The following is a 137368-nucleotide window of genomic DNA, read 5'->3' on the forward strand; positions in this document are numbered from 1 at the left end:
AGTGACCTTGGAAGTGGGCCTTCCCCCAGTGCGGCCTTCAGATGAGACCAGAGCCCCAGCCCACTTGACAGCAACCTTGAGAGACCTTGGGCCAGAGGCCCGAGCTAAGCTGGGCCGGGATTCCTGACCCAGAGCACCTGCAGGACAATAAACGCTTATTGTTTTAAGCCACTGAGCGATGGGGTTTGTTACATATCAACAGACAGACAGCTTATGCCGCCGGGATGGTCTGTGGGATTGGAATTTGTCCGCTTAATGGACTAGCGAAAGCAACCATTTAATAACAGGACATAAAGCCTCACGTAACGAATGATGAGGACAAATGGTCATGACTCAAGTGAAAGAAAAGCAAGATAAAGAACATACAGAAACTGACCTCATTTACATAAAACATTTAAGAAACTATAAACGTGTCTACAACCGCATGCACGTAACCCCAACACCAAACTGACGCATCTGCCTCTGGGGAGGGTGCTGCTTCGCTCAGTGTTTGGGGTGAGAGGGGACAATAAGATGTGAAAGGGTACTTCACTTTTTATTCTACACATTTCAGTGGTTTTTCACCTTTATGAAACTAGAATCCCGTGTATCGCAATAAATGTTTAAGGTTAATTTTTTAAAAACCCAAGATGGTGGGAAAATATATATTAGTGAGTATTGTGTACCTTGGAACGAATATACCTTTTTTAGAAGGTGTCGTTGTTCTCATAAATTTTCTTTATAGAGGTAGTAGGTGGGCATGCTCTCACCCAAGACAGGTTTCTAACCATTAATGTGTCGGTGGGTTTTTTTTGTTTTTTTTTTTTTCAGTTATGTTCTGCCACTTTTGCCAGATCTGTTCCTGGGGAAGAATTCTCAATTCCCAGTCTTGCTTCCAGCTCTAAATGCATGGTCCAAAAGCAAATTGGTCAAAAATGAAATGTTTCCAACCAGTCACTCATCCAATTACAACCTTCATGGATGCCCTGGTGGTACTGACAAACGGGCATGCATTTTTAGAAGCAGTTTTGCCCTCTAAGAGCGCGTTCCGGCCGGTGATAACAACCATGGCTAATAGCAGCTCTCCTGAGGGGAGGGCTGTGCTGAGCCCACCAGGTACTCAATCCTAGGAGGAAGTCACTACTTGCCATGTGGGGAGACTGAGGCTCACAGAGGGGTGGGGACCTGCCCAAAGCCACACAGCTCATTGGTTCAGGACCTGGAGTCTAAACACTGAGGTGCTAAGGTTTGCACCATTTCTTCTACACTTCAGCAGCTTTATAACAGTACCTCGTGCTCAGAGAAAAATGTTCCAGAAAGATTTGCTCTATTCGTTTTGGCCGGTTCTCGGGGGTACTTTAAAGGCTGTTGTCTACACCCCGGCTGTGAAGTGTGGAGGTGAGTCCTCCGTGTCTAGACCTCCACTCTCCGGGCCCACCCGTAACCAAGGGCTTTCTTCTGCCTCACCCTGTGTATGATATGCACCCGTGATGACACTGTGACAGTCCCTTTGGTTCCTCTAATTGGGTGCTGAGGTCAAGAGGGCCTCATAGGCCCACAACGGCCAAACCAGTGACTGGAAACATTTCTTTGTCTGATCAATTTGTCCCAGATGGACTCGAGCCTGTGTTTCCCTGCAGGGCAACGTCCACCCTGGTGGGAACGGCACTGGCTGCTCCCCGCTAGTCTTCTTTCCTTTTAGCGGCTTTGGACACAGTCGATCCCTCTCTCCTCAGAAACTCGGCTTCCAGAACACACGTGCCTACCTGCTCCTCCTGTCTCCCGGCCCCCACCCAACTCTCACACGTGGGTCCTTCTCTGGCCTCTGTCCTTTGTCCTCGCGTCTTCTTCTTCCAGAGGTCACAAAATGGCGGCCCGGCGGCCTCGTGAGACCCACCAGCGGATTTTGTTTGGTCCTCACAGTGTTTTTTGGTTTTAATTTGAATGCAGTTAGGCGGGGCAAGCACTCCCCAAGTTCGCCACAGTCCCCATCAATCCTTGTCGTCTTACACCCGTCCGCGTCACACATTTCCATCACCTGCCTGGTCCCTGGAGCCATCTGAGTTTTCAGAAACCCCTGCTACGCACGCTGCCTGGGAAACCTCACCCGCTTTTCCCTCCTTCGACCGCCACTGGGATCTCCTGCTCCATCTCTCATCTGCGTCAGAATCGCCGAGGGAGCTTGTTCCAAATGCCGATGCCCAGCCTCCCTCCCGCCCCCGGATGGATTTGCTTCGACAGTTCTAGATGGTTCTAGGGCAGGGATCGTAAACTCAAATGCCGGCAGGAGCCAGGTGGGCCACATAAATGAGTGCACTTGCCAGGTATAAGAAAAGTCGACGGCCAGAAATATAATCAAATGGAATCTTTACTGAACTCTGGTGAATGCACGGAACATAATACAAACATGTGTGATACTGGAGTTTATATTTCAAATCCAAAATTGAAAAAATACAAATTGAAAAATAGAAATATTTAATTACTAAAATTTTTTTTCTCTGTCGTAACTCTTCTGCTCCCTGACTTGAAGCCGGGAGGCCGACATCATCCCTGCCGCCCCCAGATGTCAACGTCAGGCCTTGGATGTCATGGTGGGATGGGTGGTTGAGAATTCAACCTGGACTCCTGAAGCTGGGAGCGATATTGAACTTGATTCAGTTTTGTAACGGAAAACGGCTGTTCACAAGCGTGGCCGCTTCCAAACGCAGAGATTCAGGACAACTACTGGAGAGTGGTGTAGGACTGTCATCTTCCGATGGAACCCACTTGGGAACCAGCGGCTTATTGCCCTGTAGTTCGTTCAATAACTACTGTTTGCGGTCTGCATTCACACGATCGACATTCACCAACAAAGGCAGAGTGGACAGTGTTAGTTTTCATCAAGTCTGGATGCGGAGAGCCCTTGGGGGAATTTGGCCTTTAACCCCGCGAGGTGGGTGAACGTGGTCTGGGCCGTGTCTTTCGTTTCTGGAAACCAACTGCAGCAACGAAAGGGAGTCAGAATATTCCCTGCCAACGACTTCCCCATTTTCGCCAGGACTGGGTGAACACGATCATACATTCAAGTAGCTGTTTGTGTACGTCCTTGCAGAGAAAAGAGAGTGTTCAGAAGGGTTGGAACCTCGATCAAAAGTCTCTGACTGACCTTCTCAGGGGAACCAAGGTGTGGCTTCTGCCTCATCTGAAATGAACCAAGTGGATGGACTGCAACGGTTCAGACTGCTTCCACATGTCCTGTGACAACCAGGTCACAGAGCTTCTATGAAACACACTGGGTCAAGTTCATCGCCAGCCTGCCCGTGGTTAAGGTACACGAGCCTGTCATGGACGTCGTGTCCTGTGTTCCGTTGACTTTCTTAGTAAGGTCAGTGCCTGGTGGCTGAGGCAACGATCTGAGTCCTCGGATCAAGGCGTCCCCTGTCGGTCCCGTGTGACACTGATCGTTTGATCACTACCACGGTCTGTAGCTGTGCTCAGCCATTTTGACCAGTCTCCGTGAAACTGTGCATTTCTCTCAACACACAGAGAACAGGTCACTTCCCGGTGTCCGGCCTACCTTGGCACCGTGTCACAGGTTTCTTCGGTCACATCGAGATTCTCCACACCACAAATAAATAAAGCTAACTGGGTGGTAACAGTTCATGAGCAGCGATAGAAAAGGCCACGATTGATTTGACTCATTCAAGCAACCGGACTTGTCAGTCTTCGGATTTCTCTTCACCTCCCTGTGGGATGCAGATGCCTGCTAGACTTAAAGGATGGTCCAGACAGACATGAGTTTCTGTTCGGGAGGCGTCATTTCTGCTCCCTTATAAACTCGCTGTCGGTAGGCTGGAACGCCCAGGTGACTCTTTTCACGTGATTCCGGAACCGTGCGTGGCAGCCGTGCCACTGCTCCCGTCTGCTTCCCAAAACCAGCCCTACTGACACTTGAGGCCCTTTTTCAGTTCATTGAGTATCGCATCTCGCGTCTGCTCTGTGTACTGGTCGAAGCTCTTACTGTGCTTGGATTCATAGTGACGCCTCAGGTTGTATTCTTTCAACACAGACACGATTTTTTTGCATATTAAGCACGTAGGCATGCTCTTCACCTCCACAAAGAAATAGGCTCGCTCCCATTTCTCTCGAAACACGTGGCCCTCTCGTTCTCTCTTTCGTTTTGCCACTTTTGGTAGAGACATGGGTACAAGAAAGATTTCACTGTCTCCGAACGCTACCACAGGAACAACAACAGTGCAAGCCCCGTGCCAAAGGCAACAGCCTCCTGCCTCGTGGTAGGGGAGTCAAGAGGGAGTGGTGGGGACTGTGGCGAACCAGAGAGCACACGCCCCATGGAAAGGGGCAGCTCCAGCCCGTTGTTTGCTAGGCAGAAGGGCGGGCCCAGGGGTGCCAGATCTTCTGACTTGTCAAGAGAAGCCAAGACTGCAGATTTTGTGTGTGTGTGTGTTTGTGTGTGTGTGTGTGTGCGTGTGTGTGAATTATCCTGATTTTTACAACTAACTTGTTAGGAAAAAAAATGCCACATATGCTAACACAGGGAAGGCCAAACAAAACTCATCTGTAGAGTGGCCCACGGGCCACCAGATTGCAACCTCTCTCCTGGGACGGGGCCCGGGAATCTGATGTTAACCGGCATCTCAAACAATGCGGATGCTGGTGGTCCAGCCGTGGACCACTCTCTGAGCAACACTGCTCTAGGGTCTGACAACGGACAACTAATTTTCTGCCCCCAGGCCAGAGCACCCCTGTGCTCCAGCCACGTGTCTGTATCCAGCCGTCCCCTGGACGTCTCTCTAAGGACGACCCGAGGCCCCTTGCCTCATTACATCCCAAACCTGTACATCCTCCTTACATTCCTGCTGGGTTTCCCATCACCAGGATGGCTCCACTGTCCACCCTGTCCAAAGCCCTGGAAGGTAGGTCTCTGCCTGGGACCTGGATGGAGCCTGCCCTCTCCACATGAGACCTCATCCATTCTGGTGTCTTCAACCACCAAACACAGACTGTCGCTAAGGACACACATCCTGAGCTCCCAACACGGCCTTGGTCACTTGGATGTCCCTGGACCGTCACACTCACTACTGGCTCCTTCTCCCAGCTCCCTGCCTCAGGGAGGCCCACTGTCTACCACACACCCAGGCCAGGCCCTGGGCACCGCCCTCAACCCCGCCCGCACACCCCCAGCTTTCTTCACACAGCACACTAGTCTCTAGCCTCACCCCTCCTGCCCCCCGACTCGGCCCAGCCCCTCCTCTGGCCTCTCCTCTCCCCAGGGAAACTGCCCCAGACCCCTACCTGCCTTCCGTCCTGCCCCATCACATCCCATAGCCCTGAGGGGGCTTTCTGAGAGCCAGCCGACCCAGGCCTGGCCCCTGCTCGTGGCCTCCTGCAGCTCTTCTGCATCCCCTGGACAAGCCTCCAGCTGCTTGGTTTGGAATCTGAGCCCCGTCCCAGCCTGGCGCTTGCCCACCTCTCTAGGCCCCCCTCCCTTATGCTCGTGCTCCAGAAGGATGAACTCGCTCCTCTGACCACCCCAAGCTTCCTCCTGCCCCCACACGTTCATTTCTGTGGTCTCCGCACCTAGACCGCCAGCGCCTGCCTTCCCAGCCTCCCTGACTCCTGCTTCTCACAGATGCTGCCAAGCCCAGCTGGCTCAGAGGCTTCCTCCGGGCCCACCTGGTACGCTCTCTAGCTCCACGAGTGCACGTGGTCCTGGGGGCCCTGCCTGCTGCCTCCACATCTCCCTGGAGCCAGGCTGCACCAGACTGCCTGACTCGCCACCAAGGCCCTGGCCTCACCACCCGGGGCCTCAGGGACGTCTGTTGAAGCGAGAACAAGGACAGAGGTGTCTCCCCCCATCTCCTCCTGCCCAGTCCTGGGGGATGTCAGTGACGGGAGCCGGGGCGTGTGTTAAAAGGAACTTTATTGGGTGTCGGGGGTTCAGATGAGGTCCATGAGGATGTCGTCCTCCATGACGCTGGGCTGCAGGCCCGGCTGGGGGACCGGGCCCCGGGGACCCCCGCTGAGCAGCATCTGACCTGGGGGGCAGTGGGGAAGGGACTGCATCTCCCAGTAGTCCCTGGGGCCCTGGAGGGCCCTGGACCTGCTTCCTCCCTCCTCCTCTGGGAGCCCAAGGCACTGAGTGGTCTAGGAAGACCTGGGGGGACCCACAGAGGCGCCTTCTGACGCCATGTGACCACATATAGTCTGTTTCCCGTTAAGCCTTTGGGAGCCCATCCCCCAACATACCTCTCTGGCCCTAAGACTACGTTTCCCAGCAACCCCAGGAAGACACGCAGGAGGGGAATGGTGGGGAGAGCTCCTGCCTCCTTGGTCCCCCAGGAGCCCTTAGAGCCCCAAGAGCCACGGGGGACCCGCTATTCTTCAATCCCAGAACTTTACTTCCCAGAAGTCACTGGTCTTGGGGCTCCGGTCCAGGGGCTGTTGGGATCCTCAGTCCAGGACCCTGGCCGCCCCCGAACCCCCTTACCTGGCAGTGGAGCCCTTGGGGGAAGCTGTGCAGGCCAAGACTGGGCCGGCGGCGGCGGGTGCAGGAGCGGGGGCCCCAGCTGGGGCTGCCCCAGGCCCTGGTGCGGTGGGGGCAGCAGTGCAGGGGCCCCTGGTGGCTGCAGGTGGTGGAGGGAGGCCTGAGGCGGGGGCACCCCAGTCTGGGGCTGGGAGAACAAGGAAAGCAGCTCAGAGGGCCCTGGTGGGGAGCCCCCACCTCCCCCAGCCCCTCGGGTAGCTTCTGGTCTTTCTTCCAAGGAATCTGATCAGAAGCCCACGTAAGACACATGGGGAGGAGCCAGGCGGGCTGCCAGTCACACCCTCCGATCAAACCAACCTCCCGCCTCCAAGATGAAAGGAATCAAACTGTCAAGGCCCAGGACCCACAGCTCCCATCTGCCCCCCGCCCCCAAATCTCACCGGTGGTGGGTTGAGGAGGAGGCTCCGCAGTTGGGGGTTGGCCCCGGGGTTCTGGGGCCGAAGGATGGGTCCGGGAGGGGGCGGGCCGGGGGCCGCTCCGGGAGGGCCTTGTGGGGCGCCCGGGGGCGCCTGGGCAGCACCCTGTGGCTGCGGCTGCCCCGTGGCCGTAGAGGCCCCCACGGTACCCTGCGGCTGGGGCTGCGGCGGGCGGAGCTGGAGCTGACGGGAAGAGACGGGGGTGAGGGCAGAGCCCCCAGACACCTTGACCTCTGCGGTGGGGTCAGAATCACAGCCTCCTCTGGGGCCGCCCCCGCCCGGGCCCTGACCCCACTGGCCCTGTCCTCACCAGGTTCTGCGAGGGCCTTGCCTGGTCCTCCAGAATGGGGCCCAGCCCCGGGGGGGCCTGCTGTGCCCCCATCTGTGTGGGGAGAGAGGGAGCAGATCAGTGGCTGGCGGGGCGTCCCCATGTCGGGGAGGGTCTGCGCCCTGAGAGGGAACCTGTCAGGAGCTGGGGACCTTTTCTGCAGCGGGTGGGCAGGTCTGGGAGGTAAACCTTACATTCCCAGGTCCCCAAGAGGGGGCTGTGTCTTGGAGATCCGACAAGAACACTAAAAAAGGAGAGCAATGGTGCATGGCAACACGGGGACGGGACTGAACTTGGCGGGAGTAAGTGCCCAGTGCTGGAGCCCCAGGAGGGCCCTGCAGGGTCTGGCCGTGAGCTCTGGGGCCGGGAGCCGCGGCGCTCACCCCACGCTGCTGCTCCAGCTTCTGTTGCTGGACCTGCTTGTGGTTGGTGATGACCTGCCGGATGCCGTTGACGAAGCCGCTCTGGTCGTAGGGGATGAGGCCCATGAAGATCTTCTTCTTGGACGAGTACAGGAGCATCAGCACACGCACCTCGCAGGGGGCCGTGTGCGGGAAGTGCACGCAGCCCGCCTGGGGGAGGGGATCGCAACTGGTCACACCCTGGAGGAGGAGGCCTCCCACCCTTCCGGGTTTCAGATGGTTCTAGAGGCCCCACAGGCCGGGAGTGGCAAGCTTCCTGCTCTGAAAGGTGGAGGAGACTCAAGGTTTGGCTTGAGGCTGCTCCAGAGAGCTGGGTGCCCAAAGGAACAGGGCGAGGCTGGGCACCTGTTCACTTGGGCACTTGCTGACCACCGGGCAGGAGAGCAGAGAGGAAGTCCCCCCAACTCTGCCACACCGCGGGAGGCTGGGAGGGCTCACGGCTGAGAGGGAGGGGCTTCAACAGAGAGCTGACACTGGAATCATGTGGTCAAAGGTGGTGGCGGATACGTGACTGACTGGGAATCCAAGAGGCCCTTGGGGGCGCCACACCCTCCCAGCCTCAGTACCCGCAGTGAGAACCGCGGGCAGCAGCGCTAACACCACAGGGGATGTGACTCCGGGATGTGCCGACCCACATCAGGCAGCCTGCCCATGGCTGGACGCACGGAAGTACCCGGGAAACGTTAGCGAACGTCAGGTAAGGCCGTAATACGCAGGGTATTCAGGAGCTGGGCTCTTGGGGGAGGAGGGGCTGATAAGACTGAGGTCCCCCCTGTAGAACCTTGGCCAAGTAAGCCTTGCTTTCTCACGTGAGGCAGACCCTGCTAGCTGTCTACCATCTGCCCTTCTCCCCTGGGTAGAGAACCCCGATTCCGTTTGGGTAGCAACATGTCTGGGTCCCAGGGCACTCATGGGTGCCTGTTCCCCGATGCTCTCCTATGCAGCCAGGGGTGGCCCAGTGGCCTGGGTCTGGCCCAGGACCTGAAGGGAAGCCTGCCCACGAGTGTGGGAAAGTGCTTTCCTAAAGAAAGGGAAATACACGGCTGATGCCACGCCTCCTTCCTGCCTTCCTACATCAAGTCAAACAAGAGTCCTCGAGCTTCGAAAGCCATCTTACAACCACTAGAGAGAAGCCAAGAGAACCCCAGAGATCCTGGCCCTGACATCATGGGGCTACATAACTAACCCCGAGAGCTGCTCACCTCTGGATGTCCTGTTACGTGTCACAAATGAATGCCTGCTTGTACAATGCTCGCTTTGGGGACATCCCTCTCAGAACCCAGCTGCCATGCTTTGAAGAAGCCCAAGCCAAACGGGGAGGCCACATGTGGGCACCCGGATGGCCAGGTCCAGCTGAACCCCACTGACCGCACCATGTGAGCGGGCCATCTTGCACCTCCAGCCCAGGTGAGCTTTCAGATGACCACAGTCTCAGCCGCCACCTGACAGTAACCCCCACAAGAGTCCCCAGGCAAGACTAGCCCAGCTGAGCCCAGCTGACACACACGGGACTAGGAGAAAGCGTGAACTGTTGTTGTAAGCCTCCACCCCAATCATCTATCTGCTCTAAAAACTCTGCTGGTTGGGTATATTGCTATCTGCAGTTGGAGGTATTCCCAACTCTCAGGATCACCTTCTTTGTAGAATTTTCCTGAGGATTCCATGAGGTAATCCGCCAAAAGTCCCCTCTCCTAGAAAAGTGCCAGGTCCACAGGATGTACTCATTAACTGGTTCTGCTCTATTTAGAGAGCCTCCCTCAGTGTTATGAGTTGAACTGTATCCTCCAGAAAGACATGCTGAAGTGCCAAACCCCAGCACCTGTCAATGTGACCTTATTTGGAAATAGGGTGTTTGCAGATGTAACAAGTTAGGATGAGATCATTAAAGCAGACCCCAGTCCAAAGGACTGGTGTCCTCATAAGACGACAGAGACACACACACAGGGAAGAAACACACAGAGGGAAGACAGCCATGTGACAACGGAAACAGAGACTGGAGTTTTGCTGCCTAAAGCCAACCCCGCCGGGGGCTACCAGCTGTAGGAGGCAAGGAAGGGTCTTCCCCTAGAGGCTTCAGAGAGTACGGCCCTGCTGACACCCTGATTTCATTCAGACTCCTCTTTTCCCGAAGTGCGAGAGAATACATTTCTGTCATTCTTGGCCCCAGGAAGCCAGCCCAGCAAACCCCCGTCAGAGCCAAGGGTTTTAACATGGAACGGACCTCAATCTGCTGCTTGTTGTAATTATAAAAAAAAAAGCTAAGGCTGAGGAACCCGAGGTCACAAAGGCAGCCCCACCATCAAAAGTGGCTCCCTTGGGCCCACGAGGATGGGGAGTGGCCACCTGCCCCCCCACCCACCCACCCCACTCACAAAGCCGTTGCCCATGATGCGGTAGAGGCCTTTGAGGGAGTCCAGGTCCTTGTTGGTGAAGTGGAACTGGACCATCCTTGAGTTCCGGAACAAAGGGCCCAGGGTGGTCTGCGGGAGACACTGACGTGAGCCAGCGAGCAGAGCAGGGGCGTGAGGACAGGGGCGGGAGGGGCGGGCGGCTGTCCTCTCCTGCCGCTCACCAGCAGCTGCTGCGGGATGAGCTGCATGATCAGCTTCTGCGGCCACTGCTCTGTCTTCCTGGGGCGACAACGGGAGGGGCGTCAGGAAGTGCACACCCCAACTCGCCGCCCACCCCCCCAGCGGGCACCTACAGGTTCTCGCCGTGATTCACGTAGACCTGACAGGGCAGTGACCGAGTCAGCTTGGTGTTGGCGTCCACGGAGGCAGGTTTGGGCTTCTGAGGGAAGAAGGGCATGTCACAGTGAGAAAGGCCCTGAGCCTCCACCCCCTTGGCCTCTCCTGCCCTACCCTGGGAGCCCCGAAACTCAGGACCCCCACCCCAGTTTAAGTCCCACAAGCCCTGGGCCCCTCCGCCAGACCATCAGTCCCACAATCCTCTAGCTTTCAAATTCCACAAACGCTGGGGCTCCTCCTCTTGCCCCCGAATCCCACAGCCCTCTGTCCCCTAGATGCTACCATCCCCCGGATCTTCCCTGGACCGAGAATTCAAGACCTCTCTCCTCTCTTAGTCCTGAATTCCGGGCTATAAATCCCACGTGTCCTTGGGATCATCCTCAGGACCACAAGTCCCACGACCCCATGGGGGCCCCGGCCTAACCCTGCACCCCACCAGGCCTGGCCCTATGGATCCACGCACCTCCTGCCACTCGAGGACCCCGCTCCAGGCCAGGAGTTTGTTGGAGACTGACTGCTGCCCGCCGAGGGCCGGGGCCCCGAGCTGGGCCGGAGAAGGGCCACTCACCCCGCCTGGGGCCACGGTGCCCGCCTGACAGAGGGGAGGAAGGAGGGCCATGGGGCAGGGTCAGACCATCTTCTGGGGGGGAGTGTCCTGAGAGAGGGACAAACCAACAAGCAGAACGGGACGGAGGTCCCTTCCTCTGCACCCCCCAGGCCCAGAACACCACTGGGCCATGCCTGGGACCATAAATGCTCTGACCCTGTAGGATTCAAAGACTCTCAAGGCCCTGATGTCTTGCACTCCCGGGAGCCCTCGGGCTCCTGAGAACAGTCTTCACCCACCTGGAACCACAAACCCCATGATTCTGCCCCCGGACCCTGTAGTCTCAGTGTTGCCTATAGCACAAGCTCCATGAGCCCCTGAGGACGCCGAACAACAAGACCCCCGTGCCCTTGGGCCTCCTCAGAAAAGCCAACTGCTCCTCCCCTGCACTGTGTTAGCAGCCAGAAGGCAGGTACCTACCATGGATGGTGCCCCTGGCTGTGCAGGGGGGGCCAGGCCCGGGCCAGGGGCCACAGTGGAGACCAGGCTGGGCTGGGAAGCAGGAGGTGGCTTGGGGGCGCCGGGGGGCCCTGGGGGCAGTGGGGGGGCCTGGGCCTGGCTGTAGGGGGGACCGACTCCCGGAGCGGCTTGCTGAAGGGGGCTGATGGGCGAGACTGCGGGAGAGACCAAGGGAAGCGGTGGGGGCAGGTGTGTGGCGAGTGGCCCGGCTGCCCCCACCCCGCCCTGCCACATCCCCGCCCAGGACTCACAGCGAGGGCCCAGCCCAGCCTTCTGGTTCTTGGCGGCCTCCACTGCATTCTGGGCAGCGACCTGGGCTGCACTCAGGTTCCCAGGGACCTGGCGGTAGAGGGGAGGGGCTGGTGAGGACCACCCTCCCCAGCCCCAATATCGCAGGAGCTCGTGACTCCCATCACCCCACAGGGACATGATTCCCCAGCCCTAAAAGTTCTACTCTCCAGGTGTCTCAAGGGAGACACCCATCACCCCCAAGGCCCAACATCCAGCTAGGTCTCTCCCAAGGGGCCAGGGCTCCCTCAAGGCCCCAGGAGCGTGTCCCTTCCCCGGTGATGTTCGCACCTGGTACTGCTGGGGGACAGGGGGCAGAGGCTGCTGGGGGGCTGCTGAGAGCGTGGCCCCCGAGGGTGGTGCTGGAGGCAGGGGCACAGGCTGCTTCGGCTGCAGGGGGCCGGGGGCCGAGCCACCTCCGACTGAGAGCCAAGGATGGGTGATCGAGCCCCACGAGAAGGGGATTGAGAGACGGGAAGAAAATCCAAGTCAGAAGAAGCCGGGGAGGACGCCCCTCCCACCCCCGTCCCCCCAGCAGCACCCGGGCCTCACCTGGCAGCACAAGCCCCCGCACGAGCACCATGTGCCGCGGGTCCTGGCTCACGTCTGCTGGCGGCTGCAGCGGCTCCAGCATGGCCGGGGGAGCTGCCTTCTCGAACAGGAGCCGCAAGGCAGGCAGCTTCCGGGGAGACACGATGGAGAAGTAGATTCCTCGCTACAGGAGAGGGGACAAGCAGTCAGGACAAAGCCACCAGGCCAAGCCCTGGCTGTCACACCTGCTGGGCCCTAAAACCAAATCCCATCGGGCTTTGGGACAGGAGACCCCAAGACCTGTATTAGCTGCCCCAGAGAATTCTGGGTTATAGTTCTTCCCACAGGAGCCAGCAGAGCTGGCCACGGGGTCTGTGGCGATCCTGTGGCCCAAGGCAGCAGGCCCCAGCCCTCCTCCCTCAGACCCAGGAGCCCTCACCTCCCCAATCTTCTGCACGAGGGTCTCCGTCGTGCACCCAGAGTATGTGGTGCTCTCGACAGCAGGCAGCAGGTACGGGGGCGAGTTACAGATAAGGAGGCAGACTCGGTGTGTCTGGCCGCTGCCAAGGACAAGGAAAGATGTGGAGCGCGTGGCAACAGGGGCCCTGAGAAAAGACCCAGAGCCGGCACCAGCAGAGGCGCAAGTCCTCCGGCCCACAGGAAGTCAGGAGTCAGGCCCCTATTTCACAGCTGAGAGCACTGAGGCCCGGAAGATGCCCGGCAAGCAGGGCAGGCAGGAAGCAGACCCAGAGCTGGCTCCCCTTTGATGAGGACACCGAGACTGGGCACGGGCCAGGGGTCCTCACCAGAACACCGCCTGGACACCGCCTGCTTCCCAGCCCCGTGTCCAGCACGCAGAGCCCACCCACCTCCCCACAGTGAGGCCAGGGGTGGAGCCCCACGACAAGCAAAGCAGGCTACGTGCCCGGCGGACAGAGACCAGCGTGGGCCACTCACATCTGCTCCCGCATCTTCCTGAAGTCATCGAACAGCTGCAGGGCTGTGCTGAGGCCTTCCGCGATGAGGCTGCAGCTCTCGCCACCCCCGCCCATGAACCTGCAGGGGGCCAGGCGGTCAGCCCCTGGGGGGCCCTGCGGCTCCAGCCCCCAGCCCCTGGGCCACCCTGGAAGGGCCCGAACCTGTGCCATCCCTCCTCATAGACTGTGCACCTTGGGACAGGGACACTGCCGAGTTTCCTGCTCTATCCCCAGTGCTGGCACAAGGACAGGGGACATTTGTCATCTCCTGCAAGGCAGTCCCTCTGGCAAGAGGCCCCATCAGAGGATGGAACAGAGAAAGGGCCCAGGACTCTAAGCCCAGGATCCTGTGCTGTGTCCCAGTCCCTGTGCACCTTGCCCTCTCTGGGCCATCTGCCCTGGCCTCACCCCAGCTTCCCAGCCTGGTGCAGGGGCCTCCTCTGTCTTCCCACAGTGTTATGGGTTGAATTGGGTCCCCCAAAACAGGTATGCTTAAGTCCTAGCCCTCCACACCTTAGGATGTGACCTGATTTGGAAACAGAGTCTTTACAGAGGTAAACAGGCTACAATGAGGTCCTTAGGGTGGCCTTAATCCAATATGACCGGTGTCCATATTATAAGAAGAGGGACTCGGGACACAGAGACAGACACACTCAGAAGAAAAGCAATGTGGATGTGACGAGACACAGGGAGAATGCCACGTGGAGATCAGAATGTCACTGCCACAGGGCAAGGAACGTCTGGGGCGACCAGAAGGTGGAAGAGGCAAGGAAGGAACCCTCCCCTAAAGTTCCAGAGGGAGCACAGCCCTGTCCCCCCACCCCGATCTCAGACTCCTGGACCCAGAAGTGCGAGACAATAACTTTCTGCTGCTGTAAGCCACCTTGTTTCTAGTACTGTTACAGCAGCCCCAGGAAACGACTACACACAGATCTGGGTTTCTCCCCCAGCTGATCTACAGAGGGGTCCCCAGTGTCTGTCCCCGTGTGGCCTGTGGCAGGCCTCTGCTAGACTGCAGCTGTTGTCACCATGATTCTTCGGGTCATGTGGTCACAAGGCTGAACCTTTGCCGCAGGGGACATCTGTGCAGACTAGGCCCCGCTCTGGGAGCCCTAAGGGCCCTGTTGCTCTGAACCGTGGCCCCTGTGTCTGTGTCGGCACCTGTCTCCCCGACAAGGCAGGGACGGGGTCTCTGACCTCCCTTGTCGCCAGCCTCACCGACCCCACCCCACCAAGCCTGGCACAAGGGAGGCCTTGGGAACTGTGTGTTACATAAACAAATGGCTTCAAATCCAACCCTGGCCATCAAGGCCAGAATAGAGCCAAGCCCTCAGCTGGGCATCTGGGGCCCTTTCCACCTTCCACTCCATCCTCTCTGGGTGCAAGTCCTCCAGAGCTTCTTGGGTGTCCCTGGACTCCGTGATCAGCCACGCACCCAGGCCTCTGCCTGTGCTGTCCACCCCAAGACCATGTACCACTGCCCCTTCTGGCACAGGTAGAAACCCTGCTTACCTAACCAGACACCCAGCCCAGTGTCATCCTCCTCCAGGAAGCCTTCCTCACCTGCCACCTGATCTCAGGGCCCACCCTCGATCACATCACGTGTCCCCCAATACTGCGAATGTCAAGCTTCCTTCCACAGCCCACCTCCCCTCCAGACGGTGCAGCCCTCAGTGAGGGAGACCCAGTGGTCTGAGCCAGCTCTAAAAGTACACACAGAGTCTCGGGAAATGCCTGCTGAGTAAGTGAGCCACCGAAGCATGACCCCTCTGTGCCCTACCTGAATGCTTTCCCGGTGTAGACTCCTGCCCTCTGCTCCCACTCTCAGGGTGCTCAGGCCACACCACTGTTCCTCCCCACGACCCACTCCCCAGCCATCCTCTTCCTCACCACCGAGACTGCGGTTTGCACAGGAATTTGAATGGCACAGAGTTGGGGGAGACCCCGATAAATGAACCAACTCTGGATCCACCCTACTGCCAGCTTCCTGTGCTGGAAAAAATCAAGCCATCTTCATGGCTGGGGCTAAGGAGACCGGGGTGAGGGCGCAGGGGGAGAGACAGGAAGCAACTGCTTCAAGCATTCGGGGTCTCCTTTTAGGGTGATAAAAATGTTCCAGAACTAAACAGAGAAGGTGGTTGGTTGCACAACATTTTGAATGTACTAAACCTCACTGAATTGTTCACTTTAAAATAACTGCCTGTTGGACTTCCCTGGTGGCACAGTGGTTAAGCATCCGCCTGCCAATGCAGGGGACATGGGTTCGAGCCTTGGTCCGGGAAGATCGCACAGGCCGCGAAGCAACTAAGCCCGTGCGCCACAAATACTGAGCCTGCGCTCTAGAGCCCGCGAGCCCCAACTACTGAAGCCTGCGCGCCTAGAGCCCGTGCTCCACAACAAGAGAAGCCACTGCAGTGAGAATCCCGCACACCACAACAGAGAGTAGCCCCCGCTCGCTGCAACTAAAGAAAGCTGGCACGCAGCAATGAAGACCCAACGCAGCAAAAAATAAATCAATATTTAAAAATAAATAAAATAAAATGACTGTGCGTTATGTGAATTTCACCTCAATTTCTAAAAAAAAAATAATTTACGAGGGAAAGTGCGATTGACCACTTTGAGATCCCAAAGCTGGCTTTTTTTCTTATTGAACAGTAAGCATAAGCCATCTTTTACCAACTCAGAGAGGGACACGTAACAAATATTTTGTCCAAGAAATGAGAAAAACTCAAAAATGGGCAGTGGGAGAGGGAATTCCCTGGCAGTCCAGTGGTTAGGACCCCATGCTCTCACTGCCGAGGGCCCAGGTTCCATCCCTGGTTGGGGAACTAAGATCCCACAAGCTGTGTGGCACGGCCAAAAAAAAAAAAAAAAATGGGGAATGGGAGAAAGCATGACCAGTTGCAAAACATGTTTTAAATATCATAAAGTTTCAAATAAACCCCTCAAGTAATAAAGTAAAAATAAAATGATTCCTCATCCTCATGCCTCTGCCCCCAATTGTTCCGCCCGATGTCACACCACTGAGTCCTCACCACCCACTTTCATGGGCTAACAGGCCCCAGGAGCCCCCCAGAGGGACTGAAGGAACATGAACAGCAGCCAGCTCTGACCAGGGACTTCCTACTGCCAGACCCCTGCCCAGCCCATCACCCCAGGGAAACACTGGCTCCAAGAGGGCGAGAACTCTGCCTGCCTCATACCCCCTGACTCCTCGGTGCCTGGAATAATTTGCCCCACAAACATCTGTTGAATGAATGAAGGCACAAAGGCGCTGTCACAACGCTATGGGGAAGACACCTGGGCTATTTTCCTTCTACCTTATCCTGTTTTTTTTTTTAATCTTTTTTTATTATTATTAATTTATTTATTGGCTGCAATCGGTCTTCGTTGCTGCGTGTAGGCTTTCTCTAGTTGTGGCAAGTGGGGGCTACTCTTTGTTGCGGTGCGTGGGCTTCTCGTTGCAGTGGCTTCTCTTGTGGAGCACAGGCTCTAGGCACACAGGCTTCAGTAGTTGTGGCGCATGGGCTTAGCTGCTCCGTGCCACATGGGATCTTCCCGGACCAGGGCTTGAACCCATGTCCCCTGCGTTGGCAGGCAGATTCTTAACCACCGAGCCACCAAGGAAGTCCCTACCCTAGCTTTTCTGATGCTGGGTCACTAGCTGTAAGGGGGAGGGGGAACCACCCCCCTTGTCAGAAAGGAAAATGTAACATCAGAAATGAACCTCTCCAAAGCAAGGACATTTCAAAAATCACACTGCCGGGCTTCCCTGGTGGCGCAGTGGTTGAGAGTCCGTCTGCCGATGCTGGGGACACGGGTTCGTGTCCCTGTCCAGGAAGATCCCACATGCCGCGGAGCGGCTGGGCCCGTGAGCCATGGCCGCTGAGCCTGCGCGTCTGGAGCCTGTGCTCCGCAACAGGAGAGGCCACAACAGTGAGAGGACCGCGTACCGCAAAAAAGAAAAACGAAAAAAAAAAAAAAATCACACTGCCTGCTTTGTTCCATAAGCGATGGATGTTCCAGGAAAAGATAAGATTTCTCCAAGCGTGAACAAAACTTGCTGACTTTCTTCGTGATCTGTTACAGAATGGCCCTTAATGCCACAGAAACTGGATTTAGATAGTTACATAGGACTTGATAAAACAGTGACGACTGTGACTATTAAATAATGGCTTAAAACGTTTATCAGCTGATTGGGAGGATTCGGTGAGCATACAGCACACAAAGCTTTTTTATTTGGTTATAGGTACAGTGTATTCTAGGTTGGTTAAAGGGGAGGGTGAATATGGGATGAAAGTATTCAGAAAGCATTTCCCTCTTATCTTCCCAGTGCCCTTGACATTTTTAAATAAGGGGGTTTAACTGCTTTTCCTGACACCCACCAGAAGGTTTGGTTTCCTGGTAATTATCTTCCTCACAGCTTTCACTCGTTCATTTATTCAGCAAAGGTCTCCTAAGGCCTCTTGGGTCCCAGGCCCCAGCTGGAAGCAAACAGCAGGAGAAACACCCAAGTCCTGGACATTCATAGTCCAGAGGTGTGAAGCTGTGACAGGGAAACACCTGGGAGCAATGGGGTCAGAGGAGAGAGCAACTGGCTGCTTGCCAGAATCAGGGAAAGGACATTTGAGTTGGGTCTTGATGTTTATATAGGAGTTTACCAGGGGGGAAACCAGATTATGAAGCGCATTCTGGGCATTCATTCATTTACTCACTTGTTCAACAAAGTTTTCCTTAGGCCTCCTTTGTGCCAGGCCCTGTGCTGGGTGCTAGAGACTTGAGGAACATCAGACTTGGACTTGGGCCTCAAGGAGCCCCCCATTCAACATTATTCAAGTCTTACCACAATCTAGTCCAAAGGTTCTTAAATGGGGTGGATTCTGCCCCCAAGGAGATACCTGACAACGTCTGGAGACATTTTTGTTTGTCAGACTGGGGGAAGGAAGTAGCCACTGGCATCTGGGGGGCAGGGGCCGGAGATGCTACTGAACACCTTACAATGCATAGTACGGCCCCCCAGTAACGAAGAATCATTTGGCCCAAAGGGTCAACAGTGCTGACGCTGAGAAACCCTGCTCTACCCTGACCATGAATTCTAAAGACCATGAGGGGGAAACTTAAGAGTCAACTTTGCAGTGAACATGCAGCACCCACTCCAGCGCATATAGCCTGGAACAAAGCAGGTGTTCAACAAACATTTGCTGCAGGGACGTACAAAGGTAACAGCGAACTGGTGTTATTTAATGAACTCTGACCAGACCCTGAGCTGAACACAGTATGAAAATCAGGTCCTGTGATCCTCCCAAGAGTGCTGAGACATGGACTACCATCATCCATCTGCAATCCAAGAAACCAAAACACGAAACAACAGCAAAAGCTTAGGTAGCACTTAATACGCGTCAGGCACTGTTTTAAAGAGGCATCAACTCGTTTAATTCACAAAGTATCCCTACAAAGTCACGGTAACCATGTCTCCAATGATCCTCGTCTCCTAGTGTTCACGCCCCCTCAGACACTGGACAGGACTGACTCGTGTACCAAACAGAATGTGACAGAAGTGATGGTGTGTGACTTCCAAGATTTGATCATAAAAAGCTCTGTGGTTTCCTCTTTGCTCTTTCTGTTGGATTGCTCAGGTGGAGGAAAGACAGCTGTTGGAGGACACTCAAGCAGCCCCATGGCTAACATCTGGCAAGGAATCGAGGCCTCTAGCCAATAGCCATAGGGTGAGCCACCCTGTAAATGGATCCTCCGGTCGCAATCAAACTGTTGGATGACTGCAGCCCGAAGTCATGGTAACTGCAATCCCACAAGAGACCCTGAGCTAGAACAACCCATCGAAGCCACCCCTGAACTCCTTACGTACAGAAACCACATGAGATAATAAATGTCTGTTGTCTTAGGCCACTTGTGTTTTTTTTTTTTTTTTGGCCGCGCCTCCAGGCATGTGGGATCTTAGTTCCCAGCCAGATATCAACCTGTACCCCCTGCAGGGGCAGTGTGGAGTCCCAACCACTGCGCCGCCAGGGAAGTCCCAAGCTGCTAAGTTTTAATCTGTTACCCAATAGTGAATAAGTAACACGATACCTATAAGTACTACCAACCTTCCCGTTTTAGAGACAAAATTTATTAGACACAGGGGACAGAGAGTTCTGTTGTGGCAGAACCACGCTGTGGCCCCAGTCTGCACCTGCAAGAGCCTGCAATGTGAACTATCACAGTTCACTCCAAAGCACAGAGGCCTAGCTTATCTTGGCCTAGCCCCACCCCTCTTGCACTCAGGCTTCAATGCCTCCATCTGAAAATGGAGAACTAGAGTAGAAATGAGAAGCAACAGGCAGAAAAGGGAGGAATCACACGTGGGTGCTGGAGTTCCACAGGCCTCCTTGACTGGCAAGTTCTTTCTACTTCCGAGCCAGACAGCAACATCGGCTAAGCACACAGAACCGACCACAGAAGTGACTTAGGGATAAAACCACAATCCCCATCACAGTCCTTTTCAGCCAACTAATGTGAGGGGATGGATCCTGCAGCTCAAATCCAAGCCACCATTCCTCCGCGGTCCGTCACAGGGTCCCCCAACCCTTCCCAAAGCCCAGAAAAGAGCTCACTTAATGCCATCGAGCCAGGTGACAAACTCATAGGCGCTGCTGGTGGGAGCGTGACATTGTACGTAGGACTCTGGGGCGCAGTCCACCGTGTTGAACACCACGAGGCTGTACTGGGTCCCCCCATACTGGAAGGGGAGGACAGAAAAATTTTTTATCTGGGACCCCAGCTCCCTTTTCCCTCAGGGGGGTTGGGGCTCCCAGCTCCCCGTCCCTTAGACCCAGGAGTCCAGACCCCAGCCCCTCCCACCTCAGACCCAGGAGTCCAGGTCCCCGCCCCCTCCTCTCTCAGACCCAGGAGTCCGGATTCCCAGCTTCCCTCTTCCCTCAAACTCAGGAGTCCCAAGACTCACGTCTCCCCCGAAGTCCGTCTCGGCAGGAGGACCACCATTAAAATACCTGTGAAGATCGGAGGTGAAAGGTCGGGGTGAGGCAAGAGACTGTGGAAAACTAAAGTCAGAGGGCGGGGTTGGAGTCGCGGAAACGGCACTCACTCGATGGCCGGGAGCAGGTAGTGCTTGCGGAGCCCCTCGAAGTAGGGCCCCAGGTTGGCCGTGCCCTCAATTACAAACACCACGTCAGCTACGAGGCCCCCGGCGCGGGCCGGGCCCTCCGACCCGGGGACCATGCCCCGCGCCGCAGCCGTCACCGCCGCCGTAGCTACTGCGGGCGGGATGAGCGGAAATGCGCTTACGCTGCGCGCGCAGCCGCGCCGAACGGCCTTGCGTCGCTGTTGACGCTCTAGCGGCCATGTTTGTGCGGGGCACCCAGGGCTGGTGGGTTTATCTGCATCCTCCTTCGCACCCAGTGTGTGCAAGACTCAAAAAGGACCTAGCGAACCCCTTCGGGGGCCTGATGTGGAAGACTGAATTATTGGCAGAACTGTCGAGAGCGAAATACATTGAAAGCGGTGTGTCAGCCGCCATTTTCGAGCGGGGCGACGATTCCGACGCTAGTTTCAATGGGAGGGTCTGGAGACCTGGTTGCTATGCAACGCGTACGCTGCCCTTGTTTTCTAAAAGAGAGATTAGGTTTCTAGTTAAGTTCTTTCTGGCTTGGGGGGATGGGGGGGTCGTGTAAAGGGTCCAATCACAGCATCCGAAACGGGGTTACTAGGCAACACGTTAAGGTTGCAATCAACTCTGAAGGGAGTGCAGCTGTTTTTCCCACCCTGAAAAGAAGCCGAACTCCAACCCAAGTGGAGGTTGCTAAGCAACACCTGCTAGTTGTTTTCTGGGAGAAGAGCCAGAAACTGGCCTAGAACATAAATACGTTCCAGGTGGATTAAAAATGTAAATGTAACAAATGAAAGCATAACCCTGAAGACTGGAAAAAGAGTTTCTTATCATTACAGCAAAGCCGGAGAACGTAAAATATTGAACTCTTTGCATAAGACTCCATGAACCAAGTTGAAAACGATACTGTAAACTGGGAAAGTCATTGTAACTACATAAATACATGTTACTAATCAATAAAAACTAAGGAAAATAGAAATACTTGCTTTTTTTAATGGGGAAGGAAACTGAGCAGGCTTTTCTCACGCGCAAAAAATATTAAAAATAGCAAATATCTGAAAGCCGTTCATCTTCACCAATTAAAAAGTGCTAACGGAGAGTCCAATGACATAGCATTTTACCTTTGTCATGCTAATTAAAGTTGGAAATAATAAGTCCATTAGGGTGGGAGGGTTTGGGTGAAATGAGCCGGCTCAGAGGTGATCTAGTGGGGGTGGAAACCAAAACGACTTGCTCCAATGCAGTTTGTCAATATATTTCAAGGTAAAAGAGTGCATTGCTTTGCACTCAGCAGTATCACCATTTTGTCACATGTACTTTATCGATCCCTTTTTTCTTTTTTCTTTGATGAACACTTTTAAAGCAAATCCCAACATATCATTTTACTTCTACATTCTTGACAGGCATCTCTAAAAAGATGGAAATTTTTGCACATAACCACTATGCCATTAACACACCTAACAAAATTGTGTTATTTCTTGGTATCATTGAACATTTAAATCCATAATCAAATTTTCCCAATTCTCTCAAAATGCCTTTTTACAATTGTTTTATTTGTAGCAAGATCCAAACAATGACCAAACACGTATTTAGATGGCTTAAATTTCTTTTAATCTAAAGCAGCTCCCTTCTTTCGTATGCTAGTGTAATTAAATTTTAAAAAATTATAAGGAAGATAAAAGTAAGTTGGAGAAAGGCAAAATGATAAATAGGTAAGGAGATTAAAATGGTACCTAAAATTCCCTCCTAACCATAAGGAAACTGTTTTTAGATAAGCTGAATGCGTGATTGGCTCCATTAACTGATTTTTAACCATTTCCATTAATGTATTACAAACGATAAGTTAAACAATGAGATATTTTAGCCTGGACTTCAGCTTCTGGCATTATGATACATTAGGTGATATGACATTGTTTTTGTGACATTGGTGGTTTCATAAGAGGTATGGGTAGTCTTCAAGCATCTTCCCTCCCCCACAAAGGAAACAAATTAAAAAAAAGATGCAGTTGGAATCGAACTTCCTGCCCTAGATGGGACTGCACTGGCATTACCAAGAGCCTGAAGCCAGCTGTGATTTGTAAAACTTCAGTGTAGTTCCCCAGCTAAGCAAGAGCCGTCCAGGGCAGCTGACCTAGTTCCAGGATAGTAACACTCCTGACAACCTGCAGAAGTAGAAGTGAATCCTCCCTAGAGGACTCTGATCAATATCACAAAGACCACCAGCACAGAAGCAAAGATTGAAATTAGAGTCCACAGAAACAACAGTTAACAGATGAAGGTTCCCCACCTCCAGGTACTGGAATTGTCAGGTTCATAATGAACCACAATATGCAAAATAATAGGATAAGTAAAGGACATTAAGTTGTCTCCTGCTGTGTAACAAATTACCCTAAAATTTAGTGGATTGAAACAACAACATTGTTACTTCGCAGTTTCTGTAGATCAGGAATCCAGGCATGGCTTAACTGGGTCCCCTGCTTCAGAGACTATAATCAAAGTGTCAGCCAGGGCTGTAATCACCTCGAGGCACAACTAGAAAGGATCTTCTCCCATACTCATTCTTGTCATTGTTACCAGGGTTCAGTTCTTCACAGGCTATTGGCCAGAGGTTCCATGTGTCACCCACCAGGGTCCTTGGACTCTTTTTTTTTAAAATAATTTTTAAAACTTTATTTTATTTTTAGCTGCATTGGTTCTTCATTGCTGTGCGCTGGCTTTCTCTACTTGCGGCGAGCAGGGGCTACTCTTCGTTTCGGTGGGTGGGCTTCTCATTGAGGTGGCTTCTCTTGTTGTGGAGCACAGGCTCTCGGCGTGCGGTCTTCAGTAATTGTAGCACATGGGCTTAGTAGTTGTGGCTCACGGGTTCTAGAGTGCAGGCTCAGTAGTTGTGGCACACGGGCTTAGTTGCTCTGCGGCATGTGGGATCTTCCCGGACCAGGGCTCGAACCCATGTCCCCTGCACTGGCAGGCAGATTCTTAACCACTGCGCCACCAGGGAAGCCCCCTTGGACTCTTTAATCAATAAAAATTGATAAAAGGCCAGACAAGAAATTCAGGCAAGCCTTTATTGGGACTCTTGCTGCAGCAGGAGGGAGCGAAAACAAGAAAGAGGTGCCCTCGTTTGCTCCGTGAGGGGGAGCAAGCCGGTTCCTTAAATGGCGTGAGGGGAGAAACAGTTTTTCGGTAGGAAGTACTTCGGGCAGTAGGAAAATTTTAAATTAACCTGGAAAGATTATCTGAGAGACAAGAAGGAAGAGGGAGAGCAACATGAGTCATAAACATTTACGTAATTACAAATAAATATTGCCTGCATAAAATAAGAGATATATTCAACGAGGGCATAAAAAAAGTAAAACTAAAATGCTGACAACACTAGTTGGTTCGTCTGGGAGGGAGCTTAACGGAGTTAAGGTGTTATATTCTCTTTGTGTTATTTGAGAGAGGGTTTAAGATCTTTAACTTTTTGCTGAATTAGATGTGTAAGGTAAAGTTTCAAGGATAACCAATAAAAATAAAAGAGAATTCGTGTATAAATTTGAAACCAGAAGAAAGAGAAAATAATGAACTGAGGAAACAAACAAACAAACAATCCAGTAAAAGACAAGAATGGAGGAAAAAAGCGTTGAAAAGGCAGAACAAGAAATATAAAAATAAAACAATAGAAATAAATCTAAATATATCAGTAGAAAATAAATATAAGTGGACTAAAGAAAAAATTCATAGAACTACAGGGAGAAATTGATATTTTAGTTCATTTGTTATTTTATGCAGCTTTTCCTCTAGTTTAACGTAATTTAATGTGCAGGGTAAATGTCTTAATATTTCTTATCAACTATTAGAAATCAAATCCAGAGTGCAGAAAAAACATGTTTAAAAGAACAAATGTGGGCTTCCCTGGTGGCACAGTGGTTAAGAATCTGCCTGCCAGGGGCTTCCCTGGTGGCGCAGCGGTTGAGAGTCCACCTGCCGATGCAGGGGACGTGGGTTCGTGCCCCGGTCCGGGAAGATCCCACATGCCGCGGAGCGGCTGGGCCCGTGAGCCATGGCCGCTGAGCCTGCGCGTCCGGAGCCTGTGCTCCGCAACGGGAGAGGTCACAACAGTGAGAGGCCCGTGTAACGCAAAAAACAAAAAGAATCTGCCTGCCAATGCAGCGGACACAGCTTCCATTCCTGGTTCAGGAAGATCCCACATGCCGCAGAGTAGCTAAGCCCATGCACCACAACTACTGAGCCTTAGCTCTAGAGCCTGCCAGCCACAATTACTGAGCCCACGTGCCACAACTACTGAAGCCTGCGTGCCTAGAGCCCGTGCTCCGCAACAGAGAAGCCACAACAATGAGAAGCCCGCGCACTGCAACGAGAAGTAGCCCCCGCTCACCGCAACTAGAGAAAGTCCGCGCACAGCAACGAAGACCCAACACAGCCAAAAATAAATAAATAAAATTTAAAAAATAAATAAAACAAACAAATGTTTTTTAATATTGCTATATATTTTGTAAATATATTTGGATAAATGAGGGCAACTGTTCTCACAAAAGAGAAAAGATCTAGAAAACCATAATTCAAAAAGTCATGTGCCACAATGTTCATTGCAGCACTATTTACAATAGACAGAACATGTAAGCAACCTAACTGTCCATCGACAGACGAATGGATAAAGAAGATGTGGCACATTTATACAATGGAATATTACTCAGCCATACAAAGAAACGAAATTGAGTTATTTGTAGTGAGGTGGATGGACTGTCATACAGAGTGAAGTCAGAAAGAGAAAAACAAATACGGTATGCTAACACATACATATGGAATCTAAATGGTTCTGTTGAACCTAGGGGCAGGACAGGAATAAAGACACAGACGTAGAGAATGGATTGAGGTCGCGGGGAGGGGGAAGGGTAAGCTGGGACGAACTGAGAGAGTGGCATTGACATATATAGACTACCAAATGTAAAATAGATAGCTAGTGGGAAATAGCTGCATAGCACAGGGAGATCAGCTCGGTGCTTTGCAACCACCTAGAGGGGTGGGATAAGGAGGGTGGGAGGGAGGCGCAAGAGGGAGGGGATATGGGGATGTAGCTATGCATGTAGCTGATTCACTTCGTTATACAGCAGAAACTAACACAACATTGTAAAGCAATTATACTCCAATAAAGATGTTAAAAAAAAAGAGAGAAAAGATCTAGCTGACTAAATTGATAACTTAATGAAGATTTACTTCATGACTTTTAAACACACAGAGGTGAGAACCTAACGCATATCAGCATAGGATAGGCTAAATCTATTTTGTTACATCTATAATATAGGTTAGAATAGGACATTCAAAATAGACGAAGTGGGGTTTCCCTGGTGGCGCAGTGGTTGAGAGTCCGCCTGCCGATGCAGGGGACACGGGTTCGTGCTCCGGTCCGGGAAGATCCTACATGCCGCGGAGCGGCTGGGCCTGTGAGCCATGGCCGCTGAGCCTGCGCGTCCGGAGCCTGTGCTCCGCATCGGGAGAGGCCACAACAGTGAGAGGCCCGAGTACCGAAAAAAAAAAAAAAAAAAAAAAAAGACGAATTGCATTTATACGGTTTCATGAGAAAAAGAAAGTTTGAAAACAACATTAACACAGTAATCATATTTGTGAAAACGTGAATATTCTGTGTTAAACTGTGAAGATTTTATTTTAGGGAAAGGATTTTGGGACGAGTATTTTCACATTCTGCACAACACACTATCATGTATAAATTCATTACAAATAATATTATTTTCCGATTCTGGAAAATAAAGGATTTCATCTTTCTTTTTCTAACAGCAAAAACAACCATGCCATTTGTGGGTTACTAGGCAACGCTCGCCGGACCAAACCATCCTCGAGGGTGAGGGGGGAGATTTTGCTCTAAGGAAGTGCTCGGGATTCGTCATGCGGCCATCTTTGAGAGGGGCACAGCTGTTTCTAGCCTTGGAAGAGAACGAGGACTGAATGGTAGTTGCTAGGCAACGCCTAAGCACTGTCGCCATCGTTGAGTATGGCATAGTGCTGCCACTACAAAACGGAAAGCTAAGCCAAAGCGGTTGCTAGGCAACGCCTCGGCACCGTCGCCATCTTCGAGTGTGGCACGGCTCTTCGTCAATTTAGAATGTGAAACGTATTAGTTTACGTGATGGTTACTAGGCAACGCCTTGGCGCAGTCCCTACCTTCGAGTCGGGCTCTTCATTCTCTTAAATAGAGTCAAACCGCTTCAAGGAGCGACTAGGAGGCTTCGCAAATAAAATTAGCCGCCATCTTTGTTAGGGGTATTGTGACTTCCGGCTGGGGCGGAAGAGAGCGTAACGGGGCTTCGGGGAGGTGCTGGAATAGGAATTGATGGGGGTTTGAGTTGGATGAAGAAGGCGGGAATCCAGTCCTCTTCCAGTTAGCTCCCCATCTCGCCCTCTGTCGGCTTCGGACCGCAGCCTGACTTCGTGTGACTACCGGCATGCTCCAAGGCGGGCATTGACTGTCCCCACGGAGGGACTGGGAAGCGGGGGTTCCAAATGGGGGAGGAGGGGACCGAAGGCACCGTACATCTGCTATGCCTCGCGGCATCCAGCGGGGTCCCTCTGTTTTGCAGGAGCAGCCGCGGCGGCGCCCCCGCCCGCCAACAGGTGGGGCCCCGGGCGCCTGGATCTCCGAAATGGAAGGGGTTTAGATGCTTGGACTCTGGGTCTTCAAGGGAGTAGGGTCTGGGGAAGTTTCAGAATTGAGTTTGGAGGGTCGAGGGTGCAATTGACCAGTGATCCTGGTTCCCCGAAGAGGAGGGGCCAGGAGATCTAGAGAGGGGAGGGGGTTGGGGACCTGAGTCATTGGTTCCAATAGAGGACGGGATTTGGGGGCTCCTGTCTAAAATCCCCAATCTTTCCCCAGCTCCCATTCTCTGTCATCGGCTCCCTCAATGGAGTCCATATGTTTGGGCAGAATCTCGAGGTGCAGCTGAACTCTGCGAAGACGGAGGACACAACCGTGGTGTGGAAGAGCTTCCATGACAGGTCTCCAAGGGTAGCTTGGGGGCAGGGCCAGGGTGATAGCCCCTGTTGAAGACGACCCTGAGGCCATCCAGCTCTCCAGCGCCAGCTGTTTACCTGGCTGTGGGATCTTTGACAAGTCAGTTACCCTCTCTGATCCCTGAGTTTCTCTGAATGAAAAGCAGGTTGTGCTCGGGCATGGATGTAGCTGGCATCCAGGATCAAGGGCAGACCCTACTCTCCTCCCTGCCTTGTTTGCTTGGCCTGGACTCATTCTTCCTTCTCACCTTCCTTTCTCACAGCATCACCCTCATTGTTCTGTCGTCTGAGGAGGGCACCTCGGAGCTGAGGCTGGAGAGACTACTCCAGATGGTGTTTGGGGCCATGGTGAGACTCCCCAGCCCTCTTTTCCAATCCCAGGAACCTGAACTCTCAGCATCCCTCTCCCTCAGGACTCAGGAATCCTAGAACTCAGTCCCTCCTGCCTCGGACTAAGGAGCCCAGATCCCCAGTTTCCTCCTCCTGCAGACACAGGAGTCTGAGTCCCAGCCCCTCCTGTCTTATAACCAGTTATCCAGGTCCCCTGCTCTCCTCTATGGTTCTTCTAGGTTCTTCTTGTGGGACTTGAAGAGCTGACCAATATCCGCAATGTAGAGAGACTGAAGAAGGAGCTGAGGGTGAGGCTGCAGGACGTGAGAATGGGAAGTTAGGATACCTGGTTACTGATATTTGGGAACTACAGTTCCCAGAAGCCCCCGGGGCAGCCTGACCCAGTGGGTTCAGGGGGCAGCTTGGTTGTCTGACACCCCTCAGCAAGGCCCAGTAGGGCCAGTTTTCTGAGGAGGAGGCAGCAGATCTGGGTACCACCTGGGTCCTAGGCTTCATTTTCCCTCTGCTAGGCCAGTTACCGCCTCATCGACAGCTTCCTTGGGGACTCAGAGCTCATCGGGGACCTGACCCAGTGTGTGGACTGTGTGGTTCCTCCAGAGGGGTCCCTGCTGCAGGTATTGGGAATGCCTTGTAAAGTCTTAAAACTGTCCCTCTGGCCCTGGCTCAGTCCCCATCCTCTTACCCTTGGACCATTGCCTCAACCTCTTCCTATCCTTTTGGCTTCTAGTCCAACCCCCGCCTTGACCCCGGAAGGATCTTTCTACACCGAGAGCTGCCCCTGCCCCTCCCCTGGTCACAGCCTGCCCGTGGCTTTCCATCACCCCCAGGACAAGGTCTCAGCCCCTCAGCCTGGTGTTGAGGACCTGAGGAATCTGACGCCCGCCAGCCTGCTCGCCCTAATCTCTACTAACTCCACAGTCCACCCTCTCCCAGCTGCCGCATGAGTCTCACAAACCCCCACAGCTTCCCAGCTTCCCTGCCCTGGCACATCCTGTTCCTTCTACCTAGGAGATCTCTATCTCCCCTTCCTTAAATATTGCTCTGGATTCATCTGGCATGACTTGCCTCCCAGCATTGTGACTCTCGGCAGGTGACTTGACCTCTCTGAGCTTCAGTAGGTTGTAGATTGCGCCTACCTGGCATATAATACAACGCGATAAACCGTAGCTGCTGCTGTTACAAGTATTAGCTTCAGTAGGACGTGTCAGGCTATGTAGCAATCACCCTACCTGTTTAATTTCTCACTGTGACTTGGGATGGTACCTGCATGTGAAGGTGAAGGAACTCAGGCCCAGGGAGGGTGGGACACATGAGCATGGCCACCAGGCAAGCTTTGAATTGTATGGCCGTCTCTTCCCACTCCTTACGCACCTGGGAAGTCACTGTCGGCCCTGCTCAGGTCTCCTGACCCGCAGCCGGCCTGCCTCCCTTACCCAGGAAGCCCTTTCTGGGTTCGCCGAGGCTGCGGGCACGGCCTTCGTCAGCCTGGTCGTGTCGGGCCGGGTGGTGGCAGCGACAGAGAGCTGGTGGCGGCTGGGGATGCCGGAAGCCGTGCTGCTCCCCTGGCTGGTGGGATCCCTGCCGCCGCAGGCCGCTCGCGACTACCCGGTGTATCTGCCTCACGGGAGTCCCACGGTGAGTGAGTGGATGGGGCGGGCAGGGGGAAGGTGGGGGCGGAGAGGAGCGCGCAAGGGATGGTACCTGGAGGCTGTCTTGAGGAGGCGGGGCTTGCGATGAGAAGGGGAGGAGCTCCGGCCAGCCCACTCTGCGGGCTGCCTCAGGTGCCGCACCGGCTTCTGACCCTGACGCTCCTGCCGGGCTTGGAGCTGTGTCTGCTCTGCGGGCCGCGCCCTCCCCTCAGCCAGCTGGATGCACAGGTGAATCTGGGCTACGTCCCGCTCTTCCCCTATTTCACCCGCTACCCGCGAGCCCCGGCCCTTCTCCGAGCACCCTGACCCGCGAGTGCGCTCTTTACGCTTGACTCGCCCTTGGTCCCGCCCCCGCCCCTCGTAGGCCCCGCCCACTTCGGGCTGTGCTCCAATCACCGTCCCCGCAGCTCGGCCCCTCTTTTCCTCTTACAGCGTCCTTCCGGGCCTCGCCCCTTCCACGGTCCCCTCCGCCCTCTGCCCCTGTGTTCTCCTCCCCTGCCCCGGCCAAACCGCCTTCTCTTGGTATTCCCCCGACCTCACCCACCGGCCCCGCCTCTCTCGCTGGCCACGCCCCCTGCAGCTTCTGGAGCGCTGGTGGCAGCCACTGCTGGACCCGCTGCGGGCCTGCCTGCCGCTGGGATCCCGAGCGCTGCCCGCGGGCTTCCCCCTGCACACGGACATCCTCGGGTAGGGCTCAGACCGGGGAGTGGGTTGAGGGTCCTCAACCCCTCTTTTCTGGCCGTGACACCTCTTTTCCCACAGGCTGCTGCTCCTCCACCTGGAACTGAAACGTTGCCTCTTCACGGTGGAGCCCTCGGGGGATCAAGGTGACTGAGAGGAGGGCGGGGCCGGGAGGGGCGTGGGCTGGGGAGGGGCTCTCTGTTACCCTGTGCCTCTTCCCCCTTCAGAACCGTCTTCTGAGCAGCGTCGGCGCCTCTTCCGCTCCTTCTACACCCTGGTCACCGCCACGCACTTTCCACCAGGTCAGCGGCGGGCACAGCGCCCCCTTTGCACAGGCTGGGACACTTGAGTCCCAGCTCTCACAAGCTGATGGTGGGGAAACTGGTAGGAGAAGGCAGCTGCGAAGTGGGCGTGTCTGTCTGTGAGGACTGGGCAGTGCACACTGACAGGAAGGCAAGAGAGGGGCAGGGAGGTCCCAATCGGTAGGTTTCAGGACCTCCTGGCTAATCCTAATAGCTAACACTGAGGCCTCATGTCCTGCCAAGTGCTTTTCTGTGTACTGACTCACTTCATCCTCATAGGTGAGGGCTATCTCCTGTTACGTCATCATTTCCATATTATGGATGAGGAAAAAAGCTCAGCTAATAAGCAGCAGAGCCACGATTCAGCCAGGCAAGCCTGGCTCCCACATCCACACACTCTTGCTCTAGTGCTGCAAGTACACGCTTTGCCGATAGTCTTCGGTGGAGTAGGGGTGGTAGATTCCATGGAGCCCAGGTCCGGAAGGAAAAGTTGTCACATACGACCTGTGAGGCTCAGAGGGACAAAGGAGGGGACCTAGAGTGACACTACCACCCCAGCGAAGACCCTGATGAATGTAACAAAATGGTAAAAGCTCCACCTGGAAGGGGCAGATGACTGTCCCTTCCTAGCTATGCGACTCCACCTCCCAACCTGCTTCCCACCTGTAAGTGGGGCAGGGTCCTCAGAAGGGTTACGGGAGGTCTTCCCTGGAGCCCAGCGCCCGGCACCTGGGAAACATCTCCTGCGTGTCTATGATCTGTGTTGCTAAGCAGATTACCTAGGGCTGCACACGCAGTGTACCCACAAAAGTGGGGGACTGAGGCTGGGTGGGAAGAGGGGGAGAAAGTCCGTGATCGTCTCAGGTCCTGACAGCTGGCTGGAGCTGTAAGGCTCTCCTCTGTCAGGAGTCAAACTTAGGCCCAGGATGGGGGTGGCCCCCGCAGGTTGGCATCCTACTTGTCCAGGCCCCACTGGTCACCTCGGCCCTCCCTGTCCTTCCTTCAGAGGCGGGGCAGCCAGAGGAGAAGGCGGAGGAGGTGGTCCATCGGGCGCAGGTGCCGAGAGCCTGCTACCTGGTGTCGGGGGCTGAGGAGCCAGGCACAGGATGGCGACTGGTGGCCCTGCAGCTGGGGCCACGGCGGTTGCTGCTGCTGCTGTCTGCTCAGAGCCCCACGCATGGGCTGCGGGGCCTAGCTACCCACACTCTGCATGCCCTCACCCCACTCCTCTGACCGCTGGGCGTGAGCGCCAGACACAGACAAGGACATGGGGCTGTTAGCGTCTCTCTGTTTATTCGCTCACAATAATACACAGCCCCTGGACAGGGAGGGGGCAGGAGGGGCTACAACAGGGTGGGTTGGGAGGGGAGGACATTCCCACTTCCCTGGCCCCTCTCCCCTCTGTGCTTCGGGGGGGAAAGGGAGGGAGGGGGCTCCCCCTTACCCCCCAGAATGTAAACAGCAGCAGATGAACAAAAATAAAAATACAAAAGGCTGGAGGAAGGTCCTAGGCACCCCCCGACCCCGGGGTCTTCCCTGTCACCAGCGGAGGTCCCCTCGCTGCCCCATCCACCACGGCTGCCTCAGTCCTGGTGGCTGCCCAGTGCCGGCCACATCCCCGGGGGCACAGTCCAGGGCTCAGAACTGCTGGGCCAGCAGCTCACAGAGGTGACGGGAGACGGGCTCCTTACTGGTACGCAGGGTCAGCCGGTACATCTGGGGGGATGGGGGGACTCAGGGAGGAGGCAGAGAGGATGGAGAGCCCGGGGTGGGGGGTTGGGGGGGAGGGGGATACAGGGCAGATGAATGATGAGAGGAGAGAAAAAGGATCAAGGGATCAGAAAGGTGACAGAAGGGCCAGGGAAGACAGAGGTAAAGGATGAAAGAAAAAAGAGGCCACAAAGGGTGGAAGGGACATGGAGAGATGAAAGTCAGGGAGGGAAAGGGAGAGGAAGACCAGAGGATGGAGAGACAGAAGGGAGGCAGGAGAGGGAGGAGACAGGGCCACAGAGCAGAGGCATGTGATTGAAAGAACATAGTGAGGCAGGAGGGGGCCGGGTGCAGAGAGTGCACACGAAGCGGGGAGCCTCCCAGAGCACCACTCACCTGAGCCTGGGCATTGGGCTCCAGCCGGAGCAGACAGCCCACCTGCAGGGCTTTCGTCTGGATGATTCCAGCCCCCACGAAGTTCTCCGGGTTGGGGTCCACATTGTCCAGGAGAGCAGAGCCAAACCCCAGGAGCTGAGGAGGAAGGGGGGGAGCCGTCAGAGGGTGCCCGATCTCTGTTAGCTCCCAGACAGTGGCACACCAGTTCTCCCAAACCCTTTGGAGTGGAAATTGGCCCCACTTTACAGATGGGAAAACAGAGGCTCAGAAGTGGAGCAGCCACTGCTCCCCAGATCCCAGAGTTGGAGAGAGAGGCAGGGCTGGGAAACTAGCCCCGGTGCATCTCCTGTCTAGCCTGTCTCACCTTGGCCTTAGTGACCTCCGCGTCCATGGGGTGGTTGGCTTTGAAGATTTTCTGCGCCTCCTGTTGGGGCCTAGGGGCCGGGAAAGGTTCAAGTCAGGGATCTGGAAGCCCCAGCCCCGCCCACCCTGAGGGCGGCTTTGGCTCCGTCCCCCCCGCGGCTCACAGGCTCAGCTGCTTCCAACGCTGGAAGAAGTCCTGGGCCGCCATCTCTGTCGGCTGGAAGAACTTGTTGATGGTCACCGGGAGCTTCAGGGTGAGGGACTGGGGGGCGCCCCCGTACCTGGCGGGAGAGGAGGGAGGGCTCGGTCAGACCACACCCTCGCCCCGGAACCCCCGCCCACCCGGCAGCGCCCCGCCTCCTTACTCACCGGAAGCGCACGGACAGGAGGGGGGGCGTCAGGAAGTCCCGCAGACACTCGATGTTGAGCACCTGCTGTACCTGTGCCCCACCGTCCACCTGCGAGGCCACCCGCTTGGTCTGCACGGCCAGCTGTGCCCGCCCGTGGTCAAGGAAGCCAGAAACAGGAGCGGCCCGGGGGGCGGGGTGGTGGTGATGGGGAAGGGACTTGACCATCCACCTGATGGTTCAGAACTTTCCTGGAAGCCCCAGCCTGCCGGCCCTTCAGGGCCTTGGCGCTGCCGTCCAGGGCTCATCGTACAAGGCCTAGCTCCAAAGTCCTTCCTAAGCCAAACCTCTGACCTCGGTGCCTCCTCTGGCCTTCCATAGTGGGCTCAGCCACCTCCATTATGGTACAGGTCACACCATGGCTCTGAAGGCTGACCTGGGTTTGAATCCCAGCTCTCAGCACCTCGGTTACTATGGGCAAGTCACTTAACCTCTCTTAGCCTCATCTGCGAAATGGACATAGTGTCCTCAGCAGTCAGTGAAATCATCCAGCCCAAGTACTTGTCAGTGTGTGTGGCACACGGTAGGTTCACCAAAATGGTGGCCTTTGTGTCAACAACCCACTGGCAAGGACAGGGTCTTATGTCTCTCTCCCCGGGCCCTGCCCAGCACAGAGCTGAGCCTACAGAAGGCCTCTGGAAATGTTGAATGAACCAAAGAACTGAAAAGGTCCTCAGTTTTAGGGTCTAACCACTCTAATTTCCAAGTTGTGCAAACTGAGGCCCAGAGAAGGGGGACAGGGGACTGACGACACCGCTCAAGCAGTTCCTTTATGCCAGCCACCCTTCCAGGGTCTTCGAACCACACTGATATTCAAAACAAGCCTGTGAAAAGGAGGAGGAGGATCTACACTTCACAGAAGGGATAGCAAGGCTCAGAGAGGCCAAGTGACTGGCCCAGGTCACACAGGAGAAGGCCGTGGTTGGCAACAAGACCCCCAGGCCTGGCTTTCGAGGGCAGGAGGCACTGGAATCGGGTGTCGAGCCCGATGGAAGACGAGGTCAGGACACGGGAGGGGCTTCACAGGGACCAACTGAGGCCCAGAGCAGCTGTGATTCCGGAAGTAACACCTCCTGCATCCCTATCACATCATGTCACTATCATCTCCTGTCCTGTTAAAGAGGCCCACCCCATCTTACAGATGACACTAAATCTCAGAGAAGTACCACGGGCTCAGGCTTTCAAGCAAGAGGGCCAAACAGGGGTCTGGACCTGGGTCCATCTCCTTCCCAGCTGCCAGGAAGGTGGACCTGGAGGGGCGGGGCTGGGCCAGGCCGACAGGATATGAGTCTGGAGGTCTCCAGGGTGGACCACAGTGGGAGAGAAGTTCTGAAACTGCACTGAAGTCTTGTTGCCATAGAAGAGATACATGCGCCCTGTGGGGGGTGAGGAGAGGTAGGGCTCCATCTGAGTTCCTTCCACGCCCTCCCGAAGCCAAGGTCTCCCCGAGACTTCACCCCATCGCCCCCTGGACTCACCCAAGTTCTGCCGGAACTCTGACTTGACTCCAATCTGCAGCAGCTGGTTCTCAAACAGGACCCCGTTGTTCCTGCACACGAACCTGGGTGGGGGCGGTGGGAGCTCAAGGTGACGGGGGCCTGCCTGGCTCCTGCTCTGTGCTTCCCACTGGTCCCCACTGCCCTCCCCAACCTCACCCACGACTCACTTATTCAGCAGCTCATCGGCTTCCGGGATGGGCGGGCCAATGTCCTCAGGACCTGGGCTGCAGGTGGGAAAGGAGAGAGATGGGAAGGGGCTTGGGGGGCTAGAGGTAAAGGCCCAGAGCTAGTGGTGGGAGATTGCAAGCCCTGAAGGAACAGAAGCCCAGAATCCATATACCCAGATTCCCCAAAGAGCTCCAGAATTAGACTGGCAATCGCCTCTAGTGGGAATAGGACCCTGGCAGGTACCGTCAGCACCCCCCTACCCTGTATCAGACGGCCCTGATTTCACTCCCTTCCAATTCCTTGCAGCTCATCAGGAGAGCTTGACGAGAGCTCCCAGTCCCCTAACCCTCCCTGGGGACACGGGAGTCTGCCCCCCAACCCCCTGAGGCCACCCCTTACTCAGCAGCTGGAGCTGGGTCAGCCAGCAAAGCCATGGGGCTCTCAGGGGCAGTAGGCTCCAGCTCGCTGGGCCATCCAATCCCAGAGCAGACAAGAGAAGACAGGCGTGGCAGCAGCCAATCCCAGAGAGGCAGCAAGAGGGCAAAGAGAGAGGGAGTGGGGAGAAGGGAAGGAGAGAAGGAAGAGCAGGCTGAGACGTGATGACGGGAAAGGACAACACAGGGTGGCCAGGGTCAGCCGAGAGTCCAGAGTGGCCCAGAGGGAGGCAGGAGGCCGGGGGAGGTGGCAGCCAGGGCGACAGAGGCTCAGGGACAGGGAGGGAGGGAGGGGGGAGTTGGGAGGGGGCAGATGGAAAGGGGGCAGCCCCGGGCCCAAGGCGGGCGGTACCTGAGGAAGGCCTCCTCGGGGGTGGGCCCCAAGCTAGGCTGGGCGGCCGGGCCGTCGGAGAATACGTCCACCAGGAGGTTGCCCGCACCCGAGGGAGCTGGGGGTGCCGCTGGGGGAGGGGCTGCCCGCAGCCCCAGGAGGTCGGCGGAGGGTGAGGGCGTGGACTGCAGGGAATGCAGGCACAGGTGAAAAGAGAGGACGGCGTGGCTGGGCCCAGCCCCGGCAGCCCAGCCCCACGGGACTCACCACGGTGCTAGGGGTGGGCTCCACACCCCCATTGATGTCGTGGCTGCTGGGCTCCCTCCGGCCATCATCCAGGGCACTGCCGGCCCCTGGCCCTTTCTTGCGTTTCAGCTTGGCCAGGATGGACGACTCGCGCTCAGGGAAGGGTGGCATCTCCTCCAGCACCGTGGCCTGCGGGGTCGGGGCGGGGGGGTTGGGGGGAAGGAGCAGGTCAGGGACGGGTGTCCCGGGGAGGAGGAGGGGACAGAGGTGCAGAGGAGGGGCACATGGGGACTGGGGTTCTGACCAGGACGTCCGTGCTGGCCACCGAGCTAAGGGTGAGGTACTCGACGGCGCGCTGCTGCAGCTCCACATCGGCGTTGCGCAGCTGGGAGCCGGCCCGCAGGACACCCTGGATGGTGGCCTTGGTCTCCGGGAAGAGGTTGATGAACTTGATGTAGGTGGACAGCAGCAGGGCCCGGGTGGCCACGCTGCACAGGTGGAACTTGGAGTGCAGCAGGGAGAACTGCACTGGGGGGCTGCAGGGGGCGGGGCCGGGGTGCGCGTCAGCAGGTGGCCAGCTCCACCACCCTCTCCCAGAAGCCCCCATGAGAGGTGCCGCCTCCCTCAGGGGGACCTTTCCCGGGATCGCAGGCGGACCCCAGGGCCCCAGACCCCTCAGGAGTTTGTGTGCGTTCACCTCCTCACCTGGAGCGAGGGTCCCCAGCAATCAGGTTCCCAAACTCCCCAAGGATGTAGCCGCCAACTTTCACCATGTTCTCATGGCAGGCGGGGGCCTGGAGCGCCTGGGGGGTGGGGACAGCGGTGAGTGGCACCATCCTGACTCAGGAGCGCTCAGCATGTGCCAGGCGCGGCGCTGAGCCCTCGACTCCTAGTAACTGCAGAAGCCTCCGGACTCTGCTGCGGGTGGGTTTATAGATGGGGAAAGTGAGGCACAGAGCAGTTAAGTGACTGGCCGGAGCTCACACAGGGAGTAAAACGGGGCAGAATGGGCCCTCTTTTCTGGGGCAGAGGGAGTGAGAAACTGCCGGGACCTGGGGACTGGTGGCTACACATTAGGCACCCCACGCCCTGCTGACCCTCATATATATGAGCCCGTGGAGGCCCGGCCCCTGTGTCCCTGGAAGGCCCCAGGAGGCCAAGGCCCCTCTGAGGAGGAGGAAGCAGGATCGAGGCCCAGGCCACCTGGCCCACCGCCCCAGCTGTCCTTGCTCTGCCTTGTTGCCCCTTTGTGGGGGTGAGACGGGGGTGCTGACCTCGAAGACAGTCTTGGCAGCATAGCCCTGGACGTCGTCACGGTTGGTGACAATCTGTAGCACGCGGTACCACACCTCCTCGCTCACGTAGTCGCCCGCGATGCGGATGAGGTTGAGGATGGTGTCCACGTACCAGCTGTAGTCCACGGCGTACTTCTCAGCCAGGATGGCCACCTTTAGGACCTGCCAGCCAGGAGGGAGGTCGGGCGTGCGAGTGTGCCCACGGCGGGGAGGTGGGGTGTGGACTCACCCCATCTGGGCTCAGCGCATCCCGATCTGGAGACCCAGGAGTCTGGGCGTCCTGCCCCTGCCAGGACTCACGATCTCTTCGCGGATGGCGTAGTCGGCCGTCTCCAGGTACCGCAGCATCTCTGACACAATCTGCTTGGCATTGCTCCGGTCGCACATGGCATAGAGGAGGTCGGCCGCCCGCTGTCGCACGCTGACGTCCCGCTCCGTCTGAGGAAGGAGAGCAGGTAGGGTGTGTTCTAGGCTCCCTCCTGGCATGGGCCGGCCACCCCAGGGCCTCTGACCCCCAGAGCCTCTCTGAGGGAGCAGAGGAGACACAGGCCAGGTCAGTGTGTCCGGGGGCAGGCTCCCAAAGGTCACACCTTGAGGGCGTTGATGACGGTGTCAATGTGGGTCTTGACCGCCTCGTGGGAGAACTCAGAGCTGGCCAGTGTGCACATGCTCTCCAGGGCCAGGTAGCGCAGGTTGGTCTCCCGGTGCTGCAGGAACTGGCCTAGCTGGTTACAGGCCCGGACCAGGAGGTTGGGCTCACTGCCGGCAAAAGAGGAAGAGACCGGGGTGGGGGCAGGGAAGACACCCAAGATGACATGAGGAGATGGAGGACCGGGCCTCAGCTGATTCAGCTCTTAACTCCTGCCCTCTGTCCCAGTCATGACCGCTCCTGGGGACCCAGACACCTGGGCATCCAGCCCAAATACAGATATTCGGGAATTCTGCCCCTCAAGAGGGGCCCAGTGCCAATCTGGCAGGGCAGCGTTTCACACTCCCATCCTCCTCCTAGCTAGAAGTCACATTCCCAGGCCCTCAGCCCTCCCTTCCCAGGCCAGGCTCCCTGCCCCCCCAGCCCCCCTCCTCCCTCAGGCCCAGGAGTCAGCCCCTGGCCCCCTCCTCCCTCAGGTCCAGGAGTCCAGGCCCTCAGCCCTCCTCCTCCCTCAGGCCCAGCACCCGGGCCCCAGCCCCCCTCCTCCCTCAGGCCCCCGGCCCTCCCTTCCCAGGCCAGGCTCCCTGCCCCCCAGCAGGCAGGCACCTGTCGTAGTGGATGATGAGGCTGATGGTCTCAAAGAGGATGGCATTCTTGGCGTTGGAGTGCTGGACCTTCTTGGACTTGGGCGGCTCCTGGGCCTTGTTGAGCACGGTCTCCAGACACTCCACCAGCCGCCCCTTCACGGCCGCGTCCTCTGGGGAAACAGAGGGCACGCCCTGGACTGAGCTCTCTGCCGGCCCGGCCCGCATGCCAGGGGCAGGGGCCACGCCATGGCTCCCATCCTCCAGAGGAAGAGTGCGGGCCCTGCAGCTTCAGGCTGGGGCCTCTACTCCCTCAAGTCCTTCCTGGGTCCCCAGGTGACCAGGGGAGGTGGACAGAGGACATGACTCCAGACCTGAGCTCTCGTCCTGCTCTGTTCTAACTCTGCTGGGCCAGAGGCTCCACCCTTGGGAGCCCCTGTCTCCCCTTCCGCAGCACTCATGCACTTTAGGAGTCTCACAGAACAAAGAAAGCTGCAGGAACCTTCCCCAGAGACACGCCTAAACCCGGCTCTTCCCAAGGAGGGGTCTGAGTGCCTGAGACAGTTGCCATCTAGGAGCTCACACAAACCCTGGGAACTGCCATTCCCTCACCTGTGAGGCAACACCAAGTGGACAGAACAAGTGTTCTAGCAAAGAATGTTGTACCCAAATCTATCGGGAAATTCACAAGATAGAGAACCAGCTAAAGGACACAGGCAGCGATCAGCCCAATCCAAAACATGGGACACACCGCAACCCAAAACCTCCCCGTTTCTTCAAAAACTGGGAGTGGGGGTGGGGCTATTCCAGATGGAAAAAAAGAATGACAAAGACGTAATCAGTTAATTTGTGGTCCTAGGCTGTATTTTTTAAGCCATCAAAATAATGCTATGGACAATTAGGGCAGTTTGCTGCCTGGGTAGCTGATGACCCCCAGGTTATTGTAAATCCGCTTAGGCGTGATAAGAGCATTGTGGTTTTGTAGCGTTCTTGATTCTAAGAAACGTTTGCGGAAATATTTTGGGGTGAGGGGGAGTGTTATGATGTCTGCCACTTTTTTTTTTTTAATAAATTTATTTATTTTATTTATTTATTTTTGGCTGTGTTGGGTCTTTGTTGGTGTGCGCGGGCTTTCTCTAGTTGTGGTGAGCGGGGGCTACTCTTCATTGCAGTGACAGGCTTCTCATTGTGGTGGCTTCTCTTGTTGTGGAGCACGGGCTCTAGGCGCACGGGCTTCAGTAGTTGTGGCATGTGGGCTCAGTAGTGTGGCTCGCTGGCTCTAGAGCACAGGCTCAGTAGTTGTGGCGCACCGGCCTAGTCGCTCCGCGGCCTGTGGGATCTTCCCAGACCAGGGCTCGAACCCGTGTCCCCTGCTTTGGCAGGAGGATTCTCAACCAATGAGCCACCAGGGAAGTCCCTGCCACTTACTTTCAAGTAATTCAGCAACTGGATGTCCGAGACAGTGAGGGAACAAGGGAGCAAATCCAGCAAAGTGGTAAAGCTCTGCTGAGTCTGGGTCAGGGGCATCTGGGTGTGGTCATTTTACTGTTCTCCCAAGTTATCCTTATGTCCAAAATTTTTCTTAACCAAAGGTTGCAGTGAAGGCCAGTGTCATGGAATGAAGGGGGAATTCTTCGAGATTAAAAGAGACTTATGGGACTTCCCTGGTGGCACAGTGGATAGGACTCTGCGCTCCCAATGCAGGGGGCCCGGGTTCGATCCCTGGTCAGGGATCCCACATGCATGCCGCAACTAAGAGTTTGCATGCCACACCTAAGAAGCCCATTAGCTGCAACTAAGAAGCCTGCCTGCTGCAACTAGGGAGCCCACGTGCTGCCACTAAGGAGCCTGCCTGCTACAACTAAGACCTGGTGCAACTGAATAAAAAATAAATTACTTGGAAACAAATTGGAGCAGCCCCTCCCTGCCCAGCACTGGGTGGGGGTGGGGTGGGGGAATGGCTGCAATTCTCACAGGGCAGGGGATCAGAGTTGGTGAGGTGCTTGCCCAGGGCACACCCCAAAATTATGAGGCGGGGCTTCTAGATGCAAGAGGGCTTAGGTTCTAGCTATGCCCTTCCTTACAGGATGAGAAAAGAGGCCCAGAGTGGGGACGAGGCTTCCCCAGGGCCTCATGACAAAATTCATCCCTGGCTTTCACCGGCTGGGAGGGGCCTTGGGTGTCACCTACATCATACACTCCATTAGTGTGTGCGTGTGTGCACGCACACACACACACACACACACACACACACACACACACACACACACACGCTCGCACCCAGCTGGCTGTGAAGATTTGGGGCTACACACCAGCTCCCTGGCCCCCAGCAGGTGCTTAGCACCCTGGGTGAATCGAAGGGCACTGGTTTATCAAGCGCCTACTGTGTGCTGAGCACCTCAGCACAGGGTCCCTCAAAACTGCTCTGTGAGGTCAGACAGCCGAGGATACAGAAGCCCAGGGGGAGCCACGGCCCACGTGGTAGAGGGAAAGGGTTTAGAGCAGAGATTCAGGAGTCAGGCTCTGCTCTTCCTTCGCTGCCCTGGAAAGGCAATGTCTTCTCTCCAAGCCTCAGTTGCCCGGTGTGTCTATTTCAGGGACAGCTGCCCCTCGCCAGCTCTGCTGGGGGCACCTGGACACCCCGGTGCAGTACCAGCTCACTGCAGTACCCTCCATCCACACCAGCGGTCATGACCATGAGCAACGAGGGCATGAAAACCCCTAGCAGAGCTATGCTAACTCCCACTGCATGGCCTGGAATTGCCCCTTGACCTGCTGGGTGACCTTGGACAAGGCCCTCCCCTCTCCAAGCCCTGGTTTCCTCATCCGTAACAGATGCGATGACAGCCCCGACATTCCGGGGCTGGAGCATTCAGGGCTGGAGCGTGAGTCTGGTTTTGCAGGGACCCAGGCCCACAGCAGGGGAGTCAACAAACAAGCAATTTGTCCCATTGTCTGTGCTGAGCCGGGAGGATGCCCTGCTCTCTGCTGCCCACCCTCCCCCAACCCGTCTCCAACAGCCTCATACAACATTCTCATCCAGGGCCTCCCAGCGTGGGCCCTGGGCTCAGCGCTGCCCCGACTGCAGCCTCGGAACAGGGGCTAGAGGCACCAGCCCAGCCTCAGAGGACTCCTGACACAGACCCCCAGCACCCGGCCCCGCTGCCCAGCCATGGGGTTGGAGGCCCCAGACCCCAGCCCGGGTGGGCTTGGCAGTACCTGGCGGGGGGTAGCACTGCAGCAGCCGCAGGAGCTTCACCGAGAGCCAGGGCGCCGGGACGAAGTAGTAGGTGTAGTCCTGGAGGTCGGTAGAGGCCGAGGAGACGATCTGGGGGCAGAGGAGGGGGGCGAGGCATGGGTGGGGGCACGGGGAGGGGTAGCTGTGACCTGACAGTTTTATGGTGCGGAAACCTGAGGCTCAGGGAGGGTGGTGAGGAAGCCTTGGGCACGCAGCGAGTGACTGGCTGGATCTGGGACTGGTCGGCTTTTCCAAGTAAAGCTGGCGTTGGGTGGGCAGGAAATCTCGGGCAACCCGATCCCCTTCTGTGAAGGGGGCTCCAACTCTGCGCCTCACAATGCCCTGGGCTGCCTTCACTAGAACCTGGACCCCACGGCTCCCTGGAGAGTGCTTCCTTGTGGCCCTCCCCCAACACCCGAAGATACACAGGGGCAGGAACTGGGTCTGACCCGTTCCTGGGTCCCCGGGCCTACTACAAGGTCAGACACGAGAAGGGATCAGGGAAGAGGTGGGGGAATTAGCAACTTTTTTTCCTCACGACAAACTCCTACGCCACCTTGAAAACCCCTTCTCCAGGAAGCAAGCCCCATCCTGCTCTGAGCCACCTCCATGACAGTAGGCGCCCCGCCCCCGCTGTTACTGTCTGTGTCTCCCCCACCAAGCCTGGCCCACGAGAGAATTCGGATGTGTGGTGAGTGAATGAAAATACGAATGAATAAGCTGGTGTGTTGTTCTCTTTGGCTGAGAACACAGGCCTCTCTTGACCTCTTCAGGAAACATTTATATTTATTCCAAGTCTCAACTCAGGCAAGGATCACCTCCACCAGGAAGGCTTTCCAGACTTCTAGGCTGGGTGAAGTGCCTCCTTTGGGGGGCCTGCAACGTCCTTGCTACCTCCACGACTGCACACACCGCCCCTTTTATGATAATCTGTGCCTGAGTTGGCCCTGCCGTACATCCGTCCCCTCAACAGGACAGGGAGCTCCTTGAGGGCAGGCTCGGGTCTGACTCATCCGTGTCCCCACGTGTCAGCCTGCACAGAGGTGGGCCCACAGGAGGCCTCAGGGCATGTTCCCAGGACAGGGGCGAAGGTGGTGAGAGGAGCAGAAGAGGGAAGGAAAAGCAGGAGAAGCAGGAAGAAGAAAGAGAGGGGGACGAGAGGGAGACAGACAGGAGAGCAACCTCACTTCCTGGGTGCTCATCGTGTGCCCGGCCCTGTGCTCTTTATACAGATTAATTCACAGCAGCTATGCTGTGAGGCAGGCACTGGAATAATCCCCTTTGAACACATGAGGCAAACGAGGCCCAGAGGGGTGAAGCCACTTGCCTAGGGCCACACAGCCAGGAAGTGACGGAGCTGGGATGAACCCAGCTCTGACCCTGAGTCCTTAACCACTGAGCTAGATGCTCTCTCTGGGAAAGTGAGGACCAGAGAGGTGCCCAGGGGACAGGGACGCTGCAGCTGGCACTGATACCACACCCACCCGGCTCAGGCGAGACACAGCGAGGGAGATGCATGTCTTGAAGTCATCTGGGTTCTTCTTGCAGAGACAAGTGATGAGGCTGACAGCGGCTGTGACCACGCCCTGTAGGGGCAGACGGGTGGCAGGTCAGGGCCCTCGGGGGAGGGTCAGACTGGGGACAAGTGTCCAGGCTGTGGTTCTGCGAGGAGAGGCGCAGGAGCACTTGGGGCTGAGGTGGCCTGAGGGGTGCGCTTGGGTTTGTACAGGTGTCCTGGTGGCTGTTTCACGGCTTGGGGACCATGAGGGACTGGAGCACTGTGGGTGGCGACAGAGGTCAGTGTCTCTGTGCTGGTTGGGCAGGCGATGGGGGAATCTCTGGGTGTCGGAAACAGAGGCTGGGATTTTTCTGAGGGGCTGGGTGAGTGATGGGTGTTGGGGACACTGGACAGGAACCCCGGGCATCCAGGTGGGTGTCAGTGACAGAAGTGGGGGGCCCTGGGCATTCAGGTAAGAATCAGGGCAGAGGAGGGGTCCCCAGGCATCCAGGTGGGAATCAGGGCAGAGGTGGGGGGCCCCAGGCATCAGGTGGCTGCCAAGGGCGGTGGGTCTTGGGTCCAGGGTCCCTGGGCACCAGGCAGGGGTCTCACCATGTGCTGGTCGTTGAGCAGGTGCACCACGCGGGCCGTCCACTCGCCCATGGGCACCAGGTCGGGTGAGGCCTTGTAGAGCCGCAGCAGGCACAGGGCTGCACTCTGCTTCACACTGTCCATGCTGTCCCTGCCGGGACACAATGTGGGGTGGGAGTGGGGGGTCAGCGTGACCACGGCCCTGCATACCTCCCCGCTCCTCTCTCGCTCCTCCCAGGGTGTCCAACAAGAGGCGGAAAAAGCCCGGCAGACCCAGGAACCCATCTGGTGCTGCCCTCACTGCCCATCGGGCCTCAGTTTCTTCATTTGCAAAATGGGTTGCACCCCAGTAACCTCATGGGGTCATGGGCAGGGCCGAGCAAAATGCCAAGTGTGGCTCTGCACCTTCATTCAGTTACCGTCCACTTATTGAGCACCTACTGGGAACCAGGCACTGCTGTCGGTTCTGTGGACAGAGTGGTGGACAAACTGGTCCAAAGTGTGTCCTCACAGGGACTTCCCCGGTTGTCCAGTGGTTAAGAATCCGCCTTCCAATGCAGGGTACACGGGTTCGATCCCTGCTCGGGGAACTAAGATCCCACAGGCTGCAGGGCAACTAAGCCCGCACGCTGCAACTACTGAGCCCACATGCTCTGGAACCCACGTGCCACAACTAGAGAGAAGCCCTTGCGCCGCAACGAAGAGTCCGCGCACTGCGACGAAAGATCCCGCATACGGCAACTAAGACTTGATGCAGCCAAAATAAATAAATAATCCACAGAGTATCAGATAAAGTTGTTCTTTCTTAAAAAAAAAAAACAAAAACAGTGTGTCCTCACAGAGCGTACATTCTCACCAGGGCAGCCAGCATCCTACAACAGATACTGTCCAGGTTCAGTGCTACAGAGCAAACTAGGGCAGGCACTCCGGGGATGCTATTTTGGGGTTTTGTTTTTGTTTTTTTAATTTTTTATTTTAATTAATTAATTTTCTGGCTGTGTTGGGTCTTCGCTGCTGCACGTGGGCTTTCTCTAGTTGTGGCACGGGGGCTACTCTTCGTTGCGGTGCGCGGGCTTCTCATTGCGGTGGCTTCTTTTCTTGCAGAGCACTGGCTCCAGGTGCGCGGGCTTCGGTAGTTGCAGCACATGGGCTCAGTAGTTGTGGCTCGAGGGCTCCAGAGCGCAGGCTCAGTAGTTGTGGTGCACGGGCTTAGTTGCTCCGTGGCATGTGGGATCTTCCCGGACCAGGGATCGAACCCGTGTCCCTTGCATTGGCAGGCGGATTCTTAACCACTGCACCACCAGGGAAGTCCCTGGGGACGCTATTTTGGATGAAGGCCTCACTAACAAGGCACCAGGTAAACAGAAAACTGAGAGAAAAGACTAAAACTCTGCACAGAATGTTCCCAGCAGACAGAAGAGCCTGTGGAGGCCTCGAGGCAGGCAGGCCTGTGTGTGGAAGGAGCTTGGAGGAGTCTTGTGTGGCTGGAGACAGGACAGAGCAGGGGCTGAGGGCCACACCGTGTGGGGCCTTGCAGGCCATGGTGCGGACTATGCTTTTACCCAGCGGGAGATGGAGCCGCTGCAGGTGACTAGCAGGGAAGCTATGATACTAAGGCGACAGCAGTAAAAGCTACCACCCAGGGCCCTTCTGATCTGCTCGGCCCTGGTACAGGCACTAGCTCATTCATTTTATCTCCACAACAAACCGAGAAAATAGGTACTACTATGGACCACTGTCCCCAGATCTGACTTGCTTTTTTTTTTTTTTTGCGGTACGTGGGCCTCTCCCAACCACTGCGCCACCAGGGAAGCCCTGACTTATGTTTTTAAAAGGTCCCTCTGCTGCTGTGTGGAGAAGAGGCTGTGGGAGGCCGGGGCGGGGTAGCGGGGGGAGGTGACAGCAATAGTCCAGGCAGGAGATGACAGGAGACGACAGTGCCTCAGACCCCGCTGCAGCCATGCAGGTGAGAAGTGGCTCTATTCTGATACATTTTTACTATGAGGTGGTGGAGACAGAAGAGGGGACAAGGTGACCCTCAAGTTTCCGACCTGAGGGACCTGGCGAGTGGTGAGACCATTTGTTGTGTGGGGACCTGGGGCAAGATGGCTGGTGGGGCGCTGAATGAGACCCAAGTTTGATACTGAACAGATACGAAATTGACATGCTAACGAGACACCCAGTGCGGCCCTGGACCCACAGGGCTGTGTGGCCTCTGGCAAGTGCCCTTCCCTCCCTGAGCCTCCATAATGTCCTTCATAAAATGGGAACCCTACTCCCCTCTTCAGAGGAGAGGAAGCCTGTCAAACACTGTGGTGGGCTGAATAATGCCCCCCCCGACAGGTCCACATCCTAATGTCCAGACCCTGTGAATGTGTTCCCTTACATTCAAAGGGGACTTTGCAGATATGGGCTTCCCTGGTGGCGCAGTGGTTGAGAGTCCGCCTGCCGATGCAGGGGACATGGGTTCGTGCCCCAGTCTGGGAAGATCCCACATGCCGCAGAGTGGCTGGGCCCGTGAGCCATGGCTGCTGGGCCTGCGCGTCCGGAGCCCGTGCTCCGCAACGGTAGAGGCCACAACAGTGAGAGGCCCGCGTACTGCAAAAAAAACAAAAACAAATAAAAAAACAAAGGGGACTTTGCAGATATGATGAAATCAGGGATCTTGAGATGATCCTGGATTACCCAGGTGAGCCCTAAGTGTAATCACAAGGTCCTTAGAAGAGAGGAGGAGGAGGATCAGAGTTAGAGAGATGCAAGGCCAGATACAGAGATCAGAGAGAAGATGCTACTCTGCTGATTAAAGATGGAAGGGGCCATGAGCCACGGGATGCAGGCAGCCTCTAGAAGCTGGAAAAGACCTGGAAACACCTTGATTTTGGCCCAGTGAGCCTCACTGTGGACTTCTGACCTCCAGAACTGTGAGAGAATCAATGTGTGTTTTAAGCCCCTAACTTGTGGTCATGGGTTACAGTGGCCACAGGAAACTGAACAGGCACTGGGTTAGCACAGAGCCTGGCAGCCAGCAGTGTCCCATCCCAGAGGGCTGAGTTCATGGCCCGGTCAGTACCCAGGTCCCAGCATCACGAAGAGTGTGAAGTGTAACAGTGTTCTAGAAAGCACTCCCCGGTCTCTGGGGTCAGACACGCCTGCTTGTGGGGCATGATTTGGGGACAAGGCATTGACCCTCTCTGACTAGCAATTTCCTCCTGGGGAAAATGAGGACCCCCACAGATTGGGGGATGAAGAAATGAACCTGGGTATCGCGGCCTCAAGCACAGAATGGGTCCTAGGAGCTGTCTCAACCACCCAGACGGGGCCTTACAGTGACATTTCCCCAGAAAGGACTCAACAGAAGCACAGGGGAGGGTCCCAGGAAGGGTGGGTGAAACTGCAGGAGTCAAAGGCCAGGTGAAAAGATGTTTTACTGGATGTGTAGGAGAAACATGAATTGCGTGGACATGGTGGCTCCGTTTTCTCCCATCAGCTAGGCAGACTCGTGTGTGTCGGCCAGGCTGGGGAGACGGGAGCCTTCGGGTGCCGTGGCCACGGGTGGACACAGACACAGGCCGTCAGAAAAGGAGCTGGGCTACCCCTGGTCAGGTAGCTGCTGTAAGGCATGCGGACCTAGACCAGCAATTCTGCTCCCAGACACCTGCCCCGGGGAAAGGCACACACACGTGCTCAAGGTCATGGCATAGGAAAGATCATATTAAAACCAGAAACCAGCAGAAGGTCTGCCCACAGCGGAGCTCCATGAATGGTGGTCTTTCCACCATCATCATCATAGCTCACACCCCATGAGGCCTGCCTCTGGCCCAGGCTCTAAGAGCTTCTACATATTAACACGTTTAATCCTCAGCACAGCCCTCTGAGGAGGTGGACTCTATTATCATCTCCATGACAGGTAAGGAAACGTCCAGGAGAATCCCAAATAAAAGAATAAGAGCAGGGACTTCCCTGGTGGTCCAGTGGTTGAGAATCCGTCTTCCAATACAGGGGACGTGGGTTCGATCCCTGGCCAGGGAACTAGGATCCTACATGCCGTGGGGCAACTGGGCCCGTGCAGCAACTACTGAGCCCGCACACCACAACTAGAGAGAAACCCGCGTGCCGCAACGAAAGACCCCGCATGCCGCAACGAAAGACCCCGCATGCCGCAACTAAGACCCAATGCAGCCAAATAAATTAAATAAATATTTTAAAAATTAAAAAAAGAAAAGAATAAGAGCGATTGATCAACTTGGTTAAGTTACACAGAGATTGTGATACTATGTAGGTAAAGTTGAAAGCTACATAATACAGGGGGGTGTGCCTGGGTGTAAAAGGACAAAACGTACATGGGAATAAGCACCACCACCACCACCAGACTCAGGGCACCGGGAGGAAGGCCAGATGGAGAGATGATATGAGGGACCCGAAGGGAAATTCAACCGCAGCTGTTTTCTTTCTTTCTTTCTTTTTTTTGAAACAAGGTATAATACCTTATGACCCAGCAATTTCATGCCCAGGCAGCTCCGCAACAGAACCGAAAACAGAGTTCACACAAATGCGTGCATTATTCATCACAGCCGAAAGGTGGAAACTTGGTGATGAATGGAGAAATAAATTGTGGTCCGTCCATACAGTGGAATGTTATTATTGCCTCATAAAAAAGGAATGAAGCCCTGACACATACTACAACAGGGATGAACCTCAAAAACATTATGCCAAGAGAAAAGAAGCCGGACACAAAGGCCGCATACTGTGTGATTCCATTTGTCTGAAATGTCCAGAACAGGCAAATCTTTAGAGACACAGAGCATATTAGAGATGGCCTGGGGCTGGGAAGAGAGGGTCTGGGGAATGACTGCTGATGGGCACAGGGCTTCTTTTTTGGGTGATGGAAATGTTCTGCAATTAGATAGTGGGGATGCTTGAACAACACTGGGAAGGGACTGAAGACCACCAAACTGTATACTTTAAAGTACTTAAAATGGTGACCTTTATGTTATGTGAATTTTACCTCAAATTAAAAAAAAAAAAACTACCTAAGAAAACAGTAACCCAGAGTTCCCTGGTGGTCTACTGGTTAGGATTCTGGGCTTTCACTGCCATGGCCCAGGTTCAGTCCCCGGCCAGGGAATATCCACAAGCCACGTGGTGCATCCCAAACCAGAACAAAACAAAAAATCAAAAACATAAAAACAGTTCCTCTATGCCCCAGTCACTATCAAGGTCAAGTTTTCAGTGCTGAGAGCCCAGCCTATAGTCAGACAAGCCCAGCGTGGCCTGTGACTTTGGCAGGGCCCTGCCCTTGTGTGAAACGGGGACATCACCTGTGCTCATATATGTTTGTCACACTGGCTTCTTTCTCAGCCCTCAGAGGTGCCAAGTTCTCCCCAATCAGGGTGACTGGCCACCTGACTCACCCAAACCAATGCCAGCTGCCTGTCCTGATCTTAAAGAAACTGTCAGCGGCATTCACCATGGCTGACCACTCCCTCCTCCGCGAAAGTTTCTTCTCCAAGCTCCAAGCCACAGCCCATTCTGCATTTTCCTCCCTCTCCCTGGCCAGACTTCCACACGCTAGATCACCCCAGCCTTTGGTCTCTTCTCTTCTCTGGTCACATCCTGCCTGAGGGACCTCATCCGGCCGTGGCTTTCATTACCATCCACCCTGCGCTGTCCCATCTGGTGGCCCCCAGCGACACGAAGCTACCGAGCACTTGAATGGAGTGAGTCCAGACTGAAATGCCATGTGTGTAAATTACACAGTGGTTTCAAAGACTTAACGCAAAAAATATTGGATAATGTGTATGTTGATCCAATGTCAAAATGATTCTGGATGGATCAGGTGAGATTAAAATATTAAAATTAGATGGGGAATTCCCCTGGCGGTCCAGCGGTTAGGACCCTGAGCTTCCACTGCAGGGGGCACAGGTTCAATGCCTGGTGGGGAAACTAAGATCCCGCGTGCCGCACGGTGCAACCAAAAATTAAAATTTAATTTAATTAAAAATTTAAAAAAAATGAAATTAGTTTTACTTTTTTTTAAATAATTAATTAATTTATTTATTTTTGGCTGCACGGGGTCTTCATCGCTGCACGCGGGCTTTTCTCTGGTTGCATTGAGCAGGGGCTACTCTTTGTTGCGGTTGGCGGGCTTCTCATTGCAGTGGCTTCTCTCGTTGCGGAGCACGGGCTCTAGGCGTGCAGGCTTCAGTATTTGTGGCGCACAGGCTCAGTAGTTGTGGCTCACGGGGTTAGTTGCTCTGCAGCATGTGGGATCTTCCCGGACCAGGGCTCGAACCCGTGTCCCCTGCATTGGCAGGCGGATTCTTAACCACTGCACCACCAGGGAAGTCCCTACTTATTTGTTTTGACTTTGTCTACTAGGCATCTCAGATTCAACATGGCCAAACCCAGCTCTGGATCCTCCCCCTCCTTCACTTGGTTCTCCCCCACTCCCTCCTTCATCATTTATCCACCTGTTCAACTTCACTCCTCTCTCTCTCTTACACCATATACAATCAGTACTGTCATCTTTCCTTCCAAAACATACAGCTCTAGTAACTATTTTCTGCAACAACCCTGGTCCCAGCCACCATCAGCTCTGCCCAGGACGGCAACAGACATCTCAATGGTCTCTCTGCTACCACGCTTGGCGCCCCCGACAGTCTCTAGGCTACTTGAATCTAAGGATCATGTTCTTTCATTAGTTCTGGTATATTCTTAGCCATAATCTGTTCAAACACTGTGTCATGTTATGAGTCTCTCCCTTCTCTCTTTCTAGAACTCTAAAGAGTGCTGTTAGATTTTATCTCCCTTGACTCTTAACCTCTCTTTTAAATTTTTCCATCTCTTTGTTTCTCTGGGCTGCATTCTGATTAATTTCTCCAGTTCTTCTGCCTATTTACAATCCTTGCTTTGGTTCTGTCTACTCTGCTGCTAAACTAGACCACTTAATTTTTTTTTTAAATCTAAATGTTGTCCATTTCTTTTTAAAAAATGCTTACACTTCGTTCCATTTTTAAATTGTTCTCTTTTTTCTTGAAACATATTAAGCATACGCATCTTACATTCTGTATGAAAATTCCAATCCAACTGTTATTTTCCATTTTCTTTCTGCTGGTTCTCCCTCATGGTGCCTTGCGTCTTGTGCTTAGTGATTTTCGACTGTGAGCTACTCATGTAACTTGGAGCTTCATCTGTGGAAATCATTGAGGCCTATGGTGAAAGTGGGTTTCTCCCAAAAAGATCTGTTTGCTTCTGTCAGGCACTGGGGTACTAGCAGTTTGTGTCACTTAAGCTGAAGTTTGGTTTAAGTTTCTATGGATGACCCAGGAAGGGGAAAATCGGACTGAACACCAGTGTGCGGGCTGTTCCATGCCAAAGTTCAAAAAGGATACTTTTGCTTATAGACCTTAAGGGGATTTATTTCTAGGTCACCCTCACTTTGAAGTGTGGTCTCTGGAGCCCTTGCTTGAACCAGCTTGTCTTCTGCTCCCAGAGGCTATAGGGCCCCAAAACCAATACCTAAGTTCATCCAGGTCAGCAAATGCTCTAAGCAAAATCCAGCTTAGGCACTCTGCTCATCTCCCTGGGTGTCAGGCTCCTCTTGGCTTGTGGCCTGTGTGTCTCCTTATTTTCTTGCTAGCTCATGAATACATTGAAGAATATTTCATTTCCTCTTTTAACCCACATTGATAACTGCGTTTTGGGGAGACCCTCAGGCAGGAATCTAGCCCACAAGCTGCCAGAAATACAAGTCCTACCTTCTCCCACACCAGGTTCAGTGACCTTTTAAAAATACAGAGGCTTCATAAATAAATAACTAAATAAATAAATAATAAAGTAGCCAAAAAAAAAAAACAGGGGCGGGCTTCCCTGGTGGCGCAGTGGTTGAGAATCTGCCTGCCAATGCAGGGGACACGGGTTCGAGCCATGGTCTGGGAAGACCCCACATGCCGCAGAGCAACTAGGCCCGTGAGCCACAACTACTGAGCCTGCGCGTTGAGCTTGTGCTCCGCAACAAGAGAGGCCACGACAGTGAGAGGCCCGCGCACCGCGATGAAGACTGGCCCCCACTCGCCGCAACTAGAGAAAGCCCATGCACAGAAACAAAGACCCAACACAGACATAAATAAATAAATAAAATTTTAAAACATTAAAAAAAAAAAAAACAGGGGCTTCCCTGGTGGCACAGTGGTTAAGAATCCGCCTGCCAATGCAGGGGGCACGGGTTCGAGCCGTGGTCTGGGAAGATCTCACATGCCGCGGAGTAACAAAGCCCGTATGCCACAACTACTGAGCCTGCACTCTAGAGCCCATGAGCCACAACTACTGAAGCCCGCGCGCCTAGAGCCCATGCTCTGCAACAAGAGAAGCCACCACAATGAGAAGCCCAAGTCCTGCAATGAAGAGTAGTCCCCACTCACCGCAACTAGAGAAAGCCCATGTGCAGCAACAAAAACCCAATGCAGCCAAAAATTAAAAATAAATAAATAAAAATTAAAAAGATAAAATAAAATAAAAAAACAAAGCCAAGCATGTCATTTATCTGCTCAAAACACACCTACTGCCTCCCAATTTCAATTAGAATAAATCCATACTCCCCTTATTCTCTCGCTTGTTCACCATAGTCAAGCCAGAGACACTATCTCTTGGTTCCCTGAATGTACAAAGCTCATGCCTACCTCAGGACCTTTGTACTTGCTGCTCCTTTTGCTTGGAGCACTACTCCAACCTTTTTTTTTTTTTTTTTAACATCTTTATTGGAGTATAATTGCTCTACATTGTTGTGTTAGTTGCTGCTGCATAACAAAGTGAATCAGCTATGCGTATACATATATCCCCATATCCCCTCCCTCTTGCGTCTCCCTCCCACCCTCCCCATCCCACCTTTCTAGATGGTCACAAAGCACCGGGCTGATCTCCCTGTGCTATGCAGCTATTTCCCACTAGCTATCTATTTTACATTTGGTAGTCTATATATGTCAATGCCACTCTCTCACTTCGTCCCAGCTTACCCTTCCCCCTCCCCGTGTCCTCAAGTCCATTCTCTGCGCCTGTGTCTTTATTCCTGTCCCGTCCCTAGGTTCTTCAGAACCATTTTTTTTTTGATTCCATATATATGTGTTTTCATACGGTATTTGTTTTTCTCTTTCTGACTTACTTCACTCTGTATGACAGACTCTAGGTCCATCCACCTCACTACAAATAACTCAATTTCGTTTCTTTTTATGGCTGAGTAATATTCCATTGTATATATGTGCCACATCTTCTTTATCCATTCATCTGTCGATGGACACTTAGGTTGCTTCCATATCCTGGCTATTGTAAATAGTGCTGCAATGAACATTATGGTACATGACTCTTTTTGAATTATGGTTTTTTCAGGGTATATGCCCAGGAGTGGGATTGCTGGGTCGTATGGTAGTTTTATTTTTAGTTTTTTAAGGAACTGCCATACTGTTGTCCATAGTGGCTGTATCAATTTACATTCCCACCAACAGCGCAAGAGGGTTGGTTCCCTTTTCTCCACACCCTCTTCAGCATTTATTGTTTGTAGATTTTTTGGTGACGGCCATTCTGACTGGTGTGAGGAGATACCTTCCAACATTTCTGAATGACTGTCTTCTCCTCATCATTCCAGTCTCAAATTACATGTCACCTTTTGCAGAGACCCTCCCTGATGAGTCTGACTTAAGCAGCCTTCCCCACCATCTCTGCTGCCCCCCACTACCCTGTTTTGTTTTCTTCAGAGGAACCGTCACTATCCGAACTCGACTCACTTCTTTGCCTATGTGTTTGCTCTTTGGATTCCCCCCGAGATGTAAGCTCCCCGAGGATGGGCATGACCGCCTCCGCTGCTCCCTCCTGCCCTCCCATGCCCGGAACAGTGCCCGGCACATTGCAGGTGCTCAAGAAGTGTTTGCTGAACAACCTCCTGCTCCAGAAAGGTCACAAAGGCTGATCCACCACCCTTCACGCCTTTCCCTGTTCCACAGCCAACTCCTCCTACTCACCCAGGTCTCAGCCTGATCCCACGTCCTCTGAGAAGCCCTCCCTGATCCCCCAGGCTAGGTCAGGCATGCCTACTACATGCCCTATGGGCTTCTGCACCCCACAGCATGGTTCTGAGAGGGAATGTATGTTTCATCCTGAAATTATTCAGTCGATGTTTATCCCCCACTCTAGACCGTGAACACTGGGAGGAGGATGACCATGTCCGTTTCTGGTCATGGCTACATCCCCAGCAATCAGCATGGTGCCCCGCACATATATGCTCAACAGATGTTTGTTGAATGAATGAATGGAGAAGAGGCAGAAGCTCTGGAGGGCTGTCACCGACATAACTTAAGGTTATCACCTCTTCTTTACTAGATGTTAAAGGTTGATCAGATAGACATCCCACTGGCTTTGCTGGGAAGCTGCCTTACACTGTCGAGTCACTTTTGTGAGATGACAAGAGGCAACCATGGGGCTGCCACCGGAATCACGGTGGTGCCAAGCCTGGCTGGGAGACCTTGGGCAGGTGACAGAGCCTCTCTGACCCTCAAACTGGGTTGGGTCTTGTCTACCCCATCCCCCCACCTGGGTCCCCAACGCCTCACCCAGCCACCAAGATGCGAGGGATGTCAGCGGCAAAGGCCTCGCCCATCTCACGGCTGCCCACGTTGGCGATGCAGTGCAGGGCCAGGCACATGAAGGTGGGGTTGCGGCTGGCCAGGTCGTTCTTGATGGCATTGTTGATGAGCCGGATCAGCTCCGAGTTGGAGTTCACCAGCACCGAGATGAACAGGTAACCCTGGGTTGCGGAGGGAGGTGGTGGGCTTGGAGCATTGTGGTTCACTGGCCCTAGACCCCAACCCTCAACCCTGGAGTCTGCACTTCCGACCCCTCCTCCCTCAGCCCCAGGAGTCCAGGTCCTAGGCCTCTCCCACCTCAGACCCAGGATCCAGGTCCCCGGCCCCTCCCACCTCAGACCCAGGATCCAGGCCCCCGGCCCCTCCCACCTCAGACCCAGGAGTCCAGGCCCCCGGCCCCTCCTCCCTCAGACCCAGGAGTCCAGGCCCCCGGCCCCTCCTCCCTCAGACCCAGGAGTCCAGGCCCCCGTCCCCTTCTCCCTCAGATCCAGGAGTCCCCGCCCCTAATCCCTCCTCCCTCAGACCCAGGGGTCCCCGCCCCTAATCCCTCCTCCCTCAGACCCAGGATCCAGGCCCCCGGCCCCTCCTCCCTCAGACCCAGGAGTCCCCGCCCCTAATCCCTCCTCCCTCAGACCCAGGAGTCCCCGCCCCTAATCCCTCCTCCCTCAGACCCAGGATCCAGGCCCCCGGCCCCTCCTACCTCAGACCCAGGAGTCCAGGTCCCCGGCCCTCTCCCCGCTCAGACTCACTATCTGCTTCTCCGTGTACTTGTTGGAGCTCAGCAGGTTCACGGCCTCCATGTGCCCAAAGTCGATGTCGTGGCCGAGCAGGAAAATGAAGAGCAGTTTACACACATACTTCTTCTTGCTGTAGCCGTCCAAGGCTTTGTCCCCTGGGGCCAGAGGAAGGAAGAAAGGGGAGGCAAAAATGAGGAAGGATCAAACCTACAAGTCCCAGGTATCCCAGCCCCAGCGCACAGCCCGCTCCTCCCACAGACCCTGGAGCCTGGGCCCCCAGCATACCCTTGAACTTGGAGCGGATGTTGGCCAGTTCCTTGTTGATTCTCTTAATCTCCGCCTCCTTGCTCTTACCTGGAAGGGAGAAGGCAGGACAGGTCAGGAGGGTCCCAGAGAGTTGAGCCGCCTGCCCTCACTTTGCTGGGCAAGGTCCTTCCGGCTGGAAGGGCAGACTCTCCCCACCCTGGGGCTCCAGGCCCAGGGGGCTGAGGCAAGGCCTGGGCCCTGTCTCTAGCTGGGAGCTTCCGGGAGGTGGGAACCTTGGCTCTGGGTCCCTACCACCCAGAGGAGGAGCCCAGCACACACTTTGGGGCGCTCCCTGCCTCCCTCCCTCCTCCAGCTCCTGTCCCACCCATGGCTCCGGTTACCACTGCACCAGCCCCCAGCTGAAATATGCCCCTGGCAGGAAATATGTAATGAATGAATGAATGCAGAGATAGGCTGCCTTCGAGCTGGCCCCCTGGACCCTCACTCTGACCACACCCCCAGAGCTGTCTCCTGAAAACTGCTGGGCCTGCACCTTCCCAATTCCAGCCAGTTGCCAGGCATTGGGTCCTGAGCTCCCGGCTCCCCACCTCCGCCTGCCCAGCCAGATCACTGTGGCAGCCTCCTTTCTGGCATCCTTGCTTCCCACTGGGGGGATTCTACCCCGTGGCTACCAAGCCCTCTGGCCCTGCCCTGGCCACCCCACCAGTGTCACCCCTCACCATCTTGCTGTGTGTCCCCACCTCGCAGGCCTCTGTCAGTTCCAGGGACAATTCACACTCCTTCCCACCTCCAGGGCCTTTGCACGTGCTGTGCCCTCCACCTGCCCATCTATCCAGTTTTCTTCTCATCACTTGGGTCTCAGCTCTTGTCACCTCCTCCAAGAGGCCTTTCTTGGTCAATTCTCTATTTATTTATTATTGTTATTTTTTGGCCGTGCCGCACGGCTTGTGGGATCTTAGTTCCCCAACCAGATATCGAACCGGGGGCCCTGGCAGTGCAAGTGCAGAGTCCTAACCACTGGACTGCCAGGAAATTCCCTCTTGGCCAGTTCTTTAAAGTCAGTGCCTTCTTCTTCTGTTTCCATCATTTTTAAAAAATGTCCTGGGACTTCCCTGGTGGTCCAGCGGTTAAGACTTCAGGCTCCCGGGCTTCCCTGGTGGCACAGTGGTTAAGAATCCGCCTGACAACGCAGGGGACATGGGTTCGATCCCTGGTCCGGGAAGATCCCACATGCCGCAGAGCAACTAAGCCTGTGTGCCACAACTACTCAGCCTGCGCTCTAGAGCCTGCGAGCCACAACTACTGAGCCTGAGTGCCTACAGCCCGTTCTCCACAACAAGAGAGGCCACTGCCATGAGAAGCCCCCGCTCACCGCAACTAGAGAAAGCCCACACACAGAAATGAAGACCCCAATGCAGCCAAAAATAAAATAAATAAAATAAATTTCTAAAAAATAAATTTAAAAAAGAAAAAAAAGACTCCATGCTCCCAATGCAGGGCGCCTGGGTTTCATCCCTGGTAAGGGAACTAGACCTTGCATGCCACAACTAAAGACCCAGTGCAACCAAGTAAATAAGTATTAAAAAAAAAAAAAAGTCTTCCCTGGCTCATTTCACACCATGTAACTATTTTATTTACCTTTACTGTCAAACCTCGGCTCCCCCTTCAGATTATAAGCATCACAGGGGAGCTTCTAGAACGGTGCCCAGCATATAGCAGGTGCTTAATAAATGTCTGGTCATCTGAATGGTGGAGCCTGTTCTGACCCATGGCTGTGTCATCAGGCAACTGGGAGGTTCAAATGAATGAGTGAATGAAGGAGAAAGCGAGGGTATGTGCTCTCTTTCTCTTTAGAAATCCTGCCTCACCACCTACTCCCAACTTCCGGGGAAGCTCCCATAAGGCTCACTTCAGCTATCACCTCCTCTAGGAAGCCCCTTCTGATTAGCACCTCCTGATCAGTTCCAAATAGATGCTAGAGCTGCCGTGTCCAATACGGCAGCCATCAGCCAGGTGGCTCTCAAGCACCTAAAACGTTGCTGCTCCCAACTGAGATGGGCAGTAAGTGGCAAAGACACACGGGATTTAGAAGATTGAGTGTGGAAAAAAAAAAAAAAGAAATGTAGGGACTTCCCTGGTGGCACAGTGGTTAAGACTTTGTGCTCCCGATGCAGGGGGCCTGGGTTCAATCCCTGGTCAGGGAACTAGATCCCACATGCATGCCACAACTATGGAGCCTGCCTGCCGCAAGTAAGACCCAGCACAACCAAATTAATTAATTAAAAAAAAGAAATGTAAACTATCTCATTACAAAGTTAAAAATATAATTAATTAGTTGTTTAAAATTTTTTTAATCAAAAAAATTTTTAAATACTGAATACATGTTGAAATGAGAATATTTAATTGTCCGCATGCCACAACTAAAAAGATCCCACGTGCCACAACTAAGACTTGGGGCAGCCAAAATAAAATAAATAAATAAATATTTAAAAAAGAATATTGGGGGTGTATCAGATTATACAAACATATTATTAAAATTAATTTGGCCCATTCCGTTCTACTTTCTACTAACAAAAAAGTGGTTCCTGAAGAAGTTAAAAACCACACATGCGGCTTACACTCTGGGTAACGCTGCTCTTGGGACTTTCCTGGGCTCCCACACTGCCCGGGTCACCTCCCTCAATGCTGCTGTGCGTGTCTGGGTCTGCTGCTGTCCCCAGACCACACCAGAGCCCCGAGGGTAGGGCCAGCGTCTGCCACTTTTCTGGGTAGTGACTCCACGTTCCACAGGCTTACTAAGTGCCTGAGCTCAGGAAAGGCATGAAGATGTGAAAAAAAAAGGGGCTGAAGAGGTACAGAGTGACCCACTCCCAGGCCTCAGGGAGGGTGGGAGGTCTCTGGGACCCAGGCGATGAAGGGCCAGTACCTCAGTGATGAGGCTGAATTGGCCTGTGTGGCCCAGAGGCTATCTGATGCTTCATTTATTAATTACACGTTTCCTAAGCCCTGTGGGCCAGGCCTGAGTGGGGCGACGCTGGGCACCCAGGACCCACGCAGATCTGGCACTTTTGATCCTCCCCTAGGGACTCCTGGCTTGGTGGGGTGCAGGCAGTGGGGCCCTGTCCCCACACCTGAGCGAGATGGGCACGATTGGAGGTCACCCAGACACCCCCGGGGGCCTTGCTGGTGGCTGCCAAGAATAGGGGACATTTGAGGAGGGCCGTGAAAGATGAGGAGGGTTCAGGTGCAGTTCACCAGCGAGAACTAAGCCAGAACCATGTCACACTGTTGAGGTGTGCCCACCGGAGGGTGGCCAGGGGGTGAGGACAGCACCTCCCTCTGGGGGCAGGGCGGGGGCGGTGACCAGCACGGCAGCTCCTCAAAACTGGTGTGCACGTTCCCGTTCCGTTCTCCTCCTAACCTGAGGATAACCACACAATTGCTCTAATCAGTTGCCTTAAAGCTATTCTGTAGGGACGAGAAAAAACAACCAAACAGCTTTTATAAATGGACCATATAGCACACAGTGGCTGCCTAACTTTTACCACAGATAGACGGGTATCTGAACGGCAATTAAATTACTGAGCCTAGAGCTCTCTCTGGCCTTCGTTTACCTCTATTAAAAGCTTCAAGAAGCAGGCAAAACTAACCTATGGTGTTGGATGACTGAGCAGTGGGGAGGGGGGTGCCAGGGAGCTAGGGATGTTGTTTCTGCCCCTGGGGGCCAGTTACGCAGCTGTGTTCAGCTGGGGAAAATTCATCAGATTTTGATGATGAATTCATCAAAATTCATCACTTCTGATCTGTGAGCTTTTTTTTATAGATACACTATATATGTATATGTGAATATACAAGTTAATACATTTGTATACAAATATATATTAATATATTTGTATAGTGAAGTATATCAATGATGCAGAAGAGAATATAAAACAGATATGGACAATTTAAAGAATATGCAGGAATTCCCTGGCGGTTCAGTGGTTAGGACGCGGCACTTTGGCTCTGGTTCGATCCCTGGTGACAGAACTAAGATCCTGCAAGCCGCGGGGTGTGGCCAAAAAAAAAAAAAATTCAAAGATAACATAAGCACATGACAGAGAATATGGAAAAGAAAAATAATGGCCATAGTTCATAAATTTTGGCTGATTTGAAGTGTTCTTCAATACACCTCTTTATAGCTAAATGATAACACTATGTAATTTGTTTTTAGAATTAAGTACTGGAAATAAAGTTCTTAGAGCAACGAGTATGCCCATTTTCAAATTTTTCTGATATATGAAGGCAAATGGCTCTCTCATAATGAACCTGTTTCCTAATTAAAGAATTTATGATAGCTGAGTGAATTATCCCGTAATGTATTTAATTATTATGGTATAGTTGGACATTTCGCTCACTTAATAAAAAAATATTATTAGTGCCTGCTATGTGTAAAAATTAAAAATAAATTTTTAGGGCTTCCCTGGTGGTGCAGTGGTTAAGAATCCGCCTGCCAGTGCTGGGGACACAGTGTTCGAGTCCTGGTCTGGGAAGAGCCCACATGCTGTGAAGCAATGAAGCCGGCGTACCACAACTACTGAGCCTGCGCTCTAGAGCCCGCGAGCCACAACTACTTAAGCCTGCGCACCTAAAGCCCGTGCTCCGCGACAAGAGAAACCACCGGAAGGGGAAGCCTGCGCACCGCAAAGGAAAGTAGCCCTCCAATTGCCACAACTAGAGAAAGCCTGCGCGCAGCAACAAAGACCCAACGCAGCCATAAATAAATAAATAAATAAATAAAATTTAAAGGCATATTCAAAGAATATATGTTTGTGTGTGTATATGTTTTTCCCTTAGTCTTTAAATTGTCCACGTCTATTTGATATTGTCTTCTGCACCACCAATATACTTTGCTACAAAAAAGAATTCACAGAAAGAACAAAGCATCAGGTCTCCAAAAGAGAATGCTCTGTGGCCCTACAGGAAATGCGTCCCAGCAGAGCACATAACCCCTGCAAATATCTAGAGCCTGGGTGCCCAGAGACAGCACCTGGGTGCTGCTGAGGGTAACGCATGGGAGAAAGGGGCTGAAGGCAGCTGTGACAGAACTGGGCTCGTGGAAGAAACTTTCCATCACTCGGCCAGCCTGCGACAGGGGGACGAGCTCCCCGTCACAGGAGGCATGCAAGCATTTCAGGTTGTTTTAAAGAGATTCCTTTATCTTCAGACATTCCCTGGGCCAAGCTCAGGGATGAGTCACACCTGCTCTGCCCTGGGGATGCTCCTTGATTGGAGAGGCTGACAGGGACAATGGGGAAAACTTTCACAGAGGCAAACACAGTGGGGGTTGGGACGCTGGAATCAGATGGGGGGAGGAAGGCTTCCTGGTACCCAGTTCCTGGGACTTTTTTTGTTTTTGTTTTTCCTTTTTGGCCACGCTGCAGCATGTGGGATCTTAGTTCCCTAACAGCGATAGAACCCATGCCCCCTGCAGTGGAAGCATGCATGGAGCCCTAACCACTGGACCGCCAGGGAATTCCCCCGCTCCTGGGATTTCAGGCTCAAAAGACGAGGCTGAAATGGATCAAGCAGAAATAAGGGGAGGTGTGCTCTGGGCATGAGGACCCGCTTGTGCAAAGGCCTTGGGGCTAGCACAGCAGGCGGGGACAGACCGTGCAACCTCTTCGCTTTTCTGAGGGTGCTGGGGAGCCATGGGAGGGCAGGGGGTCCCATTCTGCCTGCAGCTGTTGCTGTGAGGGCCGTGCAGGTGGAAAAGAGGCCACCCCCTTGCTACAGGCCAGGGCAGGTTACTGCTGACCGCTCCAGAAGGACCTTGGGGCTTCTGGGTAGGGGAAATAAGCCTCCCTAAGCATTTAACTTGGGGCATCGGGGTGGGGCTGTCACTGCCACAAAAGGCCTTCTAACAAACCTGGACTACCATGAAGGGATTGACATGCTTTTATGGCGGTAACCCAGGCACTGGCTGGCACCTCACTGCAAGACCCTTCACCACCTTCCAGACAACTGTTTACAATACAAAGCAACAAAAGTTTCTCTCTACTAGGATGTGCTCCAATGTCTCCCACACAAGTCCCAACAGCCCTGAGTCCTCAAAGGGGGCTCTGGGAGATGATGCTTGTTGACTCTGGACCCCTATAAAGTTCAGAACATGTTGGCCCACGCGGTCCACCACCGGAGCCACTGGCTACATATGGCCACTGGACATTTGAAAATTGGCTGGTGTTACGGAGGGACTGAATTCCTAATTTTATTTAATTGTAATAAGTTAAAAATTAAAAACCAATCCTCCACTCAGTCACTGGAAAAGTATGTTTGGAACGACTTGGACCCTTTGTGAATCTTCTTTTTTGACCATAAGTTTTATGAACTCTTAAGACAGAGAAAATATTTCCAAAGAAACTGTAGCCTCCGAGTTGAGAAAGGAACATAAACTGTCTTGTTAATCATTGAAAAAATATCGATTACACATTCAGATAGTATTTGGGGCATACTGGGGTAAAGGAAATAAATCACATTAAAGTTAATTTCCCTGGTTTTACTTTTTTAATGTGACTACGGAAAGTTTAAATGTACATATGTGGATGGACCTAGAGATTATCATATTAAGTGAAGTAACAAATATCATATGAGAAAGACAAATATCATATGATATCACTTATCTGTGGAATATAAAAAAAGGATACAAATAAATTGACTTACAAAACAGAAATAGACTCACGGACACAGAAAATAAATTTATGTTTACCAAAGGGGAAACTGCAGGGGTGGGGGGGAGGGGGGGAGATAAATTTGGAGTTTGAAATGAACATACACACACTACTATACATAAGAGATAAACAACAAGGATCTACTGTATAGCACAGGGAAATATACTCAGTACCTTGTAATAACCTCAAATGGAAAAGAACCTGAAAAAGGATATATATACATACGTATATGTATTTAATATATATAACTGAATCACTTTGCTGTGTACTTGAAACTAACATAACACGGTAAATTAACCATACCTCAATTTTTAAAAAATGTACGTATGTGGATCGCCACATGACAACCCTGGGTTAGATGTTATCAAAATTGTCAACATCTCTGAGAGAAAATATTCTCCTTGAGAAACCAAGTCACACCCTGTCATTCCCCTACTTGAACGCAGCTGCAAAGACCTCCCTGAGCTGCCGCCTAACATATTACGGGGGCACATGTTGCTCTGTAAGCCCTCGGCTTCTGGCTGGGAATGCCAGCTCCCCGAGGGCAGGGGTGGGTGGCTGCGTCCCATGTAGCATCCTGACACAGGGTCCAGAGCAGTCCTGACACGGGGGAGGTGCTGAATGCGATTGTAGACCGAGGTCACTAGATGACACACAGGTAGAGAGGGACGGAGCTCAGGCCTGGATCTGTCTGTTGCCAGCATCTGGATGCCACTCACAACCTAAAGCCAGTTCCTTTAAGTGCCCTGGGCAGGGGTGTGGGGGGAGGGGCGCTGTCCCCAACGGCACACTGATGTTGGAGCGCCACCAAAGTGGGACTCATTCCTTCTGCTCTCTCCACAGCAGCCAGAGGGATTCTGTGAAAACCTGAGTCAAATCCTGTCCCTTCTCTGCACTGAATCTCTCCCTGGCTTCCATCTGGCTCAGTGTAAAAACAAGTCGTCACTGGATCCACTAGTTCCCTCTCTGACCACAACTCCCACCCTCTCCCCGCATTCCTCCTATACCTCAAGCACAGTCCTGCCTCAGGGCCTTTGCACAGGCTGTCTGCGCTGCCAAAAATGTCTTCTCCCAGACTCTGCAGGCCAATTCACCCACCAAATTTTTCTTTGCTCAAATGTCACCTGCTCAGTGAGAGACGCTCCGAGCAGCCTATATAAGAGCGCCATCCCTACACCCCTACACCCCTTCCCTGCTTTATTTCCTCCCAACACTCACTGCTACCTGTCTGAACACCTGAACACTACATATTTACCTGTATATTGGTCCATTTCCCCGCTAGAATGTGAGCACCATTGGAAGGGGACTTCTGCTCACTGTTTTAGTCTCATCACCTAGAAAGTGTCTAGCACTCAATCAGTGCTCAGTAAAGATTGATTTGTCCATTCATTCATTCATTCAATCAGCAAACACCTCCCAAGGACTCTTGCGGGCCAGGCCCTGCAGAAGGTGGAAGTGGGACCCGGGGAGGGATCAGACCAGGGCTTGCACTCCAGGGGCTGAGGGAGATGCCACAAACAGAATGGGTCACAGTTTGGAGTGGGATGTGCCCTCATGGAGGCACTGTGGCAGCCCAGCAACCCCCTTCCCATTCATTCACTCACACTGTCCTTGGGCTTGGGGGGAGCTGGGTCCTAGAGAGGAGGCAACCCCAGCTCCTGCCTTAGGGAGCTCCCAGTCAGATAAGCCTCTGGGAGGCTGACTCCCCTCCAGACAGGACAGGACTACGCCCTCAGGCTGGGCCCAGCCTCACCTCTCCCTTTCTTATCTGCAGAATTTGCCCTTCCTGGCTCTCCTTCTCAAAGCCTGCCTTTCATCTCCTTCTAGTTCCTTCCCCCTGAATTCCACTACACCCTTCAGATCCTCCAGCAGGATGGCTCCACACTCCTCGCTGTCCTCCACCGGCTCAGCTCTGAGCACGGCCTCATCCATGTTCCTCATCCCTTCTTTTGCCCTCACTCCAGCTTGAAACCCTCTCTGGTGCTCTCGGGACAAACACCAACCTGGCCTCTGCCCACCTCCCCAGTGTCAGATCCCATCCCTCTCTGTACCAGCCACATAGGCCTTAGCACAGAGTCTCGACAGGGCCTCAGGACCTTTGCACTTGCTGTTCCTCTGCCTTCACAGCTCTTTTCCCCTTCCCTTGGCCTGGCTAACCCCTCCCCATTGTCTGGGCAACACAAGCAGACAGAGGCCCCGTTCTCTCATCATTGTGGCCCTCTACCTCACTGGACTTAGGACAGCTACAGTTTTTTTCCGCTTTAAAAAAAACTTGATGCAAACAAGAAAGGAGCCAGGATAGGGCTTTTAAACAAGCAGATCTAATTTTGAAAGTAAATTTCAGGTAATTTTCTGAGGGGCGACAAAACATACCTCCCTGAATGCCCTGTAATATATTTAGATTTGATTTTAGGTTTCTTCCTCAATTTAGGTAAAGAAAATAAAATTAATATATCATCTAACAGTGGCATATATGAAACAGATAAACAACCAGGATTTGCACAGGAAACTATATTCAACATCCTGTAATAAACCATGATGGAAAAGAATATGAGAAAAAAATATATATATGTATAACGGAATCACTTTGCTGTACACCTGAAACTAACACAATATCGTAAATCAACTATACTTCAATTTAAAAAAAAAAATTGAGATACAATTCACATACCACACAGCTCACCACTTGATAGTGCGATTCTGTGGTCTTTAGCAGATCCACAGTGTTGTTCAGCTATCACCACCATCTAATTCCAGAACATTCTCATTACCCCCCAAAGAAACCCTGTTCTCATTAGCAGTCATTCCACATTCCACCACCCCCTAGCCCTAGGCAACCACTCAACTACTTTCTGTTTCTCTGGATTTGCCTATTCTGGACACCTCATAGAAATGGAATCCTACAATATGTAGCCTTTTGTGTCTGTCTTCTTTCACTTAAAATGATGTTTTCGAGCTTCATCCGTGCTGTAGCCTCTACGGTAGTTCATTCCTTCTTAATGGCTGAATACTATTCCATCGTGTGGGTGTCCACATTGTGTTTCGCCATCCATCCGTTGGCAGACATTTGGGTTTGTTTCCGCTCTTTGGCTACCTATCATGAACGATGCTGTATGAACATCCATATACAAGTGCTTGGGAGATGGACAGCTGCGGTTTTTATGCAGCACCTGTCTCCCTCAGGGGCTGGGAGTTTCATGAGGGTACAGACAAGTCTGTCCTATTTACCACTGCTTCTCTAGTACCCATGATAAGGCTTGAAACATACCAGCCATTCAACCTACACTTGATGAGAAAACCAAGGACAAGGGGAAGCCCTGATTCTCCAGCCCTGGTTCATTTGGCTAAACTACTTCCACTGCCCCCAAGTCGGAGTCTCCCCTCCCGTCCTCTGGCTTTCCTCTGGGGTCCTGCAGTGACACCCACTTGTTTTCTCTTTCCTGCCCTGCCCCCATCATCCAATCCCTTTGCAGATCCTTCAAAATCTATCTCCAACCAGACACTTCTCATCGTTTCCTTCTCACCCCAGTCGAACCAACACCGTCTCTCACTGGGATGCCTGCAACGGCCCTCTAATTCCTTCCCTGTTTCTGTTCGTACCTCCTTGGGTCTGTTCTCTTCCCAGCAGCCAGAGGAACTATTTTAACACATCAATCAGCTCCTGTCCCTCCTGTGCTCAAAACCTTCCCGCTGCTCTTGCTTCACTCAGAGAAAGGCCAAAGTGCTCCTAGTGGCCCACAAAGCCCTGTCCCCTCTCTGTCCTTATCTTCCACCGCTCTCCCTCCCTCCCTCTCTTGGTCCCAGCCACACAAGCCCCCTTGCATTTATCTGAACCCACACCAAGCATGCTACAACCTCAGGACCTTTGAATGCACCATTCTCCTGCCTGGACCCCTCATTCCTCCAAAGTCTGCAGGGCTCGATCCCTCTCAATCCTGGTCCCTCCCCTCCCCCGCTTGCCTGCCTTATTTTTCTTCACAGCACTAGTCATCGTCTGACCCTGCGGTTCTCTGTGTTTACTTGTTAATCTCCCTCCTGGCATGGGTGCTCCCAGGGGCAGGAATTTTTGTTCACTGTTATAGCCCCAGTCCCCGGAACAGTGTCTGGCACACTGGAGTGATCAAAAAGCTTTTTGTCAAATGAATAAACGAATGAACGAACCTTCAGAGACAAGATGTTCTGATCAATGGGAGTCAGCCGACAAGAAAAGGGAGCCTCCAAGAGGTTGAATGACTTGCCAAGGGTCGCAAGGTAGGTGTCAGAGGCAATGCACACTTGCTGCTAACAGCTGGCCCCCGCAACCCACAAATCCTCAAAGCTCCACCCCTTTCATAACAGACTTAACCTCTCTCTGCCACTTGAGACCCAACAGTTTCCACCCCTCTTGCTCGCTGAGCACCTACTACATGCCAGATCCTCCCATCCCTACTAAATTCTAAAATCATCACTGGGCACCCAGCAGAGGCCGCTCCTCAGACCCAGCCAAATAACAAGAATAGTAGCCAAGCTACCTAGTGCCTGGAGTGTGTGAAAGGCCTCACTCACATTCAGTATCATAACAACCCCATCAGGAAGGTGTGATCAGCAGTCCCTCCTGACAGATTAGGAAACTGAGAGGCGAAGTCTCTCATTCAAGGTCACACAGCTAGGGAGTGAGAGCGCTCACACTCAAACCCAAGTCTGGCTGACCCCAAAGCCCATGCGGACACAGCCTGTGAAGCTTTTGGCAGCTCAAAACACCAACACCCGCTCGCAGGAGCTGGGAGCTGACTTGGCGCCAAGCCTCCCACAGTCACGACCATTCTTCCTGCTGGTGATGGCTGTCCCCATGTTGATGTGGTCAGACGGGAGAGCACTCCAGATTCAGGGCTGTCCTGCTCCCTGACCTATGACCCCTCTCTGGGGCCAGGCTTCCCCCACCCCCCAGCTTTCCAGATCTCTTCCCCACAAATTCCTAAGGCCCCCTGGCCCCTTCTTTGAGATCTGGGCTCTCCCCATTCTGGCACATACCCCAAGACCCCGCGTTATAATGTCCTCTCCTTTGCAGGCCCCCCAGCTCGCTATTTCAGGTTCTCCCAAGACTCTCCACCTGCAGCGCCTCTCCTCTGTGCTCCTCCCAGTACCCCCTCTAGCCCCTTCTCCACTGCCCTCCATGTCTCCTAAGCAATCCTCCATCCTGGAGCCCCTCTATCCCTCACCAGGGGCCCACTACAGCCCCCCACCTTCCTGTCTCTCCTCCCCAAACCCCTGGGACTTTCTGTCATTCTCAAGTCCTCTCTATGAACTAGCTGGGAGCCTCGGTGACCTACCTAGTCCCTTCCCCTCTATGACACCCCCTCACCCAGGCCCTCAAGCCCAGTCCCTTTAGGCTTCCTGTGTTTCACGTCCTCCCAGTCCTCTCTGGCCTCCTCCCACTTTATCTCTCCACACGGTACCCCCACCCACCCACCCATGCACCCTTTTCCCTTTCTAGCTACATCAGGGATTTCTCTAACCCCGTCTCTAATACGATCCCCCAGCCTTTCTTCCATTCCCAGGGACAACTCTATGCCCCATCCCCGGGACTTTACTAGCCTCCTCTATATTAAGACCCTCCCGGACGCCTCTAGCCACTCCGTGTCGTCACCTCAAGAGGCACACTATGACACCCTAAGCCCCCCCATCCCCCCCACCCTAAAGTACCCCCGGGGCCTCTCTATCCTCTCACTCTAAGACCGCAATGGATTTCTATCCCCTGGGCCCCTCTGTAGCCCCCGAATCCCTCAATCCCACGCTCCCCCTCGCCCGGTGTCCCCCGGCCGCTCTCTCACAGTTCCGGATGTCGGAGATGAACACGGCGAGCCCCCGCATCCCATCGCCCTTGGACACGGCCGGCATGATGGCGGTGGTGTCGGCTCCAGGCCTGGCCGGGCAGGGCGCAGCACAGCGGGGGCTGGCAGGCGGGGACCGGGAGGGAAGGACCCCAGGCAGCGCAGAGGAGCTGAGCCGGCCAAGGGGGGAGGGCGGGCTGGCGGGCGGGCTGGCAGGCAGGCGGGCTGGCAGGCCGCGGCTCCGCCCCCGGCCCCACCCCTCCCCTCCGCCATCCTGAGCTCTCAGCCGCCTATTGGCTTGGATTACTGCCTCTCAGACTCGGGCTCATCCCCTCTCCCTCTCTCATTGGTCTCTGGACAAAGGCACGCCGCTACGATTGGCCCAGAGCCCCGCTATTTCCGATCCGGAGGGGGGTGGGGGCGTTGCCCGAGAGACGGGCGGAGTTCGGTTACGTACAGTGGGACCGCCCCCTCCGCTCGGCCGGCTCCGATACTGATTGGATCCGGTCGCTCTCTTAGAAGGGAGGGATTGACGTGAAGGAAGGCGGGGGAGCGGGCTCGAGCAGGCGGGACTTACGTTGATTGAGGCCCATGGGCGGGTAGACCGCCCCCGCAGGCGTCGAGGATTCGCCGGGCCAGTCCGACTCCCACCCCCGATTGGGCTGTTGTGGGGGCGGGAGGAGGGCGACGATCCGTAGAGAAGGAAGGAACAGGGGGTTGTCCCTCGGCTGGGCTAGGATAGGTGGAGTGGCGCCTGCAATTCCCTGCTGCAGAGAAGGGGTTGGGAGGGGCAGGAGAGCGTGAGGTATTTGCTGCGCAAGCGTCTTTCTGTTCCCCTTTCTCCCTTTCCTTCACCCCCGACTCCTTAATCTCCTTCCAGGAAGACATCCCTTCCCCCTTCCCCTACCTTCTCTAGAGGCCAAGATGTTGCGACCTAAACTTGTCCGGAGACCAAGTATCCCAGAGCGGAGGACCCAGTAATTCAAGTCTACTCCCATTAAGCAGAGGTTAAAACTGAGGTCCGAAGAGGACCTGAATGACATGCCCAAGGTCACACAGCTCAGAAGTGGTAGAGCCTGGATGTAAACTATATTTTGGCCTTTAACCACTTTTCAATATACAAAGGCTTTTTTCTTTTCAACCATAACACCATTAAACAGATATCGAATAAAAAATTGGGCTTGGAGCTCCTCCTGAACAAGAAGGGGACCTGGTACTGAATGAAGAACGTTGGTTAAAGGGAAGGAATCGGTGAATCCGCTTTGTTTCGCCCAACCACTACCCCTTGGCGCCCCAGAGACCTTTGGGTGACTGGTTTTGGGGAAGGCAAAGCCTCCGGAACTCCAACGCCGAGGGCTAAAGAGAAATTTGGGGCAAATGGAACGGGAAGAGTCCATTCTGTCACCTCGAGGAACTAAGCCCCACCCGCCAGCCTTTTCCAATCTCAGAAGCCTAGTATTCTTGGAATGAGCCTTGGGGGAGTGTCACGGGTGCTGGGAACATCCACTCTGAATTCTGGGGGTATGGATAACGCCATTAAAATATATATGTATCAGTAGTGGGGTTGGTACTAGTCTGCTTTTCGAGGGATGCGAAGAGAGACATCCAGAGTCTGAAGAACAGGAAAATTCTGTCCCTAAGGAAGAGGGAAAAGCGACCCACTTCCCAGCTTTAACTATCCACCTCCCTTTCACCCACCACCTTCAACCCTTCACCCAGAGCCCACCAGGAGCCAGATAGAGTAAACTCTGGGTTTTTGTTGTGGGGTGAAAGATGTCCTGTTTCTAAGTTCTGTCATGGTAGGTGGGGGAACTCAGTCCTCTCCCAACCCCCTCTAGAGCTCATAAATTAGCCAAAAGTTAATTTTTAAGATTGGCTGTAAAGCAGAGGCGTTCTGGGCACACATGAGGAGTGAGATTGGGAAGAGCCACCCTAACCTGAAAATCCTGCGTGGGGGTGGATGTGGCACCACCCACAGGAGCTCATGGACTCATCTCTGCCCATTTAGAGCAGCACTTTCCAGAAGATATACAGTGGGAGCCACAAGTACAGTTTTCAGTATACTCCTGCCACGTTAAAAAAAAAAAAAAAGTAAAAAGAAAAGGTGAAATGAATTTTAATAATATATTTCGTTTAACCCCATATACCCAAATATTATTTCAACATAGTTGACATTCTTATCTTCCTAAGTCTTTGAAATCTGGTGTTTATACATATAGCACAGCTCAGCTGAGACATGCCACGCCACGTCACGAGCGCTCAGCAGCCACAAGGCCATTATTGGAAAGCAAAAAATTACAGGACGGGATTTGAGTAAGACCATTCTGGGGCTCAGGGGCTGAGGAGGTGACCCATTACTAAGTTTTAAGACCAGGTCATGAACAAGTTCATGTATGGGTTCTAGATGAGGCTTAGACAAGTCCTTTTTGGTTTCAAGATGGAGCATTGGGACTTACCTCGTGGCTCAGTGGTTAAGAATCCGCCTGCCAATGCAGGGGACACGGGTTCGAGCCCTGGTCCGGGAAGATCCCACATGCCGCGGAGCAACTAAGCCCATGCACCACAACTACTGAGCCTGCGCTCTAGAACCCACGTGCCACAACTCCTGAGCCCACGTGCCACATCTACTGAAGCCCACGTGCCTAGAGCCCGTGCTCCACAACACGAGAAGCCACCGCAAAGAGAAGCCCGCGCACCGGAACGAAGAGTAGCCCCCACTAGAGAAAGCCCGCACACAGCAACAAAGACCCAACACAGCCAAAAAACTAAAAATCAAATCAAATCTTAAAAAAAAAAAAAGATGGAGCATTAAGAGGGAACCCCAGGAGCTCCTCGAATTGCTCAGGGGTTGAACCACAATAGCTTTTAAGATTTTGACCTGAACAAATTAACTCCTGATTTTCTCCAGAAAAACTACACTCATCCCCAGTCTTCTCATTTTGGCAGCTAGGCCCACCATCAATCACCCAGGCACTCCTGCCAGGACGGACCCCCTCCTGTCCTTCACCCCAAACCAAAGCTAGGACACACCCCCCAAAGCCGGCCACCTCCTCCCATCCCCACTGCCTCACCGGGTGCAGGCCACCATCACCATCATCTTTTGCCTGGAACCTTGTAGCGACATCCCTGGCCATTCTCCCTGCTTCCATCCTGGCCACTCAGGGTGCTTTTTGCAACATCAGTCAGCTGTGTCCTTCCGCAGCTTAAATGCACCAGACACACCGGCCTCCTCTTGGCCATTAAGACCCTCCAGACTCATTCCTGCCCCCTGCCCACCTCAGCTTTCCCCATGGCTGGCTCATCCTTCAGGTCTCAATGCAATGTCCCCTCTTAGGAGAGAACTTCTGGATTTAGGGATTTAAAGTGACCTCTCGGGACTTCCCTGGCGGTCCAGTGATTAAGATTCTGTGCTTCCACCACAAGGGGCATGGGTTCAATCCTGAGTCAGGGAACTAAAATCCCACATGCCGTGCATCATGGCCAATAAATAAAGAAATAAAAAAATAAAGTGACCTCTCCGTGTCGTACTTGAACACGTTATCCAGTATTAAAAAAAAAAAAAATGTGTTACAGCAATCCTACTCCTGGGCACATATCCGGGAAAGACGAAACTCTAATTCAAAGATACATGCACTCCAACGTTCATAGCAGCACTATTTACAATAGCCAAGACATGGAAGCAACCTAAATGTCCATCAACAGATGAATGGCTAAGGAAGATGAGGTACATATATATATACAATGGAATACTGCTCAGCCATGAAAAAGAATGAAATAATGCCATTCGCAGCAACATGGATGGACCTAGAGATTATTACACTAAGTGAAGTAAGTCAGAGAAAGACAAATATCGTGTGATATCAGTTATATGGGGAATCTAAAAAAATGATACAAAGAACTTACGAAATAGGAATAGACTCACAGACATAGAAAACAAACTTATGGTTACCAAAGGGGAAGGAGGGAGGGATAAATTGGGAATTTGAAATTAACAGGTACACACTACTTTATATAGAATAGATAAACAACAAGGACCTACTATATAGCACAGGGAACTATATTCACTATCTCGTAATAACCTAGAATGGAAAAGAATCTGAAAAAGAATATATATACACATATACATATACATATATAACTGAATTACTTTGCTGTATACCTGAAACACTGTAGATCAACTATACTTCAATTAAAAAAATTTTAAGGGACTTCCCTGGTGGTCCAGTGGTTTAGACTCTGCACTCCCAATGCAGGGGGCTTGGATTCAAACCCTGGTTGTGGAACTAAGATCCCACATGCCATGTGGCACAGCCAAAAAATAAAAACAAAAAACATTTTTTTTAATGTGCTATAGAAATTTTCAAATATACCCCTGCAAAGCAGAAGGGTATAATGCACCCCCATATACCCAGCTCCAACAGTTATCAACATATGAGCTTTATTTTTTCATTTATAATCCCCTGCATTTGACTTCCCTACCCCCCACTGGATTATTTTAAAGCAAGCCCCCCCATGATATCATTTCATCCCCATCACCCAGTTTCTTCTCCAACATTTCACAATGAAAATTTCTAAATATTCAGAAAGTTGAAACAACTGTACAGCAAACACCCATATACCCCATCGCCCCAATGCTGGCATTAACATTTTACTCCACTCGCTTTATCACAAGTCCATCTGGCCTTCCCTTCCTCCATCCATCAATCCATCATGTGTTTTTTTATTTTATTTTATTGATTTATTGATTTTTTGCGGTACGCGGGCCTCTCACTGTTGGGGCCTCTCCCGTTGCGGAGGACAGGCTCCGGATGCGCAGGCTCAGCGGCCATGGCTCACGGGCCTAGCCGCTCCGCGGCATGTGGGATCTTCCCGGACCGGAGCACGAACCCGTGTCCCCCGCATCAGCAGGCGGATTCTCAACCACTGCGCCACCAGGGAAGCCCCTTTTTTTTTTTAATTTTTAAAAAATTTATGGGACTTCCCTGGTGGCGCAGTGGTTAAGAGTCCGCCTGCCAGTGCAGGGGACACGGGTTCGAGCCCTGGTCCGGGAGGATCCCACATGCCGCAGAGTAGCTAGGCCTGTGCGCCACAACTACTGAGCCTGAGCTCCAGAGCCCGTGAGCCACAACTGCTGAGCACGTATGCCACAGCTACTGAAGCCTGCATGCCTAGAGCCCGTGCTCCGCAACAAGAGAAGCCACCACGATGAGAAGCCCGTGGACCGCAACATAGCGTATCCCCAGCTCGCGGCAACTAAAGAAAGCCCACATGCAGCAACGAAGACCCAACGCAGTCGTAAATAAATAAATTTAAAAAAAAAAAAAAAAAAAATTTATTTATTTTATTTGGTTGCGCTGGGTCTCAGTTGCAGCAGGCGGGCTCCTTAGTTGCAGCTTGCCGGCTCCTTAGTTGTGGCACGTGAACTCTTAGTTGCAGCATGCATGCAGGATCTAGTTCCCTGAGCAGGGATCGAACCCAAGCCCCCTGCACTGGGAGCGCAGGAGTCTTTTTTTTTTTTTCCAAGTTATCCTAATTTATTTATTTATTTATTTTAATTATATTTATTTATTTATGGCTGCGTTGGGTCTTCGTTGCTGCGCGCGGGCTTTCTCTAGTTGCGGCAAGTGGGGGCTACTCTTCGTTGCCGTGCACGGGCTTCTCGTTGCGGTGGCTTCTCTTGTTGTGGAGCACGGGTTCTAGGCGAGCAGACTCAGTAGTTGTGGCGCACGGGCTTAGTTGTCCGCAGTATGTGGGATCTTCCCAACCAGGGCTTGAACCCATGTCCCCTGCGTTGGCAGGCAGTTTCTTAACCACTGTGCCACCAGGGAAGTCCAAATCCATCATGTATTTTTTTTTTTTTTTTTTTGCGGTACGCAGGCCTCTCACTGTTGTGACCTCTCCTGTTGTGGAGCGCAGGCTCAGCGGTCATGGATCACGGGCCCAGCCCCTCCACGGCATGTGGGATCCTCCCGGACCAGGGCACGAACCCGCGTCCCCTGCATCGGCAGGCGGACTCTCAACCACTGCGCCACCAGGGAAGCCCCCATCATGTATTTTTAATGCATTCAAAGTAAGTTGCAAATAGCACTATTCACAATAGCCAAGATATGGAAACAACCAGGTGGTATATACACACAATGGAATATTATCTGGCCGTGAGAAAAGAGGATATTCTGCTGTTTTCAGCCACACAGACAGACCCTGAGCACATTATGCTAAGCTAGATAAACCAGACAGAAAAGACAAGTACTGTATGATTTCACTTATATGTGGAATCTTAAAAAGTCTAACCTGTAAAAAAAGATTAAAATGGTGGTTACCAGCAGATAGGGTGTGGGAGATACGATTGATGTTGTTTAAGGGTACAAACTTGCAACAAATAATAAATAAGCCATAGAGATCTAATACAGAGTATAGTGAATATAGATAACAATATTGTGCTATAACGATGTGATAATATAGCTACAATGGCAATCATATTATAATATATAAATGTATCAAAGTAAGACACACTTTAAATTTATAAACACTATATGTCTGGGAATTCCCTGGCAGTCCAGTGATTGATTAGGACTTGGCCCAGGTTCGATCCCTGGTCAGGGAACTAAGATCCCACAAGCCGTGCAGCGTGGCAAAAAACAAAACAACGACAACAACAACAAAGTCAAATTTATTCAATAAAAAAACAATTAAAAAACAGAATAAAACACAGTTGCAGATATCGGTTCTCATCAACCCTGTTACGGGTTGCATTACGTCCTGCAAAAGATGCTCAAGTCCTAACCCGCAGTAGCTGTGAATTTGGCCTTATTTGGAAATAGGGTCTTTGCAGATGATCAAGTTAAGACATGGTCATTTGGGTGGGCCCTAATCCAATATGTCCAGTTTCTTAAAAGGGGGGAAATTTGGACACAGAGATAAACAGTTCCACAGAGAAGATAGTGTGAAGACACAGGGAGAAGATGGCCATCTACAAACCAAGGAACACCTAAGGATACCAGATACTAGGAGAGAGGCACAGATTCTCCCTCACAGCCTCAGAAGGAACCAACCCTGCTGACACCTTGACCTTGGACTTCTGGCCTCCAGAACTTTCAGACAATAACTATCTATGGTTTAAGGCGCTCAGTCTGCAGGACTTTGTTACAGCAGTCCCGGGGTCTAACACAACTCCAAATATTCAACATGCACATAATGAACTACAGTTCAGTGCTTGCTTAGATTCTTTAATAGGCAGAATTCACACACGATAAAAGGCTCAAATCCCAGGTGCACAAATCGACAAGCTTTGACAAATGTCCACATGGCCATCACCCAGTTTTGATTCCCTTTATATCACGTTCGGACATCTGGTATTTTTGGTTTGTTTCTATTGCCTGCCTGTCCCCTTCCAACCCCCCATAGAATGTAAGATCCTCCAGCGCTGGTATTCAATCCTCATCGTCCCCCAGATCCTGGGAAAGTGACAAATCCAATGTATTACATGATGAAGCAAGTCTGAATGGGGGGGCTGGGTGACCCCATAGTGAGTTTCAGGGAAAGGTAATTTGGACCCCTCCCAAGAACCAGTGGGTCCATCCACTCTAAGTTCTGGACTAGAAGGAATTTCACTGTGTCTCTGAAGGGGATGGACAGATCAGGGTAGAACTAGAATCCTGAACAAGAGTTCACTGAGCCCCCCGGGGGAACATGCCAAGTCACATTTCCCCACCCTTGTGCCCCTCCCCGTTACTGGGGCCCAGTGGTTGGGTCCTTTATGAGGCAGGCTTGTGGGGACAGGGGACCTTGAGGGTCAGTGGTCAGTGTAGGTGGAGAGCCTCAGAGGAAGGAGCCCCTGGGAGCCGGGCCCTCCACAGGCCATGGCGAGCGTGGTGGTGAAGACGATCTGGCAGTCCAAAGAGATCCATGAGGCTGGGGACCCCCCCACGGGGGTCGAGGGTCGCTCCCAGCTGGTCCCCGAGGCTCCTGGGGGTGTGACCAGCCCAGTCAAAGGGATCGCAAAGAAAAAGAAGGCTGTGTCCTTCCACGGGTGGGTTTGTCACACCCTGTCGGGGGCGGTCCCAGCACCCAGCCCTTGCCTCTGACAGAGCAGAAGTCCCACTGTGGGTGCTGGTGGAAAGGGAGGAAAACAGGCAGCAGGGATGGAGGAGAAAGAAGAAAGCAGGCGGCGAGGTTGAAATCAGAGAGAGTAGGGAATGTGCAGACAGGGAGGTGGGAGGGGCCATACCCTGCTGGGGTGGCATCTTGACCCTCCTGCCTGTTTCTCCTCCCTAGGGTGGAGCCTCGGATGTCCTATGAGCCAATGCACTGCTGCCTGAACCTCAAACGGTCCTCAGCCTGCACCAATGTGTCCCTGCTCAACCTGGCCGCCATGGAGCCCACCGACTCCTCAGGGACAGACTCAACCGTGGAAGACAGCAGCCTACTGGCATTGCCCGTGCCCATCCCACCCTGGGCTCCAGATGACCCAGACATCACGGAAATACTGGTGAGAGGGCCCTCGGCCAGGCTGGGGAATACGAGGGTTCTCCCCTGGTGGTAGGCAAATACTGAGGATGGGTTTGGGGGGGTGTCTTCTTGATTTGGAATGAGAAGGTTCTTGTCACCCTTTGAGGCCCTACAGTCAGCCATAAATCTGCTCCATCCAGGGTGAATGCTGCCGGCTGCCTGCGAGTTGGTCTTTTGTTCATTCAGTCACTTCCAAATGTCCTGGGTGAAGGTGGAGTCACAGATAGGAATCGGGCCAGGTCCCTGCCCCAGGGAAGCCCCCCGTCTGGTGGGAGTGACAGACACAGACTGGGGTGACAAATTCCATAATGGAGGTAACACTGGGCATCCCAGAAAAGGGCCCCTCAAACCAGGCTAGGGGTATCAGGGAAAACTTCTGGAAGAGGCAGTGTTGGAACTGGGCTTTGACGGATAAGCAGGAGTTCTTTGAGTGGACCACCTCAGGCTGTGGGGCAAAACTGGGAGGTGAGCAAGACCTAGGAGAAATTAGAGAATTCCTGACTAGAGCATAGAATGCTACAGCTTGGTCCTTTAACTCTCCCACCAACCTTCACCCCCTGCCAGGCTTCTCCTGGGCCAGACCCTGAACTTGGCTTGACATGGACACTGAGAATTACACTAACAATAATCACGGCCAGAATGATACTAACAAGATTCACTAGCGGGAATTCCCTGGCGGTCCAGTGGTTAGGATTCCAAGCTTCCACTGCAGGGGGCATAGCTTCAATCCCAGCTCAGGGAACTAAGATCCCGCATGCCACACAGCAGGGTCAAAAAAAAAAAAAAAAAGATTCACTAGCATATACTGAGCACTTTCTGTGTTCCAGAAGCCTCAGTGCCCTCATCTGTAAAATGGAGATGGATGTGTTTGTTCTTTCAAGAAATATTTCTTAAACACCTACAATGTGCCAGGCACTGCTCTAGGAAGAAGAAATGTAGCAGCACCCAAAACAGAGTTCTGGAGAGAATTGCACCCATCTCATGAGGTTGTCATGACAATGAAATGAAATTCGTTCATGTAAAATGTTTAGCACAATAGTCAGTTGTATGCACGGAATAGTTAGTCATTATTTTTATCCTCATTTCACAGATGAAGATATTGAGCCCCTAGAAGGTTAAGTAGCATACCCAAAGTCATACGGCTTCTAAGTAGTGGAGCCGGGCTTAGGAGTCAGCGCCTGAATTGCTGGGGGCAGTAGAGGTCACTGTGGGAGCCCTGAAGAAGAAGGCCTTGGCCCAGCCGACCATGGTCAAGGAAGGCTTTCTAGAAAAGGCAGCACACAAGCTGGATCTTGAAGATAAGGAAGGCAGAATACAGGGAAGGGTATTCCACCTAGCTGGAACAGCATATGCAAAAGGGCAGGCGTTGAAAAGAGCCTGGGGAACATGTCCTTGTGGCTAGATTGTGGTGTGTGGGAGAGGTGAGGCTGGCAGGGGGTGGGCACAGGACACAGAGGCTGAGAAATGTGGGCATTCTCCATTCTCTTGAGGACAATGGGGAGCCACTGAGGGTTCCTGGGCAGGGGAAAGGAGCAACTTGGCATTTGGGCTCCATACCCATTTACTGAGCATCTGCTATGTTCCAGGCACTGTGCTACATCCCTATGGTGGGGGGGGGGGCTCTCATTTTCCTCTCTTAGAGGTTCTGCAAGGAAGATGAAAACAAAAGTAAGTGAGGTAGAGAGAGGTGGAGTGATCCCCTGCAAGGTTAGAGAGCTTGTAAGAAGCAGGGTCAGGACCAGAAGCTTAGTGAGTGTGATGCTTTCCTTCCCTAGAAGATGCCTCTGGCCCTGGGTGGGAGACGTTTGGAGGGGAGAGATTGGAGGCAGGCAGGCCGGGCGAGGGTCCAAGGTAAGAGGACCAGGTGGAGAGAAACCAGCAGGCAGAGAGAGTCCAGGTGGGATGGATGGCCCGGGAGGCGTCCCCTCCCGCCAGAACACTTTCCTCCCCTTCTCTTCCAGCAGCGCTCAGGCAGCACCTGCAGAGGTCCGCCTCCCATCGGAGCTATTTCTGAGTCACATCCTCCAGAGGATTGTGATGCCTGAGAAAGAGCCCTGGGCGGCCAAGATCAAGGTCTGATGCAGCTGCGGCTCACTGTGGGGCTGCGGGGGAGCATCAGCCTCTATGGGGCTTCTCCATAAAATGGAAGAAGTACTGTCAGTCAACACCTTAGGGTATGGGCAGGAACCGTGAGGAGGTGGGCAGGAAGAACACAGGCTGGCACACAGCATCTGAGCTACATCGGGAGAGAAATCTGGAGATGGGCAGAGAGGGGGGTGGGGCGGAAACCCAGAGAGAAAGGAGGACAGAGACCCAGAGAGAGGAGGATGGGGACCTGGAGAGGGGGACAGAGACAGAAAACCAGAGCTGGAGGGGGCCAGAGACCCAGAGAAGGAAGGAATGGACACCAGAGAGAGAGGTGGGACAGAGAACTAGAGAGGAAAGGAAGAGAACCTGGGAGCGATGGAGACCCTGATAATTCCCAGACTGGATGGAGGGTCAGCAGAACAATGGTGAAGCAAACAGCTTTGGCTCCTGGCTTTTTTTTTTTTTTTTTGGTCATGCTGTGCAGTTTGTGGGATTTTAGTTCCCCGACCAGGAATTGAACCCAGGCCCCTGGCAGTGAGAGCATGGAGTCCTAACCACGGGACCACCAGGGAATTCCCTGGCTCCTGTCTTAAGCTCTGACATCTTTATGAGGCCAAAGGATGCAACTGAGGAGGTAGTATTGCTTTAGGGGAAGGTCAGTGCCTCCATGCGGAAATGACCAGAGCAGGTCTTCTGAGCCCTGCTTGGAACTTGTCCTGCTGTCTACAGATTTCCCTGAGGCTGCTGTAGGGTCTTGGTGCTAAGCCCTTTCCTGGTAGGTCCTGTCGTGTTGTCTTTATGTTTAACGATGCTGACACTAATCACTGCACTTGGCTTATGGATCCTATCATCTTCTTGACCTTTCCTCACCACCATCTGAGCAAGGTATCCTCATTCCCATTTGACAAGAAGGGAAACTGAGGCAGGCTCAGAGTGGGGAATTGGATTGCCCAGTTGCATGGCATGTGGATGGCCAAGGAGAGGTTTATCCCCAGGTTTGGCTCCCCACCACCACCATGCCATTTGCTTTTTTAGCCAAGGCTAGCAGTGAAGCTAAAACTCACCTCCAGTGACCCCAGCTGCACTTTCTCTTTTCCCAAGTATTGACCAAGGGCCTTTCTGCGTTAGCCTGTGTTCCTCCCAACAGCAGCCCTGTGAAGGTAGTTGTTAGTCCCTCCCCGTTTTACAGGTAGGGAAACAGAGACTTAGAGAGGTGAAGTCCCCTCCCTAAGGTCACACAGCTAGTAAGTGGAAGAACTGAGTTGACTCCAGAACCTGCTCCCCTAGTTTCCCAGAACAGCTACCTATGGGAAATCCAAGACCGTTGGGTCTTCAGTTGAAAAATATCACAGCTATTGCTGTGAAACAAATGATTCCCGACCTTAAAACAACAAACCTGGAGTGGCTTAATGGGGTGGTTCTGGCTTAGGGTCTCTCATGAGGTTGTAGTCAAGATTTTGGCAGGGGCTGCAGTCATCTGAAGGCTTGATTGGAGCTGGAGGTTGGGCTTCCAAGATGGCACACTCACATGGCTCTTGGTTGGAGGCCTCAGTTCCTTGCCACACGGGCCTCTCCATAGGTAGTTGCTTAGAACATGGCAACTATCATTCTCCAGAGTAAGAGTGAGCAAGAAGGAAGACATGGTTCCTCTTATGAACTCATTTCTTAAGTCACATACCATCACTTCTGCCTTATTCTATTTACTAGGTATGAGTCACTAAGTCCAGCTGACACTCAAGTGACAGGAATAAGGCTGCACATTTTAAAAGAGCCTCAAAAACGTTGTGGGCATATTTTAAAACACCATGGTTTTGTGTGGGTTTTATTGGTTTTAAATTTTTTTCTTTTTTGTAGGTGCCCTTCACCAGGATGAGCAAGTTCCCTTGCGCTTCTAGTCTGTTGAGCGTTTGTATCAGGAAAGGGCATTGGATTTTGTCAAATGCTATTTCTCTATTCATTGACATGATTGTGTTTTTTCCCCCTATATTTTACTAATACGGAATGTTACATGGGTTAATTTTCACATTGAACCAATTTTGCATTCCTGGGATAAATCCTACTTGGCACGGTGTATAATCCTTTTTATATGCTGCTGGACTTGGTTTGCTAGTATTTTGTTGAAAATTTTGGGGCTGCTTTCAGAAGGAATATGGATCTGTAGTTTTATTATCTGGTGATGTCTTTAGTTTTGGTATCAGGGTAACATTGGCCTCATAGAATGAGTTAGTTCCTTCCTCTTCTGTTTTGTTTGTTTTCTGGGTTTTTTTTTTTTTGTTTTGTTTTTTTGTTTTTTTTTGTTTGTTTGTTTGTTTGTTTGTTTTTTTGCGGTACGCGGGCTTCTCACTGCAGTGGCCTCTCCCGTTGCGGAGCACAGGCTCCGGACGCGCAGGCTCAGCGGCCATGGCTCACGGGCCCAGCCGCTCCGCGGCATGTGGGATCCTCCCGGACCGGGGTACGAACCCACGTCCCCTGCATCGGCAGGCGGACCCCCAACCACTGCGCCACCAGGGAAGCCCTTTTTTTGTTTTTTTTTTTTGGTGAAGGGTTTGAGATGAATTGGCAGCAACTCTTTTTCAAATGATTGGTAGAATTCACCAGTGAAGCCACCTGGGCTTTTTTTTGTTGGAAGTTTTAAAATTACTAACTCAACCTCTTTACTTATTACAGGTCTATCCAGATGTCCGAGCCCTTCTTTTTTTTTTTTTTTTTTTTATTTTTTTTATTTTTTTTCCGAGCCCTTCTTGATTGAGTTAGTGTTTTGCTAGGAATTTGTCCATTTCATCTAGATTATCAAGTTTGATGACATACAATTGTTCATAGTGTTCCCTTGTCATCTTTTCTCTTTCCGTAAGATTGGTAGTAATGTCCTCTTTCCTTCCTGATTTTAGTAATTTGAGCCTTCTTCTTCTTTTTCATGGTCAGTCTAGCTTAAAACTTGTCAATTTTGTTGACCTTTTCAAAAAACCAACTTCTGGTTTTGTTGATTTTTCTCTACTGTTTTTCTATTCTCTATTTCATTTTTTCCCACTCTAATCTTTATTATTTCCTTCATTCTGCTAGCTTTGGGTTAAGTTGTCTCTTCTTTTTCTAGTTTCTTAAGGTGGAAGATTAGGTTACTGATCTTAAGTTCTTTTATTTTTTTTATTTTTGCGGTACGCGGGCCTCTCACTGTTGTGGCCTCTCCTGTTGCGGAGCACAGGCTCTGGACGCATAGGCTCAGCAGCCATGGCTCACGGGCCCAGCCGCTCCACAGCATGTGGGATCCTCCTGGACCAGGGCACGAACCCGTGTCCCCTGCATCGGCAGGTGGACTCTCAACCACTGCACCACCAGGGAAGCCCTTAAGTTCTTTTTTGATGTAGGTGTTTACAGCTCTAAATTTCCCTCAAAGTATTGCCTCTGCTGCATCCCACAAGTTTTGGTATGTTGTGTTTTCATTTTCCCTCATTCCTAAGTATAATTTCTCTTGTGATTTCTTCTTCTACCCATTGCCTGTTTATGAGTGTGTTGTTTAATTTCCATATATTTGTGAGTTTCTCAAATTTCTTTCTGCTATTGATTCCTGATTTCATTCTACTGAGGTCATTGAGGTCAGAAAACATACTTTGCTTTCAAATCCTTTTAAATTTATTGAGACTTGTTTTGTCACTTAATATATGGTCTGTCCTCGACCATATGAACAACGTTTAATTTCACTTGAGAAGAATGTGTATTCTTTTGTTGGGTGGAATGTTCTGTAGGTGCCTGTTAGGTCTGGTTGGTTTATAGTGTTGTCCAAGTCTTCTATCTCCTTGTTGATCTAGTTGTTCAATCCATTCTTGAAAGTGAGGTATTGTAGTCCCCAACCATTACTGTTAAATTGTCAATTTCTCCCTTCAATTCTGTCAGTGTCTTTTTTTTCTTTTTGGCCATGCCGTGGGGCTTGCAGATCTTAGTTCCCTGAGCAGGGATTGAAACTGGGCCCTCAGCAGTGAAAGCACAGAGTCCTAACCACTGGACTGCCAGGGAATTCCCAATTCTAACAGTTTTTGGTTCATGTGTTTTGAAGCTCTATTAGGTGCATATATATTTATGATTGTTATAATCCCCTCAATGACTTGACTCATAGTTTTGGCCAGTTTGGAGGGGTGGAATTTGGGGGTTCCTGACTCCACCATTTTGCTGATGTCACCTTAATACAATATTTCTTATCACACTTGTTCTCCAGAGCAGTTATGCAAGAAATGTGAAGTTGTTCCCATTTTACAATGGAGAAAGCTTGCTCTCTCTTTTGTCTTTGTGTATTAGTTCAACAGCTGTGAAAGAAACCAAAATAGCTGGTGGAAACAGGATAGTTTGTTGCTCACATAAATGTCTCAAGTATAGCAGGTCTCTTCAAATGCAGTAGGTTAGAGGCTCCAGTGTTCTGGGGGCTCAGCTATTAAGCCACAAGTTTGGCTGCTGTAATGAAAAGGTACAAAGTAGCATAGTTTAAACAAGATGGAAAATGTTCTCTTGGTTACATGTATAAAAGTATTCATAAGTGGTTGGAATTAAGTATTGCGGCTTCACAGGGTTGAGGATTCAGTTTGGTTTTTTTTGCAGTATGCGGGCCTCTCACTGCTGTGGCCTTTCCCGTTGCGGAGCACAGGCTCTGGACGCGCAGGCTCAGCGGCCATGGCTCACGGGCCCAGCCACTCCGCGGCATGTGGGATCCTCCTGGACCGGGGCACGAACGCATGTCCCCTACATCGGCAGGCGGACTCTCAACCACTGAGCCACCAGGGAAGCCCTGGTCTTCTTTTATATTGTGTCCTCCATCTCATGGTCGAAGATGGCTGCTCTGGCTTTAGCGATCAACATTGTAGGGAGAGAGAAAGGGAGGTGTGCTACTTTTCTTTATTAAAGGCATGACTTGGAAATTGCCTACATTATTTCCACTCATATTCCACGTGGCCACACCTGGCTGTAAGGGCAGCTGGGAATTGTCGTCTTTGGCTGAGCAGTGATGTACCAGGCTAACTCTTCTATAAATGTGGAAATGGGAGAGTGGAGATCCATGATAGATATTCATCCCTCCTGAGCCAGTTTGTTTGACAGGAGTCACAAAGCATTTTATGGTGACATAAGGTAGCAATGAACAGAGGCCGTATGGCGTCATGGTTTGAAACAAAGGCTCTGAGCATAAATTCTGACAAGGCCACCTCCTGTCTCATGTACCCGGGAGTACAAGGGACATCCCCTCTCTGGGCCTCATTTGCCTCGCTTGCAAAATGGGGCAAATAACCTCAAGAGGTGTGGTTGTGAGGAATAAAAAGGAAAATGTGGGTAAGGTCTTGGCTTGGTGCATAGTGAGTGCTTATATCTGGAAAGTGGGTTATCTTTAGAATTCTCCACTGCCTGGAGGGAAAGACAGGCATGTGTTTTAACAGTTTATCTTATTTATGTATGTGGACCCCAAAGGCATTTATCTCAGGTTAAGACCATCTTCCTTCTCCCCCATGTCTGAGCTTCCCACCCCCGACTCCCTCCTGGATCCTACTTATTTTTCTTGCCATCCGCTAAGCAGAAAACGAGGCTGCCCCCTGGTTTTATACCAAGAATCAAAGAGGCGCAGCCCTGGCCCCAAATTCCACAGCTATTCCAGGGCAGAATCAAGGTGTAAAGCTAGTTCTAGACTTTCTCTTGTGGTTGGGGTTTGCTCCCACGCACCCACTGACCCACCTGTCTCCCATTCTTCCCCAGAGCTGGGTTAACAGTGGATTGGTCCACGCCAAAGATTCCATCACCAGCTTGAAGGAAAAGACCACCCGGGTTAACCAGCACGTGCAGACGCTGCAGGTCGTGAGGACCACCCGCCCCCTCCCGCAACATCTCCTCTTCCTCCAGGGTCACGTTGCCCTCTTAGAGCTATCCTCCAACTCAATGCACCCATAGCCCAGTTGGGGAGAATGAGGCTCAGAAGGGAAAGGAAGCTTCCCACCTCTCCTCCCCACCGGGTGTCTCCTTGAGGCCCTGGCTAACCTCTCTTCCCTTCCATGCTCCAGAGTGAGTGTTCTGTGCTGAGTGAGAATCTAGAGAGAAGGCGGCAAGAGGCGGAAGAACTAGAAGGGTACTGTAGTCAACTCAAGGTGAGCTGCTGGGGGGCAGGAACGGGGCGGGAGTAGGAAGCGGAAGTAGGAAGAGGGTGAGAGGAAGAGGGGAGGAATGGAGTGGTGGACAGGATAGAGGTGGGGTGAAGTGGAAAAGGAGTATGGCAGAGGTCCGAGGAAGAACCATTTCTTTAGCCAAGAGAACCAAGCCGGGAAAGGGCAGACCAATAAGCACAAGGCAGACCTTGCCGAAGGAGGGGGCGTGCCTTAAACGCCGGGGGGGGGGGGGGGGGGGGGGGGGTGGGTGGGTGGGGGTGGAGGCTATATGGAAAATAGCAAGGGTAAGGGTTGGGAGGCGGAACTGGAATGGGAAGGCAGGGGCCCTGCCCTGGTGTCCTGACCCAGGAGAACTGCCGGAAGGTGACCCGGTCGGTGGAAGATGCTGAAATAAAAACCAACGTCCTGAAGCAGAACTCTGCCCTGCTGGAGGTAAGGGGGAGGGGTCTAAGGGTTTGAGGAAGGTACTCAAGTAACCGAGGTACTTGAGGTAGACTTCAGGTGGGACTTCTCGCCCTGCCACCACCACCACCACACTGCCCCTTCATGTTCATGGGCATACTTTTCCATGCACAGTCATATTCAAGTCCCGGAGAGAGGGATTCGTATCGGACTTGGAGTGGGAATGCCTGTCCTGCCCACATACCCACTCATTTCCCACCAAAATGTTGGAAAAGCTTCAGCTGTTCTTCCTAAACAGGAGGGACTGGAATTGGATGCCTTCGAGGATTAGAGTGAGGGTGGAGGGATAGATGGTGACAAAGAGGCAGGCATTCAGTCCAAGGTGAGTTGGACTCCAGCTGGGCTTCGAATGGGGCATCCCTCCCTAGTAACAGCAAGCGGGAGTCCATCAAGACTTCAGGTGGGACTTCCCGATATCCCGTGTCCACATCCATTCACTTTCCAGCCTCAGGAATTCACTGGGCGGATTTGGTGGTGGAGGCGGTGGTAGTGGTGGGAGGCAAGGGGCCGGACGCCGTAACCCTGCCCTCTTTCCCCGCCCAGGAGAAGCTGCGCTACCTCCAGATGCAGGATGAGACGCCCAGGAGGCAGGAGGCTGAGCTGCAGGGGCTGGAGCAGAAGCTGGAGGCTGGCCTCTCCCGCCAAGGCCTGGGCCTCGCCACCCAGCCCCCAGGCTGCTCCAGCCCGCCAGGGAGCCCCGACGAATCCCCGCGACGGCGAGGCCTGGCCCCAGGCGGCTGGGGAATGGGGCCCCGGGCAGGGGAGGGCCCCATCGTGAGCGAGCAGGAGTTGCAGAAGATCTCTGCCTACCTTGAGGAGCTGAGGTGAGTGGGATCCTGGGATGGGCCCAGGGGGTGGAGCCTCGAAGAGGAACGTTCTGGGGGCGGTGACCCGGAAGGGCAGGACTTCGAAGAACCGAGTTTTGAACATAGGGCCGGTGGCAGGGGGGTCCGCGTCTGGTGAAAATGAGGTGGGCGGGTTTTGGGACGTGGCAGGTCTTTGGAGGCTCCAACTCCGGGGGACAGGGTTGGCGCGAGCGGTATCTTGAGGAGGCAGTGTCTGGAGGAGCTGATGTGGGGCTGGGAGACAGGCCGAGAGAAGGCCAGGATACCTGATAAGGGGATAGAGGCAGGGTTCTGGAGGACATGAGAGGATCCCAATAAATGAACAGGACAGGAGAATTCGGGGACAGGGTGGGTCCGGAGCCACGGGCGTGGTCTTGGCGGGGCGCGGCGGACGGGGGCGTATCCAAACCTAGCCCTGACGCGTTCCTTACCTCTACCCCTACAGGAGGGAGGTGTCCTCACTGACCGCCCGGTGGCATCAGGAGGAGGGGGCCGTGCAGGAGGCCCTACGGCTGCTCGGGGGCCTAGGCGGCAGGCTCGACAGCTTCCTGGGCCAGTGGGAGCGAGCGCAGCGCGAGCAGGCTCAGGCCGCGCGGGGCCTGCAGGAGCTGCGGGGCCGGACGGAAGAGCTGTGCACCATGTAAGGACCCAGACTAGCGCACGGGGCGGGGACGTGGGAGGGCGGAGCCTTGAGGGAAAGGGGTGGGCCAATCAGCTGGAGCCAATCGGGTGGAGCGCATATACTGACAGGTGGAAACCCCAGTTAGAGAGTAGGGAGGGGCGTGTTATACCTAAGAAGCACTGAGGGGCGGAGCCACTTAGAGAAGAGGTGAGTTCCACACCTTACAAGGACAAGGGGCGGAGCCAAGTAGGAACAGGGGAAACCAATTAGAGAACAGGGAGGTACATTCCCGACAATAAAATGCAAAAGGAGGTACCAATCAGAGCAGAGGGGGCAAGGCAGAGCGGGGTATTGAAAACTGGGTGGAGACAGAGGTGCTGGGCTAATTTGGGGTGGAGCCTTGCTGGGACTACAGGTTTCCCTGCCATCCAAAAGTAGAGCAGTTCCTGTGAAACCTTCGGTAAGCCAAAATAGCATAAAGCGAAGAAGCAATTACCTTAGAATACATCTTGCTAACAGATGCACAAAATAAACTGAGATAAAGCACAGGTGCCCATAGACAACACAGTTCAAAGCTATGGCGGCTTGGTGCTGAGACACTGCGTGTAGTTCTCAGAGAAGGGGCTTGGTGGCGCCACTCTCGCTGCTGGGAGTGTGTCCTGCTTCTGTAACAGCTTGCTACAAAACAAATGCTTTGCGCTTTTTTTTAATAAAAGGGCAAATCCTCTTCGGACTTCTTTTGGTTAGTGAAAACAGGTACTAATGTAGGCCTTTTGTAAAAATGAAGTGGGGTAAAGCGAACTTTCAAAAATCGGAGGATGCCTGTATACTGTTGGAGAGACGACCTCACTGTACTGTTTACTCTCACACCGCAGGGTGGAGCGGTCAGCAGTGTCTGTGGCTTCACTGAGAAGCGAACTGCAGGCGCTGGGCCCAGTGAAACCGATTCTGGAGGAGCTTGGGCGGCACTTTCAGAGCTCTCGTAGAGGGTCTGACCTCTCTATGAACCTGGATCGGGCCCCCCAAGGCTCCTGTGCCCGCTGTGCCAGGTAAGGGGGCAGCGCCTGGCTCCAGGTGCATTCTGCATCGTATTGAGGACCAAGCATTGAAGGAGATGAGACTTTAGCGAGAGTGGAGAGGGAAATTCATTGTGGGAGACAGGGCATCCCCATGTATTGTAGGATGGGCCAGTCTCGCGGCATTATGGGAGTCACATTTCTCCCCCCCCCACAAGGTGAAGTCAGTGTCTTGTGGAACGCAAGAAAGGCTTGATATGTTTCAAGCATCTTGGATTTCCAGTGCATTGTGGGAAGGCTGGGCAGTGGTACTGGGTGGGAGGCAGGTTTTCTCAGTGCATCTTAGGGAAATGAGACCTTGGGGTGTCGGAAGTCGACAGATACCATGCTTGATCTGTGTTAGGAAGGGTGCAGAGCATTTCCAATACAACATGGGATCGGTTTTAACTAGTGCATTGTGGGAAATGTGAGTTTTTGATGAACCGAGGACCGTGTGGTGGAAATCCCCAGGCACTGTGAGATCTCCCCACGCTGTGGAAACCAGAGCATACCAGATGAACTGTAGTTTGGGCCCAGTGCATGGTGGGAAGGTTGCCTGGGTGCATAGTGGAAACGGGACCTGGGTGGAGGCTGGGAAGATGGGCATGGTGTATCCTGGGAATGGAGTTGGTCCGAGGCCTCTTTCACCTGGTGACTACCCCTCCCCCAGCCAGGGACAGCAGTTGTCCACGGAGTTCTTGCAGCAGCTGCTGGAGCGAGCGCTGACCCCGCTAGTGGACGAGGTGAAGCAGAAGGGCCTGGTTCCTGCCTGCCCCAGCTGCCAGAGGCTACACAAGAAGATTCTGGTACCAAGGACCATGGGCCACTATGCCCCACTTTTTGGTCAGGGCAGGGCGGGGGAGCCCCAGGCACAAGGATACTTCTGGTGTGTGGCAGGATGGGAAGGATGAGCTGTGGGCAGGAGGTGTTGGGGGAACACTTGGCTCTAATACTTCGGGACGGGGTGAGAGGGGAGCTGTTTGGTGTTTAGTGAGTCATAGGTCAATCATTATGGAAGCTTGGGTGATGGATATGGGCCCAAAGCATGATGGGACATGGATCTGGTGCACTGTGGGACAGAGGAGACAAACACCAGTCTATAGCTTCATGGAATATAAGCCTGATTTTCTATGAGACTTAAGAGAGGCAATGCATTACATGGGATCACTGAGATCAGAGAGGGGACCCAGCGAATAGCAGGTCACAGTAAGCTAATGCATTATGGGAAATGGAACCACAGCTCTTCGTGAGGCATTGCACACAGACTCAGGCCCAATAACTGATGGAACTTGAGGCTGGTGTACATTCTGAAACATAGAGATCTAGTATATTATGGGATATTGGCCTAATGTATGATGGGATATGAGTTGTAGTGGGTGAAACAGACAAATGAGGCGGTAACGGACAGTCATGTGGCAGATCTAGAGGACTAAGACATGATAGGACATGGGGGCTGGTACATTGTGGGATATAGGGAACCAGAGCACTGAGGACTATTACTGTGACTGAGAGGCTGGCCTAATTGATAAGATGTGGGGGTCACATCCCATAATGTGAATTATGGGATGTAGATGATCCCCATGTGATGGGATACCGGGGCCCAGACATCAAATGCATGATGGCTCATGGGCATTAGGGGACAATGTGATAGATGCTGATTTACTGCTTACAGGGACAAAGAAGGCCAGTGCAGTAGGGGACAGACAGTGGGACAGACACAAGTCTAGTGCACAATGGGATTTGGGAGGCCCAGTGCACTGTGGGATGCTGGGGTCAGCCTCAGGCTCAAGGCATGATGGGATACTCTGGGGGAAGAATGCAGGCCCTAGGGGACCCTGCCCTTTGCCCTCCACGATCCAGATCCCCCTCCACTCCCAGCCCAGTCCAGCAAGCCTAGCAGCACCTACACTCCTCTCCCCAGGAGCTGGAGCGCCAGGCCTTGGCCAAACATGTCAGGGCAGAGGCCCTGAGCTCCACCCTTCGGCTGGCCCAAGACGAAGCCTTGCGGGCCAAGAACCTGCTGCTGACGGACAAGATGAAGCCGGAGTGAGGAAGGAGGCTGAGGGCATGGGAGGAGGGTGAGGTCTTGGGGAAAGGGCTTGAGTCACCCCCGGCTTCCACACCAGCCCCGAGGCATCGGGCCTCCCGAGTACTAACTGCCCACTCTCCCGTTACAGGGAGAAGGTGGCCGCTCTGGACTATCTACACTTGAAGATGTGCTCTCTCCACGATCAGCTCAGCAACCTGCCACTCGAGGGGTCCATGGGGACAATGGGGGGAGGAAGTGATGGGGGAACTCCCCCAAAACGTGGGGGCCCAACCCCTGAGCAATAAATGGCCCCTCATGCTGGCATGAATTCCATCTCCTTTTTGGTACCAAAAGAGGGCCAGGAAAATTGCACACGCACCATGCACCAGCCTCTGTGCTCACTATGACTTGGTCCTCAGCCAACAGGGTGTCGATGGTGGTACAGTTCTTTAGTTCCTTGGGGTTTTGTTGTCTTTTAATATTTATTTATTTATTTGCTTTTTTTATTTGGCTGCACCGGGTCTTAGTTGCTGCTCACAGGATCTTTTAGTTGCGGCGTGTGGGATCTTCGTTGCGGCATGCGGGATCTAGTTCCCTGACCAGGGATAGAACCCAGGCCCCCTGCATTGGGAGCTCAGAGTCTTAACCACTGGACCACCAGGGAAGTCCAGTACAGTTCTTTGAAAAGGAGGCAGGGGGTAGAAATAAGGTTCTGTGGTGCAGTTTGAGCCTGTCAAGCCAACATTTTTTAGGATGACTTTTACTAGATAATGATATTGTCTACCACTGTGTAAAAAAACTACCCTCCCCTCCAAAAAACTTAGCTGCTTATAACATATTATCTTACATTTCTGAGGGTCAGGAATCTGGGAGTGGCATAGCTGGATGGTACTGGCTCAGGGTCCTCAAGAGTTTTCAGTCAGGATATCAGGTGGGGCTGCTGTCACCTGAAGGCTTGCCTGGGGCTGGATGTTATACTTCCAAGATGGCGCATTCACATGGCTTTTGGTTGGAGGCCTCAGTTTCTCTTGGCAGCTAATTTCCCCCAGGGCAAGCAGTCTAAGAACAAGCAGGAAGCTAAGATGCCTTTAATGACCTAGTCTTCGAAGTTGCATACGGTCATTTTCTCTTTTTATATTCACTAGAACTGAGTCACTAAGTCCGAATCATACTCACAGGGTGTGTCAAAGAATTTGCAGACATATTTTGAAGAGAATGTCAATTTGTGTATATATTTTAAACCACCACACTAATACTATTTTTAAATGTACAGTTGAAATATAAACAGAAAAGTTCACAAGTTAAAAGTGAACAGCTTAGGGCTTCCCCGGTGGCGCAGTGGTTGAGAGTCCGCCTGACGATGCAGGGAACACAGGTTCGTGCCCCGGTCCAGGAAGATCCCACATGCCACGGGGAGCCATGGCCCGTGAGCCATGGTCACTGAGCCTGCGCATCCGGAGCCTGTGCTCCGCAACGGGAGAGGCCACAACAGTGAGAGGCCCGCATACCACACACACACAAAAAAAGTGAACAGCTCAATGAATTCATGAAGTGGACACCACCAAGATTTAGAAACTACACCTGACCAGCATTCCCTGAACCTCAATCACTACCCTTTCCTTCTACCCAAAAGGTAACCCCTATTCTTCTAATACCATTGCAATAAGGTAAGAAAAGAGAGACTATAGGATAGGAAAGGAAGAAAACTATCATTATTCTGAGATGGCATAACGGTACATATAATCAGAGAGAATCCAACAGAATCTATAAATTACTAAAAATCAGTGAGTTTAGCAAGGAAGCTGAATAAAAGGTGACGTAAAAAAATTATCTCTGTATGCCAGTGATGAAAGTTTAGAAAATGAAAAACTTTCAAAGGTGCTATTTCTAAGTAGCATAAAACTAAAAAATGTCTAGGAATCCAACAAAAGATAAGTTATGATCTGTACATCAAACTTTAAAATATTGCGAGAAGTTAAAGACCTTAACAAATGGGGAGTTATACCATATTCATGGCTTATAAGATGCCATTATAAAGATGTTACTTCTCTCCAATTGATTTATAGATTTGAAGATAGCAGGTATGAGATTTATTAATGTGGTTCTGTTTGTACCAACAAGACAGTGGGAACTGGGGGATCTAAAATCTCTCAGAGGATGAATAATTATTCTCATTTTATATAGTGCTATGGACTCTATGTGTCCCTCAAAATTCATATGTTCAAGCCCTAATCCCCAATGTGGTGGTATTTAGAGATGGGCCGTTGGGAGGTAATCAGATGAGGTCATGAGGGTGGAGCCTCATGATGGGATTAGTGCCTTTTTAAGAAGACAGTCTCTCTCCCTACCATGTGAGGATACAGCAAGAAGGCAGCCATCTGCAAACAAGGAAGCAAGCTTTTCACCAGGCACTAAATCTGCCAGCACTTTGCCCTGGGATTTCCCAGCCTCCCGAACTGTGAGAAATAAATTGTTTAAACTACCCAGTCTCTGGAATTTTGTTATAGCAACCTGAACTGAGGAAGCTACAGAGGAGGAACTAGGTCCAGAGAGGATAAATTATTTACACAAGGATACATAGTTAATGGGTAAAAGAACCAGAATTACAACATTTTATATTCCTCCTAGAGACAATGTATTCTAGGGATAACTGTAATCCCATTTTCCCCCTACATAGATATCATTTCACTGAAGTTCAAGCAGATGAACACCTAATCCCAGAATCCCATTTTGGGGATCTGTTTCCTGAGGTCACTCTTTGCACCAAGAACCACAGCAGTCAAGACTCAACTGAGGGACTTCCCTGGCAGTCCAGTGGTTAAGACTCCATGCTTCCACTGCAGGGGGCACAGGTTAGATCCCTGGTCATGGAACTAAGGTTCTGCAAGCCACACGGCGCAGCCAAACAATAGAAAATTTTAAAAATTAAAATTTAAAAAAGGTAAACATGGTAAAAGACTCAACTGAATATCACTATCCTTGTGGCCATTTTTAGTGCCCATTTTTAGTAACCTTTAGGGCATTTTTAGTGCCCTAAAGGTTAATTGCAGTAGCTACTTGATCCCCCAAGTCACTTATTTCAGTTGGAACCTCATCACAGTCAACATGGATGCTAATATATGATTTACCATGATGCCACTGCAGAGTATGGATTACTAGCATCCCATTTTTTGGCAAAGAGCTCATCACTACGTTCAAATCCTAAAAAACAACTAAACCACCTCCAAACCCCATCTTTTGACAATCTGCTTCTTGCCAATATTGATGTCAGCCAAGATATATTCAGGAGGGCTTCCCTGGTGGCGCAGTGGTTAAGAATCCGCCTGCCAATGCAGAAGACACGGGTTCGATTCCTGGTCCGGGAAGATCCCACATGCCGCGGAGCAACTAAGCCCGTGTGCCGTAACTACTGAGCCTGTGCGCCTAGAGCCCTTGCTCTGCAACAAGAGAAGCCACAGCAATGAGAAGCCCGTGCACCACAATGAAGACCCAACGCAGCCATAAATAATTTTAAAAAAAAAGATATATTCAGGAGACAGAAATCACACCAGTTATTTTCACAGAGATGATTTCATATAAAGAAATGTTACTTAGGTATGAAGTGTTGGTAACCAGGTAACTGAAAAGGCAGAAAGAGAGCCCTATGCTATCATGGTCGTAGTAACTACGGGAAGCAGCTAACACCCCTGGTGCAGGAAAAACAAAGGATATAGGTTAGAATTATGAAAACTAAACACTTGGATGAGAGGCTCAGTGAAGATGAAACTCAGACCATGAGGAGGAGGGGACTGTTCAGATGGTGCAGGTGTATCTGACCTCAGAGGACCACCAGGGACTAGGACCTTCCTTGGAAGCACCCTGAAATGGTGCTGGCATCTGTGAGGGTGTGCCAGATTTGGAAAAACTGCCAACTAGATTTAGCAGCTGCTACAGGAAGGAACTGCCTCATCTGGGGTAAAGAAGCTGTGCTGGGTGATGCTGATGAGAACAAGAAACTGACAGGAAATAAGCAGAGAGCAAACCAGAAGAGCCCAGTCCCACTGCTTCCTCCAGGCTTCTACAGTCCCTTTGGTGCCCCCTATTGGCAGAGTCGAACACAGCCAGTTGGCAAAGAAGAAGTGCGGTTTGCAGTGTCCCAGAGTCCCAGATTCACAAGGGAGTGAATTTGAAACCAAGAGATAATAGCTTAATAACTGTGCCCACATAACTGTAGTGTGTACCAAAGACTAGCGGCTATGAGTAATCCAATTCCGTACCCCTAAGGCCCAAATGTATCTTTCAAAGCATGCTTGAATACCTGAGAGTAATTATTTTCCTGGATAGCTGGTCTGAATGTTGTGCTGATGTTAATTCTATCCAAGTTCCATTGTGGTCTTAATGCAAATTCAATCAAAATCCCAATGAGATTATTTTTTAAAGAATTTTATCCAATTATTCTAAAGGTCTTCTGAAGAAATAAGATGAGAGAAGCGAAGTTTTTTTTTTTTCTACAGAAGAGTAATAAGATGGGTCTAAAGCCAATATATCAAAATATAAGGTAACACTAATCGTGCGGTTCTGAAGGAAGATTAAAAAGATGATAAAATGGACTTCCCTGGTGGCGCAGTGGTTAAGGCTCCGCCTGCCAAAGCGGGGGACACGGGTTCAAGCCCTGGTCAGGAAGATCCCACATGCTGCAGAGCAACTAATCCCGTGAGCCGCAACTCTAGAGCCCGTGAGCCACAACTGCTGAAGCCTGTGCACCTAAAGTCTGTGCTCCACAACAAGAGAAGCCACCGCAATGAGAAGCCCGTGCACCACAGCAAAGAGTAGCCTCCGCTCGCCGCAACTAGAGAAAGCCCACGCGCAGCAATGAAGACCCAGTGTGGCCAAAAATAAAAAATATAAGTAAAGAAATTTATTTAAAAAAAAAGATAAATATTAAAATTTCATATAAAATAATATCTGACAAATATGTTGTTATAAAGCAACCAAGAATAGTGAAATTATTCAAAATATTATTGGGGGGGGTGAAAGTTTTTTCCTCCCCTGACATCAAATAGTTTTTCCACACTAACTCATTCTCTGATTCTCCAACACCAGCTAGGTGTCTAGCAACTCAATTCAATTCTGACACTAACCCTCCAGAGTTAGCCCGGACCCCGCAGGTTAAGACCTCAGATGCTGGCTGCAAATGGGGTGCCCAGTTTTCCCCCAGTGCTGCCCAGCCAACTACAAATTCAGGAGTTCCCATGATCCATGCCTCTCAGGTTCAATAATTTGTTAGAAGAACTCACAAAATTCAGGAAAGCACTTCAGTTACTATTACTGGCTTATTCTAAAGAATACAACCCAGGAAGGGCCAAAGGGGAAAGACGCATAGATAGGGCGAAGCATGGGGGAAGAGATGCAGAGCTTCCATGCCCTCTCTGGGCACGCCACCCTCCCAGCCCCTCTACATGTTCACCAACTGAGAAGCTCAACAATTCAGGGGTTTTATGAAGATTCCATTACCTAGACATGATTGAGTCAATCACTGGTCATTGGTGATTGAACTCAATCTCCAGTCCCTCTCCCATCCCCAAGAGGCCAGAAGGTGGGGCTGACAGTCCCAACACTCTAACCACTGCTTGGTCTTTTTGGAGACCAGGCCCTCTCCTGAAGCTACCTGGAGGCCCCTCAGCCAAGAGCCATCTCACCAGAATACCAAAAACACTTATCACTGAGACATTCCAAGGAATATTGTCTTTTAGGAATTTTTAGGACCTCTGTGGCAATGAAGGGGCAAAATACACCACTTTGGCATAAGGATTATTTTGAACTGGAGGCAAATGAGAAGCAACAGATGCAAAAAGAAGCCTTCTCAGAGCTACTCTTATCTGACTAAAAGCAGAAATTTCTGAGAAATGAAGACTTTCATAAATCCCCTCTCCCAGGGCAGTTTTTAAAAGTTAATTAATTAATTTCTTGGCTGTGTTGGGTCTTCGTTGCTGTGCACGGGCTTTCTCTAGTTGCGGCAAGCAGGGGCTACTCTTCATTGCAGTTTGCGGGCTTCTCCTTGTGGTGGCTTCTCTTGTTGGGGAGCACGGGCTCTAGGCACGCAGGCTTCAGTAGTTGTGGCTCGTGGGCTCTAGAGCACAGGCCCAGTAGTCGTGGCACTCGGGCTTAGTCGCTCCACAGCATGTGGGATCTGCCCGGACCAGGGCTCGAACCCGTGTCCCCTGCATTGGCAGATGGATTTTTAACCACTGTACCACCAGGGAAGTCCCCCCAGGGCAGTTTTATGACCGTGAAGAAGATGGAAAGTTGACAACAAGATGGGTCTTATCTTCCATTAGTTTTGCCTATATATATATCCTAGTCACTTTCCCACAACTTATCACCCCTAGCCTAAAACTTTTTTTTTTGTCACATTGCATCTCCACAATTTATTGTTCTTTGTTAAAAAGGTATATAAGCTCTCAGGCCTATCCACTTCTTTGGGTCTTCACTTTTCTATGAAGGCCTCCACATGCATACTTAATAATAAAACTTTTTCCCTGTTACTCTGTCTTTAGCAGTCTAATTTGCCCCATACACTGAACCTAAGAGGGTAGAGGAAAAATAGGTGTGTTTTTTTCCCTCTCCTACACCAGGCATTAATGACAAAGACCAAATACTTTTTATTAAACCATAGAGTTATTGCTTAAAATATATAAAATTTAGATCCTTTTCTGATATATTACTGTAAAATAAATTCCAAATAGATCTTAGGAAAAATAGAAGAAAATTGAAATGAACTTTATTTGCGTAAGCCCTCTGGGGTAGATCTGTGAAACTCATCAAACTTCTCCCCTGAAAAGTGTTACTCCATGTTATAAATTGAATTGTGTCCCCCCAAAAATATATTTTGGTGTCCTAGCCCCTACCCCCGTATCTCAGAATGTGACTGACTGGGAAGACAGTCTTTACCAAGGTAATCAAGTTAAAATCAGGTAGGGACTTCCCTGGTGGTACAGTGGTTAAGAATCTGCCTGCCAATGCAGGGGACACGGGTTCGATCCCTGGTCTGGGAAGATCCCACATGCCGTGGAGCAGCTAAGCCGGTGCACCACAACTACTGAGCCTGTGCTCTAGAGTCGCGAGCCACAACTACTGAGCCTGCGTGCCACAACTCCTGAAGCCCGCGCGCCTAGAGCCTGTGCTCCACAACAAGAGAAGCCATTGCAAGGAGAAGCCCACAAACTGCAACGAAGGGTAGCCCCTGCTTGCCGCAACTAGAGAAAGCTCGCATGCAGCAATGAAGGCCCAACGCAGCCAAAAATAAATAATTAAATAAATAAAAAAATTTTTTTAAGTGAGGTAATGAGAATGGGCCTTAATCCAATATGACTGGTGTCCTTATAATAAAAGGGCAAGTTTGGACACAGACACACAGGGAGAATGCCACGTGGACATAAAGGCAGAGATTGGGGTGATGTTTCTACAAATCAAGGAACACCAAAAGTTGCTAGACAGCCACCAGAAGCTAGGAGAGAAGCCTGGAAAAGAGTCACCCTCACAGGCCCCGGAAGGAACCAACCTTGCCTCTACCGTGACCTTGGACTTCTGGCCTCCAGAACTGTGAGACGATCAAGGCCTACTCTTTAAGCCACCCAGTGTGTAGTATTTTGCTACAAAAGCCCCAGGAAACTAATATACTCCCCTGCCCCTGGCAGTAAGCCCTCGGTGGCAATGTTTACAAGTTAGTCAAAATTCAAGGGAAGGTAACAGAAGCTACCTTAGTTCTTTTAAGCAGAATGGGTTGAATACAAGGAAATAAAGACAGAAACTGTCAGGAAGGGTTGGAGGAGAGGACCCTGGGCTACATCTCTGGGAAAGTCTCTCAGAACAGCGCTGCCAAAGCACCCTTACAGGGTAGCTATTACCTCCTACAATCATGAAAGCAGGAACTAGGGAGCTCCCGCACCCCAGCCCACAGCATTGGCTGCAGGAGCACACAGACTTAACTGCTGGGGGAGTCAGTTTCATTAGAGGCTCAATGAGCCATAAAGCCTAGTGTTCATACCCTCTGTAGGTCCCTCCCTTTCAGTCTGGCCTAGTGACGTGCTTTAACCAGAAGAATACAGTGGAAATGATGCTAGGATGGTTCCAGACCTAAGCTTAACAAGGCCTGGCTTCTCCATTTTTGTGCCCTGGGGACCCTTGGGCTGTCATAGAACAAGTCAGGCTGCCCTGTTGGAGAGAAACTCGTGAAACAGACCCCATAGAGAGGGAGAGTCCTGCCATCCTATTTCCCAGCTGACACTTCAGCCTGATGCAGTGACCAATGCCCAACGACCACAGCAAGGCCAGTGAGTCCAACTTGACCCAGGCATGAGCAAATGCAATGGCTGGCTTTTAAGACTGTGGCAAAAGACATGGAAACAACCTAAATGTCCATCGACAGATGAACGGATAAAGAAGATGTGGCACATATATACAATGGAATACTACTCGGCCACAACAAAGAATGAAATAATGCCATCTGCAGCAACATGGATGGACCTAGAGTCCATCCTTACTTCATACTAAGTGAAGTAAGCCAGAAAGAGAAAGACAAATACCGTATGATATCACTTATATGTGGAATCTAAAATACAACACAAATCAACACGACTGTGAAACAAAAACAGACTCACAGATACAGAGAACAGGCTTGTGGTTGCCAAGGTGGGCGGGTAGCGGAGGGAAGATTTGGGAGTTTGGGATTAGCGGATGAAAACTATTATATATAGGATGGATAAACAACAAGGTCCTGCTGTACAGCACAGGGACCTATATTCAATATCCTGTGAGAAACCAAAATGGAAAAGACTATGAAAAAGAATGCAGGGGCTTCCCTGGTGGCGCAGTGGTTGAGAGTCCGCCTGCCGACGCAGAGGACACGGGTTAGTGCCCCGGTCCGGGAAGATCCCACGTGCTGCGGAGCGGCTGGGCCCGTGAGCCATGACCGCTGAGCCTGCGCGTCCGGAGCCTGTGCTCTGCAACGGGAGAGGCCACAACAGTGAGAGGCCCGCGTGCAGCAAAAAAAAAAAAAGAATGCATATGTGGGGACTTCCCTGGTGGTGTAGTGGTTAAGAATCCACCTTCCAACGCAGGGGACACGGGTTTGATCCCTGGTCTGGGAAGGTCTCACATGTCGTGGAGCAACTAAGCCCGTGCACCACAACTACTGAGCCTGCTTTCTAGAGCCCGCGTGCCTCAACTACTGAAGCCCAAGCGCTCTAGGGCCTGTGCTCCTCAACAAGAGAAGCCACGGCAATGGGAAGCCTGTGCACCGCAATGAAGAGTAGCTCCCGCTTGCTGCAACTAGAGAAAGCCCGCACAGCAACAAAGACCCAACACAGACAAAAATAAATACAATTTTAAAAAATATTAGTAAATTGACATGCTGATATTCAGCCAGTAGACCATAATACGGAAAAAAAAGGAATGTATATAACTGAGTCACTTTGATATAGAGCAGAAATTAACATATTATAAATCAATGATACTTCAAATAAATAAATTGTGACAAAATACGCATAATATAAAGTTTACAACTTTAACCTTTTTTTTTTTTAATTTGGCTGCGCTGGGTCTTCGTTGCTGTGCGCAGACTTTCTGTAGTTGTGGCGAGCAGGGCTTACTCTTCGTTGCGGTGCGCGGGCTTCTCCTTGCGATGGCTTACTCTTTGTTGCAGAGCACAGGCTCTAGGCACGCGGGCTTCAGTAATTGTGGCGCACGGGCTTAGTTGCTCGACAGCATGTGGGATGTTCCCGGACCAGGCATCGAACCCCTATACCTTGCACTGGCAGATGGATTCTTAACCACTGCGCCACCAGGGAAGTCCCTGCCTCCCGTTTTCTTTCAAGAGTTTAATAGAGTGCGCTCTGCGGCCCCTCTCCCCCCGCCCCGATCTGTCTCTTGCTTCAACAGTGTTTAAATTCAACAGACCCAGGGACGCCCCTTTGCTCTAGCCTCCCACCAGCCTCCAACCTTTTTTCCAGTCGCAACCTTCGAATCAGCCACTCAGCTATCCTCGCTCAATGGGACCAGCCAACACCATTTTTGGGGCTTAACTCCTCAACCATGAGCTCCCAGATTCGTCAGAATTATTCCACCGAGGTGGAGGCCGCCATCAACCGCCTGGTCAACATGCATCTGCGGGCCTCCTACACCTACCTCTTTCTGGTGAGGGTCCCCAAGACGCCCCCAGCCCAAGTTCCCCTCAGCTGCGCACCTCCGGCCCTCTGCGCACGCGCTGGCCTTCTTTGTCCTGTCGGATAGTCAGAGGCGGAGTCCGCATGCCTGGCCCCGCCTCCTGCTAACCGTTATTCCCGCCATCTCTTCCTGCAGGGCTTCTCTTTCCACCGGGAGGATTTGACTCTGGAGGGCGTAAGCCACTTTTTCTGCGAATTGGCCGAGGAGAAGCTCGAGGGCGCCGAGCGTCTCTTGAAAATGCAAAAGCAGCATGGCGGCTGCGCCCTCTTCCAGGACATGCAGAAGCTGTCCCAAGCTGAGTAGGGTCAAACACAGGACCTGGTGGTAGGGTAAAACCCAGGACGCTGTGGAAGCCGCTGTGTTCACGGAGAAGAACCTGAACCAGGCCCTTGTGGATCTGCATGTCCTGGGTTCTACCCATGCAGACCCCCACCTCTGCGACTTCCTGGAGAGCCACTTCCTAGATGAGCAGGTGAAATTCATCCAGAAGATGGGCGATCACCTGATCGACCTCCGCAAGCTGGCTGGTCCCCAGGCTGGGCTGGGCGAGCATTTCTTTGAAAGGCTCACCCTCAAGCACGACTAGGAGCCTGCAGATCCCAGCAGCCTTTGAGGAGCCCCTCTGGTGTCAGGGCTTCTGCCTGAAGCCCCTCTCTGAAGCCAGTAGGCAGCTTGTTAACCACACTGGAGCCCTCTCCCCAGCCATGGACCAAATGGAAACAATAAAGCTTTTTGCAGAAAAAAAAAAAAGAGTTTTATAGTTTTAGCTCTTACATTTAGGTCTTTAATTTTGAGTCCATTTTTGTATACGGTATCAGATAAGGCCCCAACTTTGTTCTTTTGCACATGGATATCCAGTTTTCCTAATACCATTTGTTTAAAAGACTGTCCTTTCCCCCACTGAACGGTCATGGCAACCTTTCGTACCAGGGTTTATTTCTGGGCTCTCTACTCTATTCCATTGTTCCGTATGTCTGCCTTTATGCCAGTACCACACAGTTTTGATTACTGTAGATTTATAATAACTTTTGAAATCTGGAAGTGTGAGATCTCAAACTTTGTTCCTCTTTTTCAAGATTGTTTTCACTATTCAGTGTCCCTTGAGATTCCATATGAATTTTAGGTTGGATTTTTCTATTTTGATTTAAAAAGTCACTGGATTTTGATAGGAATTGCATCAAATCTGTAGATCGCTTTGGATAGTATGGACATCTTAACGTTATTGTCCCCCAAGCCAAGTTTACGAGATGTTAACAAATTTTAATTACATGTGTGGCGCACAGGACTGGCTTAAACGTTCCTCAAGACACCACATTAGTTCATCCTATCAATAATATCACGTTAATCAGACTGGATAAACAAGAAGCAGGAAGTGCATTAGAGGTATTGATAAGACACATGCTGTCCAGGGGATGGGAAATAAACTTTACAAAGTTTCAGGGACCTATCACATCAGTGAAGGTTTTAGGAGCCCAGGCATCTGAGGAGTGGGCAGTACCTACTGGAAAGGGAAGGACAAATACTGCATCTTACCACTAAGAAAGAAGTCCACGCTCTTCATCCTACGGGCTCAGGCATCTTCAGGTTCTGGAGGAAGCATATTCTACACTGGGAAATACTGCTCTGATCCATTTTGGGGGGGACACGGAAGACTTCTAGCTTTGAGGGACTCCCAGGCCAGGAAAAGACCTGCAGTAGGTACAAGCTGCAATGCAAGCAGCCCTGCCGATTGGATCATGGGACCCAGAAATATCTGTAGACTGGCAAAGATGTCACACACAGTTTCTGCCAAGGATTCTCCCGACAGAGAAAGCACAGTGTCGACCCCAGGGTTGCGAAGCAAGGCCATGCACCATGTTCCAGAGGAACTCCTGGTGTGCTACTGAGCCGACAGAGATGTAGGATCAGAACACAGGCTATCACATGACATGCAGCCAGCATGGCCCATCGTGAGTTTATTCTGTTGGAACCCCCAAGTATTTCAGGGTGGGCGGATACAACAGCGATCCATCGGGAGGCGGATCCTAGATCAGGCATTAGCAGGACCGGAAGACACAAATAAGCTGCATAAGCAGGTGGATCAGACCCCCGTGACATTCACCCCCCCCTGCCCACTTATGACTGCCCCCGCTTATGACTATATTGGACAGGCTGGAGTGGGGAGGTGTTCTTTATAATCAGCAAAGGAGGGAAAAAGCTGAGCAGTATTTTCACTCATTTAATTCTTTTTTATTTTAAGCTCAATAACCTTGAATTTAACTTTTTTTTTGCCCGACCCCCCCCCCCCCACCGCCCAGCACAGCATGTGGCATCTTAGTTCCCCAACCAGGGATTGAACCCGTGCTCCCTGAAGTGGAAATGCGGCGTCTTAACCACTGGACCGCCAGGAAGCCCCCTCATTTAACTCTTTGTCATGGAATTTTTAGGCATCTACAAAAGTAGGACAATCTCTAACGAACATTGTAAATCAACTATACGTCAGTTTTTTAAAATGACAAAAGAAAAGTAAGATAATATGATGAACCATCCCCATCCCAATGACCTTTCCCCTAGTTTCACTACTTATCAACTCGTGGCCAGTCTGGTTTCATCTATGCCCCTGTGGTATGCAGAACAATGGTCTCCCCAAAGATGCCCACCTCCTAGTCCCTGGACCCTGTGCATGTGTTACGCTACATGGCAAAGGGGAATTAGGTCGCAGATGGAATTAACGTTGCTAATCAGTTGGTTTTAAGATTAGGAGCTAATCCTGGATTATCTGGGTGGGCTCAGTCTAACTACAAGGGTCCTAAGGGCCACAAGGGTCCTTAGAAGATGATGGCAGGAGTCAGTCACAGGAGGTATGACTAGAGGAGAAAGCCACAGAGGGATGCAGCAATGCTAGCTGTGAAGATGGAATATGGGGTCATAACCTAGGAATGTGGGCAGCCTGTAGAAGTAATAAGAATCCTGGGGGATTCATTTAGGAGATGTCAACCTTTAAGTTTAGGGTGGGCAGGGACTTCCCTGGTGGTCTAGTGGTTAAGACTCTGCACTTCCAATGCAAGGGGCGCAGGTTCGATCCCTGGTCGGGGAAGTAAGCCCCCACATGCCCTGCAGCCTGGCCAAGAAAATATTAAAAAAAAAAAAAGTTTAGGGTGGGCAGTTGGTGTTGCAACTGAGCTCATGAGAGCTCGTGGGGTTGTTTGACTGGGATGGGCTTCGAATGGTTGGGTTTGGTGCGACTAGAGCTGGAAATGCAGTAAATTGGGCAGGTGTTGGGGGTTATATCTGATGTGGTGATTGTAACCGGGAATTCATGGTGGGGCCTGGAGATGGATGGGAACTTTTCTCCTCCTCTACCCTGACCCTCACCTCTCCCATCCCTGCCCAGCTCGAGAGCACGGCAGACACCACATCCCAGCGCACACATCTTTATTAGACCGGATGTGGGATTCCCAAACCCAAACAGGCTGCTTCTGTCCTGCACCAGCGCAGCCATAGAGACCTTCCCCCTAGTTCCTGGGGAGACCAGCTCCCCTCTGGAAGGTGTCAAAAGTTAGTGGCTGTCGTGGGTGCCCTGGAGCCCCTGGTATGGCAGGGGAGAGAGTCACGGCTGTGCCCCGAGTCGTCCTCCCCTAACCCTCTGCGCTTAAGACGCTGCCCCTCCTGGAAAAGGGCGGCCACGTCCAACAATGCATCCTCGATGTGCTGCCCCAGCCGGTGGGAGTCCTGGAAGGAGAGATGTGTCACGTCCAGGAGAAGCTGGGAGAGGAGCTCCCAGGGGCTGAGAAACAAGAGGTCTGGGGTCCCCGTTCCTGGGTCTGAGGGGTGAGGGGTTTGGGTATTAGGACTCCTGGATCATGGGATGGTCGGGAGATGGGAGTCTGCGCTCCTAGGAGAGCAGGGAAGTGGGAGTCCTGAGGGAGGAAGGGGCGGGGGTGGGTTAGTCTCACCGTTCTTGTGCTTGATTTTTTGCTGGAGATGTGGAAGGTGATCACATCATCCCCCATGAAGATGTAGGAAACACCATAACCATGGTCATCAGCCTTGACAGGGACAGAGTGAGGGCAACAACATAGCCCCCGGTCCCCCTCCCCACCCCCCGCTAGGTAGGAGTGCGGATGCCCAGCCCCCTCCTCCCTCCGTCAGGGCCCAGGTCCACTCACAGGCCCGAATCCACCACCAGAGGAAACATAGTCGGGGTAACTGTGGACGTCGAACAGGTGGATTTGCTGAACAGGAATCTGGCTGGTGGCCAGCTGCCACTGCTCCGAGTGAACCTGAGGGACAGAAGTCGGTCACGTGTGCAACAAAGACAAACTGACCGGCAGGTCCGCGCCGCCTTGGCTGAACTATTTCCCTTAAATCTGCGCAGCTCTGCCCCTCCGCTTCCTGACGTCACCCCTCTGCCCTTCTCCCTTTTTTTTTTTTTTTTTTTTTTTTTCCCTTCTCCCTTTTGACCACACCCCTTTCCTTCTCCCAGAACCCGCCCTCTCTCCTTGTCCCCCCTCCCCCAACTACGCCCCTCTCCCTTTCAACCCCTGACCCCGCCCCTGTCCTCTGACCACGCCCCTCGCGTTTCTTTCCATAACCACGCCCCTCTCTCCTGGCCCCCTTTTCCCTCTCCGCTCTCTCCCTTTCTTTCCCGGGTCTCCCTAACTCTCTCCTCTGTTGATACCTCCTTTTTCCAACATCACCCTCCTTTCCCGGAAGTGCCTCCCTTCTCCAGTGGTTTGCCACTTCCCTCTTTAACCCTTTCCCTGCACCCCAACCTGGTCCAGGAAGGGAGACTGCAGGTGGAGGAATTGGGAGACGATGTAGAGAGCAAAGAGGTGGCGGTCGACCCCCTGTCCACTCATCGCTGCCTTCAGCAGAGCTTGGTGCTTGTCTACCGCCAAGCGGAACAGGGCGAGGCACTGTGGGTCCTGGGGTCCCCGGGGAGGTCACAGGTCATGGAAAGACAGGAAGTGGGCTTACTGCTGAGGCCTGTCACACCCCCGGCCTCAACCTAGCTTGCAACATCCCTGCAAGGCAGAGATATCAACTCTATTTTGCAGAAGGGAAACAGGCACAGAGAGGGGAAGTCATTTGCCCCGGGTCACACAGCAAGGCAGAATCAGGTGGATTCCCAGGGCTGTCTGACTCTAGGGCCCAAACTCCTTCCATTGAACCATAATACTTCGTAAGTTGGGGGGAGAGGGAACAGAGGTGCCTGGGGGGTTCTGAGCAGAGAGGTTATATAGGGAACATGAAGAATGGTACAAATGAAAGGCACAAGGTCACACAGAGGTTAAATAAAGAGACCTACATTGTGGAACCCGGGCTCCCTCTTAGGTGCTCCCCCAGTGCCCTCTGCGTGACCTCCATTAAAGCACGTATCACACTGTGCTGAGCTGTCTCCCCCCATCAGTGAGCTCCTTGCGGTCAGAGACCAGGCTTGGTTCCTCCCCTGTCCCATCACGGAGCTTGGACCTGAGAAGGTGCTCCTTAAAAGTTCGTAAATGTATGAATGAGTATGTGGAAATGACTGAAGCCTCAAACGAGGCCCACACCCACTGTCTTCTCTTTGTCCTCCATGGCTCTCACAAAGTTGCAGGCCTCCCTCGTGCAAGAACGCACCGTCTCTGTCCGCCCTTCCAGGAACAAGCGAGTCATGGTCGACTCATAAGTCAGGCAGAATTGACCCCTGTCCTGGGGACAAGGAGGAGAGGAGCCTGTCAGCTAGGCCCAGGAAGTCTTCACGGACTCGACCCCCCTCTGTCTGGACCTCCAGCTCCTCCTACCCATGGACATGTGATTGGGAGAGAGAAATCAAGATGGCGGACTCACCATGGCAATAACCGAGAAGTCATTAAAGGGGTCAATGCGGCGGGTATTGGGGGCCCAGGTGAACTGAGGTCCTGAGAGGGGGTGGGGGTCGGGAACCCAACTGACCCGAAAGTAGGCCAGCTGCAAGGCCATCTGGATGAAGCTGTCTGAAGAGAGGTGCCAGCGTTTGATGAAGCTCTTGCCGAAGTGGGAGAAGGGGAAGACGTGGCAGTCGATGTTTCCAGACAAAGTCTTGGCTCCCCTCAGGGCTAGAGAGATGGATAGATGGATCTGCCAGAGAAGGAGGAGGGAGGAATGGCCAGGGGTTACAGATAGGGGTAGGTCAGAGCTGGGAATGGGGCTAGAAGTGATGGGAACGGAGTCAGGTTGGGGTGGAATATGGAAGAGGGGACAAAGAAGGGAATGGAGCTGAAGGGCTAAAGATGGGGCTGGCAGTGAAGGTCAGGATAGGATTTGGGGTTGGGGATAGGGATAGGATGGGGAATGGGGTTGAAAATGAGGACTGAATTGGAGCTGGGGATGGGGTTGGGACTGGGTATAGGATGGGATATGGGTTAGGGTTGGGTATGGGATGGAGTTAGGGTTGAGGATGGGGTTAGGGTTGGAGATGGAATTGAGTTTAAGAACAGCAGTGGAGTTGGGGATGGAGATGAGTTTGGTGTGGAGATGAAGTTGGGTTTGAGTGGGGATAGAACTAAGTTGACATCGGGGATGGAGATGGGATTGGGGTTGAGCGTGGGGTTGGGTGGTGGGAAGAGGGTTAGTATGGGGTGGGTTTGCATTTGGGGTTGTGGTTGGGATGGGGTTAGACTGAAGATAGGGTTGGGGTTTGAGGTTGGGGCTTTTTGGGGGATGGGGTGTGGGTTTGGTGTTGGGTTAGGGATGGGGTTGATTTTTCAGTTGAGATTGCAGTGGGGATGAGGTTAGAGTCAAAGCCAGGAATTTGGGGACCTGGAAGAGAGGCCTAGAAACCAGGCCTAACCTTGTCTGGAAGGTCCCAGTGCAGCCGCTGGGGCTGGGGCAGTGAGAGGTCAGGGTGCCCCTTGCAGTGACCATCGGCCGCGTAGCCCAGCTGAAAGCATTCCGTGGCCAGAGTGAACTGTGTACAAACGGAAGCTGTCAGAGTCCCTTCCTCCCTCTGGACCAAGGGACATCTAACCAGGGACCTCTTTTCTTAAGTCCCTTCTTAAGGGGGTCAGGGACAATCCTTGAGAAACAGAAACGTCTGATGGTCACAGGTGGGTTCTTGGGGTCATACTCATTGAGAGCAAGGCTAACACTAATACTCAGTGCTTACTGCCCTTGTACTTCTGACAGGCGGATAAAGAGCCACCAATGGCTGCCCCAGCCCTCCCGAGACAACCCCCGCCATGATCCTAGGACAGGAGAGAGAAAGCTGGGCATAGCATGGGCTTCTAGGGCTCAGCATTCCTTCTGATTGAGTGGTACCCATGCCCTGCTGGTGGTTAAATGTTTTAAATCAGTCCTGATGGAGCACCTACTATGGGCCAGCCTCCCACTTAATTTCTCCCTAGAAAGAAGGGATTAAGATCCACATTTTGACATTAGAACTAAATGAGAAAAAAAAAAAAAAAAAAGAACTAAATGAGGAGAAGAACCTCTCACTTTATGCCTCAGAGTTTCCATTTCTCTTTATCTTACTCTATGTGACATCTCTTTGTTCAAAGTCAATATGCAGAGATGACAGATGACAGGCAGTGTCTTGAGGGTCTGAGGTTAAATTGAATTGAGAGTGTCATTTACCAATATAATCAAAGGCAAATTCCCATTTTATAAACAATAAACAGGCACAGAAGACTCAGTGCTTACCTGGGGCTGCTCTCAAGATCTGGAAGCAACCTCCCTTCCCCTCATACATGCCTAATCCACACCCTGGATCCCAGCTAACCCCTCATGCAACACCACGGAAGACTGGGAAACCGGTGGGGTGCAGACACCACCCCTTATGATTTAGGTACTAAGTGAAACAGAGAAAAGAGAGATGCTAAGGTTCTCAGGACTGGAGTGGAGCTTAAAGATAAAAGAAAATCCAACCTTTTCACCTGATGAAGCAGAAACTGAGGCTCAGAGGAGGGGAGTAACTTGCTGAAGGTCACACAGCAAACCAGAGCTGGGAGATAGGTCTGACCCAGTGCGAGTATGATACGGTTGGTCACACTCTGGTCTCAGAGCATTCTGGATTCTTATTCTCACTCTGCAACTTCTGGCTCTGTGACTCTGGGCAAATCACTTCCCTTCTCTGAGCCCCACATGCCCATTCATCAAAGAAAGGTCATAGGGACTTCCCTGGTGGTCCAGTGGTTAGGACTCGGTGCTTTCACTGCTGGGGCCCGGGTTCGATCCCTGATTGCGGAACTCAGATCCCACAAGCCATGTGGCACGGCCCTCCAAAAAAAAAGAGAGAGAGGGCTTCCCTGGTGGTGCAGTGGTTGAGAGTCCGCCTGCCGATGCAGGGGACACGGGTTCGTGCCCCGGTCCGGGAAGATCCCACATGCCGTGGAGCGGCTGGGCCCGTGACCTGTGGCCGCTGAGCCTGTGCGTCCGGAGCCTGTGCTCCGCAACGGGAGAGGCCACAACAGTGAGAGGCCAGCGTAGCGCAAAAAAAAAAAAAAAAAGAGAGAGAGAGAGAGAGAAAGAAAGGTCATAATCCCAGACACCCTTTTTTGCTGCGGGGCAACCCTGGTCTGGTCTCTGCCTCTCTCTGAGCCTCCGTTTTTCCTCTGACCTTAAGGCGCTGGAGAAGAAGGTCTTTGGAGATGGGCGGCGGGGGGGGGGGGGGGGGGGGGGGGGGGGGAAGCAGCCCGCAGGGTGGGGCCGGCCAGCTGCCATACCTCCCACATGTGTCCTGAGATGGGGCAGTCAGCCCACGAGTGCTCCACGCTGAGGCCCAACTTCCCGTTGGAGAAGACGATTAAGGAGAAGGATTTGTCAAACCAGCTGCGGGGGGAGAGTTCAGAGTATTCACCAAAGAGGCCAGGAGGGATGTCGGGGGGCTCTCTGTGAGAACTCAGGGGGTTTCTGTGGGGAGATCTAGGAATCTGGGCTGGGGTCCTGGTATGGGGAGCTCTAAGAAGGTGGAGGTACTGATGGTCTCTGAGATGTGTCTCAGGTTTGGAGAGTTCAGGGCTTTTGAAAGAATGTGATAAAAAAGTTCAGGGTTTACGGATGCTGAGAGCTTAGGCGGACTCTCCCAGGAGCCTCAGAAATCAGAGTGGTGCCTGGTGGGCATCAAGGAAGCTGTCTGAGGATCTCTACGTAGGCGGGGTCCCAGGTGTGAGGTCCTGGGTTTGGGGTGCCTGCATTAAGGTCTGAGGATTCCATAGTTTGCAGTTCTGAGTCTGAGGTCCCCAGGCTTGGGGTCTAGCTGCAGGTCTCTGGGTCTAGGGGTCCCAGGTTTGGCATTTGTTAATCCTCATATCTGGGGTCACTGGGTCTGAGATTCTGAGTCTGGAGTCCCAGGTCTAGAGTTTCTCAAGGTCTGAGGGTCCAGGTCAGGGGTTTGGTGGTCCTTAGATCTGTGGTTCTGGATCTGGGGTCCCAGGTCTAGCGGTTATCTGCTTCAGAGGTCCCCAGGTCTCAATGCATTGGGTCTGGGGTCACAAGTGGGGTGGGGTCCAAATCCCCAGGCTGACTCACCGGTCGTGGCCCCTACCGGCCAGCAGGGCGTGGGCGTAGGCATCTAAGGAAGCTGCGGGGTCCTCCCTGGTGAGCCCCGCGGGCTCAGAGTCGAGTGATACAAAGAAAGCAGCCCCTTCGACGGCCTCCAGGGCCTCCTGGGCCTGGGTCTTCAGGGACCTCCGCACCTGGGCCCACATGTCCCTGTCGGGGGAGTGCCTGAGTTCCGGCTGACTCTCTACCCTGCCCAGCCTCCACCCAGCCTGCAGCCTCAAGATGCTGGCTGGACCTCCGGGCCCCCAGATTTGTGACCCTCACCTTGGAGCAGCCGTCAAGGCCGCCAGATGCTCCTCGTGGGGGCAGGCAGGAGAGGGGTCGTCCAGGATTCGCTGGAACTGCTGCTCCAGGGCCCGCGGGGAAAGCAGGCCGCTTTGGGTGTGGGTCCCCAGGCGGAAGAATCGGCCCCGGTGGAAGACGGCCACGTGTCTGCTGTCCCGGAGGTGGCGGATGTGGTCTAGGGGTGATACATTATAAGAATAACGTGGTCTGTGATGACCTAGATGCGTGGAATGGGGGCGGAGGTCCAAGAGGAAGGGGATATATGTATACATATAGCTGATTCACTTTACTGTACAGCAGAAACTAATACAACATTGTAAAGCAGTTATACCCCCCCCCAAAATAAAGAATAACGACCTTTATTAGGCACTTTACCAAGTGGCTTGCACTGTCTGACACACTCCTTTAATCCTCACCACCCTAGGTACCCTTATTACCCCATTTTAGAGAAGAGGAAACTGAAGCTCAGAGAGGGTAATAATTTGCCCAAGGTCACACAGCTTGGGAGTTACAGAGCTGGTATTTGAACCCAGGCAGGCTAGCTCCAGAGAGCGTGCTCTTAGCCACTACACTGTTCTGCCTCTATCAGTGAGGAGGGGAGAGGGGGCTCACCTTTGTGGACCCCGGGAATTCGCGTGGTGTTGAATATCTTCTCATACTGGGCAGAGCACAAGGGCCGCATTCCCATCAGCAAAGTCTGCAGGAGGTCATGGGCCCATGAACTGCTTCCCAGGACCCATGTGGCCTCATGGTCTCAGGACCACAGCCTCTGTCCCCAGCCCGCGGGGGCAGCCCTCTTACCGGCAGGATCTCCTGTCGGTTCAGGCGGTGGCGGTACAGGAGGAGGGCGTGGACCGCGTTCCCAGCACGGGCGGCCTGCACGGGAGTGGGCGTGACATACAGGAAGTCCTGCGGGCCGGTCCAGGGGATAGCAAAACGCCTGGGGTCAGGTTTGCCTCTGATGGGGGCACTGACCCCAAACATAGGTCTTGATCCCAACAGAGGCAGGATGGTGAAATCCAGATTGTGATTGAGGTCACTGACCCTAAACCCCACATTCTACCCAGACACCCCAACCCTAGACCCCAGGAACTATGAACCCCATCCCCGGCCCGGTGCCTAACCTCCTTCTCCCCTTCTCACCATCATATAATAGTTGCTATTCACCATCAGTGAGTTCCGGGAGCGCAGGTACACAAATTCTTCCCACCAGTCACTGACCTAAGAGTGGGGCAGAGAGACACACAGCTGCGGTGTCTGGGGTCAAGGTACGGGGGGTGAGTGGGGGAGGGGAGCCCTCCAAGACTTTGCTATGGCAAATAGGGAGGGTGGAGCTCAATGAAGGAGGCATCAAGATCAATAACTAGCAATAACCTAGAAGTCCATCGATGGGGGATCAGTTAGCTAAACCATGTAACCTTCGTGTTATGGAACACTTCACAGCTGTTAAAAATAAGTTACATCTGGGCTTCCCTGGTGGCACAGTGGTTAAGAATCCGCCTGCCAATGCAGAGGACACAGGTTCGAGCCCTGGTCCGCGAAGATTCCCACATGCCGTGGAGCAACTGAGCCCGTGCGCCACAACTACTGAGCCTCCACTCTAGAGCCTGTGAGCCACAACTACTGAGCCCGCGTGCCACAACTACTGAAGCACACGCGCCTAGAGCCCATGCTCTGCAACAAGAGAAGCCACCTCAATGAGAAGCCCACGCACCGCAACGAAGAGTAGCCCCGGGTCACAGCAACTAGAGAAAGCCCGCGTGCAGCAACGAAGACCCAACGCAGCCAAAAATAAATAAATTAATTAATTTTTTAAAAAGTTACATCTACGTTACTGACAGAGAATGAGCACCAAGACAGGCTGCAGAGTGAAAAAGGCTAGGCACACAACAAGATATATGAAACTATCCCATTTTATTTAAAAAAATACTACTAAGGCCCAACCTGTTCACCAAGTGGATGAATAGACAACCAAAATGTGGTCTATCCATATGATGGAATGTTAATATAAAAAGGAATGAAGTTCTAAGTCTTCGGGGCTACAACGAAAACATTATGCTAAGTGAAATGACTCAGGCACAAAAGGACAAGTAGTGTATGATTCCATTTCTATGAAAAATCTAAAATAAGCCAATTCGGAGAGACAAAGTAGAACAGAGGTTGCCTGGGGCTTTGGGGAAGTGAGAATAGGGAGATTCTGCTTAGTGGACACGGAGTTTCTGTTTGGGATGATGAAAAAGTTCTAGAGAGAGATAGTAGTGATGGTTACACAACGCTGTGACTGTACTTAGGACCACTGAATTGTACACTGAAAAATGGTTACAGTGACAAATTTTATATTATGTATATTTTATTTTATTTTATTTTATTTTGCGGTACATGGGCCACTCACTGTTGTGGCCTCTCCCGTTGCGGAGCACAGGCTCCGGACGCGCAGGCTCAGCGGCCACGGCTCACGGGCCCAGCCGCTCCGCGGCATGTGGGATCTTCCCGGACCAGGGCACGAACCCCTGACCCCTGCATTGGCAGGTGGACTCTCAACCACTGCGCCACCAGGGAAGCCCAATATATTATGTATATTTTAATCACAATTAAAATTATATATGATATTTGTTTTATATATAATATTAAATATTAATGTGTTATGATATATAACCTATTACTAAATACTTTAAAATTATATGTTATAAATAAAAATTATATACTTAAATATATGTATATATCTCCCTGGGTATAAATATATGTATATATACACTCAGAAAAGACTCTGACCAAAGTGTTTCTCACAGGCGATGGTGGGAGAAACAAGAATTAAAGGGAGGTAGTCAGAGAGGACTTGAATGTTTTCTAGATGTTTTTCTTTCTTCTATGTCATAGAATCGCGTAGAATTTATGAAGACATACATGTTTGCTTGCGTCTTAAAGTTCATGGCATCCTACACTTCCTTACACTTAGACTAGGCAGGATGTAGTTGTCATTCCCCGGAAACGTGCAACACCTTCTGGAAAAATCCATAAGTTTCCAGCGAACGGTAGAAAAGTTCGATATATTGACCTAGCCAGGGGTTATCTGGTTATATGCATACATAAAACTTCATTAAGCTGTACATGTAAGATTTGTGTATTTTACAATACTATATGTATAATATTGTGGAATTCCCTGGCTGTCCAGTGGTTAGGGCTCTGCACTTCCACTGCAGGGGGCATGGGTTCAATCCCTGGTCGGGAACTAAGATCCTGCATGCCCCTGTGGCCTGGCCAAAAATAAATAAATAAATAAATAAATAATTTGTAACATTATATGCATATCATGTACCATTTTTTTCAAAGAAAAGCCTCACCAGCATCAAAGCTTGCTAAAGTCTGTGACTCAGAAGAAAATCCTAGAGATAATTGTGGAGCAAGATTTTAACTTCCAGGAACCCAACTGTTGGGATGGGAGGTCGGGGAGGGGTGGGGCAGTAGGGGCATTGGGGAGGTGGCGGTGAATCAGAAAATCTCCAAAGGAAAAAAAAAAAAAAAAAAAAGAAAGAAAAAAAAAATCTCCAAAGCAAAGCAAAAATTAATCTGGTTTTAATAAAGGCCACTTTAGTGCACTGCACCAATGGCTTTAGGTACATCATAGGATCTTTCAGGAAATGCTACATTGTCAAGGTTCTTACTGTATTCCTGACGATACAGAGGATGAAGCTGTGCGGAAAGTAGGAAGATACGGACAAGTCGGAGTCAAAAAGCAATTGAGAAGAGATGGATTCTGAGCGTGAAAGTCTTAGGGATGCTTAAGCCAATTTATTACAATTTACATTTCCGTTTTTCTGAGCTTGCTTGGGAGTGATAGTTGATACAAATCTATGTCTAAGTAAGCCTGAGCTGTTTTAATGTATACAGTTGATTCTTATCACTCGCGGTCATTATGTCCTGTAAAGTGGCAGTGAACGCTGATTAGCGAACACTGAGCCATTGTTCCAAGGGGAAATCAGGGTCAGGTTCCTTCCAGCCCTGTTCCATCTCAGCTGGGAATGTGCGCGTCGGGCAAGCCAAAATTTTTGCCATCCTGCGCATGTCCGTGAATGACTATGAAAGTGCCATGAATACTGATTTGGGGTTACAAATACGTTTTAGCAAGTCAGCAAATCCGCAAATACAGAATGCATGAATAATGAGGATCGACCTATATAATAAGTGATAAGAAAGCACTGTGTTAGACTTTAGTTATTTTCCCTTAGTTGTCCATAAGATAATGGTGTATGTTATAACTGGCAGTGCCTTAGAGGTACAATGAAATATATATAATATGGTGTGTATATACATTATTTATATATAATAAACAACACATGTTTATATAATTTATATAGTATATAATTGCTCTATTATTTATATGTGTATATATATATATTTTTAAAGAGCAGAATCTGGTCCAAGAGCATGAAGGGAAAAAAAAAAAACCTTAAAACTAAGGCTTGTTGGGCTTCCCTGGTGGCACAGTTGTTAAGAATCTTCCTGCCAATGGAGGGGACACGGGTTCGAGCCCTGGTCTGGAAAGATCCCACATACCGCCGAGCAACTGGGCCCGTGCGCCACAACTACTGAGCCTGCGTTCTACAGCCTGCGAGCCACAACTACTGAGCCTGCATGACACAACTACTGAAGCCTGCGCGCCTAGAGCCAGTGCTCCACAACAGGAGAAACCACCGCAGTGAGAAGCCCGCGCACCTCAACGAAGAGTAGCCCCTGCTGGCCGCAACTAGAGAAAGCCGTGCACAGCAACAAAGAACCAAAGCAGCCAAAAATAAAATAAATTTATGGAAAAAAACCCACTAAGGCTTGCATAAAAAGAATGAAATATTGCCATTTGCACAACATGGATGGACTTAGAGATTATCATACTAAGTGAAGTAAGTCAAAGAAAGACAAATATTATATGGTATCACTTATATGTGAAATCTAAAAAAGTGATACATCTGTCTCTTCTTCCTACCTCCACCTCATCACATGCTGCCTGACAGGTATTTGTGGCTTCCTACGGAATGGGAGGCCTGGAAGCCGCTTACAGAGTGACTCGCTTACTGGTTCTATGCCTCGGTTTCCCAAGGATCTCAACTCAGACTGCGTTCTAGGGCTCTAGCTCCTGAAATCATAGTAGAAGCCCGTTTGGCGTCTTTGCCCAGACAGGGGAGAGGAAACAAGAACTGGGGGCGGGGCTTAGAGACTCAGCAGGCCAGAGGAGGGGCTGAAATGTTGAAAGGGGCCCGGAATTCTGGTTTAAATATTGGAGGGTTGGGGGCGGAGCTCTGGATGTGGGCGGACCCCGGAGGCGGAGCTTAGATTATTGAAGAGCCGGGCTCAGAATGCGGGAGCATGGGGGGACAGGGCTCAAAAATGTTGGCACAGGATGGACGGGTTCCAGAATATGGGAGAGGAGGGAGGAGCTCAGAATATTGGATCCATCTGGGGCTGGGCTTAAAATATTGGAGCGTGGGGGCGGGGCTCAGAATGTTCTCACGTCTGGAGTGAAGCTCCAATCTCCGCTGGGCCTGGGAGTTGTGGGCGGGGCGGGGGGCGGGGCGAAAAACTGGCAGGGTTAGGAGGGCCGGCTCAGAACCTTTGCCTACAGGATGCTGTACTCACATAATTGGACGCCCACCAGGACTTGAGCTGAAGGTACCACTGCAGCAGTGACGCCTGCAGCCTCAGGAATTCCCGTGCTAGGGCCGCGGTCCAGTCGAAGTCCTCGTCGGAGAGGACGGGTCGGACAGACTCCAGATACTGAGGGGCAAGGAGGGGAAGACGGCAGGTCACACCCCACTGCTCAGCAGCCTCCCGCCCCATCCCCGGGTACCTGGCCCACCTTGCGCACAGTGTCCTGCACGGAGGGCACAGGCTGACGCGGCAGGGAGCGTTGGTAACTGAAGAGCATTGGGCGGCGGCCGGAGAAGATGCGAACCAGGGCCTGGCGGAAAATTAGTGGTTCATTAAACTCCTCACTGCAGCCCGGCAGCCAGGTGTCGGGGGTAGCGGGGTGGCAACCCACAGAGAGAATGGGGCAGAGAGAGTTTGAGCAGGGCTCTGCCCCTCGCATACCAGCCAGGTCTTGGTGCGTGAGGACATGGCTCCGTGGGGTTGGAGGAGCCAGCCGTGGTAGGACAGAAGTAGCCTCAAGGCCACATGAAGCGTGAAGATCAGAGCTCCCCACAGACACGAAGCAAACAGCGCGGCCGCCAGGACCCCCCGAAGCCTGTGATGCTGTCCACCCCTGGGGTGGGGGGGTAGAGAAAAAGAGTATAGGCCTGGGTCTCCTGGCCTCAGAACACCCCTCGCCTCCAGCCCCACCCAGCGCCTGCCGTTCCTAACACTGACTCTGATCTTTTAGCTGTTGGAGGAATATCCTGTAGCATTAGAGTTGGTCAGAAAAAGTCCAGTTTCCTCATTTGCTAGGTGTGATTTTTTCTCGGTACACCCACCATCTCCTCCCAGGACTGCGGAGACACCAAGCTTCTAAAATCACTTCCCATGGAAATTGGCAGGTGCTTAACAAATAAGAGCTGGTATTTCTAGTGAAATATACCAGATCAAATTACACTGTAAGGCAGTGGTTCTCAATGTGTGGCCCTTGGACCAGCAGCATCAGGACCACCTGGGAGCTTGTTAGAAATGCAAATTTCTGGGCCCCATGATCTCCATCTCTTGGCGTTCAGGCTAGCAATCAGTGTTGTAACAAGCCTCCCAGGTGACTTCAATACAAACTCAAGTTCAGGAAATGCTGGCCTAAAGATACAGTAAATCAACATGTTTGCAAAGTTGCAATCAGACAGGCTGTGAGCAAATCCCACCTGGAGGACTCGGGGCAAGCCACTTCCCCTCTGTGGGTAAATCTAGCCTTCCTAGAAATTTCTATGTCTGATCCTGGATCTGCCCTTTGAGGCCGTCTGCACAAAGTTTGAACCTTCTTCCCCAGGAGGACTAATCCAAGAGTTAGAACCTGCCACTTCACCCACATCTGGTTTCCAAACCTTCCCCAACAACTGTAGTAATTCAACCACTCCTATTTAATAACCTCCTAGTAATGTACTGAATATTCCACATGCGTGATTTTGTTTAATTACTCCAATCACCCTAAGAAGCAATTATTATTATTCCCACATTACAGGTGAAGACCCTGACACCAAGAATGGTGAGGTCTCTTGCCCAAGACTACACAACTGTCGATTAGCAGAGTTCATACTTCCATTAGTATATATAACCATAACTGGATATTGTCTAGTTTGCCACCATCCCCTTTAGCAAGAAGCAGCCAGGTTGGAAAATGTACAGAGACAAGAGAGGAAATCACCTCCTTTTACTTGAGTCTGTACCTTTATTTATCTGACCCCAAGTAAGTCTCAAGGGTTACTTTTCTTTAAGGGGCATACATGCTGATAGAGAAACTTACTGGGTGGAGGGAAAGGGATTAGGAGGTTACTGGGCTGAAGTGGGAGACCTCACCAGTCTGGCAGCAACTCTTTGATTTTCTCCATCAGTCCTAAGGAAGGATCCAGCTGGAGGAACCAGGCAAGCTGGATTGCACTGAAGAGGAACAGCCAGCTGAGGGGGCTAGCAGGGAACACACCTGTGAGAAAATCGTTCTGCGGAGAGGAAAGGGCACCTATTCAATCAATTATCCCATCTGCTCAGCACCATTCTTAGATGTTGATTCAGCCCTGAGCTGGCTGTACCAGACGCCGTGGGGAACAGACACATCTGGGTCTTGCCCCCAGGGAGGTCAGACCAGAATGAAGTGAGTACTAATGGCGATAGGATAGGGCACGTTGCTCAGCCTGAAGGAGTCAGGGAGGGCTTCCTGGAGGAGAGGTTACTCCCAGGCAGGACCCCGAAGGTGAAACTGTCAAAAAAGCAAACTGGTATCCCCTATACAGCAGGGTCCAGAGCTCAGGAGCTGGCCATGGGATGACTGAGGAATGAATGAAAGTGTTGGGTAACTAATCAGACTCCCAGGGAAGCATGCTAGAGTTGACTAACATTTCCTTTTAAGTATTTATTTATTTATCTTTGGCTGCGTTGGGTCTTTGTTGCTGCCTGCAGGCTTTCTCTAGCTGCGGCGAGCGGGGGCTGCTCTTCGTTGTGGTGCGCGGGCTTCTCATTGTGGTGGCTTCTCTTGCTGAGGAGCACGGGCTCTAGGCGCGCTGGCTTCAGTAGCTGTGGCACGTGGGCTCAGTAGTTGTGGCTCGTGGGCTCTAGAGCGCAGACTCAGTAGTTGTGGCTCACGGGCTTAGCTGCTCCACGGCATGTGGGATCTTCCTGGGCCAGGGCTCGAACCCGTGTCCCCTGCATTGGCAGGCGGATCCTTAACCACTGCGCCACCAGGGAAGCCCCAAGAGTTGACTAACATTTAATGAGCACTTACTACATGCCAGGTGCCATTTGCAAGGCTTAACTCTTTAATTAACTCCCAACAACCCCGTGAAGTAGGTACTAAGATGTTCTCTTTTTACAAAAGAAAACACGTAGGTTCAAAGTCACACAGAGAGCATGGTTAAGCCAGGATAAGAGCTGCTGTTGGTTTTGGTATCACCACCAGGGCTCAAGAAACCACTCCCTCTCCTCTTCCCACATTTTAATAGCCAAGAAGGCCTCAGAGATCATGGTTTAGACCTTGGGCTCTGGAGTCCCCACCCTCTGCGTTCAGATCTCTGCTCTGTCACTATCTAGTAGAGTGACCGCAAGCAAGTGACTTTACCTCTCTGTCTCAGTTTCCTCATCTGTAGAATGGGAACAATCCCAGTACTTGGCTCATAGGGCTGTCACAAGGGCTGGATGAGGAAATATTCCACAAATGCTTACTGCAGTCCAACAACAGTGACAAGACAGCAAGATTCCTGCTCTCATGGGGGATAGAGACAATACCTACATAAGTAAAGGCTTTAGTGAAGTGGGTCGAATGACGAGAGGTGCTATGGAGAAAAATAAAGCAGAGGGCTCGGGGTGGGGGGAGCAGAATGGTAAATTGCATAGCTCATAGCCAGGCACACTGTAGGTCCTCAGTAATTATTATGATGATCCCCTCTGTTGCTAAGCTACTTCTCACTGGAGATGTAGTTACTTGGCAGTCTCCCTTTGGCTTGGCAGGAAAAGGTTACTGGCAAATGTGGTTATTTTTGTTGTTTAATTTTTTTTAAAAGAAATTTTCAGTTCTTCTATCTAGGGCTCTGTATTGCAATAGAACAGGGGCATCCTAATAACAGGAAATGTCTCCATAGCACTTCCCAAGTACAAGGAGCGTCATTAAATTATCTCGTTCCCCTGTCACTCAGTAAGATAGAAATTATTATTATCTTCATCATATGGGTGAGGAAACTGAGGAGATAGGAAGTTTGAAGAACTTGTTGAAGGCCACATGGCCAGGAAGTGGTGGAGGTAGGATTTGAACCCAGGTTCCCTGGCTCCAGGGTCCACTGTCAATCACTTAAACCATCCGGGATGCCTTGTGACCCTAATGCACCAGGATGAACCACAAGGTACCGAACTCTGAAGTCTGCCGTATCTCAGAATTTCATATTCATTTGGAAATGATTTCAGATGACACTCAAATCTCCTGCCAATGAACCACCCACTAAGTGCCGGATGCCGTGCCATATGCTTGGCCCAAGTGACCCACTGCACATAATTCGCAACAGCTCTTTTGGCATAGATATTGAGATCACATTCTAGAAAAGCACCCCAGGATAGTGGGGCCTCAGCATGGACTCCAGAGCCAGACTGCTAATTCTAGCTCTGCCTCTACTTCTGCATCTTAGCAGCTGTGTGACCTGGGAAAAGTGAAAGCACCTCTCTGGGCTTCTGTTTCCCCATCTGTAAAATCGGACTAATGATAGGCTTACCTTAGAAGGCCCTAATGGGACTTCCCTGGCAGTCCAGAGGTTAAGACTCCATGCTTCCACTGCAGGGAGCGCGGGTTCGATCCCTGGTTGGGGAACTAAGACCCCACAAGCCGCGTGGCACAGCCAAAAACAAAAAGCCCTGATGAGGACCAGATGAGCAACAGAGTCAAAGGGCTTGGTTGGTACTGAGCCTGAGACACATTACTACCTAGTCTGATTTTAGAAATGAGAAAGCAGAAGCTCAGAGAAGTTACTAACATGCTGGAGGCTACACAGCACCTATGTGGCATGTAAGACAAGAATCGCGATGCTGGAGTGGTCACTTCTGTGAGCCAGGCCTTCTGCTAAGACAACTAATGCTTACAACAATCCCTTGAGGCAGGGACTGTCAAGGTTCCCATTTTTTAAGTGAAGAAAGTAGGGTTTAGGGCTTCCCTGGTGGCGCAGTGGTTAAGAATCCGCCTGCCAATGCAGGGGACACGGGTTCGAGCCCTGGTCCAGGAAGATCCCACATGCCACAAAGCAACTAAGACCGTGCACCACAACTACTGAGCCTGCGTGCCACAACTACTGAAGCCCGCATGCCTAGAGCCCGTGCTCCACAACAAGAAAAGCCACCAAAATAAGCCCATGCACTGCAATGAAGAGTAGCCCCTGCTCACCGCAACTAGAGAAAGCCCGCACGCAACAACAAAGACCCAACGCAACCAAAAATAAATAAATAAAATAAATAAATTTTTAAAAAAGAAAAGAAAGTAAGGTTTAGCAATGAGTCTATGGAATTACAGCTCTGGCATTGCTGATGGCACAGCCCCCATCTTGGGACCAAGTTCCAGGAGCTACGGCTTCAGGGTGGTTCCTGGGGTCCCAGACTGGAGAGGAAGGATGTGAGAGCTCCACGTGACCATCAGGGAGAGAGGCAGCTATGTGATAGAAAGGCAAGAGTTGTCATTATTACAATTATCAATTAATACTAATATGAGGATCTGGTGGGGGCCATTTGCAACAGGTGACATGAGTCAGAAAAGAGCTTCAGAGGTGACTCAAATACAGGGGTGACAGTCAAAATATTCGACACAGCAACACCCGTCCAAATCCGTCTATAAGCATAGAAATCAGAACAGTGGTTGCCTTGCAGTGAGGGTGAGGTAGGGAGTGCTGGCTGGAAAGGAGCTCGAAGGAACATCCTAGAATGATGGCAGTGCTGTCTTGATGGGGAGTTGGTTACACAGGTATTATACAGGTTACAAAGATATTACAAAATTCAAGGACTGTACACTTAAAAACAATCTGTGCATTTTTCTGTATATAATTAGATCTTAGTTTAAATGTCTATTTATGTGTATATATATAAATGTGTGTATTTAACCACAGGCTAACATTTTAGCTGCTGGGTTGGCCTGAGGTGCAGGGGGTTCCAGGGGCGGGGTCTCTCTGGGAGTTTGGGTTAGTGGCTATTTATTCACTGGAGCAGATACACCTCTATTTTAATAACCATTTTAACAACCAATATGGCCACAGAAGTGTGATCCACCCTGCTCAAATGTCTCAGCTTCCAGAGATCCTCCTGGGCTGCCCCCTGGTTTTATTATAACACCTCCATGCTCCCTCTTCCCTGCCTGCTTTATCTTCCTCCATAGCACGTCACCACCTAAAATACTCTATGGTTTGCTTGTTTATCTTCTTTATTGCCTTCTCCTCCAGCTTGATCAAGAGCTCCATGAGGGCAGATCTGTCCGTCTTGCTCCCTGCCGTGTCCCCAGTGCTCCAAACAGTGCCAGGCGCTTAACAGATGCTCCACAGATATTTGGTAAATGACGAACAATATTATAATCTAAAGCTAACACTTACTCAGCACTTGCCATGGGCCAAGCACTTGGCTCAGTGCTTACATGTAAGAATTTGTTTAATCCTCGAAACTGTCCTGTGAGGGAGGTGCTACCATCACTCCTGTTTCACATGTGGGGAACCTGAGTCTCAGAGCAACGCGCTTGCCCAAGGCCACAGAGCTAGTCAGTGGCAGAGCCAGGATTCAAACTCAGTCCTGGCAGACCCCATAGGTGTTCAAGACCTGTGTTCACAGAAAGAGGGTGTGACCAGCAGGGAGACTCCATACGTAGATGGCGCCAGAGTTCTAGAACCAGGGAGTCTCGGGCTGACCTGGGTGGGCCCTGGGTAGATGTGGGCATTCTAGGGCAAGGAGTTTGTCTTTTCTAGAGCTGGGGCAGCAGGGTTTGTGGTGATGGGTAACTAGACGATACAGACAGTGGAGGTTCACATCTCAGAACTGTAGGGAGGGTGTGCCACATACTGGAGAGGGTACTGGAGGTTCACAGCAGGGGCAAGGAGGGGCCTCTCAGACCCAGTGGGTAAGGACTATGGCAAAGGGGGACCTTCAGGATTGGGGTGTGGGCTACCCAAGATGTTGATCAGCCCATGGGGTTCTGGAATCGGAAGCACCTCGTTTAGAGGTAGAGATGAAAGGGAACGATAAGGGGACTGAGTTCCAGAAAGTGGAGTGAAAGTTGTGTTTGTGGGTGTGGGGAGAGTGGGAAGGGCTTCCAGGAAGTGGGTACAAGAGGTAAATGGCAGTTCCCAGTAGGTGAGGTTGAGGATCCCGGAAGTGAGCCAAAGAGAACCCGGAAATGGCTTTAAGGGGTCCTGAAGTAGACACCAAAATTCCCAGAACGGGTGACAGGATCCCAGAAGTGGGACCACCAGGATGCCGGAAGGGAGCCTCAGGCATCCCGGAAGCAGGTAACTGGATTCCCGGAAGGAAACCAAGCCGCAGCCCTCCTCACCCAGAAACGGGACAGATGCCTTTTCCAAGAGCGCAGTCCGGAGAGGTAGATCTCCTGCAACATCGGGGCACTGAGCTCCACTTCTCCCGCGTCCGAAGTCAGCGAGGGTCGGAAGCCCACGGCCTGGTGTGCTTCAGCCATGTCACGCTACAGCCCTGGGAGGAGGACAGAGGGTCATTCTCCAGACACCCAGCCCCTTCTCCGCAGACCCAGGGATATAGGACGCCAGCTCACCCTTCCCTAACCACCTGAGGGGTCTTGAGGGTCCTGGCCGAAGACTCCGGTATCGGGAGGACTTCAGTTGGGGACCTCTGTGAACGCACAGAAAGGCAGGAGGGATAATTTGTGGGATAATAGCCCTTTTGCGGCTATTCTGAGAACATGGTGCGGGGACAGTGACCCCCCCGCAAGGGCCTTTCAAGATTCGGGGTTCGGGGCGGGAAACCGGTCCAGGGTGAGTTGCGGGATCTTGGGAAAAACATTAGTCCCAAACCCATTTGAAATGAACACCTGCCGGACGTTGGCATTGTCCACTCCATTTCCGCTTCCCATTCCAAGGCTGGGGCTGGGGGGTGGGAGTGAGGGGGGATTTGGGTGGGGGTTCTCTATAAATTCATACGCTCTGGGGTAGCCCAGCGTCCCCTCCCCCCGCCCCCGGGCTGAAGGGGATGCGGGGGGGAAGCACCCTACTGCGCATGCCTCGCGGGCAGGGATGCTGAGGCTGAGAGCAGAGGCGAGCGTCGAGGACAAGTGATGGAGAGGCCCGCACTCCCAACCCAAGACACAATCCTCCAGCCCCCGCAGGAGCTCGGGCCCCTCCAGTCCGGCACTTACCACGCTGAGTCAGGGGTCCGCCGATCGGATCCTGGAGACCAAGCCCGAGTACACCCCCCCGACCCCCGATTTAGAGCGCCGGACTCAAGCCTCCCACTTGCACATGCCCAATCCCAGTGACTATGAGTCCAAGACTTGGTCGATGGGCCTCCGGAGCACCTGTCCGCCTCCAACTATCCAACATCCAGGAACCCGGATTTCTGTCTAACGGGTGCCTCGCCGGGTATTCAAGTCCCAGGTTTTAACCCCGCCCCCTTCCAATCTTCTATCCCCGCCCCCTTCCAATCCCCGCGCTCAGTTCCCGCCCCCTTCGAATCCCAGCGTCCAATCCCCTCCGTCCTTTCGATTCCCAGCCCACAGACTCCTACCCGCCTGATTCTCCACCATTGGGCCTTCCCCGTTCTACGCAGCACTTCTCCTCCGAACCCCAGTTTCTTCGACTCTCCAGTCCACTCTTTTGTCTCTTTTCTTTCTCTTTGAGGAAGGAAGCTCAGCTTGGAACTCACAGCCCACGCGCGTGGGAGCCAGAGTGAATCTCAGCCCTACCACCCAGGAGAGGGGGGAGGACTGCTTTGGGGTCAGGTCGGCCCACCAAAACCACCCACGGAAGATGCAGCTGCAGGGATTAAGTTGGCGTGGAGGTGCTACAGCAGATTGGATTCAAGTTAGTCAGAGGGACTTCCGTGAGGGGAAAAGTGCGTGGGTCAAGGTGAGGGGCTCAGGGACCGAGCTCAGATTAGGAGGCCAGAATGGGCACAGACAAGCAGAGACTGAAATATGGAACTCTCGTTTTATTCAGCTCTGGACGTTAATATTCTTTGTCCATGCTGGGTCCGGTGTGCACGTGGTCCAGCCCAGTCGCTGCCTGGGGAGAGCCCAGGAGGTGGAGGTAGGGGAAAAGAAACTTGGGGTCACGGCTCCGATACACAGATGGGTAGACTGAAGCCAGGGGACGAGCAGAGATGTGCCCAACATCACCCAGAGAGCCGGGCACTGCGCTGGCCTCCTTGCTTCAGGCTGGGGTCCTGGAGACGCAGCAGGAGTCTGGCCGCGCGCCGCCGGCGGCGCCCATAGCTCTGTGGATCCTGAGGCTTGCGGCCCGCCTTCCCTGAGAGCTCCTTGGTGGAGGCAGAGCGGAGCCAATATATGATCTCTGGCAGGCGGTGCGTCTGGCACGTGCCCAGTGAACAGAGGTGCCTGTGCTGCTGGGAGACCTGGCGCTGGGGCCGCCTGGGGATGGAGCGTGAGAGAAAAGCGGGTTCAAACAATCCACTCGAGAAATGGAGCCCTGTGGGCGACCCAGAACTCCGAGATTGGCGGGCGCGTTTCCTGATCAACTTCCGATTCCACCGAAGCGGAAAACCGCCTAGAGAGGTCGCACGCCCCTCGCGGTCTCCCTCCGGCTCTGTCCCCGCTGACACCGGCGTTTCTCACCTGCCCGCGGAGTCCGGGTCCCCCAGGGTGGAGGAGGCGAGGAGCAACAGCAGGAGGGTGTGGGCTGTCATCGTGGGGGTGGGGCGGGCGGGGTCCGAGAAACCAGTGGGTGAAGCGGCTCCTCTGGGCTGCCGCCCCACCCCCTTCCCGGGCCTGGAAAATGCCCCCTGAGCGCCTGCTTCAGTGCGAGGAATCCGGGCGTCCCCACTTCTCAGGCCGAGAAAATGGAAGCCAAGAGCCACACCACGCCAGAAGGGCAGGATTAGGATCCGGGCACCCACCTCCCGCACCGCGGCCACGGAGCCCTCACGGGTCCCGCCGAGGTGCTATCTACGCCCCTGGGAAGCCTCGGGAGACGCGACCCCTTTAAGGCGGAGAGAGGAGGGGCGGGGCAGCTGACACCTGCAAGTGACGTCGCAGCTTCTGGCTTCCAGGAAAGGGGTGGGGGCGGGGAAGCGCCAGGCTACTTAGATGCGAACTCACCCACATCTGTCAGGGACCAGACTAGCGTCAAGTCTCAGGGGACAGGCGACTTCCAGAGAGGGGGCTGGGCAATGTGGGACATTGGCAATTGGGACGGGTGGCAAAGACAGCCACCTGAAGTTGTAGAGAGAGTCTGAGCCCTAACACCCTCCTGGTAGAAGAGGAATAGGTGTAGACGGGTGTAGGGTGCAGGCAGGCCTAGAGCTCCAGCTGTACTGAAGCAGGTGTAGGAGGGCCATGGAAAGAAAAGCCTGGGATTCCGTCTCCGGTGATCCAGGTCGTGTGGACAGAGACCTGGGGGACCAGCTACTCGAGAAAGGAAGGGCAGGCACGTGTAGACACCATGTCGGCAGCAGGGGCTGAAAAGACAGCCCCTGGGGAGTTGTGAAGCAGGGTAGTGGAGCCTCAGTGTGCACCTCCGTAAAGTGGCAGAGGGTGGGAACCCCCCGAGCTCCGAGCCAGGATGGGGGAGGTAGCAGGCACCCACTCCCACAAAGAACTCTATCCCCGGACTTCCCTGGTGGTGCAGTGGTTAAGAATCCGCCTGCCAATGCAGGGGACACAGGTTCGAGCCCCGGTCCCCTGGTCTGGAAAGATCCCACATGCAGCGGAGCAACTAAGCCTGTGCGCCAGAACTACTGAGCCCGTGTGCCACAACTACTGAAGCCCGCGTGCCTAGAGCCCGTGCTCCACAACAAGAGAAGCCACCACAAAGAGAAGTCCGCGCACCACAACGAAGAGTAACCCCCACTCAGCGCAACTAGAGAAAGCCTGTGCTCAGCAACAAAGACCCAATGCAGCCAAAAATAAATAACTCTATCCCCCTCCAACACCCCCCCCCCCGACTCAGTTTCCCCAGATGGAGAGGGCAGGGCAGTAGTCACTGCCAGTCAGCCCTGGTTTGGCCTTGGAGGGTCCTGGACAGGAAAGAACAGCCAGAGAGGAACAATGTGTGTGATGGAGGAAGGCGGGAGAGAGAGCTTTCTGGGGAACTTAAGGGCACAGCTGTGCCGGGAACCCACACCCCAGCCCTCCCCCAGCCCAGCAGGGCAGCTGGGAGCAGAAGTCTGGCCCAGTGGGGACAAGAGGGACCAGGGCCTCAGGAGGCCCGAGAGGGAGGTGGGGGGAACAGACCCCGAGAGCCAGTGGAGAAGGCTCTGCGAGTGACCTGAGGGCAGAGGTGGGCCAAAGACTTGAGAGCAGGGCTGTGGAACCCCAGAGACGGCGGGGGTGGGGTGGAGGTGTAGTAAGACCCAGAGACACAGAACTGGTGACAGAGACCAGCAGCCACCAGCAGGCGCTGTCCCCACGCTCCAGGTGCCTGGCATCTCAGCACCTAAGGAAGGAACCCCAACCCCACTTCGCCCCCAGGAAGCTGAGCCGTCCCAGCTGAGGATTTATTGGCGTAAATGCAACCATATAAAAACATAAGTTATGAAAAACACAGTCACGATGTGCCCGCAACCCCCCCCCACCCCGCCCCGGCCCAGGCCCCAGAAACCCCCTTCTGTGGGAGGGAGGGAGAGGAAGGGGGAGCCCCGAAACTGCCTAAGAACGCTGCAGCCCCTGGGCCCTTGCAGGGCCGGCCCGGCCCGGCCGGGGTGGGAGAACCCGGATGCTGCCTCAGCGCATCCGGTAGTCGGTGGAACAGGACAGCTCGCACAGCTGGCCTTTGAAGTCCAGATCAATGGTGAAGTCCAGGTCGCGCTGTGGGGAGAGTGCGGGCGTGAGGGGGAACCTGGGACAGGGCAGGCCAAGACAGAGGGCAGCGGGGGTGCGGTAGGGAGGGGTGGCCACCCCAGCCCACCTGAGGTGCCGTGGGCCCCCCGGCTGTCTACACACCCTCCCCAGAGACCCCACACTGCCGGTCCCACTCCCAGCATGTCTTGAACCCCACCTGACTCCCTGTGAGAAGCTCCATGTGACATCCTCAAACCACCTAGAACCCAGCCACGCCCCCTGCCTTGGGTGGGGTGGCAGAGCTCAGCTGCTGTCTCTTGCACCATGATTTCCCCCATCAAAACCAGCCCCATCAGCAGGTTATTTTCTCCTTCTTTCACAAGAAGCAAACTTCCTCCTCTCAAAAAGCTCTGTGGTCCCACCCCACCGTCCCCACTTCCTCTCCTCCAAGGCTTCCTGGACGCCAACCCTCTTGTGCCCAGCACGCTGGAAAAACTGGGGCAAAGTCACCAATGACCTCAGTGACTTTTGCCCTCAGTCCTCACTGCACTTCACCCCTGGCTCCCAGCTTCCTCCTCCCTCTCTGGGTCTCTTTCAGTTTCTAGTTTGCATTTTCTCCACCTCTGCACTACTGACATCTAGGGCTGGACCACTCCTTGCTGTGGGGGGATTCTTATCTTGTGCGCTGCAGATAGAGCAGCTCCCCCGCCTCTACCCACTAGATGCCAGCAGTACCCCTTCTTCAGTTGACACCCAAAATGCCTCCAGACATGACATGGGTGGGTGGGGCAGAATCATCCCTGGTTGAGAATAGTTGCTTAAACCGGTTCTCATATCCCTGACTTAGAAAGCGGGCACACCCACACTGGCCCCGCAGAAGCTCCTGACTTTGCCCTAGACCTGCTTCCCCACCGTGTCTCAGGCTGATGGCAGCTCCATCCCGCCAGGTACTCAGGAGAAAAAAGCAGGGGAAGAGACGGCCCTCCTTTCTTTCCCTCACCCCCATACCTGGGCGAGGATATCCTGTCAGCTCTCCCGCAGGCCCCGCCCCCACCTGCTCCAATACCTGCCGGCCCCTTTCCCAGCTGGACACAGAAGTCACCTCCCACTGGCATTTACCACGTGACTGTCCTGTGTCTAGAACATGAGTGCCAGGAGGGCAGGGGTTCAGCCTGATCACCGCTGGGGCCCCAGGGCCCCCTGGTTTACTAGTAGGTACTCAATAAAACTGTGGTCCATAGACAGACCTGGGGGGCCCCCAGACAGATGAGGTCAGAGCAGAGTGTAGCCAGGTTGGCTGGCAGGCTTGGGGCTGAGGGGTGCTGGGGCCCCAAAACGCCTGAGTCTACCCCGCCCCCAGAGCCTCACGTTGTTCTTGGCATTGGGCCGCATGCCAATGGTGCCAAAGATCTCCTCGCCCGTCTTCACCGTCAGGTAGTCCTCCATGTAGAACACCGTCTGCTTCCAGTGCGTGTATGGGGACTCAGGGCCTGGTGGGGGAGGCGGGTCAGCCGGGCTCACCCGCCTCCTAACCTTCCCAGCCCACACCTTCCCCTCTGCCCGGACAACGGCCTTGTCAAGCCTGGGAGGGGCTGTTTCACGGGTGGGGAAGCGGAAGCACCGCACGCTCAGGTTGGCTGGCAGAGCCGGCGTCAGAACCCGGGTCCTCGGTGTCCCCGTGGCTCCCTCTGGCCACTCCTGTCACATGCCCCACGGCCCCAGGGCCCCGCCTCACTGGTGGAGAAACCGGTCCTCTTGTGGCAGCGGGTGAACTCGATGTTGAAGTAGGCCACCAGCGCATGCACGTAGTCGTTCCGCTTCACTTGCAGGCAGAAGGGGGAGGTGAAGGTCAGGTCTTCCACCTTGACAGTGTAGATGTCCACCTCCTGCGGGATGAGCCTCGTGAGCCCCACTCCCCGACCTCCGGCCCAGCGGGGAAAGCTGGGGGTGCCCCGCTGGATGCCCTGTTCCCTGCTCTCCCAACTCCAGCCCGAATTCGACAGTTCGACCTCCTACAACAACTACTGGTCCTCAGAGAACCGCCCGTTTTCCCCTCTCCACTGCCTGTACCCTGCCCCTGGCCACCATCCCCGCCTCCGATGCGGCAGCATCTTAACAGGGTTCCGTGGCTCCCGCCCTTTCCCCCCACATCCTTTACTCCACGTTATCAGCCAGTGCGACAGTTTAAAAACAGATCATGTCACATCCCTGCTTAAAATCCTTTGACTGCTCCCCGGTGCACTCAAAGCAAAACCGTGACTCCTGACTCAGGCCATGGAGGCTCGCCCAGTCAGGGCATCTGCCCTGCCATCTCCCTCTACAAACTCCCTCCTCCACCCAGTTTTGCCCGCCATGAGCATCCCAGCAAGATCTGATACTGCGGGTCGGGAGGGAGACCTCAAAAAATGATGGCTGCTGGTAGTCTTTATCAGGGATCCATGTGTGTATAAACTCACTCGTGCTGCTGGGCTTTCTGCATTTGGTGGCCCTGCCTGGGGTCTTAGCTGCCTGCCTTGGGCGGACGTGCCCTCCGGGAGGTGTGCCTTGGGGGCAGGGCCAGCCTACGTCACTGCCTTGCTCTGGAACCCAAGGGCCTTGCCTGGCTCACAAAGCCCTTTAAATGAAGTGGCTTCTCCAGGCGTCTAGCACCACCTCCAGCAGATCCGTCAGGCTCCCAAGACCTCGGGCAAGCAAGCACTCTGTGCACCGAGGTCCCACGCACTGGCCCTTCTTGGGCTGACCCTGCGGGACACCCAGCCACCCCACCCCCTCACCTTTATCAGGCAAGCGTTGGTGACCAGCTGCTTGGGGTCCACCACATCCACCAGGGGCTCCTTGATGGCCACGTCTTTGATGCAAGACATGTCAAAGCCGTACACGTTCTCCCACCCTGGGGAGGAGGGGAGGGGTGAGCCCGTGGGGGCACCCGGCCCCAAGCCTTCCCCACCCCTCGGGCTCCTCAGGCCCTGAGCTCACAGTGGATCTTATAGTCTTTGTACTGCCGGTCCTCGATGGCCGTCACATACAGCGTGGCTCGGTCTGGGAAGATGAGGCCGTCGGGTGCCTGCACAGTGCGAAGGAGCAGGGCAAGGGCATGAAGGATGGGGGGCCTCGGCAACGCTGCCCCATTTTGTCTCCTTGCCCGTTTTGTCTCTTTATCCACCACCCCGGCCCCCGCCCTGGTCTGGGCTACCAACATGTCCCACGTGGACTCCTGAAGCGGCCCCCTCACCGGTCCCCAGCCTCAGCCCTCGGCTTGCTCCCCGGATGGCTGCCTGATGGCTCCCAGGAGCATCTAAGTCAGACCCTGTCCTTCAGAGGTCCTGAGGGATCCTCAGAAGCACGCCCCCACCCCCACTCCCCTGAGGAGTAAAGCAAAGTCTCTCAGGGGTCACGCAAGATCTGCACAGGCCCCTCCACCCCTCGCCTCCCCCCCCGGCCCCCCACCCCTTGCCCCCCAGTGCTCCTCCAGATCCTCATTCCACTACAACTTTGCCACTGCTCAACACACAGCAGGCGCACTCCTGCCCCAGAACCTATGCACTGGCTGAAATCCTCTGCCCAGTGTGCCTTTCCACTCAGATCCCACACAGCTCCTTCCCATCCTCTGTTCAGGTCTCAGTCACCTGGGAGGCCTGCTCTGACTTGAGCACCTGGGACCACAGCCTCCCAGTCCCTCCCTATCCCTGTGCCCTGCTATCGTTCTCTTCCCGGCACTAACTCTCCTGACACTGTACCATCTCCCTGTCCCTGTCTAGCTTCCAGTACTGGCTCCCCTCTGTCTTGGCTGTGGGCCTCCTATCATCTGTGTAGATGTATTCAATCCCCTGTATTCACTGCCACTGTGGGAAATACCTAACATGGCTTTCCTTTTCTGCCTAGACCCTGACATATGCTCAACAAAACAGCCGAAGGACCCCGGCCTGCAACAGCTGCTCCCGCCCCACTGGGGGCCTCACCAGCCACTTGTCTCGGGCGTAGAGCACGGTGTTGAGCATCGACTCGTAGAAGAGGCAGTAGCCCATCCACTCGCTGATGATGATGTCCACCTTCTCCACCGGAAGCTCCACCTCCTCCACCTTCCCCTTGATGATGGTCACCACTGTGGGGCAGACAAGGGCACATGCCACCAGCCCAGAGGAGGCCCATCTGCTCGCCTCCCTTGGGGGGGATGGGGGATGGTCCAGGGCCTGGGGACCCCACTGGGACAGCTCTTGTCTTCTCAAGGAAGGGCTGGGGGTTGTATTGGGGCATCTACAAAGAACTCCGCGAGCTGAAGCCACACCCTGTTAACTTAGTTTTAAAATTCATTCATCATGGGGTATTTCTGAGGTAGGAGCAAAAACTTTATGTGGATTAGGTATTAGGTGACATTAAGATTTTGCCACTAACAGTCAGGCCTAAGGCCCGGTGCGGAGAGCCCTTCGTCCTGGGACATGAGGCGCAGTCAGAAAGGTGGCTGACCCTTCGCCCGTCACACACTGCACATTCGTGGGGAAGCTGCTAAACCATTCGTAGACGACCTGCTTCTGGGTCAGGGTTTCATACTCAGCAGAGCAGCTCCCTCGCTGCAATCTATTAAAAGTCAGGCCTTGATGCGAGGGTTTTGTTTTGTTTTATTTTTCAAAAAAAGAAAAATTAAAAAAAAAAAAAAAGATTTTCCCACTAACATGGTCTTTGTTTTTTTTTTTTGGCTGCACTCTGCAACTTGTGAGATCTTAGTTCCCCGACCAGGGATTGAACCCCGGCCCCGGCAGTGAAAGCGCCAAGTCCTAACCACTGGACCGCCAGGTCATGTTTTGTGTGTGTGTGTGTGTGTATGTGTGTGTGTGTGTGTGTGTGTGTGTTTTAATTTATTTATCTTATTTATTTATTTTTGGCTATGTTGGGTCTTCATTGCTGCGCATGGGCTTTCTCTAGTTGAGGTGAGGGGGCTACTCTTCGTTGCGGTGTGTGGGCTTCTCGTTGTGGTGGCTTCCCCTGTTGTGGAGAACAGGCTCCAGGCTCAAGGGCTCTAGAGTGCAGGCTCAGTAGTTATGGCACACGGGCTTAGTTGCTCCGCGGCATGTGGGATCTTCCTGGACCAGGGCTCGAACCCATGTCCCCTGCATTGGCAGGCGGATTCTCAACCACTGTGCCACCAGGGAAGCCCAGGTCATGCTTTTCAAATGGTCTTATCTATTAGAGACACACGCAGCAGTACTTATACAGTCGGAATTTGCTTCGAAAGGAGATATTTAAAGCTGAGTGATGGGTACTTGGGGATGCATTATATTAGTCTCTTTTAATAAAATCCCTTCAGCTTCTAGAATGCCAAGAGCCCTCACATCTGAAAAACCCACCATCTTCCCATGTTCTCTGCCCCTCAAACCTTGCAGGTGGGAAGGACAATTTGGCAGTATCTGCCCAACTTCCATTTTTGACCCACACGATCCTACCTTTATGAACTAACCTCACAGATACACTAGTCTGTATATGAGATGACAATGACGTTACACGTAGGGGGATGGAAACCTAGGAAGCTTAAATGCTCATCACCAGGGGCTTGGTTAAGAAAGCTGGTGTATGTGTAGACAGATGATGTCAGCCATCAAAAAGCAACATCCTCTCAACATCGTGAGATGTGTTAAACCACATGATAAGCAGGTGAAAAAAGCAAAAGGCAGAAGACTTGTATTAATATGTATGAAATGCTATCTGTGTCAAAAATCAGCACGTGAACGTAGAAACACACACACACGTGTATTTGCTCATAGGTACAGACTTCTCCGGAAGGGACCATTGGCTGCACTCAGAGAAAGGCGGCTGAGAGGCAGGTAGGAGACTTCTCACTACAGGCCCTCAGATGCCAACCACGTGACTCTAACACTCACTGAAAAAACGAAAGACTGCTTCTTGCCCCGTTCCCCCTCCCCTCTTTTCTAAAGACTGAGGCACTGAGCTTGCCACTTCTGCACTCAGATTCTAAGATGACTTGTCAGGTGGTGGGTTCTGAGAAGGCTGGATTCTTGGGCTGTCGGCAGCCCAGAGTCCACAGAGGAGGAACGCCTGAATTTGACTTCAGTGGCCCCCATCCCCTTGCCGAGGGCCCCGGGGAAGCTGAGATCACCCGCTCCCTCCCCACCAACCCGTTCTCTTCCTGGGCTCACCGTGGTCTAACTTGTTGGCTTTGACGATCTTCACCGCATAATCAGAGATACTGGAACACTCGATCTGGGGGCCCAGGAAGAAGGGAGGGTGAGAGCCCCCCCCAGTCCCACCCTCAGTCCCCATCCCCCTCCACCCAATCCCTGAGCCCCAAGGGGCCCCTTTTCTGTCCCCAGGCCCAGGCCCGCCTGCTGCCTAGGACACTCACCCCGATGACCTTGCGGGCCCCGGCCTTGGCAGCAAACATGCAGAGGATCCCTGTGCCCGAGCCCACGTCCAGCACCACCTTGTCTTTGAAAAGGTGCCGGTTGTGAAACATGGAGTTTCGGTACGTGAGGGTGCGGACCTCATCTTTCAGCATTTCCTGGAGGGGGTGGGTACAAAGATATCATGAGGGGGCCTGCATCCCCAACTGTAAAACAGGGTGCCCTGGCCTCCAACACACTGACCATTTCGAGAGCTAGAGCTCAGACCTGAAACTTGCTTTAGTCCCATTCGAACAAGTCATTTCCCTTCCATACGCCTCAGTTTCCCTATTTGTAAAATCGGACTGGGTGGACTAAACTCCCATATCAGCCACCTTAGGTTCTACCATTGCCACCAAAGCCCCTGTGAGCCTTGGCTTTAAAAAGTCCTCAGCAAGTTAATGCCACTGAACCGCATACTTGCAAATGGTTAATTTTGTTATGTATATTTTATAACAATTAAAAGAAGAAAAATCTTCACAATTCCATCCCAGCTGCTTTCTGGGACCTCAGCCTCCATCGCGTGCAAAAGGATCGAGCAGCCTTCAGCACACTGGGCACGAGCAGCTGGGGGACAATCCCGCCGCCGGTCACAAGAGGGCGGCAGAGACCGGCAGGCCCTGAACTCTGGCTAAAGTCTCAGGCACACATGCGCGCTCCCACCCCAGCCTCCCAAGAGGGGCCCAGCAGAGAGCCAGGCTAACCTCTGTCTCCAAGGCAACGGCTGGGAGAGGCGACCCTGGAGCGTGAGCCTCGCATGCGCAGAGGGGAGGCCCGCTGCCAGGGAAGGCAGTGTGCATGCGTTGGAAATTAAGTTCCAGCCCTCCCAAACATTAACCCCCCTGAAGATTCAGCAGCCTTATGAGCTGTCTGTCCATACTCACCTCGTGGATGCCAAAGTGAGCATAGGAGTCAAAGTAGTAATCTTTGGACGTCATGTCCTCAGCGTTGGGCTTCTCGCTGCTTTCTGCCTGGGCACAGGAGACCTGGGAGGGGGTGGATGGGAGCAGGGGTCAAACCCGGGGGCTCCCCACAGACTCTTAAGCCTCCAGGTCCCTACTTCTCCCTGAAGTATAGAACCACCCTCCCAAACCGTACCATGGCAACCCTAAAAGCCCTGCCTGCCATCTTGCCTCTCCCAGGAACCCCCAAACCTAACACCCCATTTTCCTCTTCCAGGACCCCCCCCCAGAGCACCATCCAGGAGAGCACCCCTGATACCTCAGCCACGCCTACCATCTCTCCAGTCTCTCTGCCCCCGTCTCTAGCTCAGCCCACAGCTGGGGAGGGGAGGAGAGGGGAAGGCAGAACAGGGACAGACATAGGGAAGGACAAAGGGGGGCTGGAAATGGAGTTAAGGAAGTAGCCACAGTGTTGGGGGAGGCCAGATAGGGGCCACAAACCTGGAGGGAGTTTGTACTAAGTGTTTCTGGGGCACAGGGTAAACTGATTTGAAGCAGGAGGGATCATAGTTAAGACCACTAGAAAGGGCCTGATGTGTGACAAGATATGTATATGTGGGGAAGGGTCTCACAAAAGGATATTTACTTCTTCAAGAGGCGGCTGGAGGCTCATCCCATTAGCCAAGGTGGCTACAAAATTCTAGGAGAGAGTAACAGGGAGAAAGGATTAGCTACTGGGAGTGACTAGGGGAGGGCCAGGCCAAGGGACCCGGGCTCTTGGGGGACAAGGAGGTGTTTCCTACAATTTCGCTTTTTTTTGAGGAGAGTGGACAAATAAAGAGGCAAGGCTGTTTTTAAAAGGGTGCGGGGCAGGTGGGGGGGGAGTAGAGGGGGAAAGGGGGTTCTATCCCAGCTGTGGCTGGAGAGATGGTGGCCTGCACCCACATTGCCCCTCTTTGGCCAGGCACCTGATGACACACCTCCCCCATCCAGGCCAGAGGAACTGGCACCCACTGGGCACACAGACACTGCCAGCTGTCAGTCCCCCTCATCACCTAATCCCCCCAGATTAGGTGACACTTCCTGACACAAAACCCCATCCTGGGGTGCCATGAGTAGCTGGGGGAGGGTGGTTGGCAGGGTGTACCCACTGGGCACCTGCCACCTCCGCAAACCAGTCTCTCGTCTGAGAGGATTCCAGAAAGGAGGTGTGGCACACAGACGCCCCCACCAGAGCTGGCACCCCAGCCGCTAGCTCCTGCCTTGGACTCAGGGAGTCCCAAACAAAACCAGTGAGAGCCAACCTCCTCGATTATCACCCGCTGCCCAGGAGGGTAGAATACCAGGGAGGAGGCCAGACTCTGGACCCTCAAGCCCACCTACCCTCCATTCAAACAACCATCCCAGGCCTTGAAACCCCCCAGGTGTGGGGCAAAGTCCTGGGGCAACCTCTGGGGAAGGTATTTCCTCCACCCACACAGGCCCTGGTCCAGGAGACAGCCGAGGGGGATAGGAGTCATTGGAGTGACCCCTAGGGGCTGCCCCACAAGGTATGCATCTTGGGAGCCGACCTCCCATTCCAGAGACTGCTACAAGGTAAGGGGTGAGAGTAGGGAGACCCCATCAGATTACAGCTTTTCCTGATGTAACCACCCTCTAGGCTCCAAGAAGCGTGAAATCACAGACATGACCCCCTGGGCTCCAAGCCCCACCTCTATCCTCCCAAGCCAGTGAATGACGCGGATTAAGAAGGGCTGCTGGTGAGAGGATTTTCCCAACGGGGCGCATTTCTCAACACAGCCGATACCTCCGCCAAACAAGCCCCCAGAGCGCTTGAAACACAGCACCGAAACCAGCCCCATAGGGCTGCACGAGAATCAAACCTCACGGGACACCATTTCAGGCAACCAGGCTCAGGACCCTCAAACCGGGCCTCAGGAAAGGGGAGGTCAACTCCCACCCTCACAAATGCCCCAGGGAGAGAACGGGCTCCAGAAGGGGGTAAAGTTCGCTGCGTCCATTCCCTCACATCCCCTTCCCAGTACAGATTCTCCCTCCCCTCGCCCGGGAGGGCTTCGACGGGAGGTGGGCTTTGGGACACGCCCCATGAAAAAGATGTCCCTCCCACACACCCAGAAATGGCCACAAGGGGGTGCACAGAGCCTAAGCCGGAAGGATCTCCTTCAGCTAGATGCCCCCCCACCAGCCAAAGGGAGGTCACAGGGGCATGCCCCATCCCCCTAGCTCCCAAAGAGGGGAGAATCCAGGCACAGGAAACAGGGGGTGGGAGGGGGGCCCGGAGGGAACCAATCCTTCGTCTTCCTACAATCTCAACGCAAGAGTGCACGAAACCTGGACGGATGCCTGAACAGATGCCCTGGTCCGGGAAGGGATTTGAGAGTCGAGATACACTGCCCCTCCCAAGAGACTCTTTACTTCGCGGAGGTCCCCAAGTAAGTCCCATCCCGAGGTGCCTGTCACGATCCCCGGGGAGGGGGTCAGGGGGCCTCAGAAGGAGGGTCGGAGCCTCCTCTCCGCCCCCCCCGGGGCGCCCCTCCCCCGGCCGGGGGCGGGGCCTTTGTCCCGCACGTGGAACCCGCCGGGCCAGCGGGCACGGCACACCACCTCCCCACCCACCGCGCCGCGGCCACGTGGGGGCCAGGCCGGAAGCGCCCCCAGCCCTCCTCCACGTGGAAGGGGGCAGGAGACCCTCGGAGCGGCGTGCTGCCTCAGGCCCCCGAAAGCTAGGGAACCCGCACTTCAAACGGTATCTCCAGATCCGGAGAATGCGGCGCCCCCTCCGTACGGCTGGGGGCCTTCAGCCCCAATCCGGCGACTTAGAGCCCCTTCCCCAAGACGGAGGCATAAAATATCGACCTCCAAACCGCCCCGCGCCCCCTGCCCCTGACGGCGCTCCAGGCGCTCACCTCCATGATGCAGTTCGCGGCCTCGGCTGCCGCCATCTTCACCCGCGCCTATTCCTCCTCCGGCCGCCGAGACCCCCCCCTTCTCCGCACTCCCCCGGGACCGCCTTATACCGGAGGGTCCAAGGCCCGCCCACCGCGACCCCGCCAGGAGATCTCATTGGCAATGGAGGCGACCCGTCTGGAAATACCGTTTAGCAATTGGGTGAAGAAGGCGCCCATCAAAGTCGAGGGGCCCGCCCAGTCTGGCGTGCCGAACCCCGCCCCCATAAGTCGACCGGGATGGGAAAGACTGCCTGTCTGTCGCAAGAAGTACGACTGAT

The 137368-nt window shown here is 52.8% G+C and overlaps 8 protein-coding genes, 1 long non-coding RNA gene and 1 pseudogene across 22 annotated transcripts; 3 read left to right on the forward strand and 7 right to left on the reverse strand.

Annotated features, from left to right (window-relative positions):
* Positions 1–2329: 2329 nt before the first annotated feature.
* Positions 2330–20601, reverse strand: MED25 (mediator complex subunit 25). 3 transcript variants are annotated; one of them, XM_032613369.1, is made up of 18 exons: positions 20404–20582; positions 20263–20308; positions 19913–20037; positions 13282–13380; positions 12764–12884; positions 12346–12508; positions 12085–12215; positions 11757–11844; positions 11467–11660; positions 10903–11031; positions 10397–10482; positions 10265–10322; positions 10065–10172; positions 7654–7842; positions 7253–7324; positions 6907–7125; positions 6470–6653; positions 2330–4144 (listed from the first exon to the last, which is right to left on the reverse strand). In XM_032613369.1, the coding sequence occupies exons 1-18, from the start codon at positions 20535–20537 to the stop codon at positions 3900–3902; spliced, it is 2391 nt and encodes a 796-aa protein (XP_032469260.1). In that variant the 5' UTR covers positions 20538–20582; the 3' UTR covers positions 2330–3899. The 3 variants fall into 3 exon arrangements, with proteins under 3 accessions (XP_032469260.1, XP_032469261.1, XP_032469262.1); XM_032613371.1 differs by lacking the exon at positions 2330–4144 and adding an exon at positions 5885–6017 and having other exon boundaries at positions 20404–20601; XM_032613370.1 differs by lacking the exon at positions 10903–11031.
* A 6088-nt stretch (positions 20602–26689) lies between these two features.
* FUZ (fuzzy planar cell polarity protein) lies at positions 26690–31930 on the forward strand. 5 transcript variants are annotated; one of them, XR_004346930.1, is made up of 11 exons: positions 26690–27054; positions 27314–27435; positions 27714–27798; positions 28020–28088; positions 28311–28415; positions 29239–29436; positions 29523–29678; positions 29883–30137; positions 30213–30277; positions 30359–30433; positions 31440–31569. XR_004346930.1 is itself a non-coding variant. In XM_032613172.1 (11 exons), the coding sequence occupies exons 1-11, from the start codon at positions 26944–26946 to the stop codon at positions 31664–31666; spliced, it is 1320 nt and encodes a 439-aa protein (XP_032469063.1). In that variant the 5' UTR covers positions 26728–26943; the 3' UTR covers positions 31667–31930. The 5 variants fall into 5 exon arrangements, 3 of the variants coding, with proteins under 3 accessions (XP_032469063.1, XP_032469064.1, XP_032469065.1); XR_004346931.1 differs by having other exon boundaries at positions 26705–27054; positions 29583–29678; XM_032613172.1 differs by having other exon boundaries at positions 26728–27054; positions 30031–30137; positions 31440–31930.
* Positions 31708–68196, reverse strand: AP2A1 (adaptor related protein complex 2 subunit alpha 1). The gene is made up of 23 exons (XM_032613171.1): positions 67995–68196; positions 55496–55564; positions 55223–55365; positions 54441–54634; positions 43864–43993; positions 43238–43339; positions 41735–41843; positions 38538–38688; positions 37873–38041; positions 37583–37720; positions 37262–37444; positions 36693–36790; positions 36292–36523; positions 36009–36176; positions 35763–35926; positions 34976–35032; positions 34788–34870; positions 34596–34685; positions 33272–33395; positions 33067–33183; positions 32904–32973; positions 32540–32674; positions 31708–32149 (listed from the first exon to the last, which is right to left on the reverse strand). The coding sequence occupies exons 1-23, from the start codon at positions 68059–68061 to the stop codon at positions 32072–32074; spliced, it is 2871 nt and encodes a 956-aa protein (XP_032469062.1). The 5' UTR covers positions 68062–68196; the 3' UTR covers positions 31708–32071.
* Positions 68197–74645: 6449 nt separating this feature from the next.
* Positions 74646–86592, reverse strand: LOC116744403. The gene is made up of 3 exons (XR_004347033.1): positions 86457–86592; positions 85991–86291; positions 74646–75448 (listed from the first exon to the last, which is right to left on the reverse strand). It is a non-coding gene; the product is annotated as an uncharacterized LOC116744403 (long non-coding RNA).
* Positions 75445–90036, forward strand: TSKS (testis specific serine kinase substrate). The gene is made up of 11 exons (XM_032614084.1): positions 75445–76023; positions 76269–76482; positions 84315–84410; positions 84617–84700; positions 85067–85150; positions 85724–86004; positions 86471–86665; positions 87523–87696; positions 88373–88508; positions 89624–89748; positions 89880–90036. Exons 1-11 carry the CDS (start codon positions 75854–75856, stop codon positions 90034–90036), a joined length of 1716 nt encoding a protein of 571 aa, XP_032469975.1. The 5' UTR covers positions 75445–75853.
* A 9766-nt stretch (positions 90037–99802) lies between these two features.
* Positions 99803–100662, forward strand: LOC116744398 (ferritin light chain-like). Its single transcript, XM_032614082.1, has 3 exons — positions 99803–99904; positions 100070–100228; positions 100263–100662. The coding sequence occupies exons 1-3, from the start codon at positions 99803–99805 to the stop codon at positions 100518–100520; spliced, it is 519 nt and encodes a 172-aa protein (XP_032469973.1). The 3' UTR covers positions 100521–100662.
* Positions 100663–102233: 1571 nt separating this feature from the next.
* Positions 102234–124068, reverse strand: CPT1C (carnitine palmitoyltransferase 1C). 6 transcript variants are annotated; one of them, XM_032614067.1, is made up of 20 exons: positions 123599–124068; positions 122645–122707; positions 122397–122551; positions 117203–117342; positions 115802–115973; positions 115569–115670; positions 115349–115486; positions 110864–110941; positions 110522–110596; positions 110333–110417; positions 109700–109895; positions 109403–109585; positions 108598–108703; positions 106728–106844; positions 105851–106015; positions 105473–105607; positions 104689–104841; positions 104083–104196; positions 103870–103962; positions 102234–103645 (listed from the first exon to the last, which is right to left on the reverse strand). In XM_032614067.1, the coding sequence occupies exons 3-20, from the start codon at positions 122535–122537 to the stop codon at positions 103466–103468; spliced, it is 2373 nt and encodes a 790-aa protein (XP_032469958.1). In that variant the 5' UTR covers positions 122538–122551; positions 122645–122707; positions 123599–124068; the 3' UTR covers positions 102234–103465. The 6 variants fall into 6 exon arrangements, with proteins under 6 accessions (XP_032469958.1, XP_032469959.1, XP_032469955.1 ...); XM_032614068.1 differs by having other exon boundaries at positions 110333–110378; positions 110522–110629; XM_032614064.1 differs by having other exon boundaries at positions 110522–110629.
* On the reverse strand, positions 124068–125766 carry ADM5 (adrenomedullin 5 (putative)). Its single transcript, XM_032614083.1, has 2 exons — positions 124665–125766; positions 124068–124460 (listed from the first exon to the last, which is right to left on the reverse strand). The coding sequence occupies exons 1-2, from the start codon at positions 124733–124735 to the stop codon at positions 124205–124207; spliced, it is 327 nt and encodes a 108-aa protein (XP_032469974.1). The 5' UTR covers positions 124736–125766; the 3' UTR covers positions 124068–124204.
* Positions 125767–125952: 186 nt separating this feature from the next.
* Positions 125953–126695, reverse strand: LOC116744400 (annotated as a pseudogene).
* Positions 126531–137208, reverse strand: PRMT1 (protein arginine methyltransferase 1). 3 transcript variants are annotated; one of them, XM_032614075.1, is made up of 11 exons: positions 137049–137208; positions 134768–134821; positions 134104–134205; positions 133183–133338; positions 132977–133040; positions 130787–130929; positions 129804–129891; positions 129602–129717; positions 128563–128713; positions 128196–128317; positions 126531–126854 (listed from the first exon to the last, which is right to left on the reverse strand). In XM_032614075.1, exons 1-11 carry the CDS (start codon positions 137082–137084, stop codon positions 126771–126773), a joined length of 1116 nt encoding a protein of 371 aa, XP_032469966.1. In that variant the 5' UTR covers positions 137085–137208; the 3' UTR covers positions 126531–126770. The 3 variants fall into 3 exon arrangements, with proteins under 3 accessions (XP_032469966.1, XP_032469968.1, XP_032469969.1); XM_032614077.1 differs by lacking the exon at positions 134768–134821; XM_032614078.1 differs by lacking the exons at positions 134768–134821; positions 137049–137208 and adding an exon at positions 134441–134561.
* Between the last annotated feature and the right edge of the window lie 160 nt (positions 137209–137368).

The sequence above is a fragment of the Phocoena sinus genome, chromosome 19 (genome assembly GCF_008692025.1).
Source record: "Phocoena sinus isolate mPhoSin1 chromosome 19, mPhoSin1.pri, whole genome shotgun sequence".
NCBI classification, from domain to species: domain Eukaryota; kingdom Metazoa; phylum Chordata; class Mammalia; order Artiodactyla; family Phocoenidae; genus Phocoena; species Phocoena sinus.

Bases quoted from the DNA above. Each gene is read 5' to 3' on its own strand.
- MED25 (XM_032613369.1), bottom strand. From the start codon at position 20,537: ATGGTCCCCGGGTCGGAGGGCCCGGCCCGCGCCGGGGGCCTCGTAGCT. The intron at 11,032-11,466 runs GTAGGTACCTGC...CCCCTCTGTCAG, and splicing joins AGCCAGGGGCACCATCCATG to GCGGGCACCGTGGCCCCAGG. The intron at 4,145-6,469 runs GTAAGGGGGTTC...CTCTACCAAAAG, and splicing joins CCCAAGGGCTCCACTGCCAG to TGGCAAAACGAAAGAGAGAA.
- FUZ (XM_032613172.1), top strand. From the start codon at position 26,944: ATGGGGGAGGAGGGGACCGAAGGCACCGTACATCTGCTATGCCTCGCG. The intron at 27,799-28,019 runs GTGAGACTCCCC...TGGTTCTTCTAG, and splicing joins AGATGGTGTTTGGGGCCATG to GTTCTTCTTGTGGGACTTGA. The intron at 28,416-29,238 runs GTATTGGGAATG...TCCCTTACCCAG, and splicing joins CAGAGGGGTCCCTGCTGCAG to GAAGCCCTTTCTGGGTTCGC.
- AP2A1 (XM_032613171.1), bottom strand. From the start codon at position 68,061: ATGCCGGCCGTGTCCAAGGGCGATGGGATGCGGGGGCTCGCCGTGTTC. The intron at 41,844-43,237 runs GTGGGTGTGGTA...CTCTGCCCCCAG, and splicing joins CTGTGTCTCGCCTGAGCCGG to ATCGTCTCCTCGGCCTCTAC. The intron at 34,871-34,975 runs GTGAGTCGTGGG...GCCCCCACCCAG, and splicing joins GCCGATGAGCTGCTGAATAA to GTTCGTGTGCAGGAACAACG.
- TSKS (XM_032614084.1), top strand. From the start codon at position 75,854: ATGGCGAGCGTGGTGGTGAAGACGATCTGGCAGTCCAAAGAGATCCAT. The intron at 76,483-84,314 runs GTGAGAGGGCCC...ATTCTTCCCCAG, and splicing joins CAGACATCACGGAAATACTG to AGCTGGGTTAACAGTGGATT. The intron at 86,666-87,522 runs GTAAGGACCCAG...CTCACACCGCAG, and splicing joins ACGGAAGAGCTGTGCACCAT to GGTGGAGCGGTCAGCAGTGT.
- LOC116744398 (XM_032614082.1), top strand. From the start codon at position 99,803: ATGAGCTCCCAGATTCGTCAGAATTATTCCACCGAGGTGGAGGCCGCC. The intron at 99,905-100,069 runs GTGAGGGTCCCC...CTCTTCCTGCAG, and splicing joins CCTACACCTACCTCTTTCTG to GGCTTCTCTTTCCACCGGGA. The intron at 100,229-100,262 runs GCTGAGTAGGGT...ACCTGGTGGTAG, and splicing joins ACATGCAGAAGCTGTCCCAA to GGTAAAACCCAGGACGCTGT.
- CPT1C (XM_032614064.1), bottom strand. From the start codon at position 122,537: ATGGCTGAAGCACACCAGGCCGTGGGCTTCCGACCCTCGCTGACTTCG. The intron at 117,343-122,396 runs GTGAGGAGGGCT...TCCTCTCCGCAG, and splicing joins GGCATCTGTCCCGTTTCTGG to AACGATTTTCTCACAGGTGT. The intron at 106,016-106,727 runs GTTAGGCCTGGT...CTTCTCTGGCAG, and splicing joins ACTGGGACCTTCCAGACAAG to ATCCATCTATCCATCTCTCT.
- ADM5 (XM_032614083.1), bottom strand. From the start codon at position 124,735: ATGACAGCCCACACCCTCCTGCTGTTGCTCCTCGCCTCCTCCACCCTG. The intron at 124,461-124,664 runs GTGAGAAACGCC...CTCCATCCCCAG, and splicing joins GACCCGGACTCCGCGGGCAG to GCGGCCCCAGCGCCAGGTCT.
- PRMT1 (XM_032614075.1), bottom strand. From the start codon at position 137,084: ATGGCGGCAGCCGAGGCCGCGAACTGCATCATGGAG. The intron at 134,206-134,767 runs GTAAATATCCTT...ACCCCCTCCCAG, and splicing joins TCCAGCCGCCTCTTGAAGAA to GTCTCCTGTGCCCAGGCAGA. The intron at 128,318-128,562 runs GTGAGGCGGGGC...CTCCCCCACCAG, and splicing joins GAGGACCGGTTTCTCCACCA to GCCCTGAGTCCCCATACACG.